The sequence below is a fragment of the Mytilus californianus genome, unplaced genomic scaffold (assembly GCF_021869535.1).
Source record: "Mytilus californianus isolate M0D057914Y unplaced genomic scaffold, xbMytCali1.0.p SCAF_2, whole genome shotgun sequence".
Taxonomy (NCBI): Eukaryota; Metazoa; Mollusca; class Bivalvia; order Mytilida; family Mytilidae; genus Mytilus; species Mytilus californianus.
The window spans coordinates 137,806,051-137,925,541 of NW_026262668.1; the positions used below are offsets into that span (position 1 = coordinate 137,806,051).

Sequence of the window (119,491 nt, forward strand, 5' to 3'; positions counted from 1 at the left end):
TACCGTCAAAGCCAACGTTAACATAGGGAGAGTTTTAGGTATAAAACCACTAATTCATAGCCCCATTGCTTTCTATGTTAAATTCTGCAATTTCAAGCATTAATGGCTAATTTGTCTTAAGTTCAAATAAAGTAGCAGTTATTTCATGTCAAAACTATACCTTATTCTGACTTGTGCTGAAAAATTCAACATACCTTTAATTGCATTTTAGAGCGTACTGGTTCCCGGAAGTTTGATAGTACAAAATAGGTACTTCTGATCTGAACAACAGGGCAAATGTGCCCTCCTATTAAAATTGTATATACTTCTTTATTATTCAAAATAAACTTTCAACACGGGTTCTACAGTGATCCCAAGTCCCCAAGCTTTCATTTGATACCAAAACTACCCAAATATTCCACCTATTGACAAAGATACAGCTATGCGTAGGAACTATTTTGTTTAAAATATGTACTACTTTCTTGTATGTTCTTTCCGACCGGGCCTTAATTAGTGGTTCTATACCTATAACAGCACCTAACTTGTTATATTGACTTCTGCTTGACTTAATTTCCTTCTATGATCTATTTCTAGCATAGAAAAACACATAAAGCTTTAGTCAAAACACAATATCACTAAATTCAAGCTCAAATTGGACTGGTAGTAATATATGCGTTATACAAAGAAAACTCCATATGGATACTAATAGTGACAGATATGACACTTTTTCAATGTTTACCAGTTCTTATTTGTTAATATCTACTCAAATAACAGTGTCCTTACATATCTGTCTTATTTTTATCAAAGATTCTTCCTTGAATATAAATACAGTGGTCCAAACATAAAAAAAATAATAGATAATTTTGACCCCCCTTTTTTCTACATGTTGAAAAAGGAGAGTGATTTGGTAAAAACCATACTTTTATGTATAAACATGGATCAACAAGAGCAATTTATGTATCTCCCAGTTAGACAACTTGCTAAACTGGTTATAAAATGCATTTCAAGTGAGATTTGGGAAATCCTATATAAGTATACATCAATTTCATTTGAAATAAATGATTCACTAAGAAACCCAATATAACATGAACACTCACTAGATAATTTGACCAAAAGCAATATTTATACTATTAACTAGTCATAATGTACATGTTTCATTGGTTTCAGTCTTAGGTAATGCAAAAATTCAAACATCAGGTAAAATCTTAACTGTGTGCATGCTAAATGATCAAAAAAGGCTGATATACCTTATTGTAGCAATTTGAGGGTTGTAATTTGACACCAACATAATTGTTACATAAAAAAAATAATGTAACATGATTACTGACAACAAATGTGACTAATTTTCATTGTAAAGGGTGTCATTTCTAAAAATAGAATTTCACATGCCTTTCAGTAATAGGTATAAAACCACTAATTCATAGCCCCATTGCTTTCTATGTTAAATTCTGCAATTTCAAGCATTAATGGCTAATTTGTCTTAAGTTCAAATAAAGTAGCAGTTATTTCATGTCAAAACTATACCTTATTCTGACTTGTGCTGAAAAATTCAACATACCTTTAATTGCATTTTAGAGCGTACTGGTTCCCGGAAGTTTGATAGTACAAAAACAGGTACTTCTGATCTGAACAACAGGGCAAATGTGCCCTCCTATTAAAATTGTATATACTTCTTTATTATTCAAAATAAACTTTCAACACGGGTTCTACAGTGATCCCAAGTCCCCAAGCTTTCATTTGATACCAAAACTACCCAAATATTCCACCTATTGACAAAGATACAGCTATGCGTAGGAACTATTTTGTTTAAAATATGTACTACTTTCTTGTATGTTCTTTCCGACCGGGCCTTAATTAGTGGTTCTATACCTTTACCGTCAAAGCCAACGTTAACATAGGGAGAGTTTTACAGTCAAAGCCAACGTTAACATAGGGAGAGTTTTACCGTCAAAGCCAACGTTAACATAGGGAGAGTTTTACCGTCAAAGCCAACGTTAACATAGGGAGAGTTTTACCGTCAAAGCCAACGTTATAACATAGGGAAATTTTTACCGTCATTGACTCAAAGCCAACGTTAACATAGGAAGAGTTTTACCGTCAAAGCCAACGTTTTAAATATTTTTTTAAATCATTTTTTTTTTGGGGAATTCTTTATTAATAACTATTTAAACGTCTACAAGTACTTGAAAACCTGATTGAACCCTTTCTGAAATAGATTAATATTCTATAAAATGAAATGCTTATAACAGTTTAATAAGATCGATTACACATTCCGTTTGTTAATCTTTCATTAGAATGTTATTCTTGTGTTGAGATTAAGAGGTGAATATATATACCAAATAATTAAGTAAAACTTTATAACGTTAACAAGAGAAGGTAGGATTTTAATATTTTACAACCACACAAGTAAAAAAAGAGAATTTTAGAATCTCATTTAACAAGTTAAGTTAAGGGAAAGCTTCCAAATGAATTACAAAGTTCAGATGATACACTATAATAGGTATACAACTTTAATACAACCTCCATTGTAATATATTTAATTCGATGTTACACAATCAACAATGAATTAATGGGATTTTTTTTAATGAATCAAAGTAACTAGTTTCTTTACTTTCGATTTTAGGAATTCGTAAGTTTTGTTGCAACATGTACTACCGATAACAAGAATTAGATGTGATATGATTCCCAATGAGACTACATAAAGACCAAACGACAAAGATGTGCTCAATTACTGGTGACCAATCGGCCTAACAAAAACGAGCCAAACTACACCATATAGTAAGCTATGAAAGGCACTTATATAATAAAACGAAACAATTCAAGAGAAAAAGCAATGTTTGTTTCATGTTTGTATTCTGCTCTAGAAAACATTTGTTTTACACAAGTTTCTGTTGTGATGACAGGGAACAAATATAATAAAAAGTTGAAGACAAACTAAAAACTTCATGGCAAAAAACTAAATACGATCAAAACACGTTTAAACATCAGCATTCTAAACACAACACAGAAAAGTAAAAACTGAGCAACACGAACCCCACCAAAAAAAGCTAGGGGGGGGGGGGGGGGTGATCTCAGGTGCTCCTGAAGGGTAAGCAGATCCTGATCCACAAATGGCATCCGTCGTTTTGCTCATGTAGGTACACGCTTGGTGATCAGTGAGTGCCACATTCGAGGAAAAGAGGACTGGATAGTTGTTACGACAATTGGAACATATACATAGTCATCTGTGACTCACTGTTCTGTGATTTATGCTTTCTCTCATTGGTCCTACATTTACTCTCCTGTCTCACTGCCATTAACACGGAACACTACAACATACAAGATATATGCTTACTCTCTCATTGGTCCTACATTTACTCTCTTGTCTCACTGCCATTAACACGGAACACTACAACATACAAGATATATGCTTACTCTCTCATTGGTCCTACATTTACTCTCTTGTCTCACTGCCATTAACACGGAACACTACAGCATACAAGATATATGCTTACTCTCTCATTGGTCCTACATTTACCCTCTTTATTCACTGCCATTAACACGGAACACAACAACATACAAGATACATGCATATCTATCATTGGTCCTACATTTACTCTCTTTATTCACTGCCATTAACACGGAACACTACAGCATACAATATACATGCTTACTCTCTCATTGGTCCTACATTTACTCTCTTTTCTCACTGCCATTAACACGGAACACTACAGCATACAAGATATACATGCATATCTACCATTGGTCCTACATTTACTCTCTTTTCTCACTGTCATTAACACGGAACACTACAGCATTCAAGATACATGCTTACTCTCTCATTGGTCCTACATTAACCCTCTTGTCTCGCTGCCATTAACACGGAACACTACAGCACACAAGATACATGCAAACGCTTTCATTGGTTCTACATTTATTATCTTGTCTCGTTGCCAATCATACGGAACACTACAACATACAACATACAAGATACATGCATACTCTCTCATTGGTCCTACATTAACTCTCTTGTCTCACTGCCAATCATACGGAACACTACAACATACAAGATACATGCATACTCTCTTATTGGTCCTAGATTTACTCTCTTGTCTCACTGCCATTAACACGGAGCACTATTGCATATTACAAGTTTAACATGAATGCTTACCCTGTCGATGCATTAAATGTTACTCTGTTTATCGAACTTAAGATAAAGGATACCACAGATACAGTTAAATCTACCTTGCGTCTAGAAATTGACAAAAAAGGTCAAAGAACTATACAAAAATAAGATTTGGTATGTTTGCCAATGAGACAATTATCCACAAAACTAAACTTTATGACAAAGAAGTGATTTCATCTTTCCTATTGTAAACTTTCCAGTTCTATTTAGCAACATTCTAGCAGAACTTGCATATGGAGTATTGAAACTTTTATTATTTCCATGACAGTAAGTACATTGGTTGAGTTTTCCTTGTCCTTTTTTTTTGTTGCAAAATGCGAATCAATGATAGGATAATCCAATGGCGGTTACGACTTTAACTAATTTTAAAAAACTCAATATTTCAGAAAGTTAAATAGTTAGAAAATTCGAATTGTATATACGTGTAGATAGATGTTTTATGGTCACATGTCACCAATATTCGATCTCATTTCCATTGTTCAGCATCTCACAAAGTAGAAGTTGCATCTTCTTGATAAGGTTGTCATTTTTATTTATATCTCCTACGAGTATAGCTCAATTACATTTAAAGCTTGGAATCATTGTGTAGTTCATATATCGGTCTGAAAAAAGGCACCTCACTTTGACCTCCTTTTATGGTTAAACCGCCAACATTAAGTTTAATAAAAGTAGATATTGAGTATACATCAGTCAGACAGTGAACTAACGACAACAAATAAAACGAAATCTGAGATCGGTATTTCATCGAACATATGATCACATATGCCTAGTAACTTTACAGGACAAATTCAAAATGGCGTTAGGGATGTAAACCTTTATTTCATGATTGTTTATGCTGGACATTCTATTTCTTGTTTGATGATTTTACATACATGATAAAGATAAAAAAAAAATGAATTAATGTTGTATGTTTCTGAATAAATAAGAAGCATATATTTTTAATGTATAGATATGGACAATTTCATCCCAGTAGTAACTATAATTTGAAATCTCACTTATATTTTCCATAGATAAACTTCACAATGGGATGTGCATCATCAGTTGACACGGGTACAGAATTTGTACAATTCGAAAAGAAGAAACCTTTAAATAATGACAATGTAGTGGTTATAACTCCTCGACCGTCGTCCATTCACCAAAAAGACAGAGACGACACAATAATGAAGATTAAATCAGAGAAATCTGACCTTTCTCTATCGCCATCTACTGACCTGAGTGAGCAAGAAGATACTATACTGAAGGATAATAATTCTAACCCGTCGATTATTGACCAGAAAGATCGAGAAGACACAATGATAAAGTCCGAGAAATCTAACCCGTCGATTATTGACCAGAAAGATCGAGAAGACACAATGCTAAATGCCGAGAAAACTAACCCGTCGCTTATTGACCAGAAAGATCGAGAAGACACAATGCTAAAGTCCAAGAAATCAAATCTATCTGAACATAATAGACCAAAATCCCAATATTCAGACAACAATACAAATAAAAAGCAAGATTATGACCGACCTCAATCATTTCACCAAAATGATTCAGGTGAAAAATCTCCAGAACAGGAAATACCACAGTCGAGAGAATCTAGTGGACGTATGAAAGATTTGATGATTGCAAATACTACGAGCAATGAGGGGAAGGAAGTAAGTTATATTGCTTATCTTTAAAAAGTAAAACACATGTATAAAGTATGAAGGGGTAATTCTCCAGATCATTGAATAGTTAATAACGTATAAAATATGAAGTGGTAGACGTAATTAAACCATTGTGGTGACGTCAGCCTATTCATTTACCGTGGATTCTTTTTCTAGAATCAACGCTTCCTAAATCTGCCGCTGAAATAGACTCACCAAATTATAGTCAATTGTTTCCTTTGTGTGTCTAATTTCATTAAGTTTGAATTGGCTAAGTTGCTGATTTCTGTTCACTAATGGAATTAATTTAAAAACTTACCTTTAATTTTTGTAATTTGTATATGCCTTCACTGGGAATCGAACCCTTCCTTGAAATCTGTTATGAATGACTGACATCATAATATCGACAAAACCTCTCGGCTACCAATGGGTTACAACTTAGATGTCTGTTATATATATATATAAATGAACATCGGACACACAGGGGTTGTACCTTTATATATACACAATGGGCAGTCGTATAGTATAAGTTGGTAGCCGCGAGGTTAGCATGCTTAAAATCAAAGAGTTAAAAGATAGGGATTTGTCGGTATAGGTTCGAATCCCTGTATTATCTCTGTTGTCCCAATTCTGTTTTTTTTCTTCTAATTTTGCATGTTATAGTGGATATTTTTGTTATAATAGCGAGTTTTACCGTTTATTTTTGGGATTATTATTGACTATTTCACATGTTTGAAACAAAAATGATTACATTCTATTTGTCAATTTTTGTTGTATAAATATAGTATGATTTCATCTGTTTTACTACATAATTTTACAAATGTTTGTTCGCAAATTCCTATGCGAGAAAATCGTGATGTGCCTAGAGTGCTAGAAATTTCGGTAACATACTTATTATATATACTTTATATATACTCTTTAGTCGGGTTGTTGTCTCTTTGACACATTCCCCATTTCCATTCTCAATTTTATTAGAAATAAGTTCGAATATGTCTTATTTTGTAAAAACAGATAATATTCAGATGCCTGATAATATAAAGATCTTTAAAGGTAGAAGTGTAATATTTGTATTTTGTTAACCAATTAATTGTGATCTGAGATTTATCAATGCATCGTTAGACACGATAACATGGTTATTTAAACTCACTTACAATACCTTCTAATTAAGAAAAGGCTTTAATTTTGAAAAGAAATTAACACAATAGTTTAAGTTATAGATACAATGGATAAGCGTAGATTCATAAAAAACAAACCATTCGCCCTCCGGGCTCATGGTTTCTTTTTCAAGAATCCACGCTTATCCATTGTATCTATATAACAGATATTTCAATAAAAGTTAACATGTATAAAATGTGAGTAGTTTGGCAGACGTTTAGATCTTTCAATAGTAAATTATATGTATGAAATATGAATAATACGTTATGAAGGGATAGACGCTTAAATCTTTGAATAGTAAATTATATGGATGAAATATGAAAGATGTATAGAAACAGTTTATCAAAAGAAGATGATTAATGTTTCTGGAATAAACTTCCGTTACGTTCGACTCCAAAGGTTTGGAAAGCCAACAATATACAACATTCGAGAGCATGAAACAAACAGAGCTTTACCAGAAAAATAAAAAAACATATCCTATTTTGTATGATGAAACTTCAACTTTGATTTTATTTCAATTTACTGATAACCTTGAAATTTAAAAAGAAATTATATTATTTAAATGATGCCAGTACCGAAACTCTTGCTACTTGGTGAATGGTACCCCCGGGGATTAATAATCCACCGACAGAGGGACGGATACAATGGTAGTAGAGGAAATGTTATACCCCCGGGGATTGATAGTCCACCGACAGAGGGACGGATTCAATGGTACTAGAGGACATGTTATACCCTCAGGGATTGATAGTCCACCGACAGAGGGACGGATCCTATGGTACTAGAGGACATGTTTTACCCTCAGGGATTGATAGTCCACCGACAGAGGGACGGATACAATGGTACTAGAGGACATGTTTTACCCTCATGAATTGATAGTCCACCGACAGAGGGACGGATACAATGGTACTAGAGGACATGTTTTACCCTCAGGAATTGATAGTCCACCGACAGAGGGACGGATACAATGGTACTAGAGGCAAATGTTTGCACCTGTCCTAAGTCAGGAATCTGATGTACAGTAGTTGTCGTCTGTTTATGTAGTTCATACGTGTTTCTCGTTTCTCGTTTTTATATAGATTAGACCGTTGGTTTTCCCGTTTGAATGGTTTTACACTAGTTATTTTTGGGGCCCTTTATAGCTTGCTGTTTGGTGTGAGCCAAGGCTCCGTGTTGAAGGCCGTACCTTGACTTATAATGGTTTACTTTTATAAATTGTAACTTGGATTGAGAGTTGTCTCATTGGCACTCATACCACATCTTCCTATATCTATGTTATACCCTCAGGGATTGATATTGATTTGGCCTTCCGACTGTTTCGGAACGCACATCTGTCGTACTAAATTATGATCCTTGTATCATCGATGAGTTTACAATAACTCGATACGAACGACATTGAAAGTTTAGAGAGCCAAACTATTAAACGTTGAGAGAATAAAACAAAATGGTCCAAGCAGAACATCTATATGTTATAATGAATTCCCTTTCTGGGATTTGGAGGATTAACGAATAGACGAAAAAGACCCTTCTTGAGTCTTGTGTTGACGAAACGCTTACTAGTGTATGAACTCTTTAATGACTCTTACAGTCACTAAGGGCCTTTTTTTGGTCTTTTAACTTTTTCTATTCGAGCGTCACAATGAGTCTTTTGTAGACGAAACGTGCGTATGGCGTACAAAATTGTAAGCCTATTATACATTTTTCTATACCATTGCTGGTTGACGTCTTGACTCCGAGGGTATCACCGGTCCAGTACCCAACACTCCGAGCTGACACAGAATGTCTCGGGTATTTTTTGTAAATTTAATTGTCAGAAAATAAAAAAAAAACCTTTCGAAATACTAATGTTTTTTTTTTCTACCCAAGGCACATATGGCCTTAGTCAAAACTGTTTTGATTTGAGTGTTACTGAGAAGTCTTGTGTGGACGAAACGACCATCTGGCCTTCAAGAATTATAAGACTGGTATCTTTGATGACGTTCTTATTCGAAATGATTAGAAAGCTTGTTTTAAAGGAATATAGAAAAGCGTATGTACACAAATAGATTACGAATACATCTACGAAATTAAGACGATTTTTTTATTTTGTGATTTAGGATGTTTTTTGGATAGATCTCAAACCGATCTTTTCTTTAAAAGAATAAGTGATAATGAAAAGTGAACCTTAAATGTTCCTAAATAAGAAACCTTTAATGACATGAATACACAAACAGAAAGAAAGATGGTGTACACAAAACATATCAATAATTCCTTCAGAACGAGATACTGATGTATACAAATGCTGTCTTAAAAAAAACGAATAAACTCATCATAGATACTAGGATTAAAATTCTGAACACCAAACGCGCATTACGTCTACAAAAGACTCATCAGTGACAATCGAATCAAAAAATTTTAAAAGACGTTGAAGAGCATTGAGGAACCAACATTCCAAATGTTTTTTTTTTTTGTCTAATGCAAATAAGGTAATCTATCCCTGGGGTAGACAATCATTGGTATTTCAAAAATTCATAAGTTTTGTTAACAGTCAATTTATAATAACGACCATATCAATGATAATTCATGTCAACACCGAAGTGCTGACTACTGAACTGGTGATACCCTCGGGGAGGAAAGCTCCATCAGCAGTGTCATCGACCTTATGGTTTATGAAGAAATATTTTTTTGTCTAGAGTTTGTTTCTATAGCATATTTTTTGACATATTTAACAAGGCTGTGTTTTTAAATGGTCTTGCATACTCTCCTATTATCAACTTATCGTAACAACTTAAATAAACAAACTGATTTGATTATATAAGAAATTCCTCTGAAATGAATATATCGAAAGGCATTTTATGAATAAGAGAGATTAGAAATGCTAAATGTAAATTTAATTCTAAAAACAAAATAACACCTTATAAATGCTGCTGCCGAAGAGTTTTTTTTTTTGGATCGCCTTTCTTTCGGAACGCTCAAATCCAAAACTTTCAAAGCCAATGATGTTAAAATGAATAAACACGTCAAGGACTGTATGATCAAAACGGATCAAAATAGAAATGGTCAAATCTAAATTGGGTCAACTTTGCCTGATGTTAATATAAAAATAAGGAGAGATGTGGTAAGATTGCCAATGAGACAACTATTCACAAAATTCAAATAAAGTGGATATAAGCAGTTATAGGCAACCGTACGACCGTCAACAATGAGAAAGTCGGCTATAAAAGGCACGAACTTTATAATGGTGTATAAAAGGACATGTGTGTTTTGTAACCGTAATTTGCTTAAATGTAATATCAGCACATTTCTTTATTTTCCTTTAGCGAAAGCCTTCATCTTCATCATCGTCATCCGAAGATGAAAGTGAATCAGACGATGATATGAGAGACTCGGATACAAGACTACTTGCAACTAGGGATTCGGAAACCAGATTCACGGAAACCAACGAACAAAGTTCTGTGAAAAACTCGGAAACCAACGAACATGATGATAACCGAGGCTCGGAAATGAACGGCTATACTCCGATAGGATCGGAAACCAATGAACATAAGACACCATATTCCGAAACGAATGAACAAGAAATGAATGATGACGGCATTTCAAAAACGGGAGATATAGTAAAAGACGAAGAAACCAAAGAAACCACCGAAAGAATCCAAACAGAAGAAAAACATTTGAATGAGGAAGATGTAGCAAATGACAATTTAACAAAAACCGAGGAAGCCGAAAGAACAAATGTTGTGGAAGGAGAAAGTGTTGTTGATACTGAAGTGAATGCGGAAACAAATGATACAAGTTCCACGGAGAAACTTATATCACACAATGAACTTAAAAGAGACAATGTATCTTCTGAAAATGATCGTATTAGTTCAAAAGAAGTTGACTCAACTGAAAATAACCCTGAAAAGACGCCACAAGAAATTGACCATACGGAAGAGGAGGATATGCCTTTCACTTAATAGGTGAAATGTATCACACATAATACGATAAATATGATTTTTTTATACTCTTAGATATGCAATGATAATCAAAGGAATAATGATATAATTTGTAACACTGTAAAACATCATCGGAATAATACATACAGTTTGTCAAAAATTAGTGCATTTGTGTTTACAATGATAACTTATAAATATATATATAACTTTCACTTGATGAAATATTTTTCAAAGTGAAAACACAGAATATATATATATATATGCAAAGAAACAGCTGTGTAAAAAACAAAATATCTCTAGCTTTATGAATATATAACAATAAATTATAATATCGTGAAATTAGGGTAGATATGGAGTCTAAATTATGAACAATAAAAACGAATCATACTTTGCCAAACATGTGGTTTATATGATGATATTTTTAAGAATATAAGAAAAGGTGTGAGTCACAAAGCTGTTTTTTCAAGCTATAGGTTGTGCAAAATTGTGGTATGGATTATACATTAAAAGCCCTTTTGTGTGAATAGAAAGAAAACGAAAAGGTAGAATTTTAAAATGAAATAGGTCAAGATAGCTCTTATAAGCTTTAGACAATAAAAAAAAAATGGGGTTCACCGTAATCGATATCTTGCTACACACCAAAATAGGGAAAAGTGCTGTACATTCCTTTATATTTCAAAGTTATATCCCCTGATAAAAAGTTTTAAAATTTTGAATCGATGATAATATTTTCTTTTTTTGCCAAAAAGAGGTTACATAAGATAAGTAAATGATATGTAAAAGAAAATAACACAGATGAGTCAATTATGAATTATTTTTCTAAATCATAGATTGTCGTAAACAAATCCCTTTTTTGTCTTAAAAAACGGATTAACGGGTAAAAATATATATTTCCCATTCAAAATATATCAAGATGTATTTGTGTATTTAAAGCATAACAAGAGGTAACCTGGTTATTGGTAAAATATTGAAGATTATACTACTGTTGGATAGCAGGAAGACAATCTGTTTGTTCTCCTTTTTTTGTATCTTTATAACATTCCTATTTCCACGTTCATTCAACAATATCCTTCTATTTCAGTATTTAGCTCAGGACTTATAAAGTAGGTTTGTTTATCTATTCAACAAAGATTTTATTTTATCTCCTTTTATACGTGTGCTGATCTGAAATAAAAAATTTAAAAAAATATTCTACAGTTTATATTTGTCCTTCTTCCATTAGTGTGTCCGTGCTATGTTTATGCTTTTTGGGTTTAATATTTTCACTTTATAGAGGGGAGCATGGTAATATTTACTTTCAAATACTTTATTAAACATCTTCTCAAACCCCGATAGCCGTTACGTTTTTTTTTTTTTTATATGCAGCATATAAGTTAACGGGGGATCGAAATTTGATTAGAAAAGCTTTGTACCGTGTATTTCATTCATGAAAATAGATGCGAATGCTACATAGATGTAAAGTTCAAATAATGAGTTTACTATTGCAAAAATATATATTTAGGCCACCGCCATTCTTAAGGTTACTCGTTCTAATCTGCTCTAAAATATGGGATTGGGAAACTTCAAAATCATTTTTCGTATTATTTTTTACCATTTGATAATATTTATGTTCTATAATGACCTTTCAGTTCCTTTTTTACTTTTCATGACCAGCAAACATTTACAAGACTTATCACTGGATTTGAACTTACATGAACAACACGACGGGTGCCACATGTGGAGCAGGATCTCCTTACACTCTGGAGCATCTGAGATCACCCCAGTTTTTTATGGGTTTCGTGTTGCTCGGTATTTAGATTTCTATGTTGTGTTTTGTATACTGTTATTTGTATTTTGGTCTTTTTTCGTTTTTTTCCATGCCGTTGTCAGTTTATTTTCGACTTATGAGAGTGAATGTCTCTTTGGTATCTGTCGCCTCTCTTTTACTATACTAACTAACGATTTATCTGTTCGTTTGTGTTTTTGGTAATGTACATCAAAAACGCATTGTGTTGTTTATAATTTACAGTATAATCATTTTATAATTTGTATGATAACTTACTCCATCTCAATTGGACATTCTGAATAAATTGCCACAGAAAAATCGTTTTCATCCACTTCACTATCACAGTGAATAAGTAGTATATATGTTCCCGGGTAAACTGTGTAACATGTGTCTACAGAAGTTCCGAATTGGAAAGGGCCATCACCACCCTCAATGTCTTTCATAGCAATGCTAAAGTTGTCATTTAACCAGTCGTAATCAACCGGGAAAATATCTCCAGGAGCCTGAAAATTCAAGCATGTAATTATATCTCTTTAAAAACGTTAAAAATATTCACCTTTTAAATGTTAAACATAGTTTTCTGATACTTTTCTATGTAGAATTATATACTTAATGTTTGCTGATGTAAATTTATGAAGGACTTCTATGAGGGTACATTTCTTTGGAGCCACCAGAAGCTTGCTGTATGATATGAGAATTTCCTCTTTATTGTATCACATTTTCGAGGTGTTGATCGCATATTGACACCGTTCATTTTCTGTTTATGGTCTTATTTCATACCATTAATCACGGGTGTCTGTAGACCTATATACCTCATAAATAAACAATTTTCTTTAAAACATGCACCGGTGAACAAACCCGACCTCTTTCCTCGATTGTGACTCACCGATTTTGTACTTGCCACGATCATGTGGAACATGATCTGCTAACCCTTCCGGAGCATTTGAGATCACCCAGGTAGTCTGATTGGGTTTGTAAGCTCAGTTTAAAGTTTTCTATGTAGTGTTTTGTAGATTGTTGTTTCCGTTTTCATCGTTTTTCGGTTTAAGCCAAGGTCGGTTTTCTTCGACTTTTTGATTGTCCCTTTAGTGTTTTGTTTTTGTGTTTTTGACTCATTGATGAATACCATAAGTGTTACGGTCACCATCACGAATTGTTGAAATTTCGAAAATCGATTAAGAAGAGACATATCAAGGCAACAAATAAAAACCGAGGGAATCGCATGAACTCAAAAAGGAGCGAGACCGCATGCGTCGACAGGGTATGCGTCTCATGATGTGCATGCATCCCCCGCCATGCGAATTCATACTCAAGCACAGCATCCCCCGCCATGCGAATTCATACTCAAATATCACAATCGGGAAAAGAACACAATCGGTAGAAATACAGATCAGAAGTCTATATTGGTATCTTAAGATCAAGGTCACAAATATACTTTTAATTGGTCATTTTACAGTCTATGTTAATAAGTGTTTTCGATGCTTTATGTATATTTGGCATTCCAGATGTTCGATACCAATTTTCATAAAGAATAAAATATATATCTCTACTTGGAACAATTCAAAAGATACACTTACTTCAAACAATTTGATACCAAGTGCGAATCCATCATCTTTTTCTGGTTGCATAACTTCAACCCTAAATGTTTGTTCTGAAATAATTAGAGGTTAACATTAATAATTAACGCAAACGTGTTCATCATTTGATCTTCCTCAATAAAAAATATGTCATAGTATGCCATAATTTCATTGACATTTTATTAAGAAAAATAAATTACGAGTCCTGTGCAGACGAAACACACGTCTAGCAGACTACATTAAAAGCCTGTTATCTTGATGCGTTTTTTACAAAAGTTGTAAAACTATAGTTTTGCCGCTCATATAATAACTAGTTATAATCTAACTGTCTATTTTAATACTTGTAGCAGTTTGTTGGTCTATTTGTTAAGTATATATAAATATGATAAGAGTTTTACTAACCTTTAGTGAGTGTCGTTAGGCAAAGTGAGCGTTGCATGATATTTTTCCAGAGCCACTGTAATTGAGTGACTTTGATAAAACCACAACGATCACAATAATAAATGCATGAAATTATCAATAAAAAACAATGTTTATTTTTTTTTCTTTAACGCCATAATCATTTACCTTGACACACATTTCTTCTTACCGTCATTGACTGTCAGTAGATACTAAGGGTAATTTGCAAACTCTTCGCACGCTGTCTGTTCTTACCGTCATTGACTAACAGTAAATGCTAAGGGTTATTTGCATCCCTTTGCATACTTTCAGTTCTGACCATCATTGACTGTCAGTAGACACTAAGGATTATTTCCAACCCTTCGCACACTTTCTGTTCTTATCGTCATTGACGGACAGTAAATACTGAGGGTTATTTCAATCCCTTCGCACACTTTCTGTTCTAACCATCATTGACTGTCAGTATATACTTTGGGTTATTTCAATCCCTTTGCACACTTTATGTTCTTACCATCATTGACTGACAGTAAATACTGAGGGTTATTTGCATCCCTTCGCACACTTTCGGTTCTTACCGTCAATGACTGTCAGTAGATACTGAGAGTTATTTGCATCCCTTCGCACACTTTCCATTCTTACCATCATTGACTGTCAGTAGATACTGTGGGTTATTTCCATCCCTTCGTTTACTTTCTGTTCTTACCGTCATTGACTGTCAGTAGATACTGAGGGTTATTTGCATCCCTTCGCACACTTTCTGTCCATCACTGACTGACAGATACTGAGTGTTATTTACATCCTTTCACTCACTTTCTGTTCTTACCGTCATTGACTGACAGTAGATACTGAGGGTTATTTCTATCCTTTCGCACACTTTTTATTCTAACCGTCGTTCACTGACAGTAGAAACTCAGGGTTATTTGCACCTCTTCGCACGTCAGGAATATGACAGTTGTTGTCCATTCGTTTGATGTGTTTGTGCTTTTGATTTTGCCATTTGATAAGGGACTTTCCGTTTTGAATTTTCCTCGGAGTTCAGTATATTTGTGATTTAAAGCTATCTGTTCTTACCGTTATTGAATGTCAGTAGATACTGAGGGTTATTTTGCATCCCTTCGCACACTTTCTGTTCTTACCGTCATCGATTGACAGTAAGTACTGAGGGTTATTTGCATTCCTTCGCTTGCTTTTCATTCTTACCGTCATTGACTGACAGTAGATACTGAGGGTTATTTCCAACCCTTCGCACACTTTCTGTTCTAACCATCATTTACTGACAGTAGATACTAAGGATTATTTCCAACCCTTCGCACACCTTCTGTTCTAACCGTCATCGACTGACAGTAGATACTGAGGTTTTTTTGCATCCTTTCGCACACTTTCTGTTCTTACCATCATTGACTGTCAGTAAATACTGAGGGTTATTTGCATCCCTTCGCACACTTTCTGTTCTTACTCTTACCGTTATTGACTGTCAGTAGATACTGAGGATTATTTGCAAAATCGTCACACGCTATGGTTCCTCCAGCATTAAGACCACTTTGGAATGCACCAACTGAACATTTTGTACATTCTGAAAAGAAGTTTAATATCTCTATTAAAATTTGTATCAAACAACAAGAATGTCAATTTTAGCAGATAGTTGTCCTATGTTTCGTTGATTTTCTCAATTTATTGACTATAAGCACTTCATGGTTGTTTGGTTTTTTTTTCATAGTCTAATTGTACTTGTTTATAATTATTTTTCGTCCTTTGTACAACTCTGCCTCTATAGGTGCCCAACGTCTCAACACAAAATTGGTTTATGTGTTTGTTTGTATTAATGTATCTATCGATGGATAAGAGTGCAAAACTTAACATACTACTAATCTTTTTACATAACTATATTGTTTTGTGCTTTGTTTGCAAGGACAGCAACCAAGTATTGTTTGTTGATAAAATGTAAACAAATTAGGAATTTTGATGATGGATATTGTTTTAGTGTTTAACTCTGATTAGTATGTTGAGCTTGACCTTTCAGTCACATTTAAAACGTCACCAGTGTCTGAGCAGAAAGTTGATGAACCAGGGGTATGTCAAAGAACGTCTCGTCCTTTTTCTAAAAAAAGTTCATCGGAAGGTACCGAGACCTTGTTGATAAATATTCCGTATCAACTTCACAAATAATACATGATGGTCTTGAAGTATAGATTCTACGTACTGACGTTGTTTATCATCTTTACAACATGTTATATTGTTCTTTCATTTGTCTTTGTTCTATTATTAATATTACTTTTACTGTTTGGTTTGTTTTCTGTGATATCCATTTGACGTGGCTCGGTACTTATACATCCCGTCAATGTGTTTGTATTATCTTTCATTTTTGCTGGTGTGTTTTGTATATGCGACTTTTTGTGTTTCTTTGGTTCTTATAACGTGACTCTGTACTTTAAAAGATCCCGTCATTATGTTATTGTTCTATTATATGTCATTATGTTATTGTTCTATTATAAATTTGAAAATACTTTGAACGACAAACGAAAAATTTATTTTACTCGCGTAGTGGTAACTATATGTGGATTCTTAAAAATTCTAAAGAACTTCTGGACAATTTTAAATCTCGGTCTATTTCTGAAATTAATTCTAACATAACTTTTGATTTTTTAACCCTGTATACCAACATTCCCCATGTGAAATTATAAAATTGTTTTGAATAAACATTGAACGACAAAATTTCTTCTTATGTGACGTTTACATTTTCTGACGTCAGACACGCGAAGCAATGAATGTGGTTTTTAATATGATAGATGCTTTTGTGCTTTTTTGTAAATGAATGTTTGTTTTGATATTGTAACACAGTGATAACTGCTGTACCCATATTTTGACTATTTTATTTATTATGTCTGTTTTGTTCACGCATCGTTGTAAATATAACGGAATTTGATGAGACTGTCGTACAAGTGAGAGGTTTAGCGATATAAAACCAGGTTCAATCCACCATTTTCTACATTTGAAAATGCCTGTACCAAGTCAGGAATATGACAGTTGTTGTCCATTCGTTTGATGTGTTTTGTCATTTGATTTTGCCATGTGATTAGGGACTTTCCGATTGAATTTTCCTCGGAGTTCAGTATTTTTGTGATTTTACTTTTTGACAGTTGTCTTTCATAATCATCCTAAGAATTCTTTATGTTAAAGTATAATTCCAATATTTAGCATAACAACTTGTCCAAGGTATTTAATAAACACGTTTCTTTGATGATTTTAAAAACAACCAGTAATTACACTGCCAGTCGAATTGTATAATGAACGGGGAATTTGCTAATATACAACCAGGAGGTCTATATTAAGATTCGTCACTTGTAAGATATTGCAACGCGTGTTTGTAGTTGAGCATTGTGTTAACAATATGAGATATGTATGCATAAGAGATGATAAGAAGAGAGTTTTATTTTTTTATAAAGAGAATGATATATTTGGGATGATTTATTCTGTTTGAGTTACTGGCATCAAGATCGTTGTTGGCAAACCAAAACACTTCATATTGTAATATTAGTTGTGCGAGTACAAATCATATTAAAATGTTATTTTAGTGTATGTGAGTACAAAACCTACTATTACGTGATTTAAGTATTTGTGGGTACACAACTTACTGTTGCATTGTATATGATGCGAGAACAAAACTAACGATGACGTGATATTAGTTTGTATAAGTACAAAGTCTACTTTATTCTTATTTTACACTGTGTGAGTACAAGGCTGGCTGTAAAGGGATTTTTGAGTACAGACTTCCTATTAAGCACGAAGCTTACTGTATAACATGATTTGAGGTATATGCAAGTACAACGCTTTTTTTAATTTAATTTTATCATAGTTTATTCAGAAAATTACTTAAATAGATTAGATATCAGGCTAAACGCTTTCTTTGACGTGAATAAAGTATGTATGAGGACAAAAGTTACTTCACGTGATTTCAGTATATTTGAGTTCAATGCTCACCATAACGTGATTATGTTATGCGTGTAAAAAAGAATTTTTATAACGTGATTTTAGTTTGTGTGAGTGCAAACTTTCTATAAGGGGATTTTAGCATTTCTGAGTACAAAACTTATTTTACCATGATTTTAGTATGTGTGGGTACAAAACTTACGATTACATGATTTTAGTATGTGTGGGTACAAAACTTACTATAACGTGATTTTAGTATGTGTGGGTACAAAACTTACGATTACATGATTTTAGTATGTGTGGGTACAAAACTTACTATAACGTGATTTTAGTAAGTGTGGGTATAAAACTTACGATTACATGATTTTAGTATGTGTGGGTACAAAACTTACTATAACGTGATTTTAGTAAGTGTGGGTACAAAACTTACGATTACATGATTTTAGTATGTGTGGGTACAAAACTTACTATAACGTGATTTTAGTAAGTGTGGGTACAAAACTTACGATTACATGACTTTAGTATGTGTGGGTAAAAAACTTACTAAAACGTGAATTTGCGGCTGGTTCATCGCCATTTCTACCCTTTCCTGTCATTATAGTAATGTTGTCTACTTCACTGAAATTCAAAGATTGCTTTAATCAATAACACAAATGATAGGATATGAAACAAAGAGATGTGGTATGATTCCTAATAAGACAACTATCGAATGGAGTCCAAATGATGATTTTTTTCAAGAACTGTTTTCACCAATAACATAAAAGATAAGATGTTTATTTCACTAAAATTTAATGACTGTTCAAAACGTGAAAACTATACATGATGAATTGCATAGGTCCGCAGCGCTTTTCTTGATTTACGGTCATCAGTAATGCTCAAATAGGAATATATGAAAACCAATGATATATATATATAAGAACCGAAACAGTTGAAGAGCCAAATGACCGAAAAGAACCAAAAATAGTAGCCAGATTAATCTAAGGTCAAATTTGCCTCAGGGAGTTGAAACCTTAGTTTCTTAATTATTTATAAAGTTATAAACTGACAATTTTACAACAGTTTTAGAGCAGTATAAATAATGTCAGTACTGACGTACTGACTACTGAGTTGATGATATCCTCGGGAACTGATTGTTAACCAGCAGCGGTATCGACCCAGTGCTGTAAAAAAATGAAAACAGCACTAAAGAAATTTCATATGATTAAACATATAACATGACAGATAATGTACAAATCATTGAAATTCAATGAAAGTTTTAACCAATAACATTACAGATAGAGTGTCAATTCCAATTCCATTAAAAAAAATCCAGTGATCAGAAGGAAAACTAACACGTTACAAAGTAGACACAATTCTGTCTATGTTTACATACATTAAAAACAAAGAGACGAAGAGAGCATTGAATAAAATAAACAACTAACTAGCCAAAACTTTTATCGTGTGTTAATTTAAATTTGACGACATCTAGTTATGAAAAGGAGGAGGTTTGTGATAACATAATACTGGGTTGTTGAACTCCAATCGTCTGTGCATCTACCAAGCATAGCAATCTGGATCGTTACTCGTCTTTGTTTGTACGAGTATTCTGTCAAAGGTATCGAGTTTTGGTGGTTGGCTGGACAGGAGAAAAGCCAAAAGGAAACCTCAGTGTATAGACGGTACAAACAGCAGAAGATCCAATAAGATACCTCAGTGTATAGTTATGTACAGACAGGAGAAGGACAAATAAAAAACATCAGTGTATGGGAAGTTTCCTTGGACAGCATTGTCATGAGAAGAGCCACACATATACCTTATTATACAGAGATCACTGACAAGAGAAGAGTCAGAAAGATACTTTATAGTATGGACAGCATTGTCATAAGAAGAGCAACACATATATTTTACTGTACATACGTCACTGACAGAAGAAGAGCCACAAAGATTCTTTATTGTATGGACAGAGTTGGCATTAGAAGAGCCATACATATACATTAATGTACAAACCTCACTGACAGAAGAGCCACAAAAATACTTTATTTTATCGACTGCATTGCCATGAGAAGAGACACACATATACTTAACTGCACAAACGTCTACGACAGAAGAAGAGCAACAAATATACCTTATTGTATAGAAAACAATGACATGAAAATGTCTGAAAGTTACTTTATTAAATGAGGAGCATTGTCAGGAGAAGAGAACGTAAGATGCCTCACTGTATAGACAGTGATTGCTGAAATTCATTAAGGAAGACATCTTATTAAACAGAGATAACATCGGTGACGATATATGATATAGTTAAATTGTAACTCAGAAAAGACAAAATGAGTAAGTTTGAATTATGGCTTATCTTATTGGATTGAGCAAATAATTATATTTTAATTTGAACTTAATATGAAACCTACTGAGGATTTGACACAGGAGCGGCGGTAAAAAATCTGATCAGGAACTCTTTTTCATATCCAGCTTCCAATGTCGAGGGTATAGCAACATATGAACCTGGTTCAACAAGGAATCTGTATGTATTTTGTACATTCCCCATGTATATATTAGACTTGTCACCTAACAGTTCCAGGGAAACACAATGGTCGTTTTTGCTAAGAACCTAAAACAAAAAAAATATCGATGTCTTATACATTATTGGCAATGAATTGACATAACCTTTACATCAACTCTAACTGAGAAATTTCCAAATAGCTTCGTTGGATATATAGATACACGGTCACGTTCGATCTGATAATAGCCATTTATGAGAGAAGTCTGCACTATGATAGTCAACTGCAATCGAGTAATTTTAAAATAGATTGAAACAAAAGATACTTCTGATTATTTGTCTTATGCATTGAAAGATTATTACATGTGATGTTATGTTCTTTTCGTCCTATAACACTTTAAATATATTGTCCTGCCAAATATTTATTTATATTTCTCTAGATTAAACAAACAAATGGATGGTTAAGTGAATAAGCACACAATTATACTTTTCTAGCGTAGTTGACATTATGGTGAACACTAAAACACTTTATATGCATTGAGGACATAAAAAGGCAAATACCTTGAATAGATCACATCTGACTTCAGTGAATAGATCACATCTGACTTCAGTGAATAGATCACATCTGACTTCAGTGAATAGATCACATCTGACTTCAGTAAAATCATTCCTACTGTCTAATGTTCTTTGTACTATCTGAACAACAAGGGCAACTTTACCTTGAATAGATCACATCTGACTTCAGTAAAATCATTCCTACTGTCTAATGTTCTTTGTACTATCTGAACAACAAGGGCAACTTTACCTTGAATAGATCACATCTGACTTCAGTAAAATCATTCCTACTGTCTAATGTTCTTTGTACTATCTGAACAACAAGGGCAACTTTACCTTGAATAGATCACATCTGACTTCAGTAAAATCATTCCTACTGTCTAATGTTCTTTGTACTATCTGAACAACAAGGGCAACTTTACCTTCATCGTCCATTGCTACAGACAGAAATACATATACATGAACAATAAGACACTAAAAAATACGCTGCTAATTCTTATCTGAAGACAGAATTCTTTTAAAAGCATAAATAAGGTAATAATATATGTAGACATCCTTACGTCTTTAGATAGAGCCAACAATTTCGTTATACTGAACACATTTCATTCTGATAATTGATATAATAGATAAACTTCATCATCTTCATATAACTAATTCCAAGATCAAGATTTAAGGCGTATTAGTAAACACTGTTGCTGTGGGTGATACGTTTAAAATGAAAAAAATACCTTTATCCCCGAGTGTAACACAGTAACACGGATTCTTTGTTCGTTGTTCAGATCCGCCATTCTTTCCATCATGCCAGTTTCCATATATACATGTAACGTAGTCTGAAGGATAAAAGTAGTTGCGATAGAAAAAATATAAATTATTTGTTTTCACTTTCAAAGTGCATTTTACAGCTTATTCTACGGGATGTGTTTTGATCCTTGTTTAATGCCCCACAGTAACCTCTTATTGTTAGGCTTTATACCTGGTCTATGGGTAGTTGATTCATTGGCGATCATACCACATCTCCTTATTTCTCTAATGATTAAAAGAGACACACAAGAATGGATCAAATAGTATAATTCAAATCAATAACGACGGTCTGTACAATCTTAGCGAAACATTTATATGGAACTGATTCAACAGAAAAATTACGCTTGTCCTTTTAAAAATCCCTACCGTCAATATACGAATAAATAAAATGACACCAAGGAAATATACTTTTTGTTATATCTACAGATATAAATGTTTTACTGTTTCTGATTATCATTTAACTAAATACTACAAAAAACCACAATGCTTAAGCTTAATTGCACATTTTTGTGCAGTATGGCTGCCATTATCGACAAATGCATTACTTGAAATATGACAATACAAAACTGGATAATAAAGCATTCAACTATCGGATCTTTACTAAATACCCAAACAGATAAGAAGTTTGTTATTTTTCTAGAAAACGGTATGGACAAGAATATTTAGATGTGGTTACTTAAATGTTTCACAGTTTCATAGTTGTTATAAAGCCTGTTCAGAGAAAATAATTCCAAGTAACGAAAACAAACTTTCAAACTTTGCAAATTGAGTTTTACACATAATAGATCTTAGTTTAACCCCATTTGTATCATATTGTTAGCATTTGTAACCATAATGGCTGTTTTTGTAAAGAAATGCTGACCACTTTCAGAGTTCTTTCGTCAAATAGATTTAACATTTCCGGTTATTACTTTTAAATGATATCAATATGATAATGTCTTTTATAATTTTATATTGTTTATTTTTGTATATGCATAATGCATGTATATGGGTCATTTATTTTGTGCTGACTACGGCTCTGTTGTAAAAGGTTAGTTTATACTTGCGTTTTCTTACTTAACATATCAGGAAATCCATCTCTGTCAAAATCCGGTGTTAGATTACAAATGGTACAAGCTTCAAAGTATCGCAGAAAATCATTTATATCCATATAAAATTCTCCGTCGTCTTTTGAGGGGTGTGGAACACAATCTGATGGGGCAGAATTCCATTTAGGACTCCTAACAAAATTGCAACTTATCCAGTTAGAAAAATATGGTCATATGACATTTATTCTTTAGATCGTAGATTGATTGATTGATTGTTGGTTGTTTAACGTCCAGTGGCAAATATTTCATGCATATTCAGGACGAGAACAAGTTCACAATACATACAATAGGTAGGTTCTGTAATAGATTAAGGGATTAAGGTCGGAGAAATTTAGACTGCCACGGGAAATGAGGGTATATTGGATAGGGACAGAAATTTAGCCTTGCAACAGGTCACCTACGGACCCCTCAAAGAGTTGTTGCAAGGGTTCTTAACGTGCAAAGAGCGTGGCACTCTCTTTACACGAGGCATCGGATTTAACGTCCCCATTCTGACCGGACGTGGCTGCAAATTTGTACATCCCGCACAGCCAAACGGACGCCCCACTTTAGCACGGGTTTTACTGCCGGTCGGAGGAAGACCAATGGTGACCATACTTCTATTCCCCAGTCACCCTTGGGGGTTTAGATCGTAGAGTATACCGCACAGTTCAATAGCATTTTATACATAGTATCACAATACAAAACCAAAACCTGTAGAGATACATGCATCAACACTTTCAACTTTTCTTTTAAAATATTATAATTGAATGGTATCTTGCTGGCTGTGTTTGTGGTGTAAGAGTATACTTTGTGATAACAATTGTTGATTAATTCAACTATCGGTAGCGCAAATTTTACATAATAAAAATAGCTCCTGCTTTATGCGTTGTAAAGGTTCTTTAATGCACAAATCTATGAAAGATTTGCAACACCTAACATCGAACTTAATGTTCACATCATTATCAACAAATCTTAAAAAATGTTACATTTTTGAACAAGAAAAGAACAAAACTGTCAAATCTAAAGTATATTTGTGATGTCAATCAAATGCAGCTAAAACAAAATCACAATAATAAAATGATTAAATAAGATAATTCAAATTCTTAAATAATAAGTTAGTTTAACTTATAGAAAATTATGTATGAAAAAAGTAAAATAACAAATATACCGAACTCCAAGGTAAATTCAAATTGGAAAGTCGTTTATCAAATGGCAAAATCAAAAGCTCAAAGCCATCAAACGAATGGAAAACAACTGTCATACTGCTGACTTGGTACAGGCATTTCCTTATGTAGAACATGGTGGATTAAACCTGGTTTTAGAGCTGACTAAAGCTCACAAATTATTATTGAACTTTCGTTAAAAGAAAAATCAATTATCACTACGAAAATGTCAACATTGTGTTATAATCTTAATCACTATGAAAACAAACCAATATGTCAACAAAGAAAAACAAAATGGCGTATAGACAAAGCATATCAGCAAAAACGAAAGACAAGAATACATAAAACGACTACAGCAAAACAACACACTGGCGGGATGCACAAGTACCGAGCCACGCTATAAGGATATTACCAAAAATGGACTAAACAGTAAAGGTTAATAGTTTACAAAGACATATAAAAGAACACTATAACTCATAAATAAGATGATAAACAACGTCAGTACCTAGAATATATACTTCAAGACCTTTACATGAGTTTACATTATAAATCCGGAATATAGTTATGGTTAATAAGCTTTAAATGTATGTCAACACAAAAAAAATAATAAAATGATATAAACACTTTTGATAGTTTTTCGTATGTTTAAAAAAAGTTGAGTATGTTAAATTAAAACAAGAATATTGCAAAAAGCGCCAACAAATTGAAAGCAGTAAACTAAGAAAGAAAATACGAGCAAAATATTTCAAAAAAATATTTGTCAAAATTATATTTACTATTCAACGATATACAAAGTAAGTTATGAGTGCAAGTTTTAGGTGAAGTCCGAATTCCTTTTACTTCACAGGTTAATTTTGTTGATTTGCAAAATCCTTTTGTTTAAGCGAGGACTGAACAGCAAAATAAAGTTTTAAACCTTACATTCAACTTTAAGTAATCTGTAGGGACAATAATTGTTGAGAAAAAGGCTCTGCAAAATTCAAAGGTTTAAATGCGAATAAATAAATATTTGTGTAAGTATACGTTCTGTGCTTTAGCGATTACTACAATATTGAGTTCTCATCAATATTTACATTTCCCTTTATGAGAATAAAAGTTTGTTTGAGTCATACGAATTTCTGGGTATTCCCGGTTTAACAGGCCCCTTAACAGTAAAATTATAATGCTATGAATATGGATTCGTTACCAGTATAAACACGTGAGATAAATTATATCTTAAAGATTAATTTTGTTATTAATTGAAAAAAAAACCCCAATTGGTTATCAAATGTTTTAGAGTAATTGTGCACTTTGTTTTAACTTATCTAAAAATAAGTTAGCAGGCATTAAAGTTGTAGTTTTGTTGCAATGTCTATTAAAATTATCCCGTAAATGAAGTAGAGATTTTGTATCATCCATTAATTGCTTTTATACAACAAAATGAAATATATGTCAATATTATAATGATATAAATACATATGTACGAATATATGAAACATACTCGAGCGAAAGATGTTCGACCCCCCTTAACAACATGAAACAATATTTGGTATAATCGTTTTGAGGGAAAGGGAAAAACCAGTCTGTTCGAACATCGCTCCGTCGCCCCTTTTCCTTCATAATAAATGCATTGTTCGCGTCACCAGAAAGGAAATAAAAGTAATAAATACCTATCACTCCATGGACCGTTCCATTCACCATGGCCCCAGGGATTTCTTAATCTTAATAACTTGGCTTCACCTACCTTTAAATACAAAAACAACGTTACCATTTAGAAGTTTTAATTATTATTATTATTATTATTATAAGATAATATATGTATACATTTCATTTCTTTTTAAACATTCTTATTTTTTGTAATATAAAAATCAAACAAAAATTTGGAAATATTTGATCGTCTATTTTCAACCAATTGACTTTGCCTATTAATTAAGTGTTTCTGCACCAACATAAAAAGATGATATCCACGATTCAGGTTTACTAACAATTATTTTAATTTTTTAAATATTTCTCCTGGAAAACCACTTCGTGAAATGCTGTAAATAGTTGATATGATTGTGCTATAAAGTATAGCAGTCTAATTAGAAAAAAAGACCGCTTCGTTTTGCCTGTAAATGAAAATTAACTTACAATAAACGCTCCGTTCATGGAATAAGCGTGGCCTCCTACCAATCCACGTTTACCGTTATTCTTATCCTGCAAAACGATAGATGATCATATTTGATAACAGTATGTTTATGAACTGAACTTAATACTAAGTAAATGTTTCGTTGATTAGTTGTTATTCGCGCAAACGTTTTTTTTTTCTTCAATAGTATTTGTTCTAGATTGCCTATGAGACATCTTTTTGATATTTGTTCTAGATTGCCTATTAGACATTTTTAGCATTTGTTTAAGATTACCTATGCTATATTTGCGTTATATTTGTTCCAGATTGCATATGAGAAATTTTTATAATATTTGATCTAGATTGCCTATGTGACATTTTTCTACTGTTTGTTATAGGTTGCATTTGAAACATTTTTTATAATATTCGTTTCAGATTGCCTATAAAAAAGTAGAATAACAAAAATACGGAACTCCAAGAAAAATTCAAAACGGAAAGTCAGTCCTTTAACAAATAGCCAAATCAAAAGCTCAAACACATTAAACAAATGGAAAACATCGGCCATATTCCTGACTTGGTACAGGCATTTCCTTATGTACCAAGTCAGGAATATGAGAGTTGTTTTCCATTCGTTTGATGTGTTTGAGCTTTTGATTTTGCCATTTGATAAGATACTTTCCGATTTTCCTTAGAGTTATAATTGCAGTCTTTAACAAAGGTCAAATCCTTTATTGAATATTCACCGTAAACGGCCCCAGTATCACAATATTTGAAACAATTCAAAAGAGAAAAAAGCCTTAAGATCGATTGCAATGGTTGCGTATACATACAGTAAATCAATGTATCATGAAGGCGCTTTTTAACAGCTAGAGAACACGTCCATGTTTACATTACATAGTAAGCCGACCTAATCAATATCGATTTCAACAATCTCTCCTCCCCCACACAAAACCTAACTCTATAAATTAATTTGTGTGTGTCATAGAGTTGTGTTGTCACTGATGTATACTCATATCTCATTTTATTTATAGGTGTAACCGTTTGAAATCGATTAAGAATTTTCTTGGATGTTTTCAAGAATTATGAATTAAAAAATAAAATATTCAATATATTACACAAAGTAATATGTCTTTAAACTCAATTTTTCTGAGATATTCAATGTTTGATTTCCATACCGGAACAATACATCCGACCATAGTAGTAGGGCACTGGAAGGCATTGTATAACCTTTGGAATAATCGTTTGGGAGAAATCTTTTTCTCCGTGAAGTCGATCCTCTCCGCAACTCCTCCTGTTAAGTTCATATAGGAATCAGCTGTTAATCCTTCAGTTATTTCTTCGTAAGATCCATATAATCTGTTAATATTTACAATTTAAAACTGTAGAAATTCACATATAGCTTTTTGAACAGAGAAGCAACGGCAATGTTTGATAATTTTTTTATTTGAATGACAATATAGGTGTACACTGTCAGTCAGATTCTATTGAAAAGATAAACACAAAAAGACGGTTACATCAAGCAGTACCTGTTTTGATACATCTGGGGGAAAATATGAATACTAGTTAAAGGAAATGTTGGAGACGTTAATGAGACAGCAATCAAACGACATACACACTCCAAAAGACAAAAGGGGAACATACAGCAATAAACAGGTATCGATACAATATGTCAGAATATATGCAGTGTCACTTGCTGTTAAATATATGGCATTAAAAAATAGTCGGAGAGTTAAAATAATAATAAAGAAAAACTTTAAAGGCAGAGTCAAATCGTTTTATGAGTCAGACTTATCGAGAGGGTCCTAAGTTTCCAAATCAATTTCACACTTTGTACTATATACTCCATTGACCAAATCCATGTGATCCAGGAATAGCGCATGAGAGAGATTATAACATTTCATAACTCTGTCAATGCTCATTGCTTACAAATAATCTATATGTTTACAACTAATACTAAAACAATTATAAAAACATGCTTTATGAGGCTTTATTTTTGGCGTAAGTTGAGAAAAAAACCTTTTAACTTACTTTGCAAAAGCCTTTTCCAGGAGAGCCACCCACATCTCATTTGGGTCTGTTGCAGAGTGAGCCCCAGCTATATTTGTTTCATACACAACTGGTAGGAAGTCATCTATATAGGTATCATTCCAAACACCAAATCTCCAGAACCGACAGTGAAATATCCCATCATAATCATCCGAACCTATTTTGTAAGCATCCACCGGTATTACCTGTAATATAAAAGAAGAAAATTATTTTATTGATACCCTCTTGTTGTAGTATTGCTTTGAGACTGTTAGAATAGCCATGGCGATACTTTATTTTCAAGACTTTTTGGTTTGGACGATAACGGATGAGGGTTGTTCAGAAACACGTGTTATGAGTACGAAAATCATATCATACGTTTTGGTACACTTTTGTCACGATTTATAATTTTCCTGATAAACAACGTTAGTCTTGAAGAAAAATTGGCAAGCATATTCTATCACGGTCATTTTATGAGGAAGAACAACTAAAATTATAACTTCAAACGTTTTTCGGACGCCATCATGAATTGGTTGATCTTTACCGTTTTCTTGATTTCTGAATTTACTAGACATATTAACTCATAGATGCCATGTATTCGTTAAATGTCCATTTGAAATCGTTACCGGTTTTGTCATCATCCGGACTTGACAATTAGTATTTGATATGACTGTGTGATTATTTGTGCATGGATACAAAGAGAAGTGATATACCTGGTCTCACTCCGTTTAGCTCTCATGAGATTCTACTTGAAAACACCGAAATTTGAATAAAAATAAGTATATTTACTCTAATCAAATAATACCAGTATCGATTCGCTGGCTGTTGGGTGGGACCTTCGTGGCCTAAATCAGGTGTTTGCTTTAGATACAAATGTTGCTCAAATCTATCAATCACTGTACATAAATCGCAAAAATTGCACACATAGAAAAACTAAAACCGTCTATAGTCATCTATTGTCTTTGTTTAATAAATCTTCATGATAAATTTACATACAACATGTTTCATTCAAGTGGTACTAATAAAGTAACAATATTGAATGTGTGGATAATATCCCTGGAGACCAATAATCAACTAGCAGCGATACCGCGCCAATGGAAGTGGAAATATATAATACCAACTTCTGTACATGAAGCAGATACGCGTTTATTTAATAAACACTACATTGGAACGCTCGAGAAGGGCAAACTTTCTATACTAAACAATTTCTCTATTTTCGTATTCGGTTTTGAGCTTTCGTTGTTGAAACCTTTTAGTTATGATTATTCCTACTTACTCTTCGTAGCAATCTTGGTTTGTCTGCAAGGTTTGCTACCATAGCCATAAACCAGCAAGTGCCTACTTCTCCTTGTCCAATGTCAAATCTAGTTGCTCCATCTGAAAATAGAACAGGTTCTTCTGCGACTTCCTGTAAAAACAATGTTTCAATATTATATTTTAAGGTTTAAGAAATAGGAATTTTGCAAATATTGCCTTTTCATTTTTTGTTCTGATACAGATATTTGGATTGAGCAATTAATAATGATTTTGTTTCTAAAGCCGAAATAGCGGCTTTTCATTGGTGTTAGTAGTTTTTCATTGAAAATGAATAACACTCAATATCGGTTAACTTGTGTTTATTGCTTGCTGTGTCATAAAAGTAAACATCAAATACACACTCATTCATAAACACCCATACTCCCTATACAAGATAAATCAAGGAATGAATATAAATGTATTCAAATTAATTTATTACCCAAATTAAATCACTTCAGAAATGCATGTTGTGCCTCATTATACATATATGATATAAACTATTCAATAGATAGAAATGGAATATGTTAACAATGGATACACACCATAGGTCTTTTCCATTCCAAATCTGATCTATTGGGAAAAGCAACATCAACAGTGAATTTGTAATCAGTATACAGATCTCCGTCAGGATGAGGAGGTTCCTGTGTGGGAAAATCTGCAGACAATGTCCGAAAATCTAAGAACAGTTCGTATGTTCCAATGTCTGTTGGTACATACTCGGCTACCGTGAAGTCTGGCAGTCCAGGCAACATCATATCGTCAGTATTGTTAGAGTCAACTATCTTTTTGGTATTACTGCTTTTAACTCCAACTGGGCCATTTTTGTCGCCACTTTTGGGTTTGGTAGCCACGATTTGCACAGGTGGTGATTTATACTTAAAGAAAGGTACATTTAGTTAGTACAATGTAATAGAACGTCAGCATGTCAGTCTCTTTTGTGCTTTTAATAAGCAACTCATTTCTAAAATCAATGACAAACTTGTTTTCAGCTTAAAAAATAATTGTTAACTTCCTACGTTTCTAATATACCCGTTAACCCATCGTACACATGTAATTGCGTTCATGTATTAAATCACGGTATTGCTATGCTTGGGCATCAAACTTGTATCAATATTCCTGTGATTTGGATATACTCATAATAAAACAAATTGTTGTTTAAAATAAGAAAAGGTTTAGAGGTAAAAATACAGACTAATGCATTGGTTTTTAAACTTGAAGTTTAACTAACGTTTGTGCACATCTATTCTCCCTTAAGTTTCACTACTGATTGTGTCGGTCTAATATTTATTGTAGGTAAAAAGTAAGAAAATACTAGTAGTCATCGACTTTCAAATCAGCCTGGTAATCAATGTGTATTTGTGGACTGATAGTCATCGACTGTCTAATCGACTATCAGTCCCCGAGGGTATCATCAGCTCAGTAGGGGACCTCGGTAGCCGAGTGGTCTAAGTAGTTACTACTGTAATCACTAGCCAGTCAACACTGAGGTTGTGAGTTCGAACCCCGCTCCACTCGACTTCAATCTTAATTGACTAGGATTGTCAGTTTTTCTATCGAAGGTCGGTGGTTTTCTCCGGGCACTCCGGCTTCTTCCACCAATAAAAACTAGCCGCCACGAAATAGCCCAAAAGCGGTGCTTAAAAGTGGCGTTAAAACACCAAAAATCAAATCAAATCAGCTCAGTAGTCAGTACTTCGGAATATTTTGAAATTATTAGAAACTAAGATTTCAACTCCCTCCGGCAAAGTTGACCTTAGATGGATTTGGCTATTTTTTTTAGGTCTTTTGAGGTAATATAGCTCTTCAACTGTTTAGGTTCTTATACATCCTTCGCTTTCAAATATCCGGCTTTGAGCGTTCCTGGTGAAGGTAAATCTAGAAAAAAGCGCTTCGGACACATGAAATTTATAACGTGTTGTTTTCATTTTTTACAGCACTGGGTCGACATCTCTGCTGGTGGACTATCAGTCCCCGAGGGTATCATCAGCTCAGTAGTCAGTACTTCGGTACTGATATGATTTGTAACAAACCTTTCTAAAATTGTCCGTTAATAAATTTTGAAATTATTAGAAACTAAGGTTTCAACTCCTTCAGGCAAAGTTTACCTTAGATGGATGTGGCAATTTTTTTTAGGTCTTTTGGGGTAATATAGCTCTTCAACTGTTTAGGTTCTTATACATCCTTGGCTTCCAAATATCCGGCTTTGAGCGTTCCTGATGAAGATAAATCCAGAAAAGCGTTTCGGATGCATGAAATTTATAACGTGTTGTTTTCATTTTTTACAGCACTGGGGCGATACCTCTCCTGGTGGACTATCAGTCCACGAGGGTATCATCAGCTCAGTAGTCAGTACTTTGGTACTGACATTATTTGTAACAAACCTTTCTTAAATTGTCCGTTAATAAATTTTGAAATTATTAGAAACTAAGGTTTCAACTCCCTCAGGCAAAGTTGACCTTATATGGATTTGGCTATTTTTGTTTAGGTCTTTTGGGGTAATATAGCTCTTTAACTGTTTAAGTTCTTATACATCCTTGGCTTCCAAATATCCGGCTTTGAGCGTCCTGATGAAGGTAAATCCAGAAAAGCGCTTCGGGCGCTGAAATTTGTAACGTTTCGTTTTCATTTTTTTTCTTTTTATTTTTTGCACGGGGAAACTAAATCTAGAGGTGTTGTTATTTTGTTTAACAGTTCAGAAGACTATAAATAAAAGGAAAACATAGCAGATAAAAACGATAGGTATCTCATTCTAACTGTTGAAATTGATAACTTAGATTTTGTTTTTGTAAATTAAAATGCACCCACCAAAAATTTTGAAAAAGAATAAATTGAATATTTCGAAAACCTTATTATATGTATGTAAATTGTAATTTTATCATCATTCATGATATCTCATAAAAAAGAGTTTCAAGTCTGTTCCTAAAAACATATAGGTTGTCAAGCAAAAAGGATATTTTTTTTTAATTCAAGAGTTATTTCTGTGATAAATAGAGATGTAGGTATACGTCAATGTGAGAGCAACCAAACGACCAAATTTAGCAAAGCATAAATAAACAAAAATTCAACAATTTAAAAACTAAATCGCCGAGAATCTATACAAGACGAAAACATCTTCTTTAGAGCTTATTTGATTCCCAAAAAGACAAAAGTATAAAACACTGACAAGGTATTTGGAACATATGTTATAAAACGTGGTTGAGGTAAACTAATTTATAGTACTCAACTACCTTTTTTTATTATAATATTAGATAAAAAAAGTATCACGGGAAAAGAAAGAGCTAATGTTTGTACTAAGAGGCACAAAACTAAATAAATCAAGAAATATACCGGAAGATACTGGGACCTTTTTTTATTTACCTCGAATTGTGGTGGTACTTTGTTTAATGTAGGTTGTTGTTCTGGTTGATAATCCTGTTGAGAATGTGTTTGTTGTTGGCTCCATATGTGTCGTGTTTGTTGTTGGCTCCATATGTGTCGTTCAATCCTAAAAGTTTGCTGTCCATGTTGTCCAAGTGATGTATACTGATTTCCACTATCAGAAGAAGCAGCACAACCCATTATTGTTCCCTTTTTTTATTTTCTAAAAACAGATAAAACACAGCCTTTGAATTCCTGATTGTTGTATATAAATATTGTTGATATTTGAATGATTTGAACTGATCACAAATGATAAAGATTACACATTGTACAAACAAAACTTCAATGGTTATTGGAGGTCTACAAATCTAGAATATAAAACTAGTTTAAAACAAGAAAGAGACAATGATGGTATTTCTAGTTCACAAACTAGAACAAAAGTAAATTATAGTTAACAGAAGGCACAAATGAATCATAACCAAAGTAACAGCTACATGTTCCCGATTGATTGTTTGATTGGTTGGTTGATTAATGGTTCCGATAGAAACCTAGTAACAGCTACATGTTCCCGATTGATTGATTGATTGGTTGATTAATGGTTCCGATAGAAACCTAGTAACAGCTACATGTTCCCGATTGATTGATTGATTAGTTGATTAATGGTTCCGCTACACAATGTAGGATAAGGAAAACCAATGTTTTGAGGAACACAATATCAATAAAATCGTGTGAAATTAAGGGTTGACGAAAGAAAAAATAGAAAAAAGAAAACGGGTGTAACACAATAAATCTCCTTGTGGCGACTATTTTCATTTCAAAGAAAGAAAAAAAATCTAAATTTAACAATATTTCTTTTGAAATATTTATTCTGCAAACACAACTGTTTAAAGAAATATTGACATATAAGTAAACCAAGTAGACAGCAACCTAACAGATAAATTCGACCAAAATGACAGTCTTATCATCCAACATTCAGTGGAAGACAGATGTACACACCATAAAACATTAAAAAAAAAACAACGTTGGATGTGATTGACTCCTTTATAGATCGAGAAAACAGGGTTTATTCATTAGTTGGGATTGAAGCGTTCAGAAACTGCGAGTAAGTAAGTAACAAAAAACCTACAAAAAACAAAACAAACTGAAGTTCTCGAAAAGAGGCGTTCCTTTCGTTATTTTTATATTTAACAGACTGATATCAATCTCAAAGTACTTTTCTTTTAACAATGAAATCATTATATTGGTGTCAATTAAGTCTGTAACCGATACCTTGATTATTTTCAAAACAAACCGGTACGTATCTACGGAATATCACAAAATCGTCTCAGGAGTTAGTAAGCCTTTTTTTGAGCGACCCTCGCACTTAGTGATGTAACTTCAGTTCAATTCCGTTTTCTTTTCTGAACTATGCTACTAATTACCTTATAGAGAAATTGTGTCAAGATTGATAAGGGCTCCATTTGTGAATTTAATAGCTTTCTTTTCAACTTTTATTTATTTTTTGTGAATTGTTTTTCCAAAAAGTTTCATAAGTTGTCGGCAGGGGATTAACTTTTCGACAATCAAATAGTTAATAGTACAGATTCAGTGTTTCACTTGTTTTCTATCAAGGATCGTTTTACTATTTTTTCATAGTCTTTCATAAACTTCAACGGAACACTAATTGTGAGTACTTTGTGTCTGTTTTCTTTATATAAGTTCCGTTTTTGTGCTTCGTGCCGATCTAATGATTCAAGCAATTTCAAACTGATTTTTACCGTTTGTTGTTAAATTGTTTGTTAATCTACTGTCCCAGGTTAGGAAAGGATTTATTTTCCATCAATACTTTAAAAAATGGAAATATACGGAATGTTCCCATTCCACATTGTTCACTGCAGTGTGTATTTCTGACTGAAGGGTCCCTTATATATTGTTTATGTACTCCGACCCTTTAAAAGAGGGCATCTCAAGTCTGACCTATATAATTTTCTTTGCACGAAAGGCATGGTGCACAATATAGCGTGTTGCACAGTTCATTCGTGCATTCACCTCAAAATTTTTAAATGTCACAGAGTCTCCTTCGTCAATATATTTGTATGTTCCACACCGACAATCTCTATATCTTTCTACTTCCGCATTGGAGTATATTTCCATTTTAAAAAGTTTTTATGGAAAATAAATCTTTTCCGAACAGCTAAAGACGAATACTTCATTTGGAAATTCAAGCCAAAACTAAACCGAAAGTAAAGGTAAAACGCTGCTGACGCGACGTCACAACCAAATTGGCGCTACGTTACTACACAGTAACGTTCATAAACTGTCTGAATATGACGATATAACGACTGAAAGCGCTAACAGTTATAACCATGTACTTATTTGTGTTAGTTCGTTATTTATATTTCAAATATACATAACTGTACCAAGAAACTTTTCATTTTCGAATATAGTATATATATATATAATACAATAACGATACATACAAGCCATATTGATATCCATACATACATTACATATATTCCTGTATGGTGTTGTTTTTAAAGAGTGAACCCTCTGTCTTTATATCCAATAAACCACATCGCATGATAGATAAAAAAAGAATAACCACAGCTTTCTTTCAATAACAGAATTGACTATGAACTATTTACATATACCACTTAGCAATTACAAAATGTTTGTCAATAATAGATATTTACTATTTACTTGTTCATTATAAACTTTGTTTAGAAATTTTACTGGTATTTAAAAAAGAAGACAGAATCGAAAAACGATCAATCATTTAGGTCTTCTATGTAACTCTGACATTGACACTCATGGTTGCTTTATTCTAAAAATAATTGAAAGATCGTGTTTCTGTTATGATCAGGTATATATAATATACCCGTATATAAAACAACAAAGACATAGACAAAAGCAAACCATTTCTTTCTAATGACATAACATATATGTTTTATAAGAATTCGTACTTTTTTTTTTGGCTGACAACAAGCGGAACATTCCAAAATAAGATAGATTGTATTTCCCAATAAAATTCAACATACATATCAGCACGTGCTTCCGTGACAATGTCACAACAATGCATAGGAAAACAAACATAAGTCGTAATGTCACGGTTGTAGCATAAAAAAATTTAATTATGAGAATTTTATGCTTCTTTTTGTTATTTTATAGGGTTGTAAAAGCGTTGATCGTGCGCACAGTTATAGTATGAAATGCGGAGTACAAAATGTGCCTTGGTTATTGCTTTTACACCCAAATAAGATTACAAAAAGAAGCATTCAATTCTTAAATAATAACAGATTTAAAATGCTCGAACGTCAGCAAAATTGGTACTTTTAATGTTAAATTGATGAAATCAAGCTTAGCGTGCTTAGCATACTGGTATAAATATCATGCCGTCATACACTCTAATATCAACAGATATATATATACTTAAGAGAAGATATCATCGACGAGAAACAATTTAGATTTGCGAGAATTCAACGCACTACTTGTATTTCAAATCGTGTATCGATTATTTGATTAAGGGATTCAAACTGATAAATTGAAAAACAAAAATCTACTGTTGTCAACGGTTAACCAATTTTAAAACTGGTTAACCATCGGAAGGACCGAATATCGAATACCAAAAACGCTAACCGGTTAACCGAACCTTTTTCAATTTCAATAGATTCGATATAACTGTATATTGCAGTCATTATATTCGAATTTTTAAATAATCGTCTTGCTACTTAATTTGACAAATCATTGTCCAGTATATTGATAGCTTTTTAATTACCGTGAAAACATTCCAATTTTACAAAATTAATTAGCACAAAGACATCTGGTCTATCAGCTTGAGTAAACATAATTATCATACATATATTTTGAACAATTATAAGCTGATTAAATTTTACTACTTACTTCATTATTTCACTTTTAATATTGCGTAAATATGCCACCTCAATCGTCCAAGGCTTTCTCATAATTTAAACGAAATCCCGACTCAAAAACGGGGAAATGCAAATTATGTGAATGGAATGAACATATTCTGTGAGGTACGAGTTACACGCTTAATCGTCTCAAACTAGAATACCCAACAGAATTTTTATACTTTGTCTATTCGCCGAGTTAAAAAAGATTTTCATCTTCTCAATCTGAAGTTATTACAAACAGTGCTGAAGATATAGTTGTATTGGATTATTAAAAAAGAACTTCACCAGGAATTCTAAAAGCCAAGCCTTATCATTGCTAACAATAAACATCAATTCATCGTATCACGAAGCCGTGCATTTAACCCCGCCACATTCTGCGTGTGCCTGTCTCAAGTCAGGAGCCTGTATTACAGTGGATGTCATTTGTTGCTGTAAACTTACATCATATTTGTTTTTCGTACATAAATCAGACCGTTAGTCTTCTCGTTTGAAATATTCTACATTTGTCATTTTGGGGGCTTTTTATAGCTGTCTATGCTGTATGGGTTTTACCCATTGTCATAACGGTGATCTAAAGTTGTTAGCTTCTATGTCATTTGGTCTCTGGTGGAGAGTTACCTCATTGGCAGTCATACCACATCTTCATATTTTTATATTTGTAGAGTACTGTAGACAAAGATTTTAACAATCAACTTAGCTTCCAGTTAACCGGTTAATCGGTCGAAAGATAATCCGATTAACCGGTAATCCAACAGAGTTTACTTTGAAAACACTACAAAAATCCCGTTCGCAAAAAGCGAAAATAGACCAAAATCCATATCATAGAAAACTGAAGACTGAGCTACACAAACCTCACAAAAACCCAAGGGTGATCTCAGGTCCTCTGGAGGGTTAGCAGAAACTGCTCCACACGTGACACTCTTCGTTTTGCTCATGTAAGTACAAACCTGGGGATCAGTCTATTTCGGTAGGTCACATATTCGTGGAAAAGAAGGCGGGAATGTGGTTACATTTGGAACATATCCGCAACTCGTGATAGCGTACGGAAAAATTATGAAGGGATGATTTCAACTTCACAGCTTCATTGTAAGCAGCAACCCTCTATCAAAGAAATCATGATAGGAAATGCGAGCTCTGGAATATCGTATCAACTGGGAGATATATACTTCATATGCAGGCGTTGCTGGAATGTTGCTATATAGAAATGGAAAATTACAATTGGGGAGCTTAAATCATCCCTCTTCTCGAAAAGTTTTGTTCTCAATCGAACGTCTTGTCAATTTCAAGATGTAAGTCAAGATATGAGACAGACTTATCTGTTGTATCCTTTATATTAAGTTATATGGGATAGATGCGTTCAAAATATTCACCAAACTTTCAATTATTTAGTGAGAGGACATCATCTATAGGGCAGAACATGAAGATTTTCAAGTAGTAAAGAGTTGATGTGAAACAGCTTTTAGGATGTATTTACGTAACATTATATCAACTCGTCTCTTAATTATTAAAGGAAAACAAATTCATTATATCTTGATAGATTGTGACGCCTTTAATACGTCGCAGATATGCTTTGAATAGATATGAGTATTAGTAAGTTTGTCTTCAATACAATACATCTACAACAAAAAGCAATAACGCAATGGCCACTTTTATTTTCAAATAAATAATTTATAAAAAAAAAATATCACAGATGAATTAATTATGAATTACTAGTTTTGTTTATATTCATAGATTGTCGTATACAAATCAATTTTTGCCTGAAAAAAACTACGAATAAAAAATGCATATTTTCCATTCAAAAAGTATCAAGATGTATTTGTGTATATAAAGTATAACAAGAGGTAACCTGGTTATTGATAAATTATTGATGATTATACTACTGTAGGAGAGCAGGAATACAGTCTGTTTTTTTTTCTAATTTTATTATACATGTTTATAACATTCCTATTTCCACGTTCAACAATATCCTTCCGTTTCAGTATTTATATCAGGACTTTTAAAGTATATTTCTTTAACCATTTAACAAAGATGTTCTTTTATCTCCTTTTATACATGTGCTGATCTGAAAAAGAAATAAAAAAATATGCTACTGTTTATATTTGTCCTTATATAGGTATAGCTATATAGATATAAGAAGATGTGATATGAGTGCCAATGAGACAACTCTCCATCCAAGTCACAATTTGTAAAAGTAAACCATTATAGGTCAAAGTACGGCCTTCAACATGGAGCCTTGGCTCACACCGAACAATAAGCTATAAAGGACCCCAAAAATGACTAGTGTAAAACCATTCAAACAGGAAAACCAACGGTCTAATCTATATAAAATAAACAGCTGCGCCATGAGCGCATGATACACCCGTCGTCTTGTGTGTGAATTTTCATGCAATAATCATAAATAGTTTCTGACGTACGGCCTGACATGCGAAAACCCCCTTTTTTTTTACAAAAAACTCAATATCTCTAAAATAAAATTTTGAATCAAAACCAAAAAGTATACAGATCTTTAGATTAATATAACTAAAAAGTGTGTAAAATTTTAAGCAATAATCATAAATCGTTTTTGAGATACGGCGCGACATGTGAAAAACCCATCCCCCTTTTTGTACAAAATACTCAATAACTCAAAAATAAAATTTTGAATCATCACCAAAAAGTATACAGATCTTAAGATTAATATAACTAAGAAGTGTGTAACGTTTTAAGCAATAATCATAAATTGTTTTTGAGATACGGCGCGACATGTGAAAAAAAAACACACACCTGTTTTAGTTACTAAGTCCCGTAACTCAAAAAGTTTTAATCTTATTTTTACCAAAAAGTATACAGATCGTTTGACCATCATAAGAAACAACTATGTTAAGTTTCATGAAATTTGGATAAGTCGTTCTCAAGTTACGGTGCGACATGTTTACGCCGGACAGACAAACGGACAGACGACATTTGTATACCATAATACGTCCCGTAAAAATTTTGACGGGCGTATAAAAACGAGAAACACTTATGAACCTCATCAACAAACGACAACCACTGAACATCAGGTTCCTGACTTAGGACAGGTGCAAACAAATGCAGCGGGTTTAAACGTTTTAACAGGCGCTAACCTTCACCCTAATCTAAAACAATAGTGTAACATCACAACATAGAAAGTCACACTATAAAATATCAATTGAAATTGCTTAACTCAATCAAAAGACATATTAACAAAAACAAGTAAATATACACTGAACGAATAAATTTGATCTATGACACAATGTAAATGAAAAATTAATAAAAAAAAAAGGGGGTGAGATGTAAAACAAAATCAGAAAGACAACCATAACCTTGGACAAAATGCCGCCAAATAAAATAACGTACACAGGTAAATAAAAACAATTTTGTTGTAAGGTATACATGGAGTACGGAAATATTTTTACAAAATATGTTCATAGTACGAGAACAGAAGTGAAAATTTATCGTAATACCAAACACTTATCAAAGGTGATATATATCAAAAATAGTGAGACGAGATATAACACAAAATAAGTAAACATTAAAAAACAATAATGCATTACAAATTGTATCAACAGGTCAAATTAACACGAAAGTACGATTTAAGAGTACTCGCAGTTACTGAAAGCTAGTTAAAAGCCAAAAACAATTAATAATAAAAAATCATGCATCAGAGACTAAAGTCAACTAAAATACATCCCAGGGATTTAGTGTTTTAACGTCATGGACAGTCAAAGAAGAATGACTTGTGCAATGCCAAAATAAAAGTATCGACAGGCAGTAGGATAGTTAGGAGTTAACCTTTTAATAAATATGTATAATTTTATATATAGATAAAGTAATCTCTATATAGAAAATGAATGTGGATGTGTATTTATACATCCCAAAAAACCGTTTGAAAAGAATACAAATTTAGTTATGTTTTAATTTGCTGATGACAAAATCGATATTTGTGCCAATGTAAACTATATTCAAAGATCTAATTACAACATTGGTAAGATAACCTTTACTAATAATTTTGTTTAAAGGTTCGATGAGTTTACACGGATTTTATGTTCTATAATGACCTTTCAGGTCTCTTTTACTTTTCATGACAAAAACATTTACTTGACTAATTAACGATTTATCGGTTCGTTGGTGGTTTTGGTAATGCAGATCAAAAAATGATAGTGTTGTTTATAATTTACAGTATATTCATTTAATGACTTGTTTGATAACTTACTCCATTTCAATTGGACATTCTGAATAAATTGCCACAGAAAAATCGTTTTCATCGACTTCACTATCACAGTGAATAAGTAGTATATATGTTCCCGGGTAAACTGTGTAACATGTGTCTACAGAAGTTCCGAATTGGAAAGGGCCATCACCACCTTCACTGTCTCTCATAGCATTGCCATAGTTGTCATTTAGCCAGTTGTAATCAACTGGGAAAATATCTCCAGGAGCCTGCAAATTCAAGCATGTAATTATATCTCTTTACAACCGTTAAAACTATTCACATTTTGGATGTTAGATTTAGAATTTTTGGATATTTTTCTTCCTGTGATTTTATATTTCATGACGTAAATATATAAGGGGTACATTTCTTTAGAGCCACCAGAGGCTTGCTGGGCATTTTCGTGGTGTTTAACAAGTATTAACGTAATCCATTTTCTGTCGGGGTCTTATTTTATACAATTAATCACGGGCGTCTGTAGACCTTTTTTTATAGATTGTCGATGGTTTTTCAAAGGAGATGGTGTTTCTCAGTTGATAATCTGTTTATCGTTATTTTACCTATGACGTTATTGATGTTTACATGGACAATGGCACGTTCGCCCTTAGTTTCTAGCGATAATTTTCCATCTCAAGCTAGTAGCATGATATGAAAAGTTATCACAAAAAAATAGCGATAAGCCTCATTAACAATTTTCATTAAACACTGTTAAACAAATCCTCGATTATGTTTTTTTACTTGTTATGAGCAACACGACGGGTTCAACATGTGGAACATCATCTGCTTATCATGAGCACTTGTAAGCTCAAATTAAAGTTTTCTATGTAGTGTTTGTAGATTGTTGTTAGATTTTCATCAGTTTTCTGTTTTAACCAAGGTCAGATTTTCTTCGAGTTACTAATTTTTTATTATCCATTAGGTATCTTCTGCATCTTTCTTACGTGTGCTTCAGTGACGAATCAGTCTAGAGTATCTGTATTATCTACCAGTTAAACACGTTTGAAAGTCACTGTATTGTTAACAACAATTCTTGTGTTAAAACAAATGGTTTGTTTACCACTAGTTGCCTTCTAGTTTATTTTTTTTTTACTCATTGATGAATACCGTGCTTCTCCTTTATTCATACGTATACCCACAAATACCTAGACGTTAATTCAAAACTGTTAACCGACAGACAACGCATTTGAAAAACCAAAGAAAAACCAAACCACAGCAACAACTGGATAAAAGAAAAACAACCAATAACTCACTTTCAACAAAAACAAAAGTTTGATCAACACGAAACCTACTGAAAATAAACCGAGAAACTCCGATTAAGTAAGCATGTCATGTCTGTTATACCTATATCATAGAGTCACCTGAATACATTGATCTGATGACAAGTTCTTCTGTGTACATTTTGTTATCATGATTAATAAAATGAGTAATTAAGTACTTGGAAAAAACAAGGTACTAATTGTGTACTACTACTGAGACTACATAGGTTTACAGTCACCATCACGAATTGGTTGACCGATACGATGTGTCGGTGTCTCAACTCACTAACGACATGTTTTTGCGGTCTTAAATCTTTACATACCAGTATATTAGACTGATCTGTAATGTTACCTATTGTGTCTTATTCCCCATTGTGATATTTTGAGAGTAAATGAACACGGCAGGGGGCACATGCATAGCGAGAGAACCTTACCCTGTCGACCCACCCGGTCTCGCTCCTTTTGGAGTTCATGCGATTCCCTCAGTTTTTGTTTGTAACTTTGATTTGTCTCTTCCTAATCGATTTAAACATCGGTAAACTACTGTCACTTTACTTTATAATAATATGAGGCAGAATTTATACAGAATCTTCTCAAAGAAAAAAAAAAGAAGTAAAATAGCAAAAATACCGAACTCTAAGGAAAATTTAAAACGGAAAGTCCTTTATCAATTGGCAAAATCAAAAGCTCAAACACATCAAAAAGCATCTTTCAAAGTTCTTTAATTTCACCTTCAGATATATTGATAATGTTTTGTCACCCAATAACCCACATCTCAAAGAGTGCTTGCATTTCAAATATCCAAGTGAACCAGGTCTGCTTTATATCTGGATCTTTCCAAGTTGTGCTTTAAATTACAATTGTTTTTAAATCTTAGTTGCGCTTATACTTTTGTTGTGCTTCAGTAAGTTATAGCATGCTTAGTTGATCTGGACAATATAGCATGTAAATTACAGTATATGTAAAAAAAAAAGTGTTTTCGACTATTTATGTATATTTGGCATACCAAATGTTCGATACCAGTTTTTCCTTAAGAATGGAATATATAAGTCTACTTGGGACAATTCAAAAGATGCACTTACTTCGAACAATTTGATACCAAGTGCAAATCCGTCATCTTTTTCTGGTTGCATAACTTCAACTCTAAATGTTTGTTCTGAAATGGTTTGAGGTTAACATTAATAATTAACGAAAACGTGTTCATCATTTGATCTTTATCAATCCAAATTACGTCGTAGCATCCTATATTTTCATTGACATTTTAATAAGAAAAATAATAAATGTTGTGTTTTTGTTGTGTCGTTGTTCCTCCTCTTATATTTGATGCGTTTCCCTCAGTTTTAGTTTGTAACCCGGATTTGTTTTTATCTCTATCGATTTATGAGTTTCGAACAGCGGTATACTACTGTTGCCTTTATTTAAACAATTGAATAGAGACTTAAAGGCAAAATTACAAGTCTTGTGTAGACAAAACACTCGTCAAGCAGACTAAATTATAAGCCTGTCAACTTTGACGCGTTTTAAAAAAAATTCTAAACTATAGTGTTGCCTCTTATATAATAACTAGTCCCTGTTTTTTCTTGTTATGTAATTTATGTTCTAATATTTGAAAAGTTTGTTGTACTATTTGTAATGTAAACATAAAATGATATAATGGTTATTAACCTTTAACGAGCACTGCAACTTTTTGCATGATACTTTTGTCGAAGCCACTGTGACTGAGTGACTTTGATCAAACTACATCGATCACCATAACAAATGAACAAAATTATTTTAAAAATCCAATTGGTTTGTTTTGTTTGTTTTTGTTTAACGCCATTTTCAGTGAAGTTAACACGCATTTGTTCTTACCGTCATTGACTGTCAGTAGATACTGCGGGTTATTTGAAAATCCTTCACACGCTATCTGTCCTCCAGCATTAACACCACTTTGGAATGCACCAACTGAACATTTTGTACATTCTGAAAAGAAATGTTTAGTTATATTTCTATACAAATTTGTATGAAACAAAATTAATGACATTTTTATTAAAGATCGTAAAGGTTTAGCAGATTTTCTTAATTTATTGAATATAAGCTCTTTATTGTTGTTTCATCCTTTTTGTACTTATTTATAAATTATTTTCGGCCTTATACAACACTGGTTCTATGAGCGCCCTAATTTTCAACATTAAACTTGCTTATTTGTTTTAAATGTATAACTCGCTAAATTAGAATGCAAAACTTAACACTGATCTATGTTATATTACATTATGTCATAACTATATTGTTTTGTGCTTTGTATGCCAGGACAGCAACATAGTCACCAAACTTTTGATTGTTTAGTGAGAGGACATCTATATAGCGGAACGTGATGTTAAAGATAATGCTAGCTTCTTCCTAAGAATTTCCTGTTTGAAGCCATTCTCGTGTGAATAAAAGAAGAAGTCTACAAGAATAGGAGCCTAATTGGTTCCCATTGGAATGCCGATTGTCAGTTGAAAGCCCGGCTTTGATTGCTGATAAAATTGATGTTAACCCAGCAATATAACATTATTTGCAAGGACACTTTCATAATTTAGGTATCCAATACAATGAAGGAAGATCAAGTTCTTTTTTTCTGGTTCAAATTCCAAAATGAACATAGAACAGACCTATGATTATTCAGGATTTCCTCCTTGGTAAGTGTCATGGGGGTATTTGTTGCGTTTCTAAGTGAATTGTCAATACCTAATTCTTTTATCAAGCAGTTTATGTAATGTGATTTACACACGAAAACGATGTTGTTTGTGACTTTATCTGTGGGGACAACAACATATTTGCTATTGAGGTAGGACAGGTACTAAGCAACATTTGGGTCTTTAAAGATCAAGTAGCATTTGTATTCAAAGTAGATATAAGATATATAGATCAAAACGAACGTGGGTGTGTCTTTATACATCCCGTTTGAAAAGAATACAAATTTAGTTATGTTTTACAGTTAATTTGCTGATGTAGTTAATTTGCCCATTTAGTTTTTTAATTCTAATTTGTATTTGCGACCTCACAGCCTTAACCCATTCGGAAAGAGTATCTTTATCCTCGACTAAATCCATCAGTATTTTAAATTTGTGCTCTCAAATGGTGGATTTAACTTGAACCTGATTTTAATATAAGCGAGTATAACAATTACTAGATTGTAATTTTGGTATGTGTGAGTACAAGACCTACTTTAACGTACTTTAAGTATAAGTGAGTACAAAACTAACTATAACTTGATTTTTATTTTGTATTAGTACAAAGTATATTTATTTTTATTTTACAATGTGTTGGTACAAAGCTGAAAATAACGTGATGAATGGATACTGACTTACTATTAAGTACACAACTTACCGTATAATGGGATTTTAAGTATATGCCAGTAGAACACTTTTTTTTTATAACGTGATTTTAGTTTGTGTGAAAACAAACCTTACTATAGGGTAATTTTGGTATATAAAGGCAACAGTAAAATTGAGAATGGAAATGGGGAATGTGTCAAAGAGACAACAACCCGATCAAAGAGCAGAAAACAGCCGATCGCCACCAATGGGCCTTCAACACAGCGAGAAAATCCCGCACCCGGAGGCGGGCTTCAGCTGGCCCATAAATAAAATGTGTACTAGTTTAGTGAAAATGGACGTCATACTAAACTCCAAAACATAAAAATGAACTAAAATTAAAAATACATACAATGCTAACAAAGGCCAGAGGCTCCTGACGTGGGACAGGCGCAAAAATGCGGCGAGGTTAAACATGTTTTGTGAGATCTCAACCCTCCCCCTATACCTCTAGCCAATGTAGAATAAACAAACACACAGCAATACGAACAGTAAAACTCAGTTTAAAAGAAGTCCGAGTCCGATGTCAGAATAGGTAACAAAAGAAACTAAGCAAAATGACAATGATACATAAATTAACAAAGGACTACTAGCAGTTACTGACATGCCAGCTCCAGACCTCAATTAAACTGATTAAAGATTATGTCTTCATCATATGAAAATCAAGCAGAATCCCTCCCATTAGGGGTTTAGTATCATACCATCATAAATTATATGAGAAGAAAATAACCCGTATCATGCAGTAGTATACCGCTGTTCAATAGTCATAAATAGATTAAGCAAAAACAATTCCGGGTTACAAACTTAAACCGAGGGAAACACATCAACTATGAGAGGAAAACAACGGATCAACAGAAACATTGAACTGCAACAAAAAACAAACGCCAACATACATAGAAACGGACTATTTGATAACAACTGCCATATTCCTGACTTGGAACAGGACATTTTAAGAAATAAATGTTGGGTTGAACCTGGTTTAATGGTATATATGAATACAAAACTTACTATAACATGATTTCATTTTGCTAAGGGGGAAACCTTACTATAGGGGGATTTTAGTAAGTGTGAGTACAAAACTTACGATTACATGATTTTAGTATGTGTGAGTACAAAACTTACTATAACGTGAATTTTCTGCTGGTTCATCGCCATTTCTACCCCTTCCTGTCATCATAGTAATGTTGTCTACTTCACTGAAATTCAATGATTGCTTTAATCAATAGCAATACAGATATAAGATAATTAGATATGGTATGATTGCCAATCGGAGAACTATCGAATGCATTTCCAAATGATCAAAGGTTTCAATAAATGTTTAACCAATAACATGACATATAAGATGTTTATTTAACAGAAATTCAATGAAAAATTAAAAGTGCATTTTATAAATTGTATAGGTCCGAAGCGCTTTTCTTGATTTACCTTCACCAGGAACGCCAAATCGGAATATATGAAAGCAAAAGATGTATAAGAAACGTATTTGTTGAAGATCAATATGACCAAAAAGGATCTAAAATAAAAGCCAAGCAATCTAGCCTTTCAAGTCAACTTTGCCTGATGGAATTGACACCTTAGTTTCTTAATTATTTCTAAATTTCTAAACGGGTAATTTAAGAATGGTTTGTTATAAATCAGGTCAGTACAGAAGTACTGACTACTGATCTAGTGATACCCTCGAGGACTCATAGTCCACCATTGGCGGTATCGAAAAAAGTAAAATAACAAATATAGCACGGAAAATTCAAATCAGAAAGTCCCTTATCAAATGGCACAAAAAAAGGCTGTCATAATCCTGACTTGGTACAGGCATTTTCTCATGTAGAAAATGGTGGATTAAACCTGGTTTAATAGCTAGCTAAACCTTCCACTTGTATAAAAGTCAACCCAATACTGTACAATATGAAAACAATACTTTATAAATTTCATTTGATCAGACCTATAACACAACAGATATGATGGATATATTCACTGAAATTCAATGATTGTTCAAATCTATATCATTACCAAAAGGGTGTGAATTTCATTTTCAGTCAAAAAATTAGGTTTTTTTTTAAAACTAACACGTCAGAATGTAGATACAATTCTGTCTATTTTTTCATACACCAAAAAAAAAACGAATCAATGTAGAGCGTTAATAATAACTTAAATTAATAAAATCAACAAACTAGCCAAACTTTAACTGTGTGTAAGTTTATTGTTTTACGACATCTAGTCAAGAAAGAAAAGGAGGAGGTGTGTGGTCTCGTAAAACTTATTTGTACCCCTCAAACAGTATTTGCATAAATTTCGTTGTTGCTTGTATTTGTTTGTTTGTATTCTTTCGAAGGAGTCGAGTGTTAGTGGTTGGCTTGACAGGAAAAAGGCCAGAAGAATACCTTTGTGTATAGAAAGTACTGATTGAACTAGCTGTCAGTAACTGCGAGTACTCGCAGATGTACTCGCAGATCTGTACTTAGTGTCTTTTTGTTGTTGGGATGTACAACTACCCGGCCACGTACACTCTGTGTTTTTGTTAGATGTATTTCTATTTGTATCTATCTGATGAGTTAAGTCTTTTTCAACTGATTTTTATAGTTTGTTTTTATGTTGTACTGTTACACCACTGTCCCAGGTTAGGGGGAGTGTTGGGCGCCCGCTAACATGTTTAACCCCGCAACATTCTATATGTGCATGTCCCAAGTCAGGAGCCTGTAACTGAGTGGTTGTTGTTTGTTGCTGTTGATCATATGTGTTGTTTGCTTATTGTTTTGTTCAGCTCTTGTATTGTTCTGTTGCACCACTGTCCCAGGATTAAGAGGAGGGTTGGGAGCCCGCTAACATGTTTAACCCCGCCACATTCTGTATGTCCCAGGTCAGGAGCCTGTCAATCAGCGGTTGTCTTTTATTTCTATGTTACATATTTACTTTTCATTCATTATTTTGTACATAAATTAGGCTGTTAGTTTTCTCGTTTGAATTGTTTTACATTTGTCATTTTGGGGCCTTTTATAGATGACTTTGCGGTATGGGATTTGCTCATTGTTGAAGGCCGGACGGTGACCTATAGTTGTTAATTTCTGTGTCATTATGTTTCTTGTGAAGAGTTGTCTCATTTGCAATCATACCACATCTTCCTTTTTGATATAATAAGATACTTCAGTGTATGTGCAGTATTGAAGGAGAAGAGTCAAGAAAATACCTTTCGTATGAATATCACTGACAGGAGAAATCACAGAAAAATAGCATGGATGGGAGAAGACACGAACAGATTTCCGTTTTTTTTGCATGAACACCATCGACAGGGGAACAACCATAAATAAACTTAACTGTATAAACATCATTGTCATGAGAAGATCAACCCATATACCTTATCGTAGAAACGTCTCTGATAAGAGAAGAGCCACAAATATGCTTTATTGTATGGACAGCATTGTCATGAGAAGAGCCATACATATACATTATTGTACACCTCACAGCAGCTGACAGGAGAAGAGCAACACATATACCTTATTGCATAACCGTCACTGACAGGAAAAGAGCAACACATATACCTTATTGTACAAACATCACTGACACCGAAAGAGTCACAAAGACACTTTACTGTATAGACAACACAGACAGGAGAACGGCCTGAAAGATACAAAAACGTTGTAAAGACATCACTCATAGGAGAGAAACCCTAGCAATACCTTATTGTACAAACAGTATTGACTGATGAAGAGTCAGTAAGATCTTATATACTGCGTGACAGTATTGAAGGAGAAGAGTCGGAAAACTTCTTCATTGTATAGACAGCATTTTCATGAGAAGAGGATGAAAGAATCCTCAGTTTATAGAGAGTGTCGACTGGAATTGTTCAAAGATACCTTATTGTATAGATAACATTGATGTATATATATTATAAAGTTAAGTTGAAACTCAGTGAAGACCACATGAGTAAGTTTAACGTATGGCATATCTTATTTGCATTGAGCAAATAATTATGTTTTGATTTTTGCTTAAACATGAAACCTACTGATGATTTGACACAGGACCGGCGGTAAAAAATCTGATCAGAAACTCCTTTTCGTATCCAGCTTCCAAGGTCGAGGGTATAGCAACATATGAACCTGGTTCAACAAGGAATCTGTATGTATTTTGTACATTTCCCATGTATAAATTAGACTTGTCTCCTAATAGTTCCAGGGAAACACAATGGTCGTTTTTGCTAAGAACCTACAATAAAAATTTGTTAAGATACCATATACATTATGGGTAATGACTTGACATACATTTACCTTTACAAAACTCCTACTCAGGAATGTTCAAATAACACTGCGTTGGATGTATAAACACACGGTCACGTCCTTTCTGATCATAGATAGCCCTTTATTTGCAAAGTCTGCGCTATAACAATCAAATGCCACTGAGTTATTTTGAAATAGATTAAAACAAAAGCGACCACTTTTTATGGACTTTTAATTGTTTAGCATATAGATTGAAAGATTAGTACATGTTATGTTCTTTTCTTTTTGTCCTATTACACTTTAAACATGTCATACTTGTAAAGATATTTATTCATATGTCTCTAAATTAGCCAAACAAATCGATAAGTAAGTAAATAAACAGCAACAAACACACAGATATACTCTACTAGCTTAGATTACATTATGCGGAAGACTAAAACACTTTACAATGTATTGATGACATAACTAAGGAAATACCTTGAATAGATCGCATCTGACATCAGCAACATCATCCCTACTCTCTAATGTTCTTTGTACTATCTGAACAACAAGGGCAACTTTACCTTCATCGTCCATTGCTACAGATAGAAACATATATACAAAAACAATGAGACACTCAAAATGGTAAAAATATATACATGTCCCCGAGGCTATCAACAGCCCAGTAGTCAGCACTTCTGTGTTGACATGCAATATCTTTGATATTGTCATAATTATAAAATAACAGTTTACAAAACTTTGAATTTTTCGATATAATCTTCCCCAGGAATAGATTACCTTAGCTGTATGTGGCAAAACCTTTTGGAATGTTGGGTCTTCAATGCTCTTCAACTTCGTATTTTATTTGGCCTTTTATCTTTTTTGCTTCGAGGGTCACTTTAATATGGGTCTTTTGTAGACGAAACGCACGTCTGGCGTAGAAAATTTCAATCCTGGTATCTATGATTAGTTTATAAAGGTATTTTTATTTCTTAGCTTTAGGCAGATTTTTTTTACAAAGTATAAAAAAGTAAGAATATATGTAGACATCTTTACGTCTTCTGCTAGAGCAAACAGTTTCAATATACTGAATACATTTCATTTTGTAAACAGATTGATTGACAAACTCCATCATCTTTACATATCTAATGTCAAGAAGATTAAGATTTCTTTCTAAGGCGTATTACTATACACTTTTGCCGTGTGCGTTGTAACGTTTCTAAAAACAAAAAAATACCTTCATCGCCCAGTGTAACACAGTAACATGGATTCTTTGTTCGGTGTTCAAATCCGCCATTTTTTCCCTCACGCCAGTTTCCGTATACACATGTTACGTAATCTAAAAGACAAAAGAAAAATATAAAACATTTGTATTACTTTTGAAGCTTACTATACGGTATGTGTTGTACTCATTGTTGAAGGCCGTATAGGGACCAATTATTGTTAGCCTCGGTATTTATTGGTCTACGGATAGTTGTCTCATATTACATCTCCTTATTTTGTTAATGATTAAAACAGACACAAAGGAATGGAACAAATAGTATAATTCCATTCAATAAGGACGGTCTTTACAATGTTAGAGAAAGATTGATATGGAACTGATTTAGCAGAAAAAATCAATAAATAAGTTATGCTTGTCTTTTTCGAATCCATAAAGTCAATCTACGAATAAATAAAATGACATCAAGGAAATATACTTCTTGTCAAAACTACAGATATGCATGTTTATCCTGCAATCGACCTTTCTAGTATACAAATATAGGCTGACAGATAACACTAGTCGATAAACGTATAGTATACGTTTATAGTCTTCTAGTATCTTGCTTCTGTTACAAGCAAACGGTTATGTTCAAATTACCGCTGACATCACAGTTCAATTTGGGGTCCCCATTGCGGTCCACCTTTAAGTCGTGCCAATTTCATTCAAAAAAGAAAATTCAACGAATAGGATGGAATAAAATCTATACGTTTATTGATTGATTGATTGATTGGTGTTGAACGCCACTTTCAGCACTATTGTGTTATTTCGTGGCGGTCAGTTTTTATTGGGGGAGAAAGCCGGAGTGCCCAGCGAAAACCACCGACCTTCTGTAGGAAAGCTGACAATACAAGTCAATTGAGTTTAAAGTCGAGTGCACCTGCCATGTGCTGGATTCAAACACACAACATCGGTGTTGACAGGCTAGCGACACAGTAGTTTGACTACGAAGACCACTCGGCCACCAAGGCCTCTATCTATGCGTTTACGCTCAATGTTAAATTGCAGGATAAAACAATATTTGTAAAGTGTAGGAAAAAAAAAATGTATTTGTACTCTCGCTTTTCTCTCTGTTTCTGAAACTCGTCAAATGCATGTTTGTTTTTCTCTCTCTCTGCTTACCATTTTACTAAAAAACATTATGCTTAAGCACAATGGCCCATGGTTGTGCAGTATTGCTGCCAATATCAACAAAAACATTACTTGAAATGAGACAATACAAAACGGGAGAATAATGCATTAAACTATCGGAACTTTCTTCGATTCCCTAGACAGGTAGAAGGTTTAATATGTTGCTAGATAACGGTATGTGTAAGAATATTATGCGAGATGATGTTTGACTAACTGTTATAAACATGCTGTAGTTATTCACAATATTTAAGAATTAACTTCTTAGTTGTTATAAATCTTGTTCATAGAAACAAATTCCAAGGAACAAAAATTAATCTGAATTTTTCATCAATCCTTATGTTCCTTGTAGCGTCTGGAATCCTTATGGACTTTACCAATCGAGTTTTTACACAGAATTTATCTAAGCTACACTCCATTGTAAATTTCGCATTTATACTGTTTAGCATTTGTAACCATGATGGCTGTTTTGTAAAAGAATGCTGACAACATATATTTCAAAGTCCTTTCGTCAAAAAGATTTAAACTTTACCTTTATTTTTGTGCGGTGAGACCCCAAATTTAATTTTGTCATTTTAAAAATATAAAGTATAATGACTGTTTTACTTTCCGTAAATTGACGTCGTCTCCATTAAGGTTATCACATTTAAATCCGATGTCAATATAATAATGTATTCTTTCATTTTATATTGTGTATTTTTTGCATATGCGTTGTGCATATATTTGGGCCATTTTTGTGCTGTCCACAGCTCTGTTGTAAAAGTTTATAGCTGCTTGTTCTTACTTAACATATTAGGGTTTCCATCTCTGTCAAAATCCGGTGTTAGATTACAAATGGTACAATCTTCAAAATATCCAAGAAAATCATTTATATCCATATAAAATTCACCATCGTCTTTTGAAGGTGGCGGAACACAGTCTGACGGGGCAGAATCCCATTCAGGGCTCCTAAAAAATTGCCAAATGTCCAGTTAGAAAAATATGGCACATGATATATATTCTGTAGACCGCAAAGTTCTGTAGAATTAAATATAGTATAACACTTCACCATTAAAAACAGGGTTCCAATTAGCATGTGATATTGGTTTTAAAAAGGAAGACGACAAGCTCCGAACATCACATATCACACATCAATAAAGTTTGCTGTTTTGGAGTAAACCATTAACATAACAATGTTATACCGAAGCTTTGTAAATTCTTTAAGTTTAAACTATTTTCAATTGAATTAAAAGTATAAATTTATCTTTCCGATTTAATAAATAAAGTTAAATATTTTGAACATAATTTAGATTTATAATAAAGAATTTCATTAACATTAATAAGTTAAAATAAAGACTTCTATTTGAATAAATTTGATCCCGTATATCCTTTCATTTTAATTTGCTGATTTGGAATAAATCATTGAAACAACATAGTATTTTATTTACCAGAGCAAGACTTCGAAAGAACAAGTGTCCAAGAAGATGGACACACCTGAAGAAGGAATCACCTAGACAGACATGTGACCTAGAATTCTCCAGATCCCTAAAAGATGTTATAATCCCCATATGCAAAATCTCCGAGCGAGCTAGGTTCGATCCCCCTTAACAACAAGAAAGACTATTTGGTATATGAGCTTTACATGGGGGAAAAAGACAAATCCATTGAAACAGAGCTCCCTCGCCCCTTTTTCCATAACGTTTGCATTGTTCAAGTCAAAAGAAAGTAAATTAAAGAAATAAATACCCATCACTCCATGGCCCGTTCCATTCTCCATTGCCCCAAGGATTTCTTATTCTTAATAACTTTGCTCCACCTACCTTTAAATAAAAAAACGATGTTACCATTTAAAAGTTTTATTATTAGTAGTAAATAATGAAAGTATACATATTATTTTTTAAACATTCATATATTTAGTAATAAATTCTTGAATGTCGCAGAGACGTCAAAATAAGAATGGAATATAAATCATGTTTGCCTTATTTCTTTGAGTTAAAAATCAAGCAACATTTTTGAAATATTTTATCGGCCGATTCCAACCAATGAAATTTGTTTAATTAATCTGTGATTTTATAAAGGGTATCGGCACCACTATTGCGTAAATGGTATTAAATATTCAGGTTTACTAATACATATCTTAATTTTTTTTTTATATTTTCCACCGTAAAACCACTTCGTGCAATGCTGTACAGTAAATGAAGATTAACTTACAATAAAAGCTCCGTTCATGGAATAAGCGTGACCTCCTACCAATCCACATTTACCATCATTTTTACCCTGCAAAACCATAAATGAACATAATTGATAATAGACTTTTTTATGAACTTATACTTGTAAATGTTTTTTTGATTGGTTGTTTTTATAGCAAACGTTTTTCTTTATCATATTCGTTATAGAATGCATTTGAAAAATTTTAATAACATTTGTTCCAGGTTGCCTATGAGACATTTTTATTATTAATGCTTTTTCTAGATTGCCTATGAAAATGCATATTTTTCGCATATAATATAGAATTAGGAAGATATTCACATTAAGAGAAGCGGAGGTCGATTCATTCAAAACCTTGTCTTATAAATTCAAATTTACACTATAAAATGATTGTAATGGATCTAAAATGATTTTGAAACCATCAAATCATCTATGTCGGAATCATAAATATAAAAATTTGGCGATGTGGCATGATTGCTTATGAGACAAATATCCATAAAGAGATTTGAACAGGTCACTGTACGGTCTTCAATAACTAGCAAACACCATATTGTATACAGGCGATAAAAGGTTTCAGTATGACAATGTGTGAGAAAATCAAAAAACAAAACCATTGATAAAGACCAATTGCAATGGTTGTATATTCATATCAATAAATCGGTGTATACTAAAGACGATTTAATCTGCTGGTGACCAGGTCAATCTTCGCTACTATTTATGTTATTTGGTTTGTTTTCATGTCTTAGATTTGTTTTCTCATTGGTGTATACAAATAACTCCTTTTATTGTTATGTTAAACTGTTTGTAATCGATTAAGATCTGTCTTGGATGCCTTCAATGGGTATAAATTCAAAGCCAGGATTTTTTATATATCATACAACATAGTCGTGTGTTTTAAACTCAATTGTCCAGAGAAATAAATGTTTGATTTCCGTACCGGAACAGCACACCCAACCATAGTAGTTGGGCACTGGAAGGCATTATGTAACCTTTGGAATAATCGTTCAGACGATATCCTTTTCTTCTTGAAGTCAATCATCTCTGCAACTCCTCCTGTTAAGTTCATGAAGGAGTCAGCTGTTAATCCCGCTGTTATTTCTTCATAAGATCCATACAATCTGTTAATAATTACATATTAAATTATTTGATAAAATTCACAAAAGTTAGACAAGAATTTTGAAAAAAACAGAAGACTTTATAAACACTATGGATCTAAGATTTCGACAGTCAGAAAAACATTACAAAAAAATTATGGACGAGAATATCAAACTATATAACGAAAACTTGCGCACGAAGATGAGAAATATGCATTTCAAGAACTCAAGGGAAGTTTGGAAAATTTGGAATAAAGTAAAGCATAAAAACAATTGTAATATCACCACTGATTCATTATTTAACTTTTTTAAAGATATAAACAAAAATAATTATGATGGAGATACTTATGATATTGATATTGATGTTAGCAAAGAATCTTCAAAGTCTATGTTAAATGAAAGTATAACAGCTGAAGAAATATTGAAAGCAATAAAAAATATGAAGAATAACAAATCGTCGGGTGACGATATGATTGTAAATGAATACATATCTTCTTCTATTGATTGTATGATTGATATTTATTTGTGAAAGAAAGAAAAAAACTTTACTGTACCTTTGTCGACTTTGAAAAAGCCTTTGATATTATTCAGAGAAATTTTTTATTATTTAAACTTCTGGAGAATATTATAAACAGCAAATTTTTTCCGCATTACGAGTTGACAGTATTTTAAAAAATATTTCTGTTATTATATGCGGATGACACTGTGATGTTTTCCGAAAGTAATGAAGATTTACAAAACTTGTTAAATGAATTTAGTGATTATTGTGAAAAATGGCAACTAAAAATAAATATTGATAAGACAAAAGTTCTTTTATTCTCCAAAGGGAGACAACGCAAAAATATTAGTTTTTTTTTTATACAGAATAGAGAACTAGAAATTGTAACTGATTATAAATAACTTGGTATATTTTTTGCTAGTAGTGGTTCGTTTCTAAAGACCCGAAAATATATTTGTGAACAAGCTAAAAATTCAATGTATGGTATATTAAAAAATTGTAGACAAAACAGTTTAACCTTAGAATGTCAGTTAGACATGTTTGATAAGATAGTTTTACCTATTTTTCTTTATGATTTGAAAGTTTTGATATGATAGAACGTGTTCATTTAAAATTTTGTAAGCTTGTTCTACAGTTAAAACAGAGTACACCTAGTTGAATTGTTTATGCAGAATTGGGAGGATATCCTGTAATTCTAAATGCCAAAGTGCGTATGGTTAGTTTCTTATGTAGATTACTGTGTGGTAAAGAAAGTAAAATTGCATATCTTATATAAAAAATTTAATCCACCATTTTCTACATAAGGAAATGCCTGTACCAATTCAGGAATATGACAGTTGTTTTCCATTCGTTTGATGTGTTTGAGCTTTTGATAAGGGACTTTCCGGTTTGAATTTTCCTTGGAGTTCGGTATTTTTGTTATTTTTTACTTTGTATATTAATTTTCACAACTATGGTCTTAAATGTAAATGGGTATCATTTGTAAAAACGGTTTTTGATAATTGTGGAATGATAAATATCTAGTTGAACCAATTATTAGATAAATGGGTAATTATTAAAGGTATTGAGTTGAAACTTAAAGACCAGTTTATGCAGAATTGCTTTAGCGAAATTAACACTACTCTCAAATGCTTATGTTATGGAATTTTTAAAACTGATGTTATATTGGAAAGTTATTTTTCAAAATTGTCAATTTATAATCAATTTTTATTGTGTTAATTAAGATGTGGAAGTCATCGCTTCCCTATTGAGAGGAGAAGGTGGAACAACATATCCAAAAATGATAGGTTGTGCCATCTTTGCAAATCAAGAGATATCAGTGATGAATATCATCATGTCATGTAATGTAATGCTCTTAATCTTAAGAACTAGAAATTAAAGAAACAACAGACACGGCTTCCTCCGCCTCATTTTTAGACTTATACCTCGAATTTGACATAAGCGGTAATTTCAGTACCAGAATCTAAGACAAACGACACGATTTTAATTTTAAAATTATCAATTTCCCCCACCTTAGTAGCAATATACCAACTTCACCTGCATATGGGATATACATTTCCCAACTCATTCAGTATTCAAGAGTTTGAAGCTGCTACTCAGACTTTGTACTACGTCACCAGTGTCTGAGCAGAAAGTTAATGAACCAGGGTTACGTCTCGTCCTTTTTCTATAAAAATGTTTATCGGAAGATACCAAGACCTTGTTGATAAATATTCCGTATCAACTTCACAAATAATACATGATGGTCTTGATGTATAGATTCTAGTAACTGACGTTGTTTATCATCTTAAATACGTGTTATAGTGTTCTTTTATTTGTCTGTAAAGTATTAATGTTTACTGTTTGGTACATTTTTGGTAATATCCTTTAGGCTTGGCTCGGTACTTGTGCATCCCGCCATTGTGTTGTTGTGCTGTGGTCATTTTTTGTATTCTTGTGTTTCATTTTTGCGTATGTGCTTTGTCGATAACCATTTTGTTTTTCTTTGTTGACATATTTGTTTGTTTTTATAGTGATTGAGAATATATCACAATTTTTACTGCTGTACCCCTATTTTTGACTTTTTTACCTATTATGTCTGTTTGTTTTGTTCACATATTGTTGTCAATATAATGGAATTGTATGCAACTGTCATACAAGTGAGAGGTTTAGCTAGCTATAAAACCAGGTTTCATCCACCATTTTCTACGTAAGGAAATGCCTGTACCAAGTCAGGAATATGACAATTGTTTTCCATTCGTTTGATGTGTTTGAGCTTTTGATTTTGCCAATTGTTAAGAGACTTTCCAATTTGAATTTTCCTTGGAGATCAGTATTTTTGTTGTTATAGTTTTTAATCAGGACAGAAAGAGGTTGTTACCACACTATTGTACTTTTTGTCAAAATATATATTAATGTCAACAATTAATGAGCTCGTGTAACTATATTGTTTTTGAAAAACTATGTAGATTTATACAAATTATAAATGTGAGAGTCACTCCTACTGATTAGTCTGTAATTCAATACTTTATGTCTGTATTGTTTACATGTGCTTTAATATTTAATGTAATTGTTTATATATATATATATATATATATACAACTCGTCTAAACATCAGCCCAACAATGTTAGATCCGTAAATTTGCTTTCGCAAATTTTTTGTTCTTCCCTCGCCGGAATTGCTGGTGATCCGATGGATAAATCTGTTGTAGAGTTGTCACTAGTTCAGACGTACTTATATATTATATATATATATATATACGCGTCGGGCATAGTGCAAGGCGATTTGGTGCCACGATATCTCAGTAGCATCAGTTCGAATCCCGGCCAGGGAAGAACAAAAAATTTGCTTCCGCAAATTTACAGATCTAACATTGTTGGGCTGTTGTTTAGACGAATTATATATACAGAATGTATTTTCAGCCTTGTATCACCATCACTGCTGGTGATCCGATGGATAAAATCTGTTGTAGAGTTGTCACTGGTTCAGACGTACTTATAATATAATTATTTCTGTGACTGCATCTCACATTAATTTGTAGGATCCTTTACAATAGATAATTCAGTTGATCTGTAACAATTCCATCTTCATGCCTTATATATCATGTACTGTGTTACGACGCTAGATAAAAACTGACGACGAAAGGTAATACCCGGCCACCGAAAGATTTATTATTATAGAGCCTAGGTGGTCGAGTGGTCTAGCACGTCGGGCATAGTGCAAGGCGATTTGGTGCCACGATATCTCAGTAGCATGAGTTCGAATCCCGGCCAGGGAAGAACAAAAAAATTGCTTCCACAAATTTACAGATCTAACATTGATGGGCTGTTGTTTAGACGAATTATATATATATATATATATATATATATATATATATATAAGTACGTCTGAACCAGTGACGACTCTACAACAGATTTTATCCATCGGATCACCAGCAGTGATGGTGATACAAGGCTGAAAATACATTCTGTATATATATATATACAGCACAAACAACATTTTCCAAAAGACCAAAAAAGTGAAAAAGTATATTTTAACAAAACGCATTTGACTAACAGGTCGAACAACAGATGTTCTTAAACCCTGCTGACTGCCATTGGCCATTGCCAAATAAACGGATCAAAAGATGTTACAAAATGGATCTTTTAAAATTATTAATTAAATACCAAACAGAAAACAATAAACTTGCGGAAAAGATGGTATACCGCAAACAAAAGGATCAAAAATTGGTACACCTTATCCGGATTTCGACAATTAATGTCTCTTCAGTGATGTTAGGAATCGAAACGGTATTTGGAAGGCCATATAGTTTACCTCAATTAAGGATAGAATCAAGAATTTTGAAGAGTCGAAATAGGATGAACGGATCATATAAACCCGAAGACAAATATAATACAAGCCCAAACGAAAAAATATAAACAAGTCTAAATTGAAAACAATGTTCAAACCTATGATTGCGTTGGATAAAAACCGCAATTTTTATGCGTATGCATGCAAAACAAATTTCTTGGTAGAGGGGTCTAAATACAGCACAAACAACATTTTCCAAAAGACAAAATAGGTGAAAAAGTATATTTTGGTATAACGCTTTTGACTAGCAGGTCGAACAACTTTTTCACTTTTTTGGTCTTTTGGAAAATGTTGTTTGGACCCCTCTACCAAGAAATTTGTTTTGCATGCATACGTATAAAAATTGCCGTGAACATTAGAGAGACATTAATTGTCGAAATCCGGATATGGTGTACTAATTTTTGCACCTTTTGTTTGTGGTATACCATCTTTTCCGCAAGTTTATTGTTTTCTGTTTGGTATTGACAACATTTTCCAAAAGACAAAATAGGTGAAAAACTATATTTTAACAAAACGCATTTGACTAGCAGGTCGAACAAATTTTTCACTTTTTTGGTCTTTTGGAAAATGTTGTTTGTGCTGTATTTAGACCCCTCTACCAAGAAATTTGTTTTGCATGCACCCGTATAAAAATTGCGGTTTTTATCCAACGCAATCATAGGTTTGAACGTTGTTTTCAATTTAGACTTGGTTGTATATATATATATATATATATATATATATGTAGGACTCTGAACCGCGATGGTACTCCGAACAGCGATGGTCACGCTGAAGTGCGATGGTTGGACGCTGAAGTGCGTTTTTGATCACGCTGAAGTGCGATGGTGGCATTGTGACGCTATCCTGTTGATAGCTACACCGAAGTGCGATGGTGATAACGCTGAAGTGCGATGGACTAATTAAACTATATTTTCAATGCTTTTCATGACTATGTAGAATGCAGTTTGTTTGCTTTATGTCGACGTTACATTGTGTTACTGTAGAAGCAGTTTTCGGGTTTTTAAGTTAATAAGGGGCATATAAACTACAGGAAACGGAGAGTGATTGGTCGAGTTAACCTTCTGTAGCGGATTTTTTTTTCGAAATCTACAAAAGGTTCTAGTTTACGAACGTCGCATTATTCTCTAAATACATACGGGTTCGTAAACAGACTCTCTGTATTATAATATTACTGTAAAAGAGGAACTCATGAAAAGAACCAGGTAAAAATAAAATGTTTAAGCAGAATTATGTTCACATGCATAAAATCAAAGAGGACGATCTCTCATTTAATATGCAACTGTAACTAAGGACATACATAGACAATAATGAATATTTTATATACTAACTATAAAACAATTAAATAATTGCACATCTGTAGATTTTAAACAAGCCACCACGCGTCATATAGACCATCGCACATCAGCGAACGCGCCATCGCACTTCGGAGCAGACCATCGCACTTCAGCGTGACTATCGCACTTCAGCGTCCCCATCGCACTTCGAGTCCTATATCTATATATATATATATAATATATATATATATTCTCTGTAACTATGTAATTTGTAGTTAATGAGAAATGAAATTCATTCATCCATTCAAATATCTTTTTGAACCGCTAATTAAATGTAATTTCCCTGTTTAATAATAAAAAAACTAATCAAAGACACCAAGGCTTATAATTTAATACGCCACACGCCCTTTTCGTCTACCAAAGACTCATCACTGACGCTTGAATAAAAATAAAATTGTATTGAGAAGATAAACATAAAAAAAAATTATGTTATACAAAAATAAATTATAAAAACTTCAACAAATATTGGAAATTTGTAATTATAAATTCCCTAAGTCTTCAAAATATTCATAAACCTAGAAAAGACATTTGAACATAATTGGTTGGTGTATGCTTTTTTCCTATAAAAATGTAAATTTAATATACTAGTACTGTGGATTAATTATTGATATTGGCATACCAATATTCGTTGATTTCGTGGATAAATGTTATCCGCGAATTTAAATTTCAACGAAATACAAATTTTCTATAGGCTTGATTGTAAACTTTGGCAAAACAAAGGAAATATATTTTTCTCAATCCACAAAAATAGACGAATCCAGAGTATGTAATAACTAACTTTGAAAGTATATTTGAAAGTAATAACATACTCTATATTTTTTCAATTTTAGGATTACTCGTTTACCATTTCAGGTTTTATTTTGGACATTATTTGAGAAAAAAACCTTTAAACTTACTTTGCAAAAGCCTTTTCCAGGAGAGCCACCCACATCTCATTTGGGTCTGTTGCAGAGTGAGCCCCAGCTATATTTGTTTCATACACAACTGGTAGGAAGTCATCTATATAGGTATCATTCCAAACACCAAATCTCCAGAACCGACAGTGAAATATCCCATCATAATCATCCGAACCTATTTTGTAAGCATCACCAGGTATAACCTGTAATATAAAAGGAGAAAACGATTTACCTCTTGCGACGCTCCTTGTCTCTCTCCCTTTAGATTTCGTTGAATTCCGCTTGAATTCACTGAAATTTGATTTAAAATAGGTATTTTTCTTTTAATTAAAAAATATTTGTAATGATTCACTGGCTGCTGGTTGTTACCTTCATAAATTGATAGTCCGCCAGCAGTGATAAATGCCTAATGGCAAAAAAAACAAAACATGACACTGATTTTCATGCGCACGAAAAGTGTTTTTTTAGATGATTTAAATCAGGTGTGCTTCAGACAAAAAAATTCATAATGGCCAAAAATAAACCAATTACTATACATTAAACGCAAAAGGTACATACACAAAAACAACCGAACCCGTCTGCAGTCAACTCTGTCTTTTTTTATACAACTACATTTATGAACTGAAAATTTACAGACAAAATATTTCATTCAAGCCGTACTAATAAAGCAACAATAGTGACTCTGCGGATGATACCCCTGCAAACCAATGACCCACTAGCAGCGGTACCGTTCCAAAGGTAGTGGAAACATACAAAACCGATTTTTTTAATAAACATTACCTGGGTATGCTCGAGAAGGGTAAACTTTATTTAGGAGACAATTTCTCTATTTCCGAATTCGTTCTTGAGTTTGTTGTTGAAAATAGTAATCGTTACGTTATTATTATTCCTACTTACCCTTCGTAGCAATCTTGGTTTGTCTGCAATGTTGGCTACCATAGCCAAGAACCAACAAGTGCCTACTTCACCTTGTCCAATGTCAAATCTAGTTGTTCCCTCTGAAAATAGAACAGGTTCTTCTGCGACATCCTGTAAAAACAATGTTTTAATAGATATTAAGTTGAAAAGAAAAAGGAATTTCGTAAACATTGCCTTTTCATGTTTTGTTTTGATTCAGATATTTTGGTTGTCGCAATATTATAAAGCTGGAAAAGAGGCGTGTCACTTGGTGTTGGTAATTGTCCATTGTTGATGAAGAACTCTCAATATCGGTTAACTTGTGTTTATGACTTGCTGTCTCATAAACGCAAACGTCAAATGTACACTCATTCATAAACATCCATACTCCCTACACAAGATAAATCAAGGAATGAATATAAATGTATTCAAATTCATTTATGCCCAAAATAAAATCACTTCAGAATTGCATGTTGTACATCTTTATACACATGTTGATATAAACTATTCAATAGATAGAAATGGAATATGTTAATAATGAATACACACCATAGGTCTTTTCCATTCCAAATCTGATCTTTTAGGAAAAGCAACATCCACAGTGAATTTGTAATCAGTATACAGATCTTCGTTAGAATGAGGAGGTTCCTGTGTGGGAAAATCTGCATACGATGTTCGAAAATCTAAGAACAGTTCATGTGTTCCAATGTCTGTTGGTACATACTCGGCTACCGTGAAGTCTGGCAGTCCAGGCAACATCATATCGTCAGTATTGTAAAAGTCAACTCCACTTTTGGCATCACTGCTTTTAACTCCAACTGGGCCATTTTTATCGGCACTTTTGGGTTTGGCAGCCACGATTGGCACAGGTATTGATTTATACTTAAAGAAAGGTGAATTTAGTCAATACAATATAATAGAACGTTGCTGTCAGCCTCATTTGTGCTTCTAATCAGCAACTCATTTCTAAGATCTAATGGCAACTATTTTATCTTTCAAAATTAATTCTTAACTTCATATTCTAAGTTTCTAATATACCCGTCTACCCATCGTACACATGTAATTGCCTTCATGTATTAAATCGCGGTATTGCTTTGCTAGTGCATCATACTTCTAACAAGATACATGTTATTTGGATAAAATTTTAATTAAAAAAAAGAATTGGCAAAAAAGTAGAAAAAGCCTAGGATGAATGTACAGGCAAATGCATTGGTTCTTGAATCATCAACTAACGTTTGTACACATCTGTTCTCCCTAAAGTTTTAACATCGATTGTGTCGGTCTAAGATTTATTGTCGGTAAATATTAAGAAATAACATTTATGTCGGTGATAGATATCGTCATAAATCTCGTCTTAAATGTGGACGTCAATACATATTCTGATTTTTTTTTTTCTCATAGGTTAATAATCTGCAATAACAAATGTCATCCTAATCACAAGCATTCTTATACTGCTTTCTCACAAGGTAAAAATGTGCAAGAGGACATGCCCTCATAATCGAGGCATTCTGATTTAGCTCTTTTAAAATATTTGTACTTATGAGACTTTATAATCATGTAACAAATGAGGATTAAGTCTTAAAGGTTCAACCATTTGAGGAATTTTAAAAAGAGGCGGACGATACCAAAAGGAGAATCAACACTCATGTATATTGGCTACCAGGCGAATTAGAATGTCGAGGACTTATAGTTCCTATGCAATCATTGATAACATGACAGATCACGCCGTCAAGGACTAACAATCCGCAAGCAAACACTGACTTCCAAACTGACCTTCGAGGACTTATAGTCTCCATGAAATTTTTGACTATCAGCAAACCGTCGAAAACTGACAATCTAGGACTAACAGTAGACAAGCAAACGTTGAACACAAGGCATACCGTCGCAAACTTACAGTTCACAAGCAAACATTTGACTTCAAGGGAGACCGTCCAGAACTTACAGTACAAAAGCAAACATTTGACCAAAAAGCAGATCGTCTAGAAGTAACAATCCAAAAGCGAACATTTTACTACACTGTCGCGAACTAATAGTCCACAAGCAAACATTTGACTACAAGACAGACCGTCTCGAATCAACAGTCCACAAGGCAGACAGTTGCAAAATTACAGTCTACAAGCAACATTTACTACAAAACAGATAAGGCTGTCGAGAAGTAATAGTTTACGGGCAACCATTGCCTACCAGGCAGAGTGCCGATGGCTAACATAACGCCGAGGACTAACATCCCGCAATCAAACACTGACTTCCAGATAGACCATCAAGGACTAACAGTCTACAAGCAAACATTAACTACCAGTATCCAAGCAGTATGAATCCAGGGGAAGTAAAGTCAACGTGAACGTATCGTTTTTGCTGAAATCGTTCGATTAATCGCATCAGGAGTAACCACAACCAAATAAGAGGCAAAAGATACCAAAGGGACATTCAAACTCATAAGTCGAAAAAAATACTGACAACGCCATGGCAAAAAAAGAAAAAGAACAAAACACAAACAAAATTACATAAAACACAACATAGAAAAGTAAAGACTGAGCAACACAAACCCCACAAAAACCCGGGGATGAGCTCAGGTGCTCCGGTTGGGGTAGGAAGATTCTGCTCCATATGTGGAAAACGCCGTGCTGCTCGTATAAGTACACACCGGTGATAAGTCTAATTAGGTAGGTCACATTCGGCGAATAGAGGACGGGATAGTAGTTACGATAATTAGGACATATCTGACGTCATCTGTTAAACAGATATTCTATAATGGTCAACCAACTCGTGATGGCGTCCGTAACATTTACGAAAGGATGATTTCAACTTTACCACTTGGAACTCCTTGTTTAATTGCTTCCTTGTGAGCAGCAAATCTATATCGAGGAAATTATGATAGGAAATACAAGCACTGGAATATCGTATCAACTGGGAGATATATATATTCCAAATGCAGGCCCTGCTTGAATGTTGCTACATAGAAATGGAAAGTTCACAATTGGGAAGCTGACATCATCTCTTTTGTCGTAAATTTTTGTTTGCAGCCGACCCTTATTGTTAATTCCTAGATGTAATTTAAGATATGAGGCAGACTTAACTGTATCTGTTGTATCCTTTATCTCAAGTTTGATGGGATAGATGCGAGCAACATGGTCACCAAACTTTGAATTTTTTAGTAAGAGAACAAAAGCGGGGAATTTAAAAAAGTTATATGGATACTAAATAACCAAAAAGAGCAAGAAAATATTCAGAACCATCTTAGGACGGATGTACTTAAAGGAGTTACAGCCTAAGTTGTTTGTTATATAAATACTAATCACGAAAATGATAATCTTTTTTTAAATTACAAATTAACAATCGAAAACCAAGTCCAGATGTCCATACATATAGAATTTTATTACTGACGGTATTCAGCTTTGGCGTATATGTTTTTGTAGGTTCAAGGGGTACTAGCTTTCAAATTCATGTTCACCGATTTCACTCAAATTCTCATATTTGATTTATAACAATGTAAATCATTTATCCAAACTATAAAAAGTCTTAAATAAACAATTTACAGGGCATGTACTCGATAATATGTAGCTTCGTTTCGTGTGTATTTTAGTCTAGACGCCATCTAATAAACTATCGAGTTGACCTCCGATCACCTCCGATGGTCATATAAGCAATATAAACATAAATATAGATATAAATAGATTAACGAACTCGTGCAATTGGATTTTTCTAGGTCTGTTTAATTTCATATCATAGATTAAGAATATATGTTTATCATCGTTTTTACCTGTATAAGAATGATTTTTTGTGGCTCGAATCAGTCAATCAAATGATTTACCTTTGTTTCATTTTCAATGTTGACATTCTTTTCCTTTAAATAACTCAACACGCACAATGCATGCGTTATCGATCTCTAGCTAAGGGGTTAAATTGAAGTTCACATGAATACGGATTCAATGAGGTCTAATTATTCACTTGCAAGTGAATAATTCATCATCAATTTTTCTTAGCATATTTTGATAAAATTGAACCATACTGGCTGCTAAAAGCGAATTATTATTTCACTATTTCACTTTCATTAATGAATGATAAAACACATCATATTTTAGATTTTTTATATATCTCGTAGCTAGTGCGTATTTAAAGACATGATGGCTAATAAAAAAATAACTAAAATGTAAACGTAACGTTTAATATAATATTGCGTAGTGATATAAAATACTAATACAACGTTCTATAATCATTATTGTTTTTCTTCTACTTAAAACAACCGACGATAGCACTATGAAGAAATACTATATAACATGTAACCAAACTGTTTCATGACAGTTTAAAATAAAAACAGTTTCATTAATATGGCACGTACATTTAATTTTAAGAATCTTTAATATTTCCAACAAAATTCAACAGATAATCCAAATAATATTGATTTATTGATGCAAATAACGATTTTTTCATTAAAAATAAAATATATTTTTGGATTAATTGTGATTGTCAGGTAAGTGTACAAAAGCTGGTCAAGGTAGATTAAAATTTGTGATTAAAATACACACAAATTTGATAATTAATAAAAAAAAAAACAAGACTTCTTTGACACAAACACACACACACAAATGCTAAATTTCGTCTTAAATTTTTCTCCAAAACGGCCACCTCACTTTCATTCTTGACTGAAGGAGAAAGCGCTAGGAGATATTAAATAATCAAAGGATAACAGCACGTGGACGTAGATTGTTCGAGTGGAAATGTTTTTTGATTTTTGATTTTTCTATTGACTTTAATCATTTTTAATTATCTTGTTACATGTTTAACTATAATCATATAATTTTGTTTGTAAATACTATGTTTTCCTGACGCAGGTGTCAGTACTCCGCCGGAGCTTTGCCCTGTTGCAAAAGGGGTAGTTTCACAATAATATATATATATATTGTTAAAATATACTTTTTTGGTCTTTTGGAAAATGTTGTTTGTGCTGTATTTTGACCCCTCTAACAAGAAATTTGTTTTGCATGCACACGTATAAAAATTGCGGTTTTTATCCAACGCAATCATAGGTTTGAACGTTGTTTTCAATTTAGACTTGTTTATATTTTTTCGTTTGGGCTTGTATTATATTTGCCTTCGGGTTTATATGATCCGTTCATCCTATTTTGACTCCTCAAAATTCAAGAGTCTATCCTAAATTGAGGTAAATTATGTGGCCTTCCAATAACCGTTTCGATTCCTAACATCACTGAAGAGACATTAATTGTCGAAATCCGGATATGGTGTACAAAAAATCTTTGCACCTTTGTTTGCGGTATACCATCTTTGCCGCAAGTTTATTGTTTTCTGTTTGGTATTAAATTTATAGTTAAGATCCATTTATTACACCTTGTGATCCGTTTATTTGGCAATCGCCAATGGCAGTCAGCAGGATTTAAGAACATTTGTTGTTCGACCTGTTAGTCAAATGCGTTTTGTTAAAATATACTTTTTCACTTTTTTGGTCTTTTGGAAAATGTTGTTTGTGCTGTATTTAGACCCCTCTAACAAGAAATTTGTTTTGCATGCACACGTATAAAAATTGCGGTTTTTATCCAACGCAATCATAGGTTTGAACGTTGTTTTCAATTTAGACTTGTATATATATATATATATATATATATATATATATATATATATATAACGCAATCATAGGTTTGAACGTTGTTTGCAATTTAAATAAATATAATAACTCTAAATATCAGCACAACAATGTTAAATCTGCAAATTTGCAGACGCAATTTTTTGTTCTTCCTTCGCCGGAATTCGAACTCATGCTATTGGGATATCGTGACAACACCGCCTGCACTGTGTCCAGCGCTCTAGACCACTCGGACACCTAGACTGAACTAAAAATTCAGCTTTCGGTGGCCTTTCCTTGTCAGTTCAATCTAGAGTTGTAACACAGTACATTATATATTAGGCATGACATGAAGTTGGAATTGAATGCAGATTAGCTAAGTTATCTGTCGTAAAGGATCGTAAGATCGTAAGATGTAGTCATAGAAATAATTATTTGATAAGTACGTCTAAACAAGTGACAGATCCATCCATTGGATCACCAGTGAGGGTGATGCACGGCGGAAGCAAATTTTTGTTCTTCCCTCGCCGGGATTCGAACTCATATAAATATATATATATATAATCATTAAGTGTATAATCAAAGTTGAAAGATAATCTCTTTAATTCCTTGCATGGAATTTGAAAACATTAAAGAAAGAAAAATGAAAACATCATCAATTACATGTACAGTAAATAAGATTATAAGAAATTATACCTATACAAGGTTCAGGTTTTGACACCCTTTGGTTTTTTAATCTATGACATTTAATATGTAGTTTCAATAAAATTTTATTAATTTTCTGAGTTATTTTTAGGAAACGTTTGAGATGAACGATATTACTCGTAACGGATAATTCTACAATATTCTTTTTCGGTTAATTAAACAAAATAGGTTACTTTCTGTTCATTTTGAATAAGCTTCTATTGTTAAAAATGTTACAATGTTCTACCGGAATATATATTGAAAAAATTTCTACAATTGAAATCAATTTAGTGTATTATTCGTAGTGCTACAAACTGAAAGACAACTTACTGGTACAAACTATACAATTTCCTGGAAGACAGATAAGCAACTTACTGTTATAAACATTTATACAATATTCTTACAGTGTAGGAAAATATCAGATTTATTTGATAGCTTTAGACACATAGAGAGAAGCGATGCTCGTCGAGCTTTTCTCCGGTTTTGTAGCGAGGACAAATTAATTTTATATGTTCCTACATTGTACAAATATTGTTTTATCCTGCAATTTAACAATTAACTTAAACGTATAGGTTTTCCCCCCATTCAAATCGTTGAATTTGTTTTTAAATGAAATCGTTATGATTAAAACGCGTTGATCTGTTATAAATGTAAATAGTTATTTGAAAATAACCGTTCGCTCGCAACTGAAGCAAGATAAAAGGGGACTATTCACGTGTATTGCTCCATGTTAATATGTCAACCTGTATTTGTTAAGTAGAAACGTCGATTGCAGGATAAAATACAATTAACTAGATGACAAATTAGCAATTTGTGTAGAAAACAAAATTGCCGATGGTTGGATAAAATAATTCTCCAACGAAAAACATTTGGCAAACAATAATCAATCAATGAATATCCTACTCACAAAGATTAGTTTTCTAAATAATGTTTTTGATGATTCAAGATAAACTATATTTCACATACACATAACAAGCTTACAAACAAAAAAGTAGATAAAAGTAAATGAAAGACGTTTTCGCCCAGTTCTCCTTTCTTGTATTACCTTTTCTGTTTATTGTCATAATTCAGGGCTGAAAATAAAATGGTGTACTATGAAAAATTAGTTTCATAAAATTTCCAAATCAGACTTGTAACAAATACATGTTAGGTATTGATAACGTGAGTTTAGTAGGCATTTACAGTTCCTTCTATGATTCTGGCAAAACCCAAACTTTTAGCTTACGTTACCTAATAGATTTTTTCAGCTTATTATATGTATGTAAATTATAATATAATCATCATTCATTATATATCACATTCACAAATAGACTTTCAAGTTTGTATCTAAGAACATATAGGTTTTCAATCAAAAAAGATATCTTTTAAGAAATCCAAGAATTCTTTCTGTTATTAATGAAGAAGTAGGTATAAGTCAATCCGATAACAACAACACGACAATATTTAGCATTTCAAAGACAAAATAACATTCAACATTATTGACAAACTAAAACATCGAAAATCTTTGAAAGATGAAAACATCTTCTACAGAGTCCTCTAAATTCACATAAAAGACGAAAGTATACTGACGTGCTTCCTGATTGGAATAGTTTTAAAATGTGGCGTTGGTAAACAAGTTTTAAGTACTCAACTCCTCCTTTTAGTCATAATATTATATCAAAATGATAACTGGAAAAGAAAGAGCTAACGTTTGGACTTAGAAGCTATCTAAAACTAGAATAAACCAATAAATAGACAAGAAGCTACTGTGACCTTTTTATTTACCTCGTATGGTGGTGGTTCTTCGTTTGGTGCTGGTTGTTGTTGTGTATTCTGCTGAGGGGGTGGTGGTTGTTGTTGTGTATTCTGCTGAGGAGGTGGTGGTTGTTCTTGTGTATTCTGCTGAGGAGGTTTTTGTTGTTGACTCCTTATCTTTGGTTCACTCCTAACATTTTGTTGTCCGTGTTGTCCAAGTGATGCATACTGAGTTCCACTATCAGAAGAAGCGGCACAACCCATGATTATTCCCTAGTATTTTTTTTTTCTAAAACACACACAAAAACACGGCCTTTAAATTCTTGATTTTTTTTTTTTTTTAATATTGTTGACATTTGGATGATTTGAAGTGATCGCAAATGATGAAGACTACACAGTGTTAAAACAACACTCCAAACCAATCTTCAAACAACCCTTCAAGGGTTATTGTAGGTCAACAAATCAAGTCTATAAAATTATGTTAATACTGGTAAACAAGTTAAAAAAAAAAGAAACAGCTACATGTTCAAAACTCGAACCGAGCTCGAAAATGAACGATATGGGAAAAAACATGTATTACGAGAAAAACGTAATTAACAAATCGTGTAAACGGAACAAGACTATGGATATTTGTTGGTTTTAAGAAATATAGATATCCATATAGCAATCATTTAAAAGTTTTGTATACACATATATTCAAATATGGAGTAGAAATAGCTTCATTGACTATTACTTGTATAAAAATATTTTTATAGACTTGATTTGTAGACCTACACACATTGTTGTCAATATAATGGAATTTTAAGCGACTGTCATACAATTGAGAGGTTTTGCTAGCTATAAAACCAGGTTTGATCCACCATTTTCTACATAAGGAAATGCCCGTACCAAGTCAGGAATATGACAGTTGCTTTCCATTCGTTTGATGTGTTTGAGCTTTTGATTTTGCCATTTGATAAGGAACTTTCCGTATTGAATTTTCCTTGAAGTTCGGTGTTTTTGATATTTTACTTTTTTCATACATTTATATACCACCACTACCCTCTTAAAAGCTTTATATGCACATGTGTACATCCATGTATATGCATATATGCCACCACTAACCCTCTCCACCAACACGCACACAAAACAAAAATGAACGAAATTTGACCGGATGGATTCTTATACCTTGATAATCTGCTTCTACAAAAATGGTCGTACACATTCGTGGTTCAAAAATGCATCATTTAAAAAGAAAACTTGATACATCCTATATGCGACTGTTTTCATTTCAAGGGGAAAGAATTAAAAAAAACTGAATTTAAAATTTCTTTTGAAATAGTTATTTTTAAAAATTACTACCCTTTGATGTGATTTTAGGGAAATGATTACATTAAAGTAAACCAATTAGACAGCAACCTAAAAGATAAGTTAAGTGATTAACCGTACAAACCATAAAATACAAAACAACGTTAAATGTTATTGATTGATTTATAGAATGGGAAAACATGGTTTATTCATTTGTTTTTTTTTAATATTGTTGACATTTTGATGATTTGAAGTGATCGCAAATGATGAAGACTACACAGTGTTAAAACAACACTCCAAACCAATCTTCAAACAACCCTTCAAGGGTTATTGTAGGTCAACAAATCAAGTCTATAAAATTATGTTAATACTGGTAAACAAGTTGTAAGAGTCAATGAAGCTATTTCTACTCCACAAATTAGGACATAAGAAAGGTTTAAGATAATCATTAAATAACCACACAAGAAGGCATATATCATTGTTCAAATACATTAATAAAAAAAAAGTAGCAGCTACATGTTCAAAACTCGAACGGAGCTCGAAAATGAACGATATGGGAAAAACATGTATTACGAGAAAAATGTAATTAACAAATTGTGTAAACGGAAAAAGACTATGGATATTTGTTGGTTTTAAGAAATATGGATACCATATAGCAATCATTAAAAGTTTTTTATACACATATATTCAAATATGGAGTAGAAATAGCTTCATTGACTCTTACTTGTATAAAAATAATTTTATAGACTTGATTTGTAGACCTACACACATTGTTGTCAATATAATGGAATTTTAAGCGACTGTCATACAATTGAGAGGTTTAGCTAGCTATAGAACCAGGTTTGATCCACCATTTTCTACATAAGGAAATGCCCGTACCAAGTCAGGAATATGACAGTTGCTTTCCAATCGTTTGATGTGTTTGAGCTTTTGATTTTGCCATTTGATAAGGAACTTTCCGTTTTGAATTTTCCTTGAAGTTCGGTATTTTTGATATTTTACTTTTTTCATACATTTATATACCACCACTACCCTCTTAAAAGCTTTATATGCACATGTGTACATCCATGTATATGCATATATGCCACCACTAACCCTCTCCACCTACACGCACATACAAAAACGAACGAAATTTGACCGGATGGATTCTTATACCTTGATAATCTGCTTCTACAAAAATGGTCGTACACATTTGTGGTTGAAAAATGCATCATTTGAAAAGAAAACTGGATACATCTTATTTGCTACAGTTTTCATTCAAGGGGAAAGAATCAAAAAAACTTAATTTGAAATTTCTTTTGAAATAGTTATTCTTAAAAATTACTACCCTTTGATGTGATTTAAGGGAAAGGTGTACATTAAAGTAAACCAAGCAACCTAAAAGATTAGATAAGTGATTAATCGTACAAACCATAAAATACAAAACAACGTTAAATGTTATTGATTGATTTATAGAAAGGGAAACATGGTTTATTCCTTTTGTTGAATCTTGGTAGCATTGGAGACGAATTTCATTATCAGCTAAAATGTCCATTTTTTAACGACAGTAGAAAATTATACCTAGATAAATACTATTTGGCTCGTACAAATACATTAAAGTTTAGAAATTGATGAGAAAATTAAACAAACAGTCCGGGCTAAAAAGATTATGCAAGTTCATAAAGTGTGTAAACAAACATGTAGGTCCTCCTGGCTAAAATGTATATTATTTTGAAACCGCTGTATTGTATATAAATGTTTGTAAATAGATGCATATTCCTATACATATTTTACACCCTCTCTGTACTTATATATCTGAAATGGTTATGAAAATAAAGATATTGTATTGCATTGTATTGAAATTGGAGTTGAACTAGCTATGAGTAATTGCGACTAAGTAAGTCAGTGGTAAATAACATCACAATATCTACCGTTTTGAGAAAAGAAGGACAATACCAAAAACACAACAAAACAAAACAAACCGAAGATCCCGAAGAGGGTCGTTCATTTCGTTATTTCTATATAAAACAGAAGGTCTCAAAAAGAGGCGTTCCTTTCGTTATTTCTATATTTAACAGACTGATATCAATCTCAAAGTACTTTTCTTTTAACAATGAAATCATTATATTGGTGTCAATTAAGTCTGTAACCGATACCTTAATCATTTTCAAAGCAAATCAGTGCGTATCTACTGAATATCACAAAATCGTCTCAGGAGTTAGTAAGGGTTTTATTGGGCGACTCTCGCACTTAGTGATGTTACTCCAGTTTCACTTCCGTTTTTCTTTTCTGAATTATTCTACTTATTACCTTATAGAGAAATTGTGCTAAGATTGATAGGTCTTAAGTTGTGAACATTATAGCTTTCTTTTCAAATTTTATTTATTTTTTGTGAATTGTTTTTCCAAGAAGAAGGTTCTTAAGTAAAAGAAATTCTGAAGTTGTCGTCAGGAGATTAAATTGAAAACAATCGCACACGTTGTTAGCTCAGATTCAGTGTTTCTTCTGTTCTCTAACTGGGATCGTTTTACTACTTATCCAGTCTTTCATAAACCTTATTGAAAACAATATGTGAGTATTTTGTGTCTGTTGAGTAAGGCCATTCTAACTGATTCTTACACACGTCTTATGTTGAGCTGTTACTCCACTGATAGATGATTTTTTTATTAGTTGTTATTGTCTTTAAACTAGTTTTCAGTAACTGCGAGTACTCTCAGATCTGTACTTTTTGTCTTTGTGCTTTTCATAGGGTTTTTTGTGCTTTGTATTGATCTGATGAGTTAAGCGATCAGCGTTCCTGATAAAGGTAAATCCAGAAAAGCGCTTCGGACGCATGCAATTATTAAACGTGTTGTTTTCAATTTTTTACATCACTGGGTCGATACCTCTGCTGGTGGACTATCAGTCCCAGAGGGTATCATCAGCTCAGTAGTCAGTACTTCGGTACTGACATGATTTATAACAAACTTTTCTAAAATTGCCCGTTTATAAATTTTGAAATTATAAAGAAACTAAGGTTTCAACTCCCTCAGGCAAAGTTGACCTTAGATGGATTTGGCCATTTGTTTTAGGTATTTTTGTCATATAGCTCTTCAACTGTTTCGGTACTTATACATCCCTCGGATTTCAAATGTTTGGCTTTGAGCGTTCCTGATGAAGGTAAATTCAGAAAAGCGCTTCGGACGCATGAAATTATTAAACGTGTTGTTTTCCATTTTTTAAGCCCTTTTTAACTGATGTTTATAGTGTGTACTGATGTTGTACTGTTATACCACTGTCCAAGGTAAGGGGAGGGTTGAGCGGTCATTAACATGTTTAACCCCGCAACATTGTATATGTGCTTGTGGTTGTTGTTGGTTGTTCTCTGTCGTACTCCTTATTTGTTTTTAGTTAATAGTTATTCATAAATCAGACCGTTGGTTTTTTCGTTTGAATTGTTTCATTTTTTGTCATTTCGGGACCTTTATAGCTGACTATACGGTATTGGTTTTGCTCATTGTTGAACAGGCCATACGGTGACATAAAGGTGTTTAAAAAATGCATTCTATTTGGACTGTGTTGGATAGTTGTCTCATTAGCAATCGTGCCACATCTTCTTATGTGTAATGATAAGAATTACTAGGAAATCTTTCGAACAATACTAGATTGTTCAAAGTTTGGTATCGTTACTTTCTTAACGTTATAAACTTAAAAAAAAACAATCATTACGAAGTGTTCTTGTGTGTGTTGTGATGTGATTGCCTACAGAAAATAATCCACTGAAGTCCAAAGTTAAACAAAAAATGAACACTTAATGATCAGCACAGAGCACACATCCTTTAGTTATTGAAATGTGTGCATCAAATGTGATATCTTAATGTTCTATAAACTGGTAAAATGTAACGTATACATACAGATCTCCTACCTTTATATATATAAAGAATCACAATATTAAACAACCCCTATTGATATCCATACATACATTATATTTTCCTGTGTGATGTTGTTTTTAAGAGTGAACCCACTGCCGTTATATCCAATGAACCTTATCTCATGATCGATAAAATTAAAAACCACAACTTTATTTCAATAAAATCATTGACCATAAACTATTTACATATGCCACTAAGCAACTACATAAACTTTATTTATCATAGATATTTACTTTTTACTTGTTCATTTTAAACTTTGTTTGGAAATTTATCGGTAATTTAAAAATGAAGACGCAATCGAAAAGCGTTCAATCATTGAGGTCTTTTTAAAGGTACGATCTACGTAACTCTGACATTGATACGTATGATTGTTTAATTCTAAAAATAATTTTAAAAATCGTGATTTAGTTATACGAAAAGAATGTTGTTAATGTTTAGATTATCCATAATGACGTATTAGAGAATTGGAACGCGACATGGTGTTAACTGTAGAAATCGCACTTAATTCTACTTTTTTGATAGTGTCTATTAAATTACAAACTATAAATTAACTGAACGTACAATTAAAGGCACTTAGATCTATTATATCCGTATATCAAACAGCAAGGACATAGACAAAAGCAAACCATTTCGTCATAATACAAAAATGCTCGAACTTTAGTAAAGTTGATACATTTAAGGTCAAGGAACAGTAAATAGCTATGTCACAGATGCTTGTCAACATTTGTATACACTTTTGGCACGTTGAACTATAACTGATAATTGAGAATAAATAATGCATTTATCTCGTTTATTGTCTGAAATATTACTGATTGAATTCTTTCAAAATAGGTGAAAATTTTTATAGAAAGAACATCAAATAAGCGAAAAACGTTCTTATATTTCTCTTTAAATCATCACATCTTCAATTTTAAGTCCTTAGTTTTTTGTTAAAAAACAATATGTTGTTGATACATAAACTTCCATTTTAATGATATGAAATAATCAGATGGTCACCGACTACGTTTTTGGAGTAATAACCAATCTGTTACTTACCTATTTGGTAGTGAAAAACGTCTAAAATTACGTTTTACTGTCTACAACGCAATGACGTAACGCTTATTTCGACGTTTTTTTTTTTCATTTTTTTTTCACCTAGAGCATTACTTTAAATAGTGTATACCATAAAAACGAAGTCGGTGACCATATCATCATTTTTTATCATTTAAACGGAAATTTGTGTACCAACGACATATAGTTTTTTAAGAAAAATCTTTCGGTTAGAAATTTGAGATGTTAAGTTATATTTCAAACAATAAAAGAGATAAATGCATTATTTTTCAATTTTTAGTTATAGTTCAATGAGCCAAACTGCATGCAAAATTTTACCAAAATCTGTGGCAAAGCCCACCGGTAAGGAAATCATGTCGTCATATACTCGGTGTCATCCTGATTTGCCTGAATTTTATTGTCCCATTTAATTGAAGGTTAAAAAAAACATAAGGTGTTTTGTTGTTTTAACTGCTATACGTTATTTCTGAATTGTGATCATCATATTATTACCTGTAAAATTTTATAAAGGATAATGAATTCTACTATTAAATGAAGGGAAATATGCAAAAATATATTTTACAAAATATGTGCAATTTTGTGGAAATATCTTACAAATTTACCAGGAAAATGCATCGAATTCGACAAATATTTTTAACAAAATATACAGAAGAAACTATCATTTTGACAAAATATCAACGAAATTTTAAAATTGTTGGTAAAGTTCAGAAAATTATAACAAGTAAAATAATGAAACTTAAGAATTGAATAAGTGCCTTTTAAACTTTTTTAATTCATTCACCTAAAATATTTTTTTGTTAATACTCCGAAATTTTGATATAGAAAAAACAATAAGTTCTAACAATTAAATTAAACTGTGACAATTGACATAATGTGGATTTGAAAATATTTTATGTATTTTGATAACTTTGGAAATTAGTAAAGTTAGCCTGGAAACGAAATGTCCATGTTCTTCTGACACGTATGTCCTCTTGTTGACTGTTTGAATGGCCACTGTTATATTATAGTTCGTTTCTGTGTGTGTTACATTTTAATGTTGTGTTTCTGTTGTGTCGTAGTTCTCCTCTTATATTTGATGTGTTTCCCACAGTTTTAGTTTGTAACCCGGATTTGTTTTTTTCTCAATCTATTTATGAATTTGGAACAGCTGTATACTACTGTTGCCTTTATTCATCTTTGTTTTTTCTTTAATGTCAAGCTTTTCAATTTTGTTAATTCATTTACTTACTTGAGTTTTTGAGATTATGCAGTGCTATTTTACCTATATTCAAGAAGATAATTTAAATTATCCAATTTAGAGCATCAAATTAAAAAAAAATGCAACTTTTCAATGTCCATGGTCGTCCGACACAGTGTAGACCACCACCTATATTTTGAACTGTTTGATCTTTTACTTCCATGCCTATTAGGCATAAATAAGACACATGTTCAAGTTTTAAGAATTGTGCTGTGCTGAATAAATGATTTCAAAATATTTTATAGCACTAAATTATAACAGAACTGGAGACAAAGCGATACAAAATGTCTCAGTTCGTCCGACATATTTTCACTTCAATTTTAGTTCTTTTCAAACTTTATAAAATTTAAATATGAGTTTCTAAAAGAAAATTCCGAGCTGAAATTGATAAATTATGTTTGATTTACTTTAATTCAATTATTACGGAGAAATATGTAAATTTTAAATGCCAAACTTTGTCCGACATAACACTTGACACCTCTTACAGTTCGAGAAAGAAGCAATAATGTGAACTTTTATCTATCTTTTGAAATTGAAAAATACTTACTACAATAATATATCTACCATAAAAACCCAGACAAATAGCAAAATTATTTGATTTATTTTCTATGTGAAATGTCAAATCTTGGTAACACCTTACTCAATACTTGGCCATATACTGCTTGATATTACTTGTTTTTACACAGTGCTTTATGTATTCCCTCTTTTTAATGAATGAATAAAATTGATTCATATATTATATAATTTAAGTTGTAATAAAAGAACACTTCATCATAGATTGGTGTATTTGTATCACTATCACTGAGAAACTTTAATGAATGTTAAGAGGCTTTTATAAATGAATTCCACTTTTATTTGTTATTAGTTGTATGTTAAATAAATCAATTGAATTGACATTAAATTATTGAGAGAGAAAAAAAATGATTTATTTATTATTTATTTATTTGCACAAATAAAAATAGAACTACACAATGAAAAATACCAGAACATATAGAAATCACAGATAGACTTTACCTATAAAGTTGGAACAGACTATACAATTGTATGCTCATTAAACCTTTTGTCTTTTTCGTTTACTTATATAAAAGATAATTGGTATAATTGAATGAAGGCAAAACAGGAGTAAACCATACACACAGATATACTTCAGAGGAAATATAGTCGATTGAGAACTTTTTCCGAGAATTCCAAACGTATTACTTTTGTTTTAAATCGTATATTGGTTATTTTAAATTTCATTTTTTTAAATACTGAAGACGATTTTTGACACGACTTTCGACTTAGTCCGCTGGCAGTTAAGGCTACAAAGAGGCAATTAACACTATTTTATGAAGGGCATTCACCTGATTAAATTATGTAAGATTGGACAATAGTATTATGTATTTGAATAGAAGACAAACTAGTAATTGCCAGATTAGGTCACATCTGATTAGTTGATTGATTGTCTATATTACTATCTAAGAATATTGTTCTCTGTTGTTTATTGTGTGTCACAATGTAAATATGTTCGTGGTGCTATAACATTTAACAACTGCTTTTCAATGAAGAATTCATTCCTTCATTCATAGTCATTGTCATATGATTAATTTTAAACGAATTAATAAATAAGATTGTAAACTGTTGCTTGCGTGTTCTTTCCTGGGATATTTGATGTAAATAAATCTGGTTTATTTAAATAAAATATGTCGGCTAAATATCTGCAAAAATTTTTCGTTCGGTCTTTATGACTTTTAGCCACAGACCGCGATTCATAACATCTGCGATAAAGGAAAGGCGAAAGATACCAAAATGATATTTAAACTCATAATATGAAAACAAACTGACAACGCCATGGCGACAAAAAGACAAACAACAGTACACAAAACACAACAAAGAACACTGAAGATTGAGCAACACGAACCCTACCAAATACCGACGGTGATCTCAGTTGCTCCGAAAGGGAAGCAGATCCTGCTCCACGTGGGGTACCCGTCTGGTTGCTTTTGCAAGTACAAACCCGATGATTCATCTAATTCGGTAAGTCAAGTTCGAGGAAAAGAAGCGGGATTGTGGTTACGACCATTAGAACATATCCGTCGTCATCTGTGAAACAGATATCCATAACGGTCAACCAACTTATGATGCCTTCGTAAAAAATTTCGAAGGGATGGTTTCAACTTAACCACTTGAACTCTTGGTTTGATAGCATCCGTGTAATCAGAAACCCTATATCAAGGAAATCATGATAGGAAATGCAATCTATTGGAGATATATATATTCCAAATGCAGGCGCTGCTGGAATGTTGCAACATAGAAATGGAGAGTTCACAACTGGGAAGCTGAAACCATCTCTTTTGTCGTAGACTTTTGTTCTCAATCGACCCTCGTTGTCATTTCTAGATGTTAGTCAATGTTTGAGGCAGACTTATCTATATATCTTTTGTATCCTTTATTTCAAGTTCGATGGGATAGATGCGTACAGCATAGTCAACAGACTTTGAATGAATTATTCAGTGAGAGGAAATCATCTTTTTAGCGGACCATAAAGGTTAAGGATAATGTTGGCTTCTTTTCGATACAATTAGTCTCCATCAAATTACCAATCATTCGATAGTTTACCGTACCTCCAATGAGAGCAAAGATACTACCGGTATTTAGCAAAAACCAATGGCTTTACTCAATTCTTTGCCTATTCAATATGAGTATTCAATATAAAAATAAGAAGATGTGGTATGATTGCAAATGAGACGACTTTCCACCAGAGACCAACTGACGTGAAGTTAGCAACTATATTTCAAAGAACGGTCAACAATAAGCAAAATCCCGAAATGACAAATGTACAGCAATTCCAACGAGAAAACAAACTTTTTATGTACAAAACAACACATGAAAATCAAATATGATATACTAGTATAACAACAAACGATGACAATTGAATTAAAAGCTGCTGGCTTGGGACAGGAACATACAGAATGTGGCGTAATTAAACATGTTTGCTGGCGCCAAACCTCCCCAAACCTTGGACATTAGTGTAACAGTAAAACATCAAAACAAACAATAAGAATCAGTTGAAAAGGCTTAACCAATTAAATCGATACAAAGCACAAAACACACAAACAAAACACAAAAGACACAAAGTACATAATTGAGATTACTCGCAGTTACTGAAAGGTAGTTCAAAGACAATAACAACTAATGAAAAAATCATGTATCTAAGACAAAACATCTTAATAATCCAATTCGTATACCCGCGATTTCACAGGTGCCTTCTTGTAGATGTTTAATCTCTTACGTTTTATAAATTTACAGAAAATTACCATATCAAAGACAATTCATGTCAACACAGGAGACTACTGCTCTGGTGATACACTCGAAAAAGAAACGACTCCTAGTAGCGGCATCGACCAAGTGGTTGTAAAAACTAATAAAAGATACATGTCTAATAGTTTGATACGAAAGACGCGCGTTTCTTTGAAATAAGACTAGCAAGTGGCTCTTGAATCGACATATTTGGAAGATCCAGTCAATAACGAAGTTGACGCGCATTATTGCCATTCTGTCCAACAGTCTATATTTAGGGTATATTAAACTACAATCATTTTAACATATTATCAACTGTAAATTAGGAATACAAAATTACGGCATCAATGATATTTTGTAATTACACAGGAGCACGGGGATACCCTCTATAGCAATATGTCAACCAGCATTGGCATCAACCCAGTGGTTGTAAAACTCACCAAAGATAATAGGCTCATAATTTGATACGCCAGTCTCGTGTTTCGCCTAAAACACAACATGATGCTCCAAACAAGCCTGTATTGATCACCAATGTCTTGACATACCTTAATCAGAAGCAACAATAGTTTACCGATGTTCGAATCTCATAAATATATTAAAAACATGCAAATCAAGGTATAAAACTATAACTAAGGGAATCCCATTAACTCTTAAAAGGATTGAGACCGAGTGCGATGACATGGTAAGCGCATCCTATGCTATGCATGCATACCCACTAGCCGAATCAACACTTAGTAAAAAATGTAAAACGTCACAATCTGAAATAGGACACGATCAGTAAAGTAACAGACGACTATTCTGGTATCTAAAGACCTAAGACCAGAAAAACAAGTCGCTATTGAGTTAAGACACAGAGACATCGTATCGATCAAACAGTTCGTGATGATGACGGTAAAATTTATGTAGTGTCAATTAAAGTCATTCTTCCACATAACTCTGTTGGAGTAAATTTTGTGTAAAGAGAACACCACTATTAAGTAAGTCCATGTATTTTCAACTTGCAAGAGTGTAATGATGAGCGTAACTGAGATGTGCCAACGCCATACGATGGGGCAGAGGTATATGTTACTGCTGAGAAATGGGAAATTGACAATTGGAAACTTTAAATCATCACTTGTGTCAATAATTGTAGTTTAAAGTTGTCCAGCTGTGTCAATATCGTAGAAAAGATCAAAATGAAGCAGGCCTTCTACTTTCGGTAGTATCCTTAATTTCAAGGTCACTGTGATATATGAGATGTAGACACTAATTGAAACGTAGGTTGTTGAGTTACAGAACATCATCAATATAGCTGAAGGAAAAATTTAAGAAGGCTCTGCATAAATCATGCTTCACCAAACTCAACAAATATGTTGTCGATCAAAAAGTCCAGCATGTTGATGATTTCATCTTCGGGAAATGTGTTGTTGTAATCAGTGTTGGTCTTGACAAAATTAGATTTTTCACGACATGAAACGTTTCCCATATTTGTAGAAAAAGCTCTGTTTAATGAAACGGTGTAGTCGATCTTTCAATTGAGTAATGGGAATGGTAGTGTAAAGAATAAAAAATCAAAGTTTCGATAATACTGCAAAATTGTAAAAATTCTAATTGCAGATTCTTCAGTAAATCTTTAGAATTTTTAAAAATCCAGATATGGTTGACACCACTGATTAAATATTCCTCATCAGAATATTTCTGCAGGCCATCTTTTTCTGTGGAAGGAATGGTGGTAAGAACCTTAGAAAGATGTTTAGTCGAACATCTTGTCGGGCCGAATATATATCGTTTCTTATAATGATTGTTTTGGTATCCAGTATAAAGATGTTAGATATTCATCGTACTTCTTTATGTGATTTTCAAGCTCTTTAGTGAGGACCGGGAATCATTCTAAATATGGGTGGATCTTATAACCCTAGGTAATTATCGATGTTTCAAGGTGTTAAGTGGTTTGTATCTTTTGTACTTTGTTTATAGAGTGTCTATATGCCATTTTGTTTTTTGTTTTGTTTATATAGTTATTTGTTTGTAAAGTGATTGAGATCATAACACAATTTTGACTGCTGTACCCCAATTTTTGACATTTTTACCTATTATGTCTGTTTGTTTTGCTCACACATTGTTGTCAATATAATGGAATTCTAGGCGACTGTCATATAAGTGAGAGGTTTATCTAGCTATTAAACCAGGTGTTATCCACCATTTTCTACATAACGAAATGCCCGTACCAAGTCAGGAATATGACAGTTGTTTTCCATTCGTTTGGTGTGTTTGAGCTTTTGATTTTGCCATTTGATAAAGGATTTTCCGTTTTGAATTTTCCTTGGAGTTCGGTATTTTTGTTATTTTACTTTTTAAAACTTTTACTTGATTTCAAAATGTATAATAAATACGTCTAACAAGAAATAAATATTTTAGTAATACTGATAACAAGAGTGTATACAAAATAAGGAATGAAATCAACAAAAATAAATTGTCTCTTAAAATGAATATCACAGTTTGTTTCGTAGCTTTGTTGTGGTTATAAATTACTGGACCTGTAACAGAGAAAAAAAAAGAACGGTTACATATATATCTGATTGTATACAAAGAGCAATCGTGGAATATTATTATAACTTGTTTTATGATAACTCTAAATAAAGCAGTTGGCAGTTGGTGTGGAATAATAGTGTAATACAATAATTTTTAGGGAACGATTTTTTAAGCAACCTTTGCTAGTATTAAAAATAAAGCACATATGACGCGCGATTGATATGTCAAACTTTAATTTTCCCTTACATTAATTGATCACCAAAGTTAGAAAATCACAATTAATCGTTGCGAAGTCGACTAGAACAGGCTAAACACTAAAATGTTGGTTTACAGTATTTCCCACTACTTACTCTATTTGAACCGTACTTTCTGAATATATTGCAAGTGCAAAATCATTTTGATCTTCAGGACCATTAGCATGGATAAGCAATACGTATGTTCCAGGTTGTAATTTATATCCACAATCCACACTGCTTCCGTATGAGAATGGTCCATCATTTCCACTCATATCACGTACTGCATTGTTGTAATTTTGTGCAAACCAGTTATAATCTGACTGAAAACTACTTCTGTCAGTCTGAAATACGATATATATTAATACAACTGGATACCATAAAATAAAAAAAACATTCAAATGTGGAAATTTAGAAAGATACATCTTTTTATTAATAAAAACACAATCTTAAATTACCAATCTGAATAGATGTAGCGGCAATGCAAATAATATAAGCTATGTGAAATAAGTTATAACTGAAACACTGACATTGATCACAACCATGATTATGACACAGACCATATTTTTTTGTAATGCGGATACTTATCGTCATAATATTGTAACGTAATATGCCCGGATAATTTATAAACTTGTAAATTGTATAACTGTTCTTACCTCAAACAGTTTTATTCCAATAGGGAAACCATTTTTCTGATCTGGCTGCATGACTTCCACTTTTACACTTTGTGCTGAAATAACATTGTTTTAGTTAAATTCAAGAAAACGGAGAGTATACGGTCAATAAGGTAAGCAAAATTAGATATTCAAAGGTCGCTGTATACGGCCGCAGATGATGGACAAGAGCTAACAACATTTGGCAATCTCAGGACAAGTGAATAACAGAAATCGGATGATCTGATATTAACATCAATTCTATTAATATAAAATCATAGACAGAACAAAGTTATGAAATTCCTAACATTAGACAAGTCTATCAATACACCACAGTAAATGGACACTCAATCTTATTAACTCTATAACATGAAGATACTAATACCAACAACAAATATAATTATAGTATATGAATTAAGTAATAGTTGTTTAAAATGGTTTTGTAAATGATGAGGAAATACAATTTGATCAATTACAAATGATATTCATTCTATGTCGCTAATTAACTGACTTTACTTATAACATTAAGTATGAAAATGACTAATCTAGTGATTTATTGATTGTAAGTAGCTTATTATATCGTTTGAACTATAGAATAAGAAAACTTAATATTGTATTAAAAAGTATACCGACCATCTGTAAAAGTTAAAGTAAACAAATAACCATAAGAAATTCTGATGTTCATAAAAATATATTGAATTTATATTTTAAAAAACAAAGAGAGAGAGAGAAATAAATTCAACAAATAAGGTAGATTGATTTAGCCAGAAGAATGTTATGTGAGAAGAATTTTTATTTATTAATATTAAACATACGCTTATCAATTGTAATGAAGAACTGTGGATTTGATGCAAAAGTATCACGGCATGAAATCTGTCCTCCAGCATTGCGTCCGGTCACAAATTTCCCAGTAATACATTGTGTACAGCCTGAAATAACAAAAAAGTTTGTCAGATAATGTTTCAAATTGAATGTTAAAAGTGACAATGTAAAGCATTCAAGATAAACGTTTAAAGGCGTAAAATTATAATGTCTTTTCTCCCTTTATGTCTTTTCTCCCTTTCTCAGTGATTAATAGTACGGATATAAAAACAAATTATAAAAGCATTGTTGATTCAAGTATTTAAGCCCTGCAAATGTCATCAAAAGTTCCTTGATCTCACCTAACTGCAAGACACTTCCATCCACCTCCATGTCGGGTCCCTTTCCTGTCATTACTGTTGTACTGTCTTGTATTTCACTACAAATATGTCTTGGTATTATTCACATTGTATAACAAAATTAAGCATGTTTGATAAACACTTTATCTTTGACATTGAAATACTGACCCACAACTCGCTCCCAATCAGATGTACATTGAAATATATATCCTCTTCCCATAAGAGAAATTATTCTGCCGATCATATTTCATACACTATTTGTCTCAATTGGCCAATCTTTTTCAAAACAATGTTGACCCACGCAACTACGTAGTAATAAACACAGAGTTCTCCGTCATTATAAAGTAAAATTACAAAAATACCAAACTCCAAGGAAAATTCAAAACGGAAATTCCTTTATCAAATGGCAAAATCAAAAGCTCAAACAAATCTTAGTGATAGAACTCCTTTTCTTATTCTTTCTAAATTGACTATTGTTTTAGATAGTATTATATAACACAATTTTTGTGCATGTGAACATTTACTAAGACTCCGACAGTGGCCATCGTGACAAACCGAGTTTGAATGAATTAAGCATATGAACACTTACAAAGGATTGGTCAATGGTCCAGCCGTGAAAAATCGAATCATAAATTCTTTCAGTACTCTTGGATCTTTGTCACAACTATCCATAGTAGAAGGTACCGCCACATATTTACCAGGTTTCACAGAAAATCTGTAGCACGAGCTAAAGTCTATCAAATACATATTGTTTTTATCTCCTAACTCGTCAAGAACAATTATATCCGAGTCTTCATGAAGAACCTAAAATAATATAAAGTTTTCAAAAGACCAGATCCATTGACATATGAAATACATTATTAATAAGAGGTGGAATATACAAAGGGGATAATTAAACCTCATAAGTCGAAAAGGCTTCATGGCAAGAACCAAAAAACAAAAAAACGACGAACAACAGTCCTCAGAACACTATTTAGAAACTAAAGACTGCGCAAAAAAAAACCTAACCAAAATGGGGAAGGGCTGATATAAGATGTTCCAGAAGGACAATCAAATTCTACGCCACACATGACATCCTTCGAGTAACTCTTAAAAAATATTGATAAGTCAAATCAATTGATCATCTTACAAAAACGGATTGATATTGTCTCCTGTCTAACCTTAAGACATCACCAAATACAAAAGTATCGGTACATATTAATTCTATAACCCTTAAAATTGACCGAAAGTGAAAGTACAAGTGAAATGAAAGGTTTTCTTTGACAAAGGATTAACAAGACTTTTACCAGTAGGGACAACACAGACATAAAAAAATAGCACAACAGGCAGTACTGAAGACTAAGGCAAAGTACCACGAACCCCTTTAAAACAAAAAACAAAAGAATTAACTTCTAGGTGCTTAAAAAGGGTAAACAGATCCTGCTCCGTTAGAAACACCATTTCATCTTGATCACTGTAAATACAAGTTCGGTGATGTCACAATGCAGGAAAGAGTGGACAGGATTTTGGCTACGAACATTTGAGCATATATATGGTCATCTGTGAAACAGATATTCCATACGGTCAACAAACTCGTGATAGCGTCCGTAAAATTGTCGAAGGGGTTACTTCACCTTTACCACTTGGAATCCTTGGTTCAGTAGCTTCCTTGCAAGCGGCAACCCCTATCAGGGGAATAATGGTAAGAAAGCAAGAACATCGTATCAACAGGAGGTACATATTCCGTGTGCAGGCGCTGCTGGAATGTTGCTACATAGAAATGGAGAGTTTAAAATTTGGAAGCTAAAATCGTGCCTTTTGTTAAGGTTTTCTCTCAACCGACATTCTTTGTCAATATCTAGATTATGTAAAGATTTATGGAACTCTTAACTGTATCTGTGATAAATGGGATAGATGCGCTCAACATTGTCACTAAACTTTCAGTTATTTAGTGAGATGACATCAGCTATATCGGAATCTGAATTCAAAGGATAATGCTAGCTTCTTTTCATTCTTCATGAGAAGCACTTGTATGAAGTCTACCTTAAAAAAATATAGAAACAATCGGCAAAAAGAGGAGCACACTTAGTTTCCATAGGAATGTTAATTGTGTGTTGAAAACACGTACACAATTGTAACAAATATCATGTCAATGAAATAACCAAGCATCTTGGTTGGGTCTGTTTCAGATAGTATTTTGTTTTAATCAGCTTGCTTTTTTCTACAAAGTATTATTCCTCACTTTCTAAATGAAGATATTTGGGTTTTTATAAAGAAACAAAGTTGGACTAATTCTTTCAACTGTCTTGAAGTATAGAATTGGGAATACTAGTGTAAAGGGTAAAAAATGCACATGTGTTTATACTACTGCATGAGCAAAGAGACTTAGATGGTCTGTACTCCAACAGATCTTTGGCATTGTTTAGTATCCACATTTAATTCACACTGCCCCTAGAGTAAGTTTTCACAATAACTATAGAACCCGGCTTTGATTGCTGATAAAATTGATGTTGATAGTTTAGAAAGATGTTTTGTGGAGACCAAGCAATGTATGGTTTTTGTGAAGACACTTTTGTAATTTTTTAATTTTGTACCAGTACAGTGAAGGAAGATCCAGTTCTTCATCTTTAGTTGAAATTCCAAAAGAACATAAAACCTTTGATTGTTCAAGATTTCCTCTTTGGTGAGTGTCGTGGTGGTATATGTTGAGTTTCTAAGTGATTTTTCAATACCTTGTTCCGTTAACAAGTACTTTATTTAATGTGATTTACACAGAAAACTATGTTTTTTCTTGGCTTTTTCTATGGGGACAACAACATATGTCATGGAAGTAGAACAGGTTTTAGCAACAGATGGATCTTTCAATATAGAATCATCATGAGTGTTCATAGTTCCATTCAGTTTTTTAATTATAATTTGCATCAACGACCTCATAGCCATAACCAATTCGGAAAGAGTATCCACGTATTCTTTTTCTCGATAATCAAATCCTGGCAATATACTCGACTGAATCCATTAGTGTGTTTTCAATTTATGGACTTAGGCTCAAGTATTTCCGCCCTGGATTAAAACATTTCGGTTTTTTGAGAGGTTTTGTGTTGCTCAGTCTTTAGTTTTCTATGTTGTGTTTTGTATACTGTTGTTTGTCTTTTGGTCTTTTTCGTTTTAACATGTGTTGACAGTTTTTTTCGACTAGTGAGTTTGAATGTCCCTTTTGTATCCTTTGCCTCTCATTGCAGAGAAGTGTTGTTGAGAATATTCAGGTCACCAGTTATAACATGGACAACCAGATTATACATGAATGGGGAACTACTACAATAAAATGGTGCACAATTTATACAAATTCATTGTAATGTTCATTGTAAAATTGTGAGAACAATATTCTTCCTGGTTTTAGATATTTACATTTTGTTTACTGAAACGAGGCAAAAGGTAATACACCTTGTTAAACTGTTTCAACATTTCTTAAACAAAACTAAAGGATGGCAAAATCTGGTTCATATTATAAGAGAAGAGAAGAGATATTTTATCTAAAAGAACTTACCTTATACAAATCCACCCGAATTCCCACTTTATCATCCTGTCTGTCTGATGTTTTCTGTACTATTTGTACCACAACAGGAACGTTGCCATCCCTATCTGCCTCTAAGTAAATCCAAAATTATTAAACTGATTATACGAATCATATTTTATTGACATGCTACAAGTTATGAAATATCAACATGAAGATCCGTGGAAAAGGTTGTTGTTTTCAGTCCGCTATATTTATTACTGTGGACCAGATCGGTGTTTTCAGATCGCATACTTTGTTATATTGATTACTGTAGACAAGGTTGTTTTCAGTTCGAATGCTTTGCTACTTTGATTAGTTTAGAAAAAGTTGTTGATTTAAGTCTGTTTGCTTTGCTACATTGATTAATGTGGAAAATGTTGGGTTTTGTTTTTATTCCGCATGCTTTGCTATAGATTGCTGTACACTATTGTTGCTCTCAGTCCGCATGCTTTGCTATAGATTACTGTGGACAAGGATGTTGTTTTCAGTTCGCATGATTTGCTGTAAAGATTACTGTGGACAACTCAATAGTTGATATTTTAAAAAAGAAAATCCAAATCTACCTTTAATATTTTATTCATCGTTACCTTAAATAGTCGTTACTTCACTCTTCTGATAAACATCAATTACAAAAATTAAAAAAAGGTCAACAAAAGCTTTCTAGAGACAGATTTATAATAAAAACAGCTTTGCTTATTTTTTAATCCTAAATATTTATTTCCTTTTTAACTATATTGTTATGTGATGGTTAGTCTGAATAAACAAAAGACATCTACGTAATAAGTATTTTACAATTCAAAATATATTTGTATTTTGTGTACGACTTAACTCCTACTTAATCACAGTAAATGAAAAAGTCTTTCATAAACAGCCACCTGAAGATTGTAAGACGTAATGGTAATAAAAATCATGGTCTTTTAAAAAACCTTTGAGGAAGAATTGATCTGATTTACATAACAATATCCTGTTCAAGTACTGATGTTAAACATGATCAATAGAAATAGAATAACTACCAAATATAGAACTTATAAAAAAAAAATAAAATTGGTATTTAAGGTAATAAAAAAGTTAGTAAGTTTAATATTTGTTAATTGTTTTTGTTGTAAGTATTTATGAAAGAATCAATAACTGAATATTAAAATTTGAATCCTTAAGAGAAATATTATGTCTACTTATAAGCATACAAAGAAAAGCTCAATAACATTAGATACTTACTTTATTTCTCACTTACTGTTCCTTAAAACGATATAGAATTTAATCGTTCATGTTGAATGAACGAGATCAACATATAGATGTTGAACTAAGATGTTTCAGGGAAAAGCCGTTTCCGTTTTGTTTTTTTTTTTTAGTTTGTTGAGGCAATATATATATTTATCAGAAAATTAAGGAAATCTCTCGGAAACCATCTTTATATCTCCAATGAAACTCCTGTTTGGAATATGCTACAAAGGGTTTAATGTGTTAAGATGTTCCCAGGAAACTAGTTCAAGCCTTTGATTTCTATCGTATGCAAGAAAGAACATCATATTATTAGCAAATTATCGAAAAAGGTATACTGCTGTATTTTCTTATTTTACCCACAACAAAAGAATGTTGCATTCTTATCAAATACACTGAATAAAGATATATCGTGAGAGATGTATGATAGTTTATATTCAAACCCTAGCTAGCACTCAGTGTGTGTTATTTGTATGGAATTAAATCATTGTTCTTAAGAAAAGCTATGTCAGCTTAAAAATGTGATGTTTCGAAGACACATTATTCAATTACCAATTCACTTCCTAAAAGGCCAGTCTGAAAAAAGACAATGAGATAAATATATCAACCTATAGGCTTGAAGATATCCACTAACCTTGATCACTCACTGTAACACAAAACTGGGGATTTTGCAGTTTGCTTTGGAAGCCTCCAGCTTTCCCTCTACGCCAATTTCCAAATAAGGATGTCACATAGTCTATTAAGCAATAAAAGATAAATTTATATACATAAACCTATTTCAAAAGCTTTGTAAAATTTACAAAAACAAAAAAGAAAGTTTCGTGATATTTAAATACAAAACAGAATAACTACTCTCCAAAGTATGCTAAAACGCTGTAAATATTGAATACTGTAGCTACCCATGCGTAAGAAACTACACTTGTCCACGTAAAATAACGATTTGATCAGAAACGTTAAGCCCGTGAGTGTTAGTGGTTGTCAAATGTCATGTCAATGTTTTTCTTGCTTTTCAAAATCTGGTTTTACTGGCAGATCTTTGACTGTTTCTGTTAAATTTATTTGCAACTTTTATATACTCGGGACGATCTAGAGCTTAACATACCCGGTATTGTGAAAACACCTGTCTATTGATGATATATGTTTCCATCCATATATTTATATTGCAGTCTACGTGATAAGCACCTTGTTCAAATATTGTTGCTTTATTAATTAATGAAAGAGAGGCTGAAGATATCAAAGGCATAGTCAATCTCATAAGTACAAGACAAACTAGCAACGCCATGGCCTAAATAAAAGGAAAGACAAACAACAGTTTACAACACACAACATAAAAAACTAAAGACTGAGCTGCACGAATTCCACCAAAAACCTGGTGCTCCAGAAAGGTAAGCAGATCCTGCTAATTATGACTTACTTAAAGTATCTGCCGTTCCATCTCTGTCAACGTCTGGTGTTAAATTACAAATGGTGCACTGTTCAAAATACTGGAGGAAATGATTTACATCCATATAGAATTCTCCGTCATCTTTATTCGGATGTGGAATGGAACTTCCATACTGATTCATCTCCCTACTCCTATAGAAAACATATGTTTAGATACTATTACAATATATGTTTAGATACAATTACAACATATGTTTAGATACAATTACAATATATGTTTAGATACAATTACAACATATGTTTAGATACAATAAAAAGTAGGAAAATATTACAAGTTGAATAGATATGATTTGCAGGAAATAAGAAAACTGTTACGAAAATTTAATATATGTGACATGTATTGAAATACATGTGTTCAGCAAAGATCTACAAAGTTCAAACAATTCTTTAAAAGTGCATGATATTGCTCGTTTATGATATGTTATTTTGTGGGACAGCCTTGTAGGACTATTGCGTTTGCTGTAAAATTAAGGTTTTGCAGTGATTATCTTGGATATGTTATAAGGTGAAATATTTTCTCAGTGTTGTTTTGCAGTGGCCCACTTGAATGTTGTAATGTTAAAGTTTTTGCTCAATTTAGACTTTACAAAATCTTTTTTAAGCTTTGAGATGAACTATTTTGTAGCTGTTTTCGTGAGAATTATTAGTATTACAACTTTTGGATTTTATATTGGTTTCTTGAAATCTCACTTTCATATATACTTTTGTCTACATATAATTGATGAGCAGGTTTTTTGGTGAATTAATCACTGTCCTATATATGAACAGAATACGGTGAATCCTAAGAATAACTAACCCGTCACTCCATGGTCCGTCCCATTCTTGTCTTCCCCATGGGTTACGAATACGAACCAACATAGTATCACCTACCTACAAAATATTGTGTGATGTCTTTAAGACCTGTAACAAATATTAATCATGGCAAAAAAGGTGCAGACTATTCCCATTAAAATTATACAGATTTGTATATACGCGTTTCAGAACTTTAATCAGTATTGAAAAGTTTTTAAAGAGGTAAGTAAAATAACGTATTTTTAACAGTTTGTGTAAGTATATATCAGCAGTGAGTAAAACATCAGTTCTTCTTGTCGATGCTATTTCAAATTCTGTAATAGTTTTACACTGAGGGATAGGTGTGTGGATAAGAAACCCCGACGGCCGACGGCCGGAGGCCGGAGGGGTTTCTTATCCAGACACGCCGTATCCCAAAGTGTATAACTAACTTACACCCGATACTAAACCCTATATTTGTTAACATTGAATATTAAATGAAAAAGAACGGATAGCATTTTTATTGACAATTTCAAACCACGATTAATAAGAAAATTTTTTTTTTTTTAGATGAAACCCCACAAGTAACCTTCCTTTGACGATCTGCATTCAAACTTTGACAAGTGAGTAGATTTTACAAATGTCAAAGTTGCCGTTTTGCTAATATTCCCGTTAAATCCATGTGCTAATATGGATCAGCAGGACAAGGTTGGCCGTATCGTGCATTCTTATTACAAAAAAAAATCATAATCCTTTTATGCAGTTGTCAATATGGACGGGGATAAGACGGACGACATTTTGAGTCAGGCGTTGGATTTGGCAGAAGAGACTGAAGATAACGCAATGTTTATAACCCAAAGTTCTTACATGTAACAGTTTAATCAAGGTAATTTTACATGTTACGGTTTTATCAAAAAAGCCCCCCCCCCCCCTTCTTCTCAACATTAAACAAACATTCATGTTCGAACATAGTGAGGGATAGGTGTCTGGATTAGAAACCCGTCGACCGGACACGCTTAACATACAAAAAAAAGATTACATATGTAGGAACCCCCCTTTTTGGGGTCATCCAAAAGGGGGGGGGTTCTGGGGTTGGAATCTCCATATTTTTACGATCAATGTTTTAGAATGTAGACATATGGCTGGAACCCCCCTTTTATCCTGGGTTGGCACCCCATTTTAAAAATTGGCTGGATCCGCCCCTGGGTGCAATCATTAGTCTTAAGACTTAGTCCAAATGAAAACTATATGTTTTTAATGTAGAATTCAAATAAAAGTTCTGTACATGTATGTTCTTTAAGACATTGCCATATGGGATTAAAATTTTAGCTTCAAGCAAAGGAGTATTTAAATGTTGTTTTTAATTCAAAATAGAAGCTAAATATTTGTTTTGCTATTGGAATTTCCTGAAATATGTTTTTTAATATGTCTTGAAACAACTTGTAGTGAACACTATAAACCTCTCTTAAGTTCATGCTATTAAAAAAAACAATTTCTATTGTTATGAATAACAATGGACCGTGTTTCTGGGATGTAGAAGCAGGGGTTTCCAGAAACCCCGCTCGTCACACTCTGTGATCAAAATCCATTGTTATTCGTAACAATAGATCTATTCAATTTACACTTGTTTCAGAAATAGAAACTATGAAGTATAACAATAGAACTGGGGTGTAAGTTATATAGATACAATGGATAAGCGTGGATTCTTGAAAAAGAAACCATGAGCCCGGAGGGCGAATGGTTTGTTTTTCATGAATCCACGCTTGCCCATTGTATCTATAACTTAAACTATTGTGTTAATTTCTTTTCAAAATTAAAGCCTTTTCTTAATTAGAAGGTATTGTAAATAACCATGTTATCGTGTCCAACGATGCATTGATAAATCTCAGATCACAATTAATTGGTTAACAAAACACAAATATAACACTTCTACCTTTAAAGATCTTCATATTACCAGGCATATGAATATTATCTGTTTATAAAAAATAAGACATATTCGAAATTATTTCTAATAAAATTGAAAATTTAAAAACAAAATTGAAAATGGAAATGGGGAACGTGTCAAAGAGACCAGAACCCGACCAAAAGGCATATATAAAGTATATATAATAAGTATGTTATCAGACTTTTTCTAGCACTCTATATATAGGCACATCACGATTTTCACGCATAGGAATTTGCGAACAAACCTTTGTAAAATTATGTAGTAAAACAGATGAAATCATACTATATTTATAAAACAAAAATTGACAAATAGAATGTAATCATTTTTGTTTCAAACATGTGAAATAGCCAATAATGATAAAAAAAAACGGTAAAAACTCGCTATTATTACAAAAATATCCACTATAACATGCAAAATTAGAAAAAAAAACAGGATAACTTAAGAATTGGAACAACAGAGAGAATACAGGGATTCGAACCTAAACCGACAAATCCATATCTTTGACTCATTGATTTTAACCATGCTAACCTCGCGGCTACCAACTCATACTATACGACTGCCTATTGTGTCTATATAAAGGTACAAGCCCTGTGTGTCCGATGAACCGATGTATATCAGATGTTCATTTAAATATATAAAATAGACATCTATAGTGCAACCCATTGGTAGCCGAGAGGTTTAGTCGATGTGTTGATGTCAGTCACACATAACATATTTCAAGGAAGGGTTCGATTCCCAGTGAAGGCACATAAAAATTACAAAAATTAAAGGTAAGTTTTTAAATTAATTCCATTAGTGAACAGAAATCAGTAAATTAGCCAATTCAAACTTAATGAAATTAGGCACACAAAGGAAACAATTGAATATAATTTGGTGAGTCAATTTCAGCGGCAGATTTAGGAAGCGTTGATTCTAGAAAAAGAATCCACGGTAAATGAATAGGCTGACGTCACCACAATGGTTTAAGAGTAGGAACTATGATTAAACAAAAATAGATTTAAACTGTTTATCTAACCTGGCATGTTCCATTCATTGAGTATGCGTGACCTCCAACTAAACCAATCTGTCCATCACTTTTTTGCTGAAACAAAATATTTTCAAATTATACTTATATATTATAAAACACATTTACATCAGTATAGTGTTACGTTTCACTGATATCTTGCTCAATTCAACAAAAACTTTTCAAAATGTATAATATGAACAAAAAAGTAGTTCATGTATGTTGAAGGGCTGAACAATTAAACAAAAATAACCACTTATTTCATATCATTCTAAAATACCGACTTTGATATACAGCAAAACATTGGGTTAAAAAATATTTAAATTGAAACACCAAAATTAATTATCCTTTCATTGCATACAAGAATGTATTTGAAAAACCCTGTATGAAAGTCAGCAATGCAATGTACTTACCGGACAAACACAGCCAACCATTGTAGTCTTTGACTGGAATGCATTTTTAAGTCTCCGAAACAGTTGTTGAGATGACATTTTCATTGTTTCAAACTTAATGGTTTCTCCTACACCGGCAGTAAGATTCATAAAGGCATCGGCCGTTCTTCCTCCCGATACCTCATCGTAACTTCCATACATTCTAGACAAAAAAAATCATTTAATAGATTATATTTACTTGAATAAAAAATCCTTTATCATACAATACATAAAGTTAACCATTGAACTTATTTTAATGGTTCTAGCCAGGCCTTTTAATTTTGAATGGCCATGAATTTTTTATGTATTCTGATTTCCAATTTTTGTACTCGATCGTTCCTTGATGAGGTAATTCCGGTAACTCATATTGCGTATTTTGAATTCGATAAAAGCATCGCTTCTATTAATTATCAAAGTCTAAAAGTATATTTATAATTAGCTTACTCTTACTCCTATTTCATATAACGAACGAATTTAATTGCCAAACACTTTCTTAGTGTAAATATATTTATTGTTTAAAATTAGACAAAAGTCATAAACAACTGTCTACAATATTTACCGTGCGAACGCCTTCTCGAGAAGAGCCACCCACATTTCGTTAGGATCGGTATTAGAGTGAGCTCCATAAAGTCCGCGACCGGTTGTGGGTAGTTTGTCATCTATATATATATCACTCCAGTGTCCAAATCTCCAGAACCGACAGTGAAAGACGCCGTCGTATTCATTAGAACCGATCTTATAATCTTTAGCTGGAACCACCTGTTAAAGTCAATATTTGAAAGTAGCAGTTATAATTACATGTATCTAGAACCTATTTGATTGGCTGGTAACTTTTCCTGTAGATTCCTGTACTTGCTTCAGTTATTCATTTTAATTTCCTTGATATTCTTTGACTGGGAAAATGTTCAAAATAACTACAATATATAAGTTCAACCTACGAAAGAGTCCAAAACCAATATATAATTGACTGTCACAATGTATTATTTTGTTCTATCTGTTTAATGCGAACGTTTTCCCGATTAAGCAAGTAGATTCCATTTATGTTAAACACTTTAGAGTTCAATACTCAATAATTAACTATTTTTTCTTATTAGATCGACTCTCAATTTTTTTTAAATAATATGATTTATAAAAGAATATTGTTTATCATCTAAAAGTACATACAATATTTTTTGTTTTGTTTTTTGAAAATATAACATGTGCTTACTCGTGCTAACAGCCTTGGTTTATCTGCAATATTTGCCACCATAGACAAAAACCAACAGGTACCAACTCTACCTTGTCCAATGTCAAATCTTGTGGTGCCATCAGTAAACAAAGCTGGACTTTCACAAATTTCCTACAAGAAACAGTTATTTTAGAAATACACCCACGAGCAGAAAAAGTAAAGGATGAAGAAAAATCTTAAAAGTTGTTTTTTTCATAATTGTGCTTATTTCCATTATAGTATATATCACTATGATTCACATGCAATTATAGTTTCTCGTCAATATTCTGAAATGCGTTTAATAATGTACTTAACCCAGCATCTCCCTTTAATTCATATTCACAACCTTGTTCTCGTTTTATCATTCACATTTTAAGTTATTGATTTTGTCTTGTTTATGGTTGCTTGTCCGATTTTTCTATTTTTTCTTCTCTTTCCTTAAACGCCATCATATATTCTATTCAAAACAGTTGTAAATTCAAATAAATGACGAAGCTGCAGAGTAAAGATAACCCCAAATTCAAGAATGTAGTGACAAATTTAACAAATGCCATATATATGTCAGTCTAGGGTTAGAACTTGTATATTTCGAGAGATTTTAACATGTATACTTGGAGTGGTACCGACCAACATTTATTCAAAAGTAACCAAAGATACCAGGCCTAGAACTAAATACGCCAGACGCGCGTTTCTCCTATATAAAATTTATCGGATAGTTCCGAAATAAGAAAAAAAAGGTCAAATAATACGAAGTTGAAAAGCATTTAATTTAGATACCAGAAATGATTTGGCCCATATAATCTTAATAATTTAAAGGTATTTAACTCACAGCTGGTCTCTGCCATTGAAGGCCGCTTGCACTAGGAATAGCCACATCAACCGTGAATTCAAACTCAGTGTAAAGTCCATTGTCGTTGGGTGAAGGTCTAGATGGGTTTGTGAAATCTCCGCCTTCTGTACGGAAATCTACAAACCGTTCTTTCGTTCCAACATCCGTTGGTACATATTCTGACCGACCAAAGTCCGGTAGCGCCGGTGTGTCCATATTATCAGTATTGTCGAAGTCGATGTTGTCGTTTCCTGGTTTTGCTGTTTCTCCTCCATTTCTTGTTGAATCATCCTGAAATAAGTAAAAGGGAAATCATTTTGTTTGGATATTGCCTTGCAAGACACACAATAAAATGTGTAATTTATACACTTTTACAAAGACACTCAAGTATGTATGATAAGGAACTGCATCACAATACACATATAAGGATCTGAATAACGTTTTAGCAAAACATTTTACTTAAAAACGCATTTAGTATAATGAGAAACTGGTCATAAGTGCTAAACTCATTGATAAACAAAGGCAATGCACAATGCAAGAAAAAACTGTGTAAACGATAATATTGCCTTGCAAGACACACAATAAAATGTGTGGCTTGCAAGGCAAAAAAAGCTAAAAAGCAACCAACGACAACCACTGAATTACATGCCCCTGACGCATACAAAATATGGCGGGGTTAGACATGTCAGTGAGCGCTTAACCCTTCCCCAAAATTGGGACTGTAAGTGTTGTAACAGCACAACGTAAGAACAAACTGTAAAAATCAGTCGAAAAAGGTTTAAACCATCAGATCGACAAAACGAACAAAAACAACTTACAAAAAGACTAAAGAAACAAAGTATAGATCTAATAGCATTCGTAGTTACTCAAAACTAGTTCGAAGCCAATTATAACTCTTAAATAAATTATGATTTCCAGAATAGAATATCACAGCTAATGGACTAGGTGTAAAGACATATACATTATGTAGGACAGTAAGTGGTCATAACTGTAAAGCACTAATTTATGGTATGTAGTTATCCTCATTAAAAAGTTGTTGGATACAGGCAGCTTTGTCCAAACAGAATGTCAGTTTATCTCATTCTTAAATGTTTCATTCCATTAAATTTCACATTTCGAACTAATGCATATGTCCATTATTGTAATGATTTTATATGATTTTTTTCTAGATGTTAGGTTTTTTCTCCTTATCATGTTTTTGTTTATGTGTTTCAAATGTGTTGGAGTAATATGAAGTTTTAGTTTGTTAAAATTAATCGAATCATTTGGAAATGATGTATCTATTATAGTTTATTCTAATATCCAAGAAAGATTACCAAATATTATATGATTCCTATAGAGTTTCGGGTTCGTTATTCCAGACATTTTTAGATTGGCATTCCCTTTACATATTTATATTACATATTGTAGTAACATTAATAATATCTTTACATATATAGTACATATTGTAGTAGCATTCTCTTTACATATTTATATTACATATTTTAGTAATATTAATAATACTGTACTTACCATGATTGTTTTTTTTTACTCAAGTGTATATATCACAATAAATACTACCAAGAAAATTATTAAGTGTTTAGACCACGTGACATGTCATTGAATAGATATGGCTTATTGGGGCATGGACAAGATAAATATAACATGTAATAATGGATTTAAATACAAGGTCATCTTCCACCGAACACAAGCAACCAAAAGTATTGATAAAAGCATCTTACTCAATACTGATTATGAAACACAAACGCATGCCATGTTAGTATAACCGGGAAACAGTGACGTTAAGGAAATTTTTATAAAAATTCAAAAATTCTTTCATATTCGCATTACTATGGTTTTTGATGATATATTAATTTTATTCATTTCAAATGTGTCTAAATATTTTAAAAGCCGAATTCGATTATTGATTTCAACTATTTACAAGTTAATCCGATGTCACTTAAAAGTGCGAATTATAATCTTTTTATACTCGTCAACGCATTTCACAAATTTTGGCCCAAGGACACTTATACGTATATTGTTATATAATTTTAGACAATGATATTATATATTTTATAAAGAACACTTAGCCATGAATTTTTTACAAATGAATAGTTGGTTTGTGAACTGTTACTTAGGCAGTCTTACCCTGTTTCTAAACTGTAAAAAGAAAAATAATAAAAATACCAAACTCCAAGTAAAATTCAAAACGGAAAGTCCTTTATCAAATGGCAAAATCAAAAGCTCAAACACATCAAACGAATGGAAAACAAGTGTCATATTCCTGACTTGGTACAGGCGTTTCTCTATGTAGAAAATGGTGGATAAAACCTGGTTTTATAGCTAGCTAAATCTCTCACTTATTTGACAGTCGTATAGAATTCCATGTGTAAATGAATTTGTATTATATATTGAAAACGGTCTTGCGTTTAAAGCAGCCACAATGTCAATTATCGACCAAACAGGCTTTAATGTAACCCACGAATTTACGGAGTTATAATAGTATAATGAGCTGAAACATTCAGTAGAAACCCCAATCTCTATTCCATATACAATTCAAGCAAGCTGTAATACCAATTAGCCAGAGTGCAGTTTGATTAATTTAGTCACACAAATAAGACAATTTGATTTGATTAAAATATAGAATGTCTTGTTAGTTCAGTGAGACATACAGACAAACAGACAGACAGAACACACAGACACAAAGAAACATAGCAGATGAAATTTTACCATATCTTGTGGTAGAGGCATTGGTGGTGCTGATGGTGTTAATTGTTTCTCCTCTTCTTGTGGCGGTGGTGTTATTATTTTCTCCTCTTCCTGTTGCGGCATTGGGGGTACCTGTTCTTGATCTTCGTCAGTTGGGTTTCTCTTGTCATCATCATCTTGTGGGGGTGGTGGTTTCGGACTTGGTTGACGCTCTTGTTCCTGTTCTATTGGAGTAGGCGATGGTACTGGACTTGGTTGTCTCTTCTCTTTCTCTTCAACAGGCGGAGGGGGAAGCACAGGTGGTGCCTCTTCCTTTTCCTTAGGTGTTGGAACCGGATCCGGTGGTGGCGGTGTTTTGACTTTTCTTTCCTGTTGTTGTTTCTTGTCATTTTCTGTCAAATGTACCGGTGGTGGTGGAACAGGATGTATATTAGTTTGCTGATTTTCTCTTTTGCTTTTTCGACTATCATCTGATGAAGACGACGATGTAGACGACTTTCTACTTTTATTTGTATTACCATATAGTTGGCTATCTGTTGGTGTTTTAGTTTTCTTACTTACATTTGTGTTTCCATGGTGACCAAGTGATGCATATTGTGTGCCGGTATCTGATGATGGTGCACATCCCATGTTCGATAACTTCCCTGTAAAAACATTCATAAATGGTGTTAGTAATTTTAAAGGTCGGATCTATTTCTTAAATATGTATGAACTGTTAGTCGTTTGTTGCTGTATATCATATGTATCTTTCGTTTTGTCATTAATCAGGCCGTTATTTTTTTTTTCGTTTGAATTGTTTCACATTTCATTATGTCGGGGCCTTTCATAGCTGATGTTATGATTTGGGTTTTACCCATCGTTGAAGGCCGTATGGTACACTATAGTTACTTACATATATGACATTTGGGCTTTTGTGAATCGTTGCCTTATTGGCAATCATACCACATCTCTCCTTTTGTATGAAGTACTCCAATATTCTAACAACTCGATTACAGCGTGATTTTTCTATCAACACCTTGTGAGTACTTGGAATATGTGTTGTTCTTTGTCTCCCTAAAACACATGATGCCTTTTTATCAGTTCTTTTAAAACAACCAATGATGCAGTTACTTCAAATCTATCATGAAAATTGAAGTGTAATATGCCTGAAATAAAACGATCGATTATCATTCGACTCACGTTTGGCCAATGATGCAACAACTTCAAATTAATCATGATTGATTGATTGATTGGTGTTTAACGCCACTTTAAGCACTGTTGGCTATTAAGTGGCGGCCAACTTTTATTGGTGGAGGAAGCCAGCGTGCCAGGAGAGTACCACAGACCTTCAGTAAAAGAACTAACAATCCTAGTCAATTGAGCTACACTACTAGGCCACCGTGGTCCCCCTAAATTTAGTCATGAGAATTGAAGAGTAAATTTACAGTTTGCGTGAAGTAAAACGATCGATTCGACTAGCGTTGAAAGAACCAATTTCATCCCCAAGTGGACATACGAAATGATTTTCATTTCTATTTTCATGTCCATGGGGTCTTTTATTTTCATATATTAATGTTTTCAATCATTAGAAGCGGATTGCTTTGGTCCGATTAGTTTGCTGAATGTTAATGTATGGTAGTTTAATTCGGTGTAATTTTCATTATGAACATTTATTTAATCGGACTGACTTACTTTTAAAATCACTTGAATACCTTTATATTAGATTAAGATTGTTCATGTAAGCAAGTACATCCTCAAAAAAATGTTTGAGGTGTATGACCTTGTACTTTACAGTTATGTTTTTTTTGCTTGTGAAACTCACGGAAAGAGATGTCCATCGTTGATTTTTATTATTAAATGTCTTCTATTTCTCTATATTAATTACCTTGTATTATTTTTGTTTGCTGCTATTGTTATTACCAAGAATTGTTTTATTTTCTGAATTTGCCCTTTGTTTGTTATTTTTTACCCTCGTCTTAATGTATTTTTAAGAGAATTTCCAATTGATTTTTACAGTTTGTTCTCATTATTGTGTTAGGGGAGGGTTTAACCCTCACAAACGTGTTTCACTCCGCCACATTCTTTATGTGCTTGTCCCAAGTCAGAAGCCTGTAGTTCAGTGGTTGTCGTTGATTCATGTCTGGCATATTTATTTTTCGTTAATTCTTTTGTTAATTAATCGTTGGTTTTCTCGTCCCAAGTTCACATTTTGTTATGTCAGGGTCTTTTACAGCTGACTATACGATATGGGTTTTGCTAATTGTTGAAGGCCATACAATGAACTATAGCTGCATACATTCATGTTACTGTGGTTATGGGGGCAATCATACCACATCTCCTCGTTTGTAACATATCCATATAGTTGAGGATCCATGAACCTTTACGGAATGGTGGAATTTAAATTGTATTACTTTGGAAAGCAATGTTTGAATTTAAGTCGTGTTTTACTATGGAAAGCGATTAAATTCTACAAAAATGTATTACTGTGAAAGTACTTTTATTCGTGGGTATCAATTTTCGTGGTTTCAGCAAAAGTTACATGTTCGTGGGTTCTTAAATTCGTGAATTTTAGTTTTCTGAAGAAAAAAAATCGAGTGACGAATTTGAAGACTTCAGAATCGAATATTCGTGATATTAATCATATGTTGTTTTATAATGGTTTGTGGGGCATTGTTAAATAAGGTGTTCATTTTCACTCACTTGTTCGTCCTTCATAAATAACAAATTCATAATATTTTGAATTGTAGAAACAAATATTATGACTTAAAAAAGCAAGCCCAAAATGAAATCAGTATTTTTTTTCGTATGAGAATTATGAAAAAGGAACATTTCATTATCGCATCTCCGGATATCTGATTTTCATCGATAAAAAAATATTTCTCATGAGAATTAAAATGTTAACAGTCGTACATTTTAGATTTTTTAAAGATTAAATGGGTAAAATCCGGTCTGAAGTTGTACAAAAAAATGTATATTTAGTTCATAGTGCGTTGGTTTATATGACCGTATCCATGTAATCAAACCTACATGGGGATCTTTCCATGTCTGAAATTGGACAACAGTTATTATATTTGTTGGACAGTTAAATTCGTCGATAAAGCCATCCACGAAAACCACGAAAAATGGTACCCCACGAATAAAAGTACTTTCACAGTATTTGGATTCAATAAAATGTTAACGTTCTGAACTAACCAGACCAGTTATCCTCGTCTGTGATTGTTAACATTTTTGCTCATTGTTGAAAGCCGTACGATGACCTATAATTCTTAACTTATATGTCATTTGGAATGTGGTGGAGAGTTGTCTCATTGACAATCATATCTTCTTATTTTTATACTTATCAAACGAGATGTTTGAAACTAAAAAGGGAAAATACTCATAAATGAAGTTTAAACAACATCGTTGAACCTACCTTGTTCAAGTGAATGTCACAAAAATATAATTTATAAAAGTTATTTACAAATCCATGTTAATTTAACTATCTTCATACACAGATTATTTTTTCAATATGCACTAAAATTTTAAATTCCGTAATCAAATGAACCGTGGCGATCATCCAGTTTGAATTTCCAAAATGTTTTTTTAAATTCTCAATAGTAAACTATACATAACAGTAATGTGTTTACAATCGAATCTAAGCAACTACGTAAACTGAAAAGTGGGGATCGATTTTCACCTCGGAAATCAAATCGGCTTAGACGTAATTACAAAAATATAGGTGAATATATTGGGACAATCATAGACAATTTGATTATGACAATTGTTTATGCATGGGTGACGTATTTGTTTCGCTTGTATATGTAAACATAATTCAAATCGTCATAATACTTGAAAAACCTATGGAGGTAATAAACTTCAAATTATACGTTATTTATTTTATTAACATGTACCTGAATGGTACATTGCAAATAAATGCGGGTAAATATTTGTCTTTGTAACATAACGAGAAGTGCATTTTAATGAACGGATTAAGATGGAGACGCGAGGTGCAGCCTCAACTCATAAAATCGATAAAGAGGAAATAACACAGAATTACAATAGAATATACAAAAACTCATCAAAATAAATCGAATAACATAGTTTGTCACAAAATGAAATCCATGTGGGCGGGCCTTAATCAGTTCACCCGGCAAAGGGGCAAAGTGAGCTTTTCTCATCATTTTGCTTCCGTCGTCCGGCGTCCGTAGTCGTTGCCCGTCGTTCGTCGTCATCCTTTAACCGTTACAAATCTTTCTCTTCTGAAACTACTTGGCCATATTTAACCAAATCCGCTTTGCCACAATTATTTTTGGGGTATCTTGTTTAAAAATGTGTCCGAGACCCCGACATGGCTAAAAATAGAACATAGGGGTAAAATACAAGTTTTGTCTATTATCCTGAAAACCGCTATCAATAGTGAAAATATGACGAGGCAGAAATCTTCAGAATATTAAGATCTACCTACAGTCCATTAATATCAAAACTGTCAGACGACTTCTTCTAGGAGTTATTGCCCTTCAATGACATATTTACCCTTTTTTCTTTATTTTTGCCGATTACCTTGTAAACTATAACTTTAAATAGCAAAAGTGATCTTCAAGACAAGAACTGCAGATGACTCAAATGGCCAAAATCGTCAGCCGACTTCTTATTGGAGTTGTGACCCTTTAATGACGATTTTATCTTTTTTTTTCTTTTTTTGGCTTATATCTTAACAAGAGTGCACATGCTGAAATGTCTCGCTTGCTTTACTGACCATTGATTTTATGTTGATAGTCCTAAATATAAAGCTTTACTACAAGTATCACATAAACTTAACATGATCCAAGAAAATGAGGTCAAGGTCAGATAAACCAAACCGGAAATACATGTACGCCTTACAATCAATCCATACACAAAATATAGTTGACCTATTGCTTATACCTTCTAAGAACAAACTTAACCAGGAAAACTTAACATTGACCAATGAACCATAAAAATGAGGTCAAGGTCAGATGAACCATGCCAGACAGACATATACATCTTACATTCATTACATACACCAAATATAGTTGACCTATTGCTTATAGTTCAAGAAAAACAGACCAAAACACAAAAACTTAACACTGAGCAATGAACCATGAAAATGAGGTTACGGTCAAATAAAATCTGCCAGACTGACATGTACATTGTAAAATATTTTCATACACCAAATTTAGTTGACCTATTGCATATAGTATTAGAAAAAAGGACCAAAACACAAAACTTAACTTTAATCACTGAACCATGAAAAAATGAGGTCAAGGTCAGATGACACCTGCCAGTTGGACATGTACACCTCACAATTATTCCATACACCAAATATAGTAGACCTGTTGCTTATAGTATCTGATATATGGACTTGACGACGAAGACTTAACCTTGTTCACTAGTCCATGAAATGAGGTCGAGGTCAGATGAAAACTGACTGACAGACATGAGGACATTGCAAGGTACGCACATACTAAATATAGTTATCCTTTTAATCATAATAAGAGAGAAATTAACATTATAAAAAATTTCAACTTTTTTTTCAAGTAGTCACTGAACCATGAAAAGGAGGTAAAGGACAGTGGACATATGAAACTTCATAACATAAGGCATCTATACACAAAGTATGAAGCATCCAGGTCTTCCACCTTCTAAAATATAAAGCTTTTAAGTAGTTAGTTAACGCCGCCGCCGCCGGATCACATTCCTTTGTCGAGCTTTCTGCGACAGAAGTCACAGGCTCGATAAAAACTATAATAGATAGATAGAAACTTTGTTTTGCCTAGTATCTTGAAAACTAAAATAAATATAATGACACTTTAAATACCAAAAATGATCAGAAAGATAAGAGCTACATATAAGTCAAATGTCCGAAATAGGCAATCGACTCCTTATGGGAGTTATTGCCCTTCATTGACATCTTTTTGCGTTTTTGTCAAATATCTTAAAAACTATAATTGATAAAAGCAAAAATGATCAGCATGATAAGATCTGTAAATAAGTTTAAAGGCCGAAATCGTCAGTGAACTCCTTATTGGAGTTATTGGTTTTTTACCAATTTTTTGTGTTTGCCTTTTTATCATATATAGGTAGATAGACATTTTAATGAGCTAAAATGATCAGCATGACCAGATCTATATATATATAAGTCAAACATGGCCGAAATCCTAAGTTTGAAATATAAATAAAAAAAAACCAGTTGACTCCTTATTGGAGTTATTGCTCTTAGATGACAAGTCTGACCAATATTTTGCCTATTATCTTGAAAACTATAAAAGTTAGGTAGACACTTTAAACAGCTAAAATGATCAGAAAGAAACAATCTACAAATAAGTCAAATTTTGCGCCAACAGCGATAGACAAAAACTGTAAACAATTTTTTTTTTATCAGAAATACAAGATCAATAGCGAAGAGATTTTTGTCATGAATTATATTCTAGTCTACAATGTTGGCAATTGTCCATTGTTAAATTAAATACACATAGACCTAGGTTAGCGACACAGGCTCTTCAGAGCCTCTAATTTTTACGTTTTGTACCATACAAAATAGACAAGCATTATTTCGAAATCTTAAAATTTAAAAAGCTTCATTTAATAAATTTATTATAATAGTTCGTTAAGTTGTACACTTTTACAACCGACATTATCTGGTATGTGAGGTTTGAAGGTGCTATGTTCGTCCAAAGGAGGCGGTTCACGAAGGGCTAAAATTGACCATAAAGAGGTTTTTAAATGTTCCTTTAATCAGACCAAAATACTACAAATTTCACATAGAAATAGTTGTGATATTACTATTGATACGAATTAATTTCTTTTTGCTACCTTTCCTTAAAAATAACAAAGATATGACTACGTAGTTGTGCATTATTTGTGTTGTAACGTCTGATTGGTCCCTTTTTGACAACTATAAATGAGATCTTTTGTAACATTCAAAAATACATTTTGAAAGTTACATAAGGGTTCGACCATTTACGTTTGGAGGACGTGTTTTTCAAAAAACAATCGGCATTCCCATGGGAACTAACTGTGCCCCTCTTCTTGCCGACTTGTTCATTTTATTCATATGAGGCTGACTTCAAACAGAAACTTCTTAGGAAGAAAGAAAAGAAGTTGGCAGTATCCTTTAACTTTACTTTCCGCTATATAGATGATGTTTTATCACTAAATAATTCAAAATTTGGTGACTATGTTGAACGCAACTATCCCATCGAACTTGAGATAAAGGATACAACAGATACAGTTAAGTCTGCCTCATATCTTGACTAACATCTAGAATTAAATTGACAGTGAGGGTCGACTGAAAACAAAATAAGAGATGATTTCAGCTTCCCAATTGTGAACTTTCCATTTCTATGTAGCAACATTCCAGCAGCGCCTGCATACGGAGTATATATCTCTGAGTTAATACGATATTCTAGGGCTTGTATTTCCTATCATGATTTCTTTGATAGAGGGTTGTTGCTCACAAGGAAGCTATTAAACCAAGAGTTCCAAGTGGTGAAGTTGAAATCATCCCTTCGTAAATTTTACAGACGCCATCGCGAGCTGGTTGACCGTTATGAAATATCCGTTTCACAGATGACAGCGGATATGTTCCAAATGTCGTAACTACAATCCCGTCCCCATTTCCCCGAATGTGACCTACCGATTTAGACTTATTACCGGGTTTGTACTAAAATGAGCAACACGACGGGTGCCTCATTTGGAGCAGGATCTGCTTACCCTTTCGGAGCACCTGAAATCACCCCCAGTTTTTGGTGGGGTTCGTGTTGCTCAGTCTTTAGATGTTGTGTTTTATGTGCTGTTGTTTGTCTGTTTGTCTGTTTGTCTGTTTGTCTGTTGGTCTTTTTCTTTTTAGGCCATGGCGTTGTCAGTATATTTTCGACTTATGGATTTGAATGTCCCTTTGGTATCTGTCGCCTCTCTTTTATAATTTGTGGGGAAGGAGGCAAGATAATTTTGAAGATAAATAACCTGACATTGCAACTTGCAAACATAAAAGACCTTTCCAAAAGCCAAATTGGAAATAAATACCCCAACCCCAAAAATGTTAGAAAAAGTGGAGCATGAAAAATTAGAATATTCATGCAATATTGTCTTATAAATAAATAATTGCACTACAATGAGAGTAACTTTCTGTCCCCTTAGATTATTTCAAATTCATCTGTCATGATCACAGATCATCTCGGTGGTTCATTCTTACCAGTAAGTGTATGCATGGGAAGTACCTCATCATCGGGTTTGAAATTGAACTACAAATAATCATGAAGAAAAGAACAACAAAAAGTGCTTTTGGGAGTATATTTTTTTCCATTAGAGAAAATTGAGTATATTAGCGTATAACCGATGTGTTATGAGTTAGCGTATAACCGATGTATTATGAGTTAGCGTATAACCGATGTATTATGAGTTAGCGTATAACCGATGTGTTATGAGTTAGCGTATAACCGAGGTGTTATGAGTAGTTATCTCTGTATGATGCTTCTGTCTTATGAGTCTAGATTCATATGAAATCTTCATGTGACCTGGTCGTGGTCGTATTCTTCTAATGTAATTAAATGCCAACCTTTTCTATGTAAATGACATGTGTTTCTGGATTAACATTCATCAGATACCTGGCATGGCTACAATCGAAAGCATAAGCACCAAAATGGACCTCATCAAAACAGCAAAAATCAGCTAAGGTCAAATTTGCATAAAAAAGTTGCAACTTTAGTTTTTAAAAGTAGGATCACATTATACTAGTATTCAAAAACTGAAAAGCTACAGTCAAATCATTTAGATTATGCCAGTATAGAAGCACTGTCTACTTGGTGGATGGTTAGCTCTGGGAACTGACTGTAGTCCGCCAACAGTATTAACGACACAGAGGAAGTGATACAAACGAATGATGTCGATTTACATATGATTAACATGTGTTTCTCGAAAAATTTCATCAGAACCTGAGCCTCTTAACTTTGGAAAACCAAAAAAAATATACCATAAAATGTTGAGAGCATTAAAAAACGGTTTACTGTGCAGCAGAAAGTAGTCTACGGCAATTTTGCCTTAAATATTATTGGATATTCTGCATATATCACGCTGTAACCTAAAATATTATGAAGACCACCTTTTTAAATATTGAAAGCTTAATTATGCATGGATCATAAAATCATTGTGTAAATTAGAACCACCTTCGGATACATCCTAAAGGACTAACGCCCTCAGAGTATATGTATCTAATATATTTACATTTGTAACTACTCACTAGACAGATAAATCTGTACTGAACGACCAATTACCATGATTATGTGCACATGTATTTATCAATAGATAGAATAACAGTTATAACTTTGTGTATAATTTAATGTTTTCCATAAGAAAGGAAACTGTCATCTTTCAAGCGGAAACTTTGTAAACATCCGGATTTTTTTGTTTGGACATTCCAGTTTCAGAGGTATGTTAATCAATAAGCAGTTAGATATATATCAATATTTAATAACAAGATAGCAGTTTCGAGATATTGATAAAGCAATAATTCCTGTTGCTGACCTTCACGCTCAATGTCAACATTCTTTATTCATTCAAACCAGTTAAATGGTAGGTGGTTATATATAGATAAATTAATTATTTTATAATATAATTATTCATGTACAAATACTTGTCATCGTAGGTCATGAATCTCCATCATAAACACACACGCATACTTAAGAAACGTAATATTAAACGGCATTGACATAGCAACTCAACAAAACTATAAAAAAAAGTCGAGCTAGAGGTCAGCGACTAGACCGTGACTCGTCCATGACAAAAAGTTTACGGACCTACAGTAGGAATATGGCTTACTGTAATGTTCGAAAGTTTTTTTATTGCATTTTCAAATAAAATACAAAAATTGCTATATTTAATATAGCAAAGCTATCAATACTCTGTCGTTTATCTTGTATTCGATGGTATTTTTATAGTAAGGGAGCAACCATTTAACTTCAAAAGGGGGGTGGGGGGTTATGGTTTTTTGTTTGAGTCAGAACAATTTTATTTAGTTTTATAACGCTATCAATCAAATTATTTTGAATTTAATATATATATTATAAATCAGAATATTTTTTTAAGAACACCCCCCCCCCCCTTGAAGTTAAATATGGTCGTTCCCTGAAGCGTTTGCAATTATTAATGAAACGTACCTAGCGGTTCCAAAATAAATTAAAGCTGTTAGCATAGGGGAACTAATACCCCCGTCCATTCATTTTAGTTGCTTCTGTGAAATTCAGTACAGAGACATTGACACTTCGATATTGTTGGCTTTCAGTCATTCATTTCATCTCAAGAGAACACTGTTATACCCCGGACACAAATAACTATCATAGGGTCAATGGTTGAGGGAACTATGGTGTATGACACACACACACAACCAATAGTGCATCAGCAGATCATTGTACAAAAGTTATGCGCAGGCAATATTTCACTGTGGTAGGAGTCAAAGGTCAAATAAACGTCAGAGTGACCGGACTTTAGTATATGACTCCCCACCCCCCCCCCCCCCCCCCCCCCCCCGAGGCCCATGATGCAACTGCATACCAAGTTTGGTTAACCTAAGTTTTCCGCTGGTACATTATATATAGTTATGAGCCAGACAAGGATTTACAAGGGTCAAATGTCAGTAAAGGTCAGAGTGACCTGATTTTGATATATGACACGCACCCGTCCCGTGATGCATATGCATACTAAGTTTGATCTATCTAAGTTCAACCTAAACCTGACAGACAGACAGACGGACAAGGTGATTCTTATATTGGTATAATTAATATAAGTGCATGCATTTGATTATAATACTGATTTTGTTGAAACTTGTTGCCTATTTAGCGTTAACAATTCGTTATTAGAACGAGTCAAAGTCAAAATGAAAAAGACTTGCAAACGCTTCACTCTATGAAAATACAAACAAATGTAGTTAACTACAAAATTTTGACTGACTTTGCTTTTTCAAATATATAGAAATTGGCGATTTTATCTGCGAATGCAGTATTCAATACTCTCAATCCTTATAAAAAGCTATACCAAAGGGACGAACAAATATAATAAGCCGAGTAAAGGCAGGCAACATCGTGGCCAACTGACAAAAAGCAGTCCACAGTCCACGAAACACAACAAACCCTGTCGAAATCCGGATTGAAAACAGGTGTTTGGGGCATAGTTTTATTGTTCACATAAAAGAGTTCCAGTTTCACTAGTCGTGTTGCTAATGTAAAAAAAATTGTAATGGTTCCGCGGAACCCAGTGTCTCACCTACTTTTGCTGTTAATCGCAGGCTCAACAAAAATGAGATGAGGAAAAAATGTAATAAAAATATTCCTCTCGATACAATTTTTTTATTGTAAGAAGCTTCTGTCCAAGTTTGGTAAAAATCCAGGATAGTTTATGAATCTAATAAATGTTTTAAAAAATTTAACTGCAGACTGTATGTAATGTTAACTGGAAGAAAAACTAAGTCCATTTATACATGTTATAAGTAAAATATGGATAAACAAGTACAAAATTTTAAATAAAATTTCCTTCTAGATACTAGCTTTAGATCATAAAAAAACTTCTGTCCATGTTTGGTACAAATCCAGGATAGTTTAAGAAAGTTATTAAAATTTTAAAAACTTTAACCACAGAGTGAATGTAATGTTTCCTGGCAGAAAAACTAAGTCCATTTATAAGTAAAATACAGAAAAACAGGATTTTTTTTTTACAAAATTTACTTCTGGATACTATCTTATGATCATAAACAAGCTTCTGTCCAAGTTTGGTAGAAATCCAGGATAGTTTAAGAAAGTTATTCAAATTTCAAAAACTTTAACCAGAGAGTGAATGTAATGTTTCCTGGCAGAAAAACTAAGTCCATTTATAAGTAAAATACAGAAAAACAGGATTTTTTTTTTACAAAATTTACTTCTGGATACTATCTTATGATCATAAACAAGCTTCTGTCCAAGTTTGGTAGAAATCCAGGATAGTTTAAGAAAGTTATTCAAATTTCAAAAACTTTAACCAGAGTGAATATTTGTGGACGCAGCCGACGACGACGACGACGACGCCGACGCCGACGGAATGTAGGATCGCTATATCTCGCTTTTTCGACAAAATTCGAAGGCTCGACAAAAATCAGACTAGTAGTTCTTATAATTACATAAATTCATTCACCAAAAAATAAAAATGAATGAATCCAACGGAGATTATTAGATGTCTTCTTCGACACTTATCTAAACCAAAAACAAACAAAGAAAAATGAGACTATTTAGAATCAATAAGGGTTGTGAAATGATCAGAAAGGTGTCATGATTCGTATTTATAATAATATTGGAATAATGGATCACTTCTAAACTTAATATAACTAAGTAATTGCAGATAATTGTACTCGTTGTAGATGGCTTGGCGGGCTCTATGGCAACTGACTATGGGAGAATCTCAGGATTTAGAAGACTTTCTTAGTCCAGTTATAGGAAATTTGGTTTATTTTATTGTAACCATGGGCACGGGAGTGATACTCCGTGTTTTGAACAAGCAGTACTCTCCTGTGTGGTGCCAACAATACATTGCGGATTTTTCAGCCACTTTGGAAATGTGTGCTTACTTCTTCGAAAATAACTTTATAATGAAGCACTATGGTGCCATATGGTTATTCATTGCAGTTGTTCTCCAGTGTTTGGTAGCAAACAGAACATATTTCGGTGCTTCGGAGAATCCAGTTAAATCGTTCTACGATTTGTGTACATTTAAAATAAGCACAAAAACTGCTATTGCTAAAATTTTAGTACAGACTTTAGCTGGTGCCTCGTCTTACTATTTCGCTAGAATGGTTTGGTCTTTAGATCTTGTAGAGGATCACCGTGAGCGGTACTTGGAAACTGTGTGTGATACTGATCTATCCGTTGCCTTGGCTATCGGTCTGACCATTGAGCTAGGAGCTACTTTGATTGACACATGGTTAGGTTTGCAGACCCTGATTCCACAATCATTTATCGACGAAGTCCTGAAGTGTTCTAATGGTGCATTCATGATTGTCATGGGTAAGTTATTATTTTGCAACACACAATACTTGCATATGTATAATATGTATTTACACATAACGTTTCAGATCAAGAATTCCCTATGTACATTGCTCGATCAACACACTTATCTTAAAGCTTTTTGCTTGTTTAACTAATAGCAAACACATCGGCAGAAGAATTACAGTTTAAACTTAGATAACATTATAATAACACGTAGCCTATCCTATCAGTACTATCCTTCACGTATATCATGTTCACTTAACACCTCGGGTTCTATATACCAGTACTCGGGTTATATATATACTGGTATATCACAATTGTTTACTTCACCACTTTTATCCTATGCTTTAACAGCTGTTCAATGATTTAGTAAATATCTCCGTTATACTTTAAGTTTTGTCAATAGAATCGTTTCATATACGGTCATTTAATATCCGTTTTACCTAGCAGTGATGGACTCTTGGGGGAGGGGGCGTAGAGGGCGTATGTCCCCTTTGATTGGAAAATATATACTTTTAACATAAAATTGTCCAATTTTTTTTCCGCCCTGCTACGCTCGCTAGTATTTCTTCACTTTTAGTGGAATCATGCCCCCTTTCAAAAATCCTAGATCCACCCCTGTAACGACTTCACTTTTAGAGTTCATTGATCAACGTTTCAGTCTCCTGATTGGGATACACTTTCAGTTACTTTTCAGGAAATTGGTGAACTATGATAAATCTTTAGAATGCATGTATATCTGACAAGGTTCATCTGATCTTATTTTCATGGTTCGTAGATCAATTTTGTTTTGTTATTAGGTCATGTTTTTTCTGTTACATTAACAAATAGGTGTACGTATAATTGGTTCTCAAAGGGAAAAGCGAAAGATCAGTGCTGTTTCAGTGCTTCTTGCATCAATACATATAACTTTGAAAGGGTGCAAAGAGGGGCTGTGCGATTTGATACATACAAATACAGGAATTCAAGTGTTGGTCACATTGAACAAGACCTATAATGGTACTGCTTCAGTAATAGAATTAAATGACTTACTTATCACAATGTATGATGTACAAAAGAACATCTTTTCACTATGTATGATGTACAAAAGAACATCTTTCCACTATGTATGATGTACAAAAGAACATCTTTCCACTATGTATGAAGTACAAAAGAACATCTTTCCACTATGTATGATGTACAAAAATACATCTTTCCACTATGTATGATGTACAAAAGAACATCTTTCCACTATGTATGATGTACAAAAGAACATTTTCCACTATGTATGATGTACAAAAGAACATCTTTCACTATGTATGAAGTATATACGCGGGACATCAATATTAAGTATGCAGGCAAACTATTTCATCGTGTTATCTCTTTGTTATTTAGGAATGTATGTGAAAGGAAAGTACTATACCCAAGTAATAGATTTGGTCGCATATAAAAATAAGGAGATGTGGTATGATTGCCAATGAGACAACTATCCACAAAAGTTCAAATGAAGTGGATGTTTATATTTTTGCTAAAAAAAATTAAAATCCCCGATAGCAATAAACTTTGTCACTGCTTTAAGTTAGAAACTTGATTGTATCAAATTGTTATTTTTATTTAGGAATGCACTTAACAGGAATGTATTTTAACCCAGCCATGGCGTTTGGTCATATGTTTGGTTGCAGAGGAACCTCAGCATGGGAACATTTTATAGTGTATTGGATTGGACCATTCATTGGTTGTTATATGGCTCTTGTCTTAGATAATAAATTACATATCGACGTAACGAAATCTAAGTTAGATGCTGAAAAGAAGGAGAAATGATTAATCCATCTACAGAGTTTTCTAAGTTTATCTTTCCAGTACACAAGAGGTTGCTTACCTGTTTTCCAGTGCTTTATTCTAAATCAATTTTTATGTAACAATTTTTTTCATTGGCTAACATTTGACGTCAAATCCAAAACTGACATGCCTTGGGCCACCATTTTGAATTGATGGAATCGAAAATTAAACTTAACCTACCTCAAAAATGACGTTTCAATGAGATTATATCCAAATCTGATTCGCACAAGTAACGAATAAACCTTCGGTTTGGGAGTTTTCATTTGTGTGACGTCATGTCAAAATCACGCCAAAATCACTCATAAAGTTTCGCGGAATTTTATAATATCTTAAATTTATACAGTTTTACAAGCTCTTATATATCTTTTCTTTTCGTAATTCATTAGAATAGGAATAACAGTTCTGTATAGGTGAAGAATTGTCGCCGTCAATTGGGATTTGACAGTCTCAAATATCTGTTTAACTGTCTCCGCTTTGCGTCGCCAGTAAAACTGCATTTGCGACCTTCAAGGCGGAAACTCTCAACCGACAGTACTGCTATCACTAAAATATCAGTAGCTTTCGTAGCACTGTGGTTATGGCTTATACGAATAATATAAGGATGCCAGTCTGATTTGACAATACAAGAATACGCAACTTGCAACTTACTCTGTTTATCTAATACAGGTTGAGGAATCAAATTTTACTCTTGTTAATTGTCTTGGGCCACTTCTAATAAAATTTGTTTGTTCTTTATAGGGATATTTAACACTTAATTTTTATAGGCAAGGATGTCTAATAATAAGAAAACTTTATATTTGTCAAGGCCAGAAACTTGATATTCCCATTGATAGCAACATTTTATACTTGTCCCAGATTAGAAACCGTCTGCCATCAGCAACGACATTTTACTATTGTCCCAAGCCAAAAATGGTAGGTCCATGACAGAGTTAAGGAAACATGAGCATGAGAGGAGGGAAGCAGGAGTCAGGGGAGGGAAACGGGAGTCAGGGGAGGGAAGCGGTGGTGATGGGATGGGAAGAAGAGGGGGGGAGTAAAAATAGGGAAATCCTAGAGAAATAATTTTGACCGATTATCGTCTGGGGGTAAGGGGAGGGAGGTGGGAATACGGGGAAGAAAAGTAGAAGTAGGAAGGTAGGGATGTTGGAGTAAGGGACCCCCTGTCCATCCCTTATTAATCTTGTCCAAGACCTGGGGCATCCACTAATAATTAACATTTAACACTTGTCCCAGGCTTGGTTGTTGATTAATAGTGACATTTGACACTTGTCCCATCCTTGGTGTCCATTAATAGTTAACATTTAACACTTCTTCCAGGTCTGTTGCTCATTAATAGTAAGCATTTAACACTTCTTCCAGGTCTGGTTGCTCATTAACAGTTAGCATTTAACACTTCTTCCAGGTCTTTTGCCTTTTTAACAGTTAGCATTTAACACTTCTTCCAGGTCTGTTGCTCATTAACAGTTAGCATTTAACACTTCTTCCAGGTCTGTTGCTCATTAACAGTTAGCATTTAACACTTCTTCCAGGTCTGGGTGCTCATTAATATTGAAATTTAACACAGGTGTCCCCTTTTAAGATATACTTGTCAACCTGGTATATGTTTACCCATATGTTAAATGTCTTGGCCAATAGATATAGTCTGTTCTAAAAGTTAATCTCCCTACAGATTTTCCTTGAAGCTTGTCTAAATATTTGTTGACAACAAAAAAACGATTCAAGATTATCTGTATAGATTTTTATCATATTTTGCATATATATTATATCTGTGGATGTCCTCATTGTATATACAACATATAATATGACGTATTATTGATGGTAAAACTAGCATTTAAAATACAGCAATACATGATGGTGCAATTGATATATGTAAGACTTGTTTAAAAGTGCAAACCTTGTTTGAAATGTGCAAATCTTGGTTAAATAGTGTAAACCTTGTTTGAAATGTGTAAATATTGCAAACCTTGTTTGAAATGTGCAAATCTTGGTTAAATAGTGTAAACCTTGTTTGAAATGTGTAAATTTTGGTTAAATATTGCAAACCTTGTTTGAAATGTGCAAATTTTGGTTAAATAGTGTAAACCTTGTTTGAAATGTGTAAATCTTGGTTAAATAGTGTAAACCTTGTTTGAAATGTGTATATCTTGGTTAAATAGTGTAAACCTTGTTTGAAATGTGCAAATCTTGGTTAAATAGTGTAAACCTTGTTTGAAATGTGTAAATCTTGGTAAAATAGTGTAAACCTTGTTTGAAATGTGTAATTCTTGGTTAAATAGTGTAAACCTTGTTTGAAATGTGTAAATCTTGGTTAAATAGTGTAAACCTTGTTTGAATTTTGCAAACCTTGTTAATATATATAACCTTATTGTTGATTTTATATTACATTGTTCAATAAAAAAAATCTGTGTTTCAAGTTATATTCTGATTTTGTTTTCTCAATCAGTACAAATAGTTAACCAAAGCATAATGAAGTTTGTGTACCATCAAATTATACATATGAAATAGAGAAGACAAGGAAACAACAACCAGACAGTTACATTTCAAAAACTTTGTTAACTTTTAACATGTTCAGACAAAGAATTCAAAGTAGCTGATAAAATCTTAGACTTTAGAAAAGTGTCTGTGCAAGAAAAATTATTAATTTCAATTTCAAATAATATATATATATACATATTATAGCTTTTTTTTTCTGGAAGTTGAAACTATTTCCCCAAGTATCCACACATTCATCAATCTTCCTAGGATATGACAGAAATCTGACAGACATCTATTCTTCCAAACTAAACCACATATCAAATATTGTTGACCTTTCATGTACATAGAGGAACAGACCCTTATCACTTGACCTTGAAATTGAAGTAAAGGTTACATATACTCCTTGCCACCAATCCACACTATCAAGTAAGGGAAATTCAAAAATTTGTGCAATGTTTTATTATGGGAAAATTGTGAAGAGATCAGTGTCACAAAAATAAAACTTGTATTTAAATTT

The 119,491-nt window shown here is 33.0% G+C and overlaps 5 protein-coding genes and 1 long non-coding RNA gene across 9 annotated transcripts; 2 read left to right on the top strand and 4 right to left on the bottom strand.

Moving 5' to 3' along the window:
• Window positions 1-4,516: 4,516 nt before the first annotated feature.
• LOC127731190 (RNA polymerase II subunit 5-mediating protein homolog) lies at window positions 4,517-10,859 on the top strand. Its single transcript, XM_052240139.1, has 2 exons — window positions 4,517-5,781; window positions 10,224-10,859. Exons 1-2 carry the CDS (start codon window positions 5,167-5,169, stop codon window positions 10,857-10,859), a joined length of 1,251 nt encoding a protein of 416 aa, XP_052096099.1. The 5' UTR covers window positions 4,517-5,166.
• A 70-nt stretch (window positions 10,860-10,929) lies between these two features.
• On the bottom strand, window positions 10,930-36,021 carry LOC127731189 (calpain-A-like). Its single transcript, XM_052240138.1, has 17 exons — window positions 35,820-36,021; window positions 33,336-33,558; window positions 30,521-30,853; window positions 29,959-30,090; window positions 28,686-28,888; window positions 27,833-28,013; window positions 26,681-26,746; window positions 26,221-26,294; window positions 23,395-23,558; window positions 22,266-22,367; window positions 21,874-21,974; window positions 20,894-21,093; window positions 19,051-19,124; window positions 16,042-16,152; window positions 14,181-14,254; window positions 12,880-13,106; window positions 10,930-12,002 (listed from the first exon to the last, which is right to left on the bottom strand). The coding sequence occupies exons 2-17, from the start codon at window positions 33,534-33,536 to the stop codon at window positions 11,987-11,989; spliced, it is 2,259 nt and encodes a 752-aa protein (XP_052096098.1). The 5' UTR covers window positions 33,537-33,558; window positions 35,820-36,021; the 3' UTR covers window positions 10,930-11,986.
• Window positions 36,022-38,857: 2,836 nt separating this feature from the next.
• Window positions 38,858-76,698, bottom strand: LOC127731188 (calpain-A-like). 3 transcript variants are annotated; one of them, XM_052240137.1, is made up of 18 exons: window positions 76,562-76,698; window positions 71,463-71,623; window positions 71,365-71,402; window positions 63,888-64,220; window positions 63,339-63,470; window positions 62,442-62,644; window positions 55,727-55,907; window positions 54,793-54,858; window positions 54,328-54,401; window positions 53,387-53,550; window positions 51,454-51,555; window positions 50,715-50,815; window positions 50,027-50,226; window positions 47,152-47,225; window positions 44,543-44,653; window positions 43,774-43,847; window positions 41,439-41,665; window positions 38,858-39,287 (listed from the first exon to the last, which is right to left on the bottom strand). In XM_052240137.1, the coding sequence occupies exons 2-18, from the start codon at window positions 71,596-71,598 to the stop codon at window positions 39,272-39,274; spliced, it is 2,232 nt and encodes a 743-aa protein (XP_052096097.1). In that variant the 5' UTR covers window positions 71,599-71,623; window positions 76,562-76,698; the 3' UTR covers window positions 38,858-39,271. The 3 variants fall into 3 exon arrangements, with proteins under 3 accessions (XP_052096097.1, XP_052096095.1, XP_052096096.1); XM_052240135.1 differs by having other exon boundaries at window positions 71,365-71,623; window positions 76,562-76,697; XM_052240136.1 differs by having other exon boundaries at window positions 71,365-71,623; window positions 76,505-76,697.
• A 7,754-nt stretch (window positions 76,699-84,452) lies between these two features.
• LOC127731192 (calpain-1 catalytic subunit-like) lies at window positions 84,453-105,291 on the bottom strand. The gene is made up of 17 exons (XM_052240140.1): window positions 105,093-105,291; window positions 101,723-102,345; window positions 99,014-99,304; window positions 98,185-98,316; window positions 97,537-97,736; window positions 96,960-97,140; window positions 96,559-96,624; window positions 93,624-93,697; window positions 92,799-92,959; window positions 92,019-92,120; window positions 90,158-90,258; window positions 87,224-87,438; window positions 86,638-86,714; window positions 86,290-86,403; window positions 85,478-85,551; window positions 84,939-85,165; window positions 84,453-84,593 (listed from the first exon to the last, which is right to left on the bottom strand). The coding sequence occupies exons 2-17, from the start codon at window positions 102,329-102,331 to the stop codon at window positions 84,578-84,580; spliced, it is 2,640 nt and encodes an 879-aa protein (XP_052096100.1). The 5' UTR covers window positions 102,332-102,345; window positions 105,093-105,291; the 3' UTR covers window positions 84,453-84,577.
• Window positions 105,292-110,936: 5,645 nt separating this feature from the next.
• On the top strand, window positions 110,937-117,494 carry LOC127731193 (aquaporin-11-like). Its single transcript, XM_052240141.1, has 3 exons — window positions 110,937-111,104; window positions 114,057-114,699; window positions 116,279-117,494. The coding sequence occupies exons 2-3, from the start codon at window positions 114,057-114,059 to the stop codon at window positions 116,479-116,481; spliced, it is 846 nt and encodes a 281-aa protein (XP_052096101.1). The 5' UTR covers window positions 110,937-111,104; the 3' UTR covers window positions 116,482-117,494.
• A 968-nt stretch (window positions 117,495-118,462) lies between these two features.
• On the bottom strand, window positions 118,463-118,910 carry LOC127731194 (uncharacterized). 2 transcript variants are annotated; one of them, XR_007995550.1, is made up of 3 exons: window positions 118,783-118,910; window positions 118,663-118,742; window positions 118,463-118,542 (listed from the first exon to the last, which is right to left on the bottom strand). It is a non-coding gene; the product is annotated as an uncharacterized LOC127731194 (long non-coding RNA). The 2 variants fall into 2 exon arrangements; XR_007995549.1 differs by having other exon boundaries at window positions 118,527-118,622.
• Between the last annotated feature and the right edge of the window lie 581 nt (window positions 118,911-119,491).

Bases quoted from the DNA above. Each gene is read 5' to 3' on its own strand.
- LOC127731190 (XM_052240139.1), top strand. From the start codon at position 5,167: ATGGGATGTGCATCATCAGTTGACACGGGTACAGAATTTGTACAATTC. The intron at 5,782-10,223 runs GTAAGTTATATT...ATTTTCCTTTAG, and splicing joins CGAGCAATGAGGGGAAGGAA to CGAAAGCCTTCATCTTCATC.
- LOC127731189 (XM_052240138.1), bottom strand. From the start codon at position 33,536: ATGGGTTGTGCTGCTTCTTCTGATAGTGGAAATCAGTATACATCACTT. The intron at 28,014-28,685 runs GTAAGTTAAAAG...AAATATTAACAG, and splicing joins CTGGAAAAGGCTTTTGCAAA to ATTATATGGATCTTACGAAG. The intron at 14,255-16,041 runs GTAAGAGTAAGA...TAATTATTTCAG, and splicing joins TCTACTGACAGTCAATAACG to AACAAACATTTAGGGTTGAA.
- LOC127731188 (XM_052240135.1), bottom strand. From the start codon at position 71,598: ATGGGTTGTGCCGCTTCTTCTGATAGTGGAACTCAGTATGCATCACTT. The intron at 64,221-71,364 runs GTAAATAAAAAG...CCTTTCTTTAAG, and splicing joins AAGAACCACCACCATACGAG to TATAAATCAATACCTGTGCC. The intron at 54,859-55,726 runs GTACGGAAATCA...ATGGTTTTGCAG, and splicing joins TGGTTGGGTGTGCTGTTCCG to GGTAAAAATGATGGTAAATG.
- LOC127731192 (XM_052240140.1), bottom strand. From the start codon at position 102,331: ATGGGATGTGCACCATCATCAGATACCGGCACACAATATGCATCACTT. The intron at 93,698-96,558 runs GTTAGATAAACA...AATATTTTGTAG, and splicing joins CAATGAATGGAACATGCCAG to GTAGGTGATACTATGTTGGT. The intron at 92,960-93,623 runs GTTAGTTATTCT...TGTTTTCTATAG, and splicing joins GACGGACCATGGAGTGACGG to GAGTAGGGAGATGAATCAGT.
- LOC127731193 (XM_052240141.1), top strand. From the start codon at position 114,057: ATGGCTTGGCGGGCTCTATGGCAACTGACTATGGGAGAATCTCAGGAT. The intron at 114,700-116,278 runs GTAAGTTATTAT...ATTTTTATTTAG, and splicing joins TGCATTCATGATTGTCATGG to GAATGCACTTAACAGGAATG.